We start from the raw sequence: 144179 nt of genomic DNA, 5'->3' as shown, positions 1-144179 counted from the left end.
GAACCCCGGAGAAGGATACATTATCCGGTACCCCAACCATTTCCAATGATGAAACAAAAAAAACTGAAGCAGCAATAATGATGGCTATGCTAGCTTCAGGAAATCAAAAAACTCCACAACAAAATAGAAAATATACCCGGAGTACCAGACCCTGTGGCTGAATTGGAAATTGATAGCTTTGCTGGCTCGCCCTTTGCAGATGAAATTGCAAAGATCGATCTCCCCAAGAAATTCACCGTCCCATCCATGAGAACCTATGATGGAACCTCTGATTCACAAAATCACGTTGCTATATTCAAACAGAAGATGTTGGCTGCCTCAATACCCAGTGAACTCAGGCAGGTCTGCATGTGCAAAGGCTTTGGTACAACCCTGACCGGAGCAGCATTACAATGGTTCATTAATCTCCCAAATGGAGGTATCAAGAATTTTTCAGAATTGATCAATGCCTTCAATTAACAATTCGCAAGCAACAGAGATATGGCCAAGAGACCCAGTAACCTGTTCAGGGTAAAGCAACTTCCTGAAGAATCTCTCAAAGAATTCCTGGCCAGATTTGTCAAAGAGAAGATGGCCATTCCCAGGGTGTGATGAAGAAACACAGCGGTAGAAGCTTTCAGGCAAGGAGTCCTGCTTGACAGTGACATCTATGCAGACTTGACCAAGAAGGCATGCCCAACCTTTGCCACTGTTCAATCCATCGCCTTAGAGCATGTCATATTGGAGGAAAATCTCAACTTCAGGACAAACTCGTCCGGAGGAAAGCAAGGCTATGGACACACTAACAGGAAAAGCTCCTACCAGAAAGGAGGCAACCCCAGATCAGCACCCTATTCCAGGCCTGAACGATCTGAAGTCAACATGGCACAAGAACACAAAGGTAACGTTTCTAGCCTACTAACTATTCCTGAATATAACTTCTCTATTAATACTGCAGGATTAATCAAACGCCTGGAAAGCCTGGGAGATACAGTCAGATGGCCCAAGAAATCCGACAACCCCAGGAAAGATCCAACGAGATGGTGTGACTTCCACCAGGACATTGGGCACACTACAGAAGAATGCATCCAACTTAGGAAACAAGTGGCATATCTTCTAAAGAAAGGCTATCTGAAGGACTTAATCCAGCAGCCAAAGAACAAAGATGAAGGACAAAACAAAAGAGATTCAAGGAACACCAGAGATCCACCTCCTCCTCCCCCCATCTATGAAGTCAAGTTCATAAATGGAGGATCAGAGATCTGTGGTCTAACCAGCTCGGCTGCCAAAAGAATATCCAGGGAGTCTAGACTTCAGCCCCCTTCCAGGTCCAAGTCATTGCCCGCTATTACTTTTGATGACTCGGACCTGCAGGGAATATCAGATCTACACCATGACAGCTTTGTAATCACCATGCAAATTGGCACAGCTAAGGTATCAAGAATCCTGATAGACGGAGGCAGCTCAATAAACCCGGTGATGCTTGACATCCTAAAAGCTATGAATATAGATGAAGGAAAGATCACCAAGAAATCCACTGTCCTGGTTGGATTCAGCGGAGAAACAAAGAACACCCTGGGAGAAATCAGCCTGCCAACCTATGTGGAAGGCGAGGCTTCATATGAAAGATTTGGAGTAATGGATTGCCTATCCTCATATAACGTAATCCTGGGCAGACCATGGATCCACAATGTCAAATCAATCCCATCAACATACCATCAATGTGTGAAAATTCCAACAGAATGGGGGATAACCACCATCAGGGGAGAACAGAGGACGGCTCAGGAATGCTACACCCAGGCTTTGAAACCTTCAAAGTCAGGAAAGTCCCTTACATAGCAACTAAAGTCACTGTCGGGGGAAGAATATATTGCACAAACACGAGATGGAAACAGGAGAGGTCATTTTGGATTCGAGTTCCCGACGGAAGGTACTTGTAGAGTCGATGCAGGACTCGGTCGGACCCGATCTGGTCGCTTTCTTAAAACCAAAATGTCCTTTTTGCTTGGTCGCATTTGGATATGGTGGCATAGATGCTGATATTATAACTCATAAGTTGAATATTGACAAATCATTTAAGCACAGACAAAGAAAAGAGGAGAATATTTTTTGCAGAGAGGCATGAAATCATCAACCAAGAGGTTGACAAGCTATTGGACATGGGAATGATCAGGGAAGTAATGTACCCTGACTGGCTTGCAAATGTAGTTGTCGTCCAAAAGAAAAACGGCAAATGGAGAGTCTGTGTAGACTACACCGACCTAAACAAAGCCTGCCCAAAAGATCCATTTCCCCTGCCACACATCGATGCAATGGTGGATGCCACGCTGCAGCCACGAGATGTTAACATTCATGGATGCCTCCGGTGGATTCAACCAAATAAAGATGCACCTGCGAGACCAGGAAAGCACAGCTTTCATCACTGAGAGAGGAATATATTGTTATACTACTATGCCCTTTGGATTAAAGAATGCAGGTGCAACCTATCAAAGGCTAGTCAACATGATGTTCAAAGACCAAAAAGGAGATACCATGGAAGTCTACATAGATGATATGGTAGTCAAGTAAAAAAAGGTAGAAGACCACGTCAAAGACTTGGAAGTAGCCTTTCAAATACTGGAGAAATTCAATATGAAGCTCAACCCACAAAAATGCCACTTTGGAGTCTCAGCAGGAAAATTCTTGGGCTATATGGTGACAAAAAGAGGAATAGAAGCCAGCCCTGAACAGATCAAAGCTATCCTGGAGATAGAACCACCAAAGACGGTCAAAGACTTACAAAAGCTGACTGGAAGAATAGCGGCCCTGAACAGATTCATTTCAAGATCATCAGAGAGGTGCAAATCATTCTATAACCTGCTAAGGAAGAACAAGTACTTTCAATGGACCCCGATCATCAGCCGCCTTTCAAGACCGAAAACATATCTATCCTCTCCTCCCCGCCGACAAAACCAGTCAAAGATGAACCCCGACAAGTATAATTCGATCCACGAGAAAAAACTAATGTCGGTGCGAGTCTTGGTCAAAGAAGCAGACGGACAACAACATCCTGTCTACTACGTAAGTAAAAGTCTACTGGATGCAGAGATAAGGTATGGCCTACTTGAAAAATATGTTTTAGCTTTAATTATGTGTTGCACAAAATTAAGACCATACTTTGAAATCCACCCTATAATAGTCAGAACCAATCTTCCTATCAAGTCTGTACTTAGGAAGCCAGAATTGTCCGGACGAATGTGCAAATGGTCAGTCCAGCTAAGCACGTACAACATAACATTTGAACCAAGGACAGCAATTAAGTCACAGGCACTAGCAGACTTTGTGGTTGATTTTAGTCCAACCCTAGAACCCGACCTGATAAAAGAGGTAAATAAACTGACTAGCGACCAAACAGACCTAGAATGGACCCTATTTGTCGATGGTGCAGCCAATATGAGAGGCACAGGCCTAGGGGTAGTATTAAAATCGCCACAGGGGGATAAGATAGTACAGGCCATAAGCTGTGCATTTGAGGCTACCAACAATGAGGCAGAATATGAAGCCCTAATAGCTGGATTAAAGGTATGTATTGACCTTGGTGTGCAAAACCTAAAGGTACGTACTGATTCCCTTCTTATTTCCAACCAAGTAAACGGAATATATACTGCAAAAGACTCAAAAATGATACTCTATTTGGAAATTGTTCAAATTTTAAAAGCAAAATTCCGCAATTTTTATATTGACCAAATTCCCAGGGACTTGAATACCCAGGCCGATGCCTTAGCCGGCCTAGGATCCAACTTCAGTCCCCTTGACTTCGATAAAATACCCATCGTACATTTGTTGGAACCTGCAATAAATAAAGAAGATGAAAGTTTTCCAATTTATGTTGCTAATTCTTGGACAAAACCCTACTATGACTGGCTACAATAGGGAATCCTTCCCCTAAATAAACAAGATGCCAGAGCACTAAAAATAAAAGCTGCTTCATATACTATTATTAACAACGTGCTTTTTAAGAAATCGCAGGCTGGGCCATACCTCAGATGCCTGGAGCCACAAGAAGTCGAGCGAGATATTATCGAAATCCATGAAGGATACTGTGGAAATCATAAAGGTGGAAGAAGCCTGGCAAGCAAAGTACTCAGAACAGGTTATTATTGGCCCACCTTGAGGGCCGATTGCCTGGAATTTAGCTCTAAATGTAAAGCTTGTCAGATTCACGGACCATATATCCATCAGGCATCTGAGGAACTACATTCCATATCCGCGCCATGGCCATTTATGAAGTGGGGCATGGATATAGTAGGGAAACTACCTCAAGCACCCGGACAAAAAGTCTTCATGCTAGCAATGACTGATTACTTCTCCAAGTGGATAGAAGCTGATTCATATAGGCAAGTCAAGGAAAAGGATGTCATAGCATTCATCAAACACAACATCATATGTAGATATGGCATCCCCTCTGAAATAGCATGTGACAATGGCACACAATTCGTGGGAAAAAGAACAGCAGCCTTCTTTGCTCAATGGAACATTAACCTGGTAACATCCACGCCAGGAGAACGAGTCAACCGAACTAATAGGGAATGTGCCTTATTAATCCGGTAACAGCTCCAACAAAAGAGGAAGACGTTGAAGATCAATGTAACGTTTATATTTGTATAACTATAAATATTGTAATCTGGAATTTGTAATTTGATTCATCATTCATCAGTGTTAAACCACTTCACTACTTATTTTTCATTATTTTACGAGCACACAGTTACTTAAACAAATTTGTATCCAGCTTATCTAAATAAGATAAACATTATTCTTTATACTTAATCTTTCCCTGTTATTCATTTACAATATTCAAAACTTATAGAGCTAGATACCTAAATTATTCTTTAATCAAGCCGGACCTATTCAGGGAAAATCCTGCTAAAACAGACACCAAAGATAGAAACAGGACAAACACCCTTCAGCCTGGTGTTTGGTGCGGAGCCAGTAATTCCATCAGAGGTTCTAGTTCTAACTCAGAGGTATGGATGTATGACAGGGGAATTGAATAATGCAGAGATGATCAGAAGCCTGGACACGGTAGATGAGCTGCGAGCAAGTGCAAAAATACGTCTGGCTGCCTACAAGCAGTCAGTCACCAGAATCTACAACAAGAATGTAAAAGTCAGGCTCCTGGAGGTAGGAGACCTGGTTCTCCGTGAATGTTTCAAAACACCAAAAATTGAAAGGCACGTAAATTCGCCTATAAATGGGAAAGACCATACCAGGTAGAAGGAGTAGTTGGCCATGGCGCATACAAATTAATGACCATCGACGGTCAAATCATACAAACACCATGGAACATAATTCACCTGAAGAGGTATTACTTTTAATAATAAGTAGAGTTTAGTGTACAGAGTAGTGTATTAAGAAAAGCCAAAAAAAAACCGGTAGTAGGCATACTACCAATTTCGTGTCGTTTTATTTTACTTTTGTTTCTTTCAACTTTAAAAAGCTACTATTGGAGTTGTGTGGTCTGAAAGCTTCCTGGGACCACAATTGCTCTGGCACCCCATGGGATGGCGTCAGGTACTTCACATCGCTCTGATAAAATTTTCTATTTTCAGGCTTCTCTAGATGCATCACTCTGAACTCTAATTTCTATGGTACGTTGAAAGTGTATCTATCAGGACTGTCAACTGCAAACGCGGGGTGACAAGGCACATGACAGTCCAACATGCCTAACCTACATTTCTCCATTAGGAGCACCCTCACCAGGCGGACTGTGGAACATACGAAAGAGAGCCTGTGTAACACCCCGGCCCAAACCTAGGGTCGGGAGCGGTTACTTAATTATGATAGCTCACTAGGCTGTGTACATGGCCCACAAATCAACACGGATCCTTTATAACGCATTTTATTCTCACTCATGCACATCCCGGGAACCTTCCCAGGAGATCACCCATCCTAAGGCTACTCCCAGCCAAGCACGCTTAACTGTGGAGTTCTTTTGCATAGATGACCAGAAAAGAAAATGCACTTTGTTGATATGAGTAGTACTTTAAATCCCTTTAAGCACTAGACATTTAAGTCTATCAATGGACCTTTTCAATTACCGTGGGGTGTTACAATCACCCCCACTTGAAGAACGCAACGTCCTCGTTGCGCCTGGGAGCATAACCGCTAACCCAGAATCCTCCCCCGCTAGGTGGATGATCACAATGGAGCGTATAACAACTGCCTCCAGGAGCGTATAACATCTGCCTCCCATCACCACACGGTCGCAGGGTTGCTCTGATACCACTTGTAACAGCCCGGCCCAAACCTAGGGTCGGGAGCGCTACTTAATTATGATAGCTCACCAGGCTGTGTACATGGCCCACATATCAACACGGGCCCTTTATAACATATTTGTCATCACTCATGCGCATCCCGGGAACCTTCCCAGGAGGTCACCCATCCTAAGACTACTCCCAGCCAAGCATGCTTAACTGTGGAGTTCTTTTGTATGGATGACGATAAACTTGCCTAAGGTACGCCCATGTTGGCTTAAAACATGATGAAAACACCTTGCGTCATGAACAAGGTTAAGTAGTCAAATTGCGGCATACGCCTAAATCAGTCATCAGACTGACACGGCAGCTAGCTGAGTCTAAATCAACCTTCTCAGGCTGACACGACTGGTCTAAATCAACCTCGAAGGTTAACACGGCCACATCCCCTACAATGCGGCATACGCCTCAATCAGCCAGCAGACTGACACGGCAGCTAGCTAAGTCTAAATCAGCCCTCTCAGGCTGACACGAGTTGCCTAAATCGGCCAACAGGCTGACACGGCAGCTTCCTAAGCTATACGTAACAGCAAGAAGCAGAATACACAAGATATAACGAAATTTACACTTGCCAATTTAGGGCAAGGGGCATTTCGAAATTTGGCCAAAACATGGCCCCAAGTTCAAGTCGCCACCACGACGAGCAAACAGAAATGGAAATTGTTTAAAAATTTTAAAAATCTGCTCACACAGGGTCAGACCACCACCCAAAAAGTTTGAAACTCAAAAACTTTTAACTTTAGGTCACATTGATGACCTCCACCTCTGGCACCTCCTCTGCCTCCTCCTGCTGACTCCTTATTTTAGGTACAGGACAAGCTTGCATCCCCTCAGCAACAGCGGCCTCTTGAGCTCCCTCAGCTGCAACAGCCTCCTGAAATGAGCCAGCATCCTCAACAGCTACCTGCTTCGCCAGCGCGGGAGAATTCACCTCGCCAACTTCAGGCATCAAGACGCTCAGATCAGGCTGGACCGAGTAATTGGTCTCCAGCTGCCTTTCTTCTTCCTCAATAGCTTGCAGGGTTGGAGGCTCATCAAGTGCAACACGCATCCCACTAATCTTTCCCTGCCAGGTAGCATAGGCAACAATATTGGTGGCCAGGGTGATCAGCTCGCTGATTCTCTCCTCAGAACGCTTGAGGGAGTCAGAAAATGTGGTGCAGACTTCCTGGGTGCGCGCTAGCTGGTCAGCTCCCTCCTTCAACTTCTTCTTGGCTCCATCAAGCTCGACTTTTAGCTCCACCACCCGTCCCCTCAAGTCAGCACGTTGCTGCTCCAGCTCAGCAATGGTTCCAGTCAGCTCCTGATTCCTGGCAATGGTGGCCCTACTGGTAGTCTGGACCACATTGATCATCTTTCTATTAAATAAGGCTGACTGGAAGGCCTGCAAGCAGAAAAAGAAAGAGTCAGCAAAGTTGTCATTAAAAAGGAAAAAAATTCAGAGCAAGCAACAGAGGAGGGGTACTCACCATGAAGGCGTTATGCACATCATTTTCAGCCATTTCCTCTGGGGAGAATCCTGAGAAAGCCTCCACCAAGGAGGGGAAGAGAATCTAGTCGATTTCAAGCCAATAGGGAACCTTGTCAATATCCCCAAAACCATCAGGGAAGTAAGCAATGATGCCACCACTGGCAACAACAGGGCTAGCAGGAGGAGTCGGAGGATGACGGGACAATGGCCTGACTTTTAAAGGCTCAGGACGAGCAGCGCTGGTGGAGGTAGAGGGAGACTAGAAGGAAGCAGCAGGGGCACTCCTCTTAGAGGCAGAAGTTACGTCAGGACTCGCAGCAAATATATTTCTTTTAGAACTCTAGAGGATGGCCTCCAAAGGGTCAACTTTTGAACGTACAGGCAGCCAAAAATTCAGTCGCCGAAAGAACCAGATAGGCATCAAAGATTACGAGCAAAGATAGCATAAATAAAAACACAAAGTGGCTTACCAGAAGACATGCTGTGAGCTGACTGCTGTGGGTTGAAGGAGGAAGCAGGTGAGAAGCCGGGTAGCAGATCAGGAAACATTCTCTCAGATTGAGAGATACAGAATAGCTTCTTGCGAGCAGCCGATGGATCACCCAGACGGGTCAGATAACAGGGACCTGCACGAAAGGAAGAGGTAAGTTGGTAAGCGTTAAGGGAAGACAATCAGGCGTCAGGAGAGCTATTTACTCGAGGTAATAATCCAGTCCTCGAAGATGTAGTCAGCAGGAGGCTGGATGGAAACCTTCCTCACATAGAAGAAGTCTTCAAACCACTTCTCATTCCTGAACTTTGACACGTGCCTAAAAGGAGTCTCACCAGAGCCCCGGAAATAAAATTGGCCTCTTCCCAGGGACTGGATCTGGTACATATGGGCTAGCTCGCCCAGGGAGATTGTACCGCTGGTATTATGACTAGCGGTCAGAGAGTAGAGAAGGACCCTCCAGATGTTGGCATAAATTTGCGCCATGGCAAAATTGTTGGTGCGGAGGAAGTCTTGCATAAGTTTTGGGAAACGGAAGCGAAGACCGTATCTAAACGGGTAGAGGTAGAAAAAAACCCATCCCGGCTGAGAAGCGTCAGCCTTTTGGACTGGTTCAGGGATCGCTATATCAACCCCATCGCCGAGGCCCAGCAACTCTTTTATTAAAGGAATGTAACCGGTGGTAAGGGAAGAGTCGCCGTCGTGAGGGTGGATGAGGAGTTTGGAGAAGGAAAAACGGGATCTGGGTTTTGATCGACCGGGGCAGAGGTCGAAGTGGCAGGACGGGTTTTACCCATGGTTGGAGGAGAGAGAAAGAAAAGGGTTAAAGAAAATGTGCAAGAGAAAATACCTGGAAAAGGGCGACAAAGTTGGCGGCGGGAGATGAGGGGGGTTTGATTTTTGAAATTAATGAAGTAGGGGAGGGGAGTTGAGATTATAAAGGAAGAGAGAGAGAGGGAGAGCGCGAGAAATGGGGAAGGGCAATGATGAGTGTTTGGGAAGTTGAATGGAAGACAGCGCGGGATTTTCATAAAGGAATCTATGCGTAATTCATTATTCAACACCTCAAGACGTATCTCACAAGGAATTAGGGGCAAACTGTTTGGGCTAAAAACTGCGCTTTAGCCTAATAAAGGAAAAGCCCACTTGGTCCTTATTAAAGAGTTGGGCCGTGAAGGAAGAATAAGCAAGAGGAGCCCAAGTACAAATAAGAATCTGCTTGGAGGTTTGGGCCAAGGAGCGCGTAAGAATAGAGAGGCCCGCTGGCAAGGAAGGTTCATGGATTTGGAATGTCGCCAGGGAGATCTTAGGGAGAACTCAGGGAGATTAGGGAGAACGGAGGAAGAAGATCCGATTATGGAAGGAGTTGTGATAGAGCTAATATTTCTTTCCATAATCCGGATAAGACTCATCTAGGGTTCTTACCCTGTAAATAGCCAAAGGAGCAATCGAGAAAAGGCATTCAAGACCTCGAGCATACATGCAAAATACATTGTGCTAGCTAGATTTACATTATGTCTCCATTGTACTCATTCTCTCATTAACAAGCTAGTGCAATACTTGGAAGGGTATCGTCCCTCCCGCGGTTGTTCCCACATCGGGTTTTCCGCATCACCAAATCTTACGTGTCAACTTTTATTTACGTTCTTTATTTCTTTATTTAGCATTAACACAAATATTCGACAAATACACAACGAGTAAGACCGCATTGATCTCGCATAAACCTAAACCTTGTAAAAATTACCAAAACAGTTGCTATTAGTAGAATGTAAATATATAGATATTGTGTATAATTTCTATATAGTTTCATTCAATGTGTATATATACTCTTTAACAACCAAATGATACTTGACGGTAGTTTAAGAGACAAGATATTATAAGGGGCCCGTGCAATGCACGGGCATTAGATCTAGTAAGACAATAAAGTAGAGAAAATAAATAAAAGAAGAAATAAAAGAGTAAAGAAAACATATTTGATTCGGTACCCTCAGGTATTTTTGGATTTTGACTATGAATGAATTTCGACTTTGTCATAAATTAACGGCTCTTATGCGCTTGTATGGAAACTTGGACAATTTTATTGTATATGAGTGGTTTAATTTGAAATTGGGATACTATATTTGAGATGGAGTATTAAAGTAGAATATCTATTCTTGAATTGGATCTCTCGGATACTTCCTCCATTCCAATGGATTCTATACATATTCCTATTTAGAAAATTTCATTCAATTCTATACATTTCCTTATTGAGTAAGCTTTAAACCACAAAGTTACTTTTATACCCCTTGTCTTTATACCCTTTCTAGAATCCCAACCATTCTCACCGGTCCATCACACTCTTCACAACCACCACGACACAAACATTGTCCATCACCACTTCTCTCCACCAAAACCAAAACGCCCACCACCACTCTTCACCACGCTCATCACCGGCGCACCGGCCGCAGCTTCGGCCCCCCTGCATGAACAGCAACCAACTTCGGCAACCACCAACAGGGACGGAGGTCAGACCATCATTTCTTCCCCTCCGGTGAATGGTACAATGGTCGCTTTTTGTAGACCTATATTTAAATATGGAAAATAGAGAGGGGTGTCGGTGTCGGGTGAGATTGGTGATGGGAATAGTTTTCGGTAGTGGGGCGAGCGGTTGTCAAAGGCGAGATTTAAAGGAGAGGAGGGAGGGAGCGTCGACGCCGGTGTAGAGTAATGGGTCGCTGGCGACGCACGATTCCAGTGAGGGTGGTTGTGGGTTAGTTATCAGGGATAGGGTGTTGGTGTTTGTGGTGCCGGCAGCAGCCTAGCAGTGCTAATGGTGGGGCTTGGATGTGGGACATAGAGTTGATTAGGGGTAAAGTTGTAAAGCTTAATATAATAATACTTCTCCTAAAACTTTGTGCCAAAAGGAAATGTATAGAAATGAGTGGAATGGAGGAAGTACTATTTTGTTATTGTCGTTGGTCCTAATCTCGTCCTCCTCATTATTGTATGACCGGGTAGTAATTATAATAAGTTAATAACACATGAGTTGTAGTTTGGTATGATTTGGCTTGTAAAAGATTGAGTTTAGTGCCGAAGAGTTTGGGTGCTTATTTACCCCATGTGCCACTTTCTTATCCTTCACAAACTTTTATAACCTTACAGCTAATATTTATTGCTTAACACAAAGATCATAGAGTGTACGCCTCTTACTGGTACACGAGCTCTCGGACATAATTGGATTACGGACCGTTGCATATTTCTTTAATCTTTTGAATAATAAGTGTGAGGCCTATTTATTTTGGTATGTCACGTGAATTATGGGCTAGTGGCCTAGTGAAATTAGTTGGGTCGATTGGCACGAGTTCTAATATGGAACTCAAGTGTCATTAAAACGGTATGAAATATGCTAATGAAATGGACCAAGTGAGAAAAGAGCGTTTTGGGCTATTTTGAGTAGTTTTTCGGAAAATAAGTGTAAAGAGCCATTAGTTATAACATTGTGAATTTCCATTAGTCATTTAATATTAGCCTCATCATCGGGTACACGTAAGGCTAGTAGACAACTTTGAGGTATCTACTGTACTATATATTTATCTTATTTTAATATTATAATTAAAAAAACTTAAACCAATAATATCGCTCGAAAAGTTCCTCTTTTAAGTTGATGAGTCATATTTATATACATTTATATGCCTCCCCTTAGTTACTTTTGATACGGTTTTCATGCTAACCTACATATTTATATGCCATTTATATTAAAATGTCGTTACTTCCACTATTTGGTGTTTAATGCAGGAATGATGAATTTGTAGAGCAAAATAATGAAATTACGCACTGCAGAGATGGCATGAAGGAATTCACAAAGCATGACACGGAAATCTAGAATAATAAAGGAAGAGAATTGAAGAAGACTAGATGAAAAAAAGAGCTAAAGCAAGGATTACTTGATCGAGTTGCCAAGTACTCGATCGAGTTCCCTTGTAGTCGATCGAGTATGCTGTTCTGATGACTTTTCGAGCAAGTTTCCAAAGTCGGTTTATGTTTATTATAAATACCCAACTCGTGCCCTATTGTATTGTTACGTCTGGTTTTTCTTAGTTACGCCACTTTTATCAAATAAAAACCTCTCAAAACCTTTAGACTAGTTTAGCTTACATTACTTTCGGATCTAGACTTTGTTCATCCTTAATTTACTACGGTATTTATTCAATTCTCTTTCAATATTCGTTATTCATCTCTTATGCGTTTAGTTATGTTTATTATTCATATTATTGTTGTTATTCCTTCTAGTATGCGTAGCTAATTTCTTTATCTAGGGTGAAAGGAGATTTAGGTTGTTAGAAGAGGGATAATAAATTAATTGATTGTTAAATTGCTCTTAATTATTGTTCAATTGTTGTCTTACTTCTAATTGATTAATTACATATCAGAATTGGTTAATTAGTCTTGCGAACTAGGATTTTCACCGACCAGGATAAGATTAGTATAGGCAGTGACAACTGAATAGACTGACTTAATGATAGAGACTGCATGTTAAGTTTAGATCTAAATGACATAATAGAATCGACCGATCTTATGGCCTTAAACAATCTAATTGCTCAATCAATGAATTAAATCTCACCCCTGGATGACTGACCTAGTGAACCCGATCCATAGACTCTTTAATATTATTGAATTCATCTTTTAATTTATTGCAAGCAGTTTAGAAATCAATAAACAAATCTTTTCAAGAAAATTGTTACCTTAAGACGAACTTAGACAAAACAAACTAGATAATTACCGCCTCCCTGTGGATACGATACCTGTCTTACCACTAGCTATTTGTTAGTAGTACTGTAGGTTTACTTTGATTAAGGTTATACGTCTTTAGCCTTTTAAAATTTGGCGCCATTGCAGAGGGAGGCAACAATTTTTCTGTTTGTTTTTGTTTATTTTTGTCTTTCGTCTCAGGGTCCATCAGTTCCTTGAAACAGTTTGATATTTTCTTGTTAGTTCTGTTTATGCCCAGGTCTAACAGGTCGGAGATTATACCTTTTGATCCCGAACCAGAGAGGACTTTTCGGTATAGACGGAATTTTCAGAGAGAAATTAGTCAGGTGGAAGACTTGAGTACACTTGACGCCTATATCGAGCTTTTTAAATTTGCAGAAGATCGGTCTTTAGAAGAGGCCAAACCAGTTTCTGCCACAGATCCAGTAAAGATGCCTACTCTAGCCGGTCATTCCGAGCCTACCTTGGCCTCTATCCCCAAGGGATTCAAGCTCCCTACTAGTGATACAGGCACTTTTGAGATTCGCCCATCCTACATTAATTTGGTGGAGCGAAACTTGTTTGGAGGAGGAGGTAATGAGGACCCTGCCAAGCATATGGAGAAGTTTACTGACTATTGTTGCTCTATTCCACTTACTCCACTGAGTGCCGGAGTAACTCAAGATAAGTAAAGCAGGCCCTTTTCCCGTTTTCCTTTCGAGATGGGGCGGCCGAATGGCTCCGATATTTGGATATGGAATCCAATGGTGTTACTGATTGGAATACCTTAGCTCTTGCATTCTACAAGTGGTATTTCCAACCCCAGAAAAATAATGCACTACGGAGTCAGATCACGAGATTTAAGCAAGGTTCCATTGAAGAGCTGAATGAGGCGTGGGTTCGCTTCAAAAGGCTAGTTCGTTCTGTTCCACATCATGGTTTTCAAACTTGGTTTTTGTGCAATTAATTCTATAATGGTTTATATGATGATCACCGAGCACTTCTTGACTCCTCTGCCACTGGGAGATTCCAAAACAACACTAATGATGATACTGCTTGGAAATTAATAGATGAGATGGCTACTTACACTACTGAGTATGGTAAGCCAAGGGGAAGTACGAGAGGGAATGGTTCAGATAGTGAAGTTGCAACACATTTAGAGGCCTTAACTGCCCAAATAGCCGAATTAAAGAGATCCCAATCCTTGGGAAAGCAGTAAATGGTTCATGCCATGGTTTAACAGGAGATGCCTTGTGAAAGATGTGGGATTGATGGTCATACTGCGGCCATATGTATGAGTACAATTGAACAAGTACATGCCTTTCAATCATTTAAGTAAGGTACTCCCTATTCCAACTTATTCCCTGAAAGAAGTCCCAATGTATTTAAGCAAACCCCGCAACAGAATGCCTATCTTATTCCCCAGAATCGTGGTAATAAACCACAAGGCAACAATTTCAGCAGATGCAACCTCCTCAGCAAGCTCCAAATAATGATATGGCAGAGATGAAGGCTATGTTACAACAAACATTGATGATGCAACAAAAGCAGACGACTCAAATAGCCGAACTCGTGGCTCATAATAAGATGTTGGATACGTAAGTTGCTCAATTGGCGGTTCAAAATCCTTCAAAACAGCCCGGAACTCTTCCTCCTCAAGGTAAACAAGCACATGAACAAGTTAATGCTATTTCACTGAGGAGCGCTACTACTTATCAAAGTCTGGAGATGTTTATTATTGAAGATGAGGTCCCTTACATGTATCCTAAGGGATTGGGTAACCTGGAGTTGAGTGATGACAAGAATGAATTGAGAAAAGCTAAGACACGAGGCAAGAAGAAAAACGAAAAAACTAGAAATACGGGGTATACTCGATCGATTGGCCTTGTACTCGATCGAGTATCCCCTCCTGAAGTTGTTATTTATCGCTTTTCAGCTACAGCAAATGGAAAAAATAGGGTACTCGATCGAGTGACCCCTGAACTCGATCGAGTAACCCCCATAACTGACGACGGTGTTTCCAAAACTAATACTAAAGCAAAAGAAGCTGATCCCATTGCCATTGAATTACCTTTTCCACACCGATTACAGAAATCCAAGCTTGATCAGCAATTTGGAAGGTTCATGGAGGTAGTGAAGAATCTTCAAGTTAGTGTGCCATTTACTCAATTGGTGTGGACACAGCCACCTGCATGCCCAGCCGATCTGTGGACATACATTGGTCTTTTGAAAGCCACTCTCGGCAGCGTAAAAATGCTTTCGACCGGATCGTTTTAGATCGGTCGGTTTCATCTCGGCAAGGGTCTCGAAACGATTAGAGATGTTCGGAGTCGCAACCAAGTATTTGTGGGAAGCTTGGAACCCGTTCGAATCCACTTTATACCTCCGTCAAGTGAAGCACAAAGCAGTGTTTGACATAGGTACTAAAGATAAGGAATCGTCCCTCTTTAGCGTCCTATCTCTAGAATGACTCTCGTACGCCCTGGATAAGGTCGTCCATTATCCAATGTTTTTGAGGAAGAGGTGAAGGTACGTATTGGGAAGCCCGTTAATCAGATACCCAATCCCGCCCGCGGTAACGGTCTCTACTGATCGATCTTGGTTGGTTGAATGCAAAAGTTGATAAAACGGTTTTAATGCATGAATGCGCATCCAATAAGTTAATCCTAACATGTGAGAGCTTTCTAAGTTGGTTGATTTAATCCAAGTATCAAGTATAAGATGTCGAGTTGGATTTATGGTTGATTTGCATGCAAGACGAAAATTGTTAGTCGTCTGATGCATCCTATCAAGTATAACGTCCATTCACCGAGTTAGGTTTATGGTGCATAACGTGATCCATTTGTCTTAGTAAGGCATTTTTCAAATATGATTTTTGAATGAGCAATTGTTAGTCGTCTGATCCATCCTATATCCGGGTTAGCCGGAGTCGGGATCGTCCTAGACTAATGCTGGAAAGGGAACAGACCCTGCACCAGGCAGCCAGATGAGGTGCGAGCCTATTGGCGATATAAGGGGGTCTCCCATGGTTTGAAAATAGGAAAAAAATGGCCTGTTTAGGCGCGGGTCAGTCAACGGTATATGATGCATTCTGACCATTGAAAAACGTTCATAAAACGTGTTGAAAGATGGGTATTTGAACCCGTTTTGGTTTGAAAAGGCCGTTTAGGCCGCTTTCGTGTTGATTTGAAGAACGAGACTTGAATAATCGTCATTGTTTTGACGGTATTCGATGTCGGGTTCGACTTTGTAAGCTTGACATGAATAATTTTGAAAATAATTATGAACTAATTGTTTTAAGTTCATTTGAATATAATTAGTCAATACTCATCATCGTACTCGGGTTAAAATATGACATGGTATGTAGAACCAAGGATGACTTTGTGTTGATGACTAATACATTTATTTTGAAAATGTAAAGAAATGATGAAAGGCTTTAAAATACCCTGCAAAATGTAAAGAAATAAAATAAAAGGTTTTAAAATACCTTTTAAATGTAATTAACCGAATATTATCACCGAAACACGGATTAAACCGTCATGGTATTAAGAACCAAGGGTGAAAAATGTTTTATGGTTAAAACTTGTAAAAGAAAATAAAAAGGGTTTGAAAATACTCGAAATGGTAAAAACCAATTACAAATATGAAAATTAAAATAGAAGAAAAGAAGAGACCAAACACGGATTGGACTTGAGGCTGGGCAGGCTGCTTTAGGCGCGAGCCTATGTGCTACGTAAGTAGCCTCTTCCTCAACCAAAAAGTCCGGTTTTGGCTCATTCTTCCATGTTTTGGACCATGTTATGCATGATTTAGCATCTTATAGTCATGAAAAAAGTAAAGACATGATAAAAGAAGGATTTTTACACCCTCATACTTACATGCTTGGCTTATGGCGAGAAACCGACGTAAGTGTATCAACTCGTTTGGTCGGAAAAGACTCGGTTTAAAACCATTTTAGTAAGTAAAAAGAGTGTTTTGTTAAGTTTAGTGATGGTGTAGTGGTCGAAATGGTCGGTCAAGTTATTTAATGCACGATGACGGTACCAAACAATGTGTAAGGCTTATGTTTACGATCGGTAGGTCGTAAACACCTGTCGGATTATGACTTAGGAAGTCGAGTCTAGAATTTTAAGGGAGAAAAGAGAGGGCAGACACTCGCGTAAGTTCTCAAATGGTGGCATTTGAGGGGTATTTATAGGAGAATGAGTGGTTGTGTGAGTTTTGAGCAACGTGGCCACCTGGGCAGCTCAAAGAGGCGCGAGCCACGTCGCATGTCTTCGAGGTGTCTTGTCGCTTTCACACAAATGCAATCATGATTTGTTTTATCCTAGGACTTGTATGCACATGTTTGGTACTTGACCATACATGAATCCGGGAAATCTTAACATGGAAGCACTTGAATGGTTTATTTTTTCTGTTTGACTCGTTGTTGGAGTCGGGATTTGAATTTTGAGTCAGTTTTTGGTCCAGTGTTGGTTTTGACTCTAGTTCGTGTCATTGCGACCCCGTCGTCATGCATTAAACACTCATGGTACTTTTGAAAAGTTTTGAAATGTTTTATTTTCGAAATCGTTTTAAGTTTTCCGACGTAGAGTTGTTCACGAACTGTCGATCAAACGTTGCGATTCCAAAGCATGTTGTAGTCCGATAATCATCGGGTGTTTGTTGGAGTTTCAGCAGATACCGGGTGTCTATAGAGCCCCCACTTTGACTGAGGCTTGGACATGGTGAAAGTCAAACTAGAGCCCTTAGGTCAATCGAAGATTACAACCTAGAGACCCAAGCGACGTTGAGGCGGCTCGAAAGGATTCGGGCCAAAGACCTGCCGTCGGGAAGGGCGATGCCAAGGCGACGCGAGGGTACGAGCCAAGGACCTGTCGTTGAGAACAGTTTAGAGCCTGTCGAATGTCCGTGCGGGTCGCTCAGTCTGTTATACTACGTAAAAGGCTCGCCAGCCATAAGAAGGAGTCGTACCTGAGGCATCTTCAGATATGTCCTTGCGTGTTTGCGGATAAAGGGTCGCCAGCTATGGTGTGTACATGAGGAGGGCTCGCCAGTCGTGGTGCGTTGTAAAGCTAGCCAGCCATGGTGCGTATATAAGGAGGGCTCGCCAGCCGCGATGCGTTGTAAGGCTCGCCAGCCATGGGGCGTATATGAGGAGGGCTCACCAGCCGTGGTGCGTTGCATGGCTCGCCAGCCATGGGGCGTATGTGATGAGGGCTCGCCAGCTGCGATGCGTTGTAAGGCTCGCCAGCCATGGGGTGTATGTGAGGAGGGCTCGCCATCCGTGGGGCGTATATGAGGAAGGCTCGCCAGCCGCGGTGCATTGTAAGGATCGCCAGCCATGGGGCGTATGTGAGGAGGGCTCGCCAGCCGCGATGCGTTTAAGGCTCCCCAGCCATGGGGTGTATGTGAGGAGGGCTCGCCAGCCATGGGGCATATATGAGGAAGGCTCGCCAGCCACGGTGCGTTGTAAGGATCGCCAGCCGCGGTGCATCGTAAGGTTCGCCAGCCATGGGGCATATGTGAGGAGGGCTCGCCAGCCACGGTGCGTCGTAAGGCTCGCCAACCATGAGGTGTATGTGAGGAGGGCTCACCAGCCGCGGTGTGTGGTAAGACTCGCTAGCCATGGGGCGTATATGAGGAGAGCTCGCCAGCCGATGTGCGTTGTAAGGTTTGCCAGCCATGGGGCGTATATGAGAAGAGCTCGCCAGCCGCTGTGCGTTATAAGGCTCGCCAGCCATGAGGCGTATATGAGGAGGGCTCGCCAGCCGCGGTACGTTGTAAGGCTCGCCAGCCATGGGGCGTATATGAGGAGGGCTTGCCAGCCGCGGTGCGTTGTAAAGCTCGCCAGCCATGGGACGTATATGAGGAGGGCTCGCCAGCCGCGGTGCGTTGTAAGGCTCGCCAGCCATGGTGCGTATATGAGGAGGGCTCGCCAGCCGCGATGCATGGTAAGGCTCGCCAGCCATGGGGCGTAAATGAGGAGGGCTTATCAGCCGCGGTGCGTTGCAAGGCTCGCCAGCCATGGGGCGTATGTGAGGAGGGCTCGCCAGCCGCGGTGCGTTGTAAGGCTCGCCAGCCTTGGGGTGTATATGAGAAGGGCTCGCCAGCCGATGTGCATTGTAAGGCTCGCCAGCCATGGGGCGTATATGAGGAGGGCTCGCCAGCCACTAGGTAGTAAGGATCGCCAGCCATGGGGCGTATATGAGGAGGACTCGCCAGCCGCGGTGCATCATAAGGTTCGCCAGCCATGGGGAATATGTGAGGAGGGCTCGCCAGCCACGTTGCGCCGTAAGGCTCGCCAGCCATGGGGTGTTTGTGAGGAGGGCTCACCAGCTGCGGTGTGTTGTAAGGCTCGCCAGCCATATGGCGTATATGATGTGTGCTCGCCAGCCGTTGTGCGTTGTAAGGCTCGCCAGCCGTTGTGCGTTGTAAGGCTCGCCAGCCATGGGGCGTATATGAGGAGGGCTCGCCGGCTGCGGTGCGTTGTAAGGCTCGCCAGCCATGGGGCGTATATGAGGAGGGCCCGTCAGCCATGGTGCATTGTAAAGCTCGCCAGCCATGGGACGTATATGAGGAGGGCTCGCCAGCTGCGGTGCGTTGTAAGTCTCGCCAGCCATAAGAAGGAGTCATACCTGAGGCATCTTCAGATATGTCCTTTCGTGTTTGCGGATAAAGGGTCGCCAGCTATGGTGCGTACATGAGGAGGGCTCGCCAGTCGTGGTGCGTTGTAAAGCTAGCCAGCCATGGTGCGTATATAAGGAGGGCTCGCCGCCACCGCGATGCGTTGTAAGGCTCGCCACCCCATGGGGCGTATATGAGGAGGGCTCACCGGCCGTGGTGCGTTGCATGGCTCGCCGATCATGGGGCGTATGTGATGAGGGCTCGCCAGGTGCGATGCGTTGTAAGGCTCGCCAGCCATGGGGTGTATGTGAGGAGGGCTCGCCATTCGTGGGGCGTATATGAGGAAGGCTCGCCAGCCGCGGTGCATTGTAAGGATCGCCGGCCATGGGGCGTATGTAAGGAGGGCTCGCCAGCCGCGATGCGTTTAAGGCTCCCCAGCCATGGGGTGTATGTGAGGAGGGCTCACCAGCCGCGGTGTGTTGTAAGGCTCGCCAGCCATGGGGCGTATATGATGAGTGCTTGCCAGCCGCCATGCGTTGTAAGGCTCGCCAGCCATGGGCGTATATGAGAAGAGCTCGCCAACCGTTGTGCATTGTAAGGATCACCAGCCGCGGTGCATCGTAAGGTTCGCCAGCCATAGGGCATATGTGAGGAGGGCTCGCCAGCCACGGTGCGTCGTAAGGCTCGCCAACCATGAGGTGTATGTGAGGAGGGCTCACCAGCCGCGGTGTGTGGTAAGACTCGCCAGCCATGGGGCGTATATGATGAGTGCTTGCCAGCCGCCATGCGTTGTAAGGCTACTTGACCATGTGGCGTATATGAGAAGAGCTCGCCAACCGTTGTGCATTGTAAGGATCACCAGCCGCGGTGCATCGTAAGGTTCGCCAGCCATAGGGCATATGTGAGGAGGGCTCGCCAGCCACGGTGCGTCGTAAGGCTCGCCAACCATGAGGTGTATGTGAGGAGGGCTCACCAGCCGCGGTGTGTGGTAAGACTCGCCAGCCATGGGGCGTATATGAGGCGAGCTCGCCAGCCGATGTGCGTTGCTCGCCGACCATGGGGCGTATATGAGAAGAGCTCGCCGGCCCGCCGTGCGTTGTAAGGCCCGCCACCATGGGGCGTATATGAGGAGGGCTCGCCACCGCAAAGACGTTGTAAGGCTCGCCACCACGGGCGTATATGAGGAGGGCTTGCCGTCACCCGCGGTGCGTTGTAAGGCTCGCCAGCCATGGGACGTATATGAGGAGGGCTCGCCCGCCGCGGTGCGTTGTAAGGCTCGCCAGCCATGGTGCATATATGAGGAGGGCTCGCCAGCCGCGATGCGTGGTAAGGCTCGCCAGCCATGGGGCGTAAATGAGGAGGGCTTATCAGCCGCGGTGCGTTGCAAGGCTCATGACCATGGGCGTATGTGAGGAGGGCTCGCCGGCCGCGGTGCGTTGTAAGGCTCGCCGACCATGGGGTGTATATGAGAAGGGCTCGCCTTGACCATGGGCGTATATGAGGAGGGCTCGCCACCCACTCGGGTACTAAGGATCGCCACCATGGGGCGTATATGAGAGGACTCGCCCGGCCCGCGGTGCATCATAAGGTTCGCCAGACCACGGGGAATATGTGAGAGGGCTCGCCCCCACGGTGCGCCGTAAGGCTCGCTTGACCATGGGGTGTATGTGAGGAGGGCTCACCGCCGCGGTGTGTTGTAAGTCTCCGCCCGGCCATGGGGCGTATATGATGAGTGCTCGCCGGCCGCTATGCGTTGTAAGGCTCGCCACCATGGGCGTATATGAGAAGAGCTCTTGGCCCGCCGTGCGTTGTAAGGATCGCCCGGCCATGGGGCGTATATGAGGAGTGCTCGCCGGCCGCGGTGCGTTGTAAGGCTCGCCGGACCATGGAGCGTATATGAGAAGGGCTCGCCCGGGCGGTGCGTTGTAAAGCTCGCCACCATGGAACGTATGTGAGAAGGGCTCGCCACCGCGATGCGTTGTAAGGCTCGCCAACCATGGTGCGTATATGAGGAGGGCTCGCCGGCCCGCGTGCGTGGTAAGGCTCACCGGCCATGGGGCGTATATGAGAGGGCTCGCCGACCGCGGTACGTTGTAAGGCTCGCCGGCCATGGGCGTATATGAGGAGGGCTTGCGCCGCGGTGCGTTGTAAAGCTCGCCGACCATGGGCGTATGTGAGGAGGGCTCGCCGGGACGGTGCGTTATAAGGCTCGCGACCTTGGGGTGTATATGAGAAGGGCTCGCCGGCCGATGTGCATTGTAAGGCTCGCCGGACCATGGGGCGTATATGAGGAGGGCTCGCCGGCCACTAGGTAGTAAGGATCGCCGGCCATGGGGGCGTATATGAGGAGGACTCGCTTGCCGCGGTGCATCATAAGGTTCGCCGGCCATGGGGGAATATGTGAGGAGGGCTCGCCACCACGTTGCGCCGTAAGGCTCGCCAGACCATGGGGTGTTTGTGAGGAGGGCTCACAAGCCGCGGTGTGTTGTAAGGCCCGCCTTGACCATAGGGCGTATATGATGTGTGCTCGCCACCGTTGTGCGTTGTAAGGCTCGCCGGCCGTTGTGCGTTTGTAAGGCTACACCATGGGGCGTATATGAGGAGGGCTCGCCTTGCGGTGCGTTGTAAGGCTCGCCACCATGGGGCGTATATGAGAGGGCCCGTCGGCCATGGTGCATTGTAAAGCTCGCCCGACCCATGGGACGTATATGAGGAGGGCTCGCCGGTGCGGTGCGTTGTAAGTCTCGCCGGACCATAAGAAGGAGTCATACCGAGGCATCTTGGATATGTCCTTGCGTGTTTGCGGATAAAGGGTCGCCAGCTATGGTGCGTACATGAGGAGGGCTCGCCAGTCGTGGTGCGTTGTAAAGCTAGCCAGCCATGGTGCGTATATAAGGAGGGCTCGCCAGCCGCGATGCGTTGTAAGGCTCGCCAGCCATGGGGCGTATATGAGGAGGGCTCACCAGCCGTGGTGCGTTGCATGGCTCGCCAGTCATGGGGCGTATGTGATGAGGGCTCGCCAGTGCGTGCGTTGTAAGGCTCGCCAGCCATGGGGTGTATGTGAGGAGGGCTCGCCATTCGTGGGGCGTATATGAGGAAGGCTCGCCAGCCGCGGTGCATTGTAAGGATCGCCAGCCATGGGGCGTATGTAAGGAGGGCTCGCCAGCCGCGATGCGTTTAAGGCTCCCCAGCCATGGGGTGTATGTGAGGAGGGCTCGCCAGCCATGGGGCATATATGAGGAAGGCTCACCAGCCACGGTGCGTTGTAAGGATCGCCAGCCGCGGTGCATCGTAAGGTTCGCCAGCCATGGGGCATATGTGAGGAGGGCTCGCCAGCCACGGTGCGTCGTAAGGCTCGCCAACCATGAGGTGTATGTGAGGAGGGCTCACCAGCCGCGGTGTGTGGTAAGACTCGCCAGCCATGGGGCGTATATGAGGAGAGCTCGCCAGCCGATGTGCGTTGTAAGGCTCGCCAGCCATGGGGCGTATGTGAGAAGAGCTCGCCAGCCGTTGTGCGTTGTATGGCTCGCCACCATGGGGCGTATATGAGGAGGGCTCACCGCGGCACGTTGCGTTAAGGCTCGCCAGCCATGGGGCGTATATGAGGAGGGCTTGCCAGTGGGGGTGCGTTGTAAAGCTCGCCAGCCATGGGACGTATATGAGGAGGGCTCGCCAGCCGCGGTGCGTTATAAGGCTCGCCAGCCATGGTGCGTATATGAGGAGGGCTCGCCGGCGCGATGCGTGGTAAGGCTCGCCAGCCATGGGGCAGAAATGAGGAGGGCTTATCAGCCGCGGTGCGTTTCAAGGCTCGCCAGCCATGGGGCGTATGTGAGGAGGGCTCGCCAGCCGCGGTGCGTTGTAAGGCTCGCCAGCCATGGGGTGTATATGAGAAGGGCTCGCCAACCGATGTGCATTGTAAGGCTCTTGACCGGGGAGTATATGAGGAGGGTTCGCCAGCCACTGGGTAGTAAGGATCGTCAGCCATGGGGCGTATATGAGGAGGACTCGCCAGCCGTGGTGCATCATAAGGTTCGCCAGCCTTGGGGAATATGTGAGGAGGGCTCGCCAGCCACGGTGCGCCGTAAGGCTCGCCAGCCATGGGGTGTATGTGAGGAGGGCTCACCAGCCGCGGTGTGTTGTAAGGCTCGCCAGCCATGGGGCGTATATGATGAGTGCTTGCCAGCCGCCATGCGTTGTAAGGCTCGCCAGCCATGGGGCGTATATGAGAAGAGCTCGCCAACCGTTGTGCATTGTAAGGATCACCAGCCGCGGTGCATCGTAAGGTTCGCCAGCCATAGGGCATATGTGAGGAGGGCTCCGGACCACGGTGCGTCGTAAGGCTCGCCAACCATGAGGTGTATGTGAGGAGGGCTCACCAGCCGCGGTGTGTGGTAAGACTCGCCAGCCATGGGGCGTATATGAGGCGAGCTCGCCAGCCGATGTGCGTTGTAAGGCTCGCCAGCCATGGGGCGTATATGAGAAGAGCTCGCCAGCCGCTGTGCGTTGTAAGGCTCGCCAGCCATAGGGCGTATATGAGGAGGGCTCGCCAGCCGCGATGCATGGTAAGGCTCGCCAGCCATGGGGCGTAAATGAGGAGGGCTTATCAGCCGCGGTGCGTTCAAGGCTCGCCGACCATGGGCGTATGTGAGAGGGCTCGCCACCGCGGTGCGTTGTAAGGCTCGCCGACCTTAGGGTGTATATGAGAAGGGCTCGCCGGCCCGATGTGCATTGTAAGGCTCGCTTGACCATGGGCGTATATGAGGAGGGCTCGCTTGACCCACTAGGTAGTAAGGATCGCCGACCACGAGGCGTATGAGGAGGACTCGCCAGCCGCGGTGCATCATAAGGTTCGCCAGCCATGGGGAATATGTGAGGAGGGCTCGCCAGCCACGTTGCGCCGTAAGGCTCGCCAGCCATGGGGTGTTTGTGAGGAGGGCTCACAGCCGCGGTGTGTTGTAAGGCTCGCCAGCCATAGGGCGTATATGATGTGTGCTCGCCAGCCGTTGTGCGTTGTAAGGCTCGCCAGCCGTTGTGCGTTGTAAGGCTCGCCAGCCATGGGGCGTATATGAGGAGGGCTCGCCGGCTGCGGTGCGTTGTAAGGCTCGCCAGCCATGGGGCGTATATGAGGAGGGCCCGTCAGCCATGGTGCATTGTAAAGCTCGCCAGCCATGTGACGTATATGAGGAGGGCTCGCCAGCTGCGGTGCGTTGTAAGTCTCGCCAGCCATAAGAAGGAGTCATACCTGAGGCATCTTCAGATATGTCCTTGCGTGTTTGCGGATAAAGGGTCGCCAGCTATGGTGCGTACATGAGGAGGGCTCGCCAGTCGTGGTGCGTTGTAAAGCTAGCCAGCCATGGTGCGTATATAAGGAGGGCTCGCCAGCCGCGATGCGTTGTAAGGCTCGCCAGCCATGGGGCGTATATGAGGAGGGCTCACCAGCCGTGGTGCGTTGCATGGCTCGCCAGTCATGGGGCGTATGTGATGAGGGCTCGCCAGGTGCGATGCGTTGTAAGGCTCGCCAGCCATGGGGTGTATGTGAGGAGGGCTCGCCATTCGTGGGGCGTATATGAGGAAGGCTCGCCAGCCGCGGTGCATTGTAAGGATCGCCAGCCATGGGGCGTATGTAAGGAGGGGCCGGCCCCGCGATGCGTTTAAGGCTCCCCAGCCATGGGGTGTATGTGAGGAGGGCTCGCCAGCCATGGGGCATATATGAGGAAGGCTCACCAGCCCACGGTGCGTTAAGGATCGCCGGCCGCGGTGCATCGTAAGGTTCGCCGGCCACGGGCATATGTGAGGAGGGCTCGCCGACCACGGTGCGTCGTAAGGCTCGCCAACCATGAGGTGTATGTGAGGAGGGCTCACCAGCCGCGGTGTGTGGTAAGACTCGCCGGCCGTGGGGGCGTATATGAGGAGAGCTCGCCGGCCGATGTGCGTTGTAAGGCTCGCCTTGACCATGGGGCGTATGTGAGAAGAGCTCGCCACCGGCCCATGCGTTGTATGGCTCGCCCGACCATGGGGCGTATATGAGAGGCTCGCCGGCCGCGGTGACGTTGTAAGGCTCGCGGCCGGCCATGGGGCGTATATGAGGAGGGCTTGCCAGTGGGGGTGCGTTGTAAAGCTCGCCAGCCATGGGACGTATATGAGGAGGGCTCGCCAGCCGCGGTGCGTTATAAGGCTCGCCAGCCATGGTGCGTATATGAGGAGGGCTCGCCAGCCGCGATGCGTTTAAGGCTCCCCATCCATGGGGTGTATGTGAGGAGGGCTCGCCAGCCATGGGGCATATATGAGGAAGGCTCACCAGCCACGGTGCGTTGTAAGGATCGCCAGCCGCGGTGCATCGTAAGGTTCGCCAGCCATGGGGCATATGTGAGGAGGGCTCGCCAGCCACGGTGCGTCGTAAGGCTCGACAACCATGAGGTGTATGTGAGGAGGGCTCACCAGCCGCGGGGTGTGGTAAGACTCGCCAGCCATGGGGCGTATATGAGGAGAGCTCGCCAGCCGATGTGCGTTGTAAGGCTCGCCAGCCATGGGGCGTATGTGAGAAGAGCTCGCCAGCCGCTGTGCGTTGTATGGCTCGCCAGCCATGGGGCGTATATGAGGAGGGCTCGCCAGCCGCGGTACGTTGTAAGGCTCGCCAGCCAAGGGGCGTATATGAGGAGGGCTTGCCAGTGGGGGTGCGTTGTAAAGCTCGCCAGCCATGGGACGTATATGAGGAGGGCTCGCCAGCCGCGGTGCGTTATAAGGCTCGCCAGCCATGGTGCGTATATGAGGAGGGCTCGCCAGCCGCGATGCGTGGTAAGGCTCGCCAGCCATGGGGCAGAAATGAGGAGGGCTTATCAGCCGCGGTGCGTTTCAAGGCTCGCCAGCCATGGGGCGTATGTGAGGAGGGCTCGCCAGCCGCGGTGCGTTGTAAGGCTCGCCAGCCATGGGGTGTATATGAGAAGGGCTCGCCAACCGATGTGCATTGTAAGGCTCGCCAGCCATGGGGAGTATATGAGGAGGGTTCGCCAGCCACTGGGTAGTAAGGATCGTCAGCCATGGGGCGTATATGAGGAGGACTCGCCAGCCGTGGTGCATCATAAGGTTCGCCAGCCATGGGGAATATGTGAGGAGGGCTCGCCAGCCACGGTGCGCCGTAAGGCTCGCCAGCCATGGGGTGTATGTGAGGAGGGCTCACCAGCCGCGGTGTGTTGTAAGGCTCGCCAGCCATGGGGCGTATATGATGAGTGCTTGCCAGCCGCCATGCGTTGTAAGGCTCGCCAGCCATGGGGCGTATATGAGAAGAGCTAGCCAACCGTTGTGCATTGTAAGGATCACCATCCGCGGTGCATCGTAAGGTTCGCCAGCCATAGGGCATATGTGAGGAGGGCTCGCCAGCCACGGTGCGTCGTAAGGCTCGCCAACCATGAGGTGTATGTGAGGAGGGCTCACCAGCCGCGGTGTGTGGTAAGACTACTTGACCATGGGGCGTATATGAGGCGAGCTCGTGGCCGATGTGCGTTATGAAGGCTCGCTTGCCCATGGGGCGTATATGAAAGAGCTCGCCACCGCCGTGCGTTGTAAGGCTCGCCACCATGGAGCGTATATGAGGAGGGCTCGCCGACCGCAGACGTTGTAAGGCTCGCCACCATGGGCGTATATGAGGAGGGCTTGCCGGCCCGCGGTGCGTTGTAAAGCTCTTGACCATGGGACGTATATGAGAGGGCCCGCCCGCCGCGGTGCGTTGTAAGGCTCGCCGACCATGGTGCATATATGAGGAGGGCTCGCCACCGCGTGCGTGGTAAGGCTCGCCACCATGGGGCGTAAATGAGGAGGGCTTATCACCGCGGTGCGTTTGCAGGCTAAGGCTCGCTTGACCATGGGCGTATGTGAGGAGGGGCTCGCCGGCCGCGGTGCGTTGTAAGGCTCGCCCACCGGTGTGCATTGTAAGGCTCGCCACCATGGCGTATATGAGGAGTAGGGCTCGCCACCCACTTTGGGTACTAAGGATCGCCGACCATGGGGCGTATATGAGGAGGACTCGCCACCGCGGTGCATCATAAGGTTCGCCGGCCATGGGAATATGTGAGGAGGGCTCGCCACTCTGGCACGGTGCCGTAAGGCTCGCCAGACCATGGGGTGTATGTGAGGGCTCACCGGACGCGGTGTGTTGTAAGTCTCGCCCGGCCATGGGGCGTATATGATGAGTGCTCGCCCACCGCTATGCGTTGTAAGGCTCGCCCGACCATGGGCGTATATGAGAAGAGCTCGCCCGGCCGGTTGTGCGTTATAAGGATCGCCCACCATGGGGCGTGAGGAGTGCTCGCCGGCCGCGGTGCGTTGTAAGGCTACTTGACCATGGAGCGTATATGAGAAGGGCTCGCCGGCCGCGGTGCGTTGTAAAGCTCGCCGGCCATGGAACGTATGTGAGAAGGGCTCGCCCGGCCGCGATGCGTTGTAAGGCTCGCCCGGCCATGGTGCGTATATGAGGAGGGCTCGCCGGCCGCGATGCGTTGTAAGGCTCACCAGCCATGGTGCGTATATGAGGAGGGCTCGCCGGCCGCTGCACGCGTTGTAAGGCTCGCCCGGCCATGGGGCGTATATGAGGGAGGGCTTGCCCCGCGGTGCGTTGTAAAGCTCGCCAGCCATGGGACGTATATGAGGAGGGCTCGCCCGCCGCGGTGCGTTGTAAGGCTCGCCAGCCATGGTGCATATATGAGGAGGGCTCGCCAGCCGCGATGCGTGGTAAGGCTCGCCAACCATGGGGCGTAAATGAGGAGGGCTTATCAGCCGCGGTGCGTTGCAAGGCTCGCCAGCCATGGGGCGTATGTGAGGAGGGCTCGCCAGCCGCGGTGCGTTGTAAGGCTACTTGACCATGGGGTGTATATGAGAAGGGCTCGCCGCCGATGTGCATTGTAAGGCTACTTGACCATGGGCGTATATGAGGAGGGCTCGCCCCCACCGGGTACTAAGGATCGCCGGCCATGGGCGTATATGAGGAGGACTCGCCGCCCGCGGTGCATCATAAGGTTCGCCACCATGGGAATATGTGAGGAGGAGCTCGCCGGCCACGGTGCGTCGTAAGGCTCGCCGACCATGGGGTGTATGTGAGGAGGGCTCACCGGCCGCGGTGTGTTGTAAGGCTCGCGCCCGGCCATGGGGCGTATATGATGAGTGCTCGCCAGCCGCTATGCGTTGTAAGGCTCGCCAGCCATGGGGCGTATATGAGAAGAGCTCGCCACCGGTATGCGTTGTAGAGATCGCCGGCCATGGGCGTATATGAGGAGTGCTCGCCGGCGCGGTGCGTTGTAAGGCTCTTGACCATGGAGCGTATATGAGAGGGCTCGCCGGCCCGCGGTGCGTTGTAAAGCTCGCCGGCCATGGAACGTATGTGAGAAGGGCTCGCCCACCGCGATGCGTTGTAAGGCTCGCCACCATGGTGCGTATATGAGGAGGGCTCGCCGGCCGCGTGCGTGGTCGAGCTCACCGGCCATAGGGCGTATATGAGGAGGCTCATCGGCCCGCGGTGCGTTGCAAGGCTCACCGGACCATAGGGCGTATGTGACGAGGCTCGCTTGACCACGGTGCGTTGTAAGGCTCGACCATGGGGTGTATATGAGGAGGGCTCGCCGGCCGATGTGCATTAAGGCTCGCCAACCATGGGGCGTATATGAGGAGGGCTCGCCGGCCACTGGGTAATGGATCGCCGGCCGGGCGTATATGAGGAGGACTCGCTTGCCGCGGTGCATCATAAGGTTCGCCGACCATGGGGAATATGTGAGGAGCTCGCCTTGACCACGGTGCGCCGTAAGGCTCGCCTTGACCATGGGGTGTATGTGAGGAGGGCTCACCGGCCCGCGGTGTGTTGTAAGGCTCGCCGGCCATGGGGCGTATATGATGAGTGCTCACCCGGCATGCGTTGTAAGGCTCGCCAGCCATGGGCGTATATGAGAAGAACTCGCCTTGTTCTTTGTGCGTTGTAAGGATCGCCGGCCATGGGGCGTATGAGGAGGGGCTCGCCGGCGCGTGCGTTGTAAGGCTCGCTTGATTATGGAGCGTATATGAGGAGGGCTCGCCGGCCGCGGTGCGTTGTAAAGCTCGCCAGCCATGGAACGTATATGAGAAGGGCTCGCCCGACGGCGTGCGTTTAAGGCTCGCCGGCCATGGTGCGTATATGAGGAGGGCTCGCCGGCCGCGATGCGTGGTAAGGCTACGCCAGCCATGGGGCAGAAATGAGGAGGGCTTATCAGCCGCGGTGCGTTTCAAGGCTCCCCAGCCATGGGGCGTGTGTGAGAGGGCTCGCCCGGCCCGCGGTGCGTTGTAAGGCTCGCCGGCCATGGGGTGTATATGAGAAGGGCTCGCCAACCGTGTGTGCATTGTAAGGCTCGCCGACCATGGGGAGTATATGAGAGGGTTCGCTTGACCACCAGGTAGTAAGGATCGCCCGACCGGGCGTATATGAGGCTTGCCGGCCGCGGTGCGTTAAAGCTCGCCCGACCATGGGGACGTATATGAGGAGGGCTCGCCGGCCGCGGTGCGTTGTAAGGCTCGCCAACCACGGTGCGTATATGAGGAGGGCTCGCCCGGCCGCGATGCATAGTAAGGCTACGCCCGGCCATGGGCGTAAATGAGGAGGGCTTATCGGCCGCGGTGCGAAGGCTCGCCGACCATGGGGCGTATGTGAGGAGGGCTCGCCGGCCGCGGTGCGTTGTAAGGCTCGCCGACCTTAGGGTGTATATGAGAAGGGCTCGCCGGCCGATGTGCATTTGTAAGGCTACTTCGGACCATGGGCGTATATGAGGAGGGCTCGCCTTGACCACTAGGTAGTAAGGATCGCCGACCATGGGCGTATATGAGGAGGACTCGCCAGCCGCGGTGCATCTTAAGGTTCGCCAGCCATGGGGAATATGTGAGGAGGGCTCGCCAGCCACGTTGCGCCGTAAGGCTCGCCAGCCATGGGGTGTATGTGAGGAGGGCTCACCAGCCGCGGTGTGTTGTAAGGCTCGCCAGCCATAGGGCGTATATGATGTGTGCTCGCCAGCCGTTGTGCGTTGTAAGGCTCGCCAGCCGTTGTGCGTTGTAAGGCTCGCCAGCCATGGGGCGTATATGAGGAGGGCTCGCCGGCTGCGGTGCATTGTAAGGCTCGCCAGCAATGGGGCGTATATGAGGAGGGCCCGTCAGCCATAGTGCATTGTAAAGCTCGCCAGCCATGGGACGTATATGAGGAGGGCTCGCCAGCTGCGGTGCGTTGTAAGTCTCGCCAGCCATAAGAAGGAGTCATACCTGAGGCATCTTCAGATATGTCCTTGCGTGTTTGCGGATAAAGGGTCGCCAGCTATGGTGCGTACATGAGGAGGGCTCGCCAGTCGTGGTGCGTTGTAAAGCTAGCCAGCCATGTTGCGTATATAAGGAGGGCTCGCCAGCCGCGATGCGTTGTAAGGCTCGCCACCATGGGGCGTATATGAGGAGGGCTCACGGCCGTGGTGCGTTGCATGCTCGCCGACCATGGGGCGTATGTGATGAGGGCTCGCCAGTGCGATGCGTTGTAAGGCTCGACCATGGGGTGTATGTGAGGAGGGCTCGCCATTCGTGGGCGTATATGAGGAAGGCTCGCCAGCCGCGGTGCATTGTAAGGATCGCCAGCCATGGGGCGTATGTAAGGAGGGCTCGCCAGCCGCGATGCGTTTAAGGCTCCCCAGCCATGGGGTGTATGTGAGGAGGGCTCGCCAGCCATGGGGCATATATGAGGAAGGCTCACCAGCCACGGTGCGTTGTAAGGATCGCCAGCCGCGGTGCATCGTAAGGTTCGCCAGCCATGGGGCATATGTGAGGAGGGCTCGCCAGCCACGGTGCGTCGTAAGGCTCGCCAACCATGAGGTGTATGTGAGGAGGGCTCACCAGCCGCGGTGTGTGGTAAGACTGCCCGACCATGGGCGTATATGAGGAAGCTCGCCCGGCCGATGTGCGTTGTAAGGCTCGCCGACCATAGGCGTATATGAGAAGAGCTCGCCCCCCATTTGTGCGTTGTAAGGCTACTTGACCATGGGCGTATATGAGGAGGCTGCCGGCCGCGGTGCGTTGTAAGGCTCGCCGGCCGTGGGCGTATATGAGGAGGGCTTGCCAGTCGGGGTGCGTTGTAAAGCTCGCCCGGCCATGGGACGTATATGAGGAGGGCTCGCCAGCCGCGGTGCGTTGTAAGGCTCGCCAGCCATGGTGTTTATATGAGGAGGCTCGCCCGGCCCGCGATGCGTGGTAAGGCTCTTGCCGCCGTGGGGCGAGAAATGAGGAGGGCTTATCGGCGCGGTGCGTTTCAAGGCTCGCCGGCCATGGGCGTATGTGAGAGGGCTCGCCGGCCGCGGTGCGTTGTAAGGCTCGCCGGCCATGGGGTGTATGTGAGGAGGGCTCGCCAACCGCCATGGGGCATATATGAGGAAGGCTCACGCGGCCACGGTGCGTTTGTAAGGATCGCGGCCCGCGGTGCATCGTAAGGTTCGCCGACCATGGGGCATATGTGAGAGGGCTCGCCGGCCACGGTGCGTCGTAAGGCTCGCCAACCATGAGGTGTATGTGAGGAGGGCTCACCAGCCGCGGTGTGTGGTAAGACTACTTGACCATGGGCGTATATGAGAGAGCGCCGGCCGTGTGCGTTGTAAGGCTCTTGACCATGGGCGTATATGAGAAGAGCTCGCCGACGGTGCGTTGTAAGGCTCGCCGGCCATGGGGCGTATATGAGAGGCTCGCCGGCCCGGCGGTACGTTGTAAGGCTCGCCAGCCATGGGGCGTATATGAGGAGGGCTTGCCAGTGGGGGTGCGTTGTAAAGCTCGCCAGCCATGGGACGTATATGAGGAGAGGGCTCGCCGGCGCGGTGCGTGGTAAGGCTCGCCATGACCATGGGCGAGAAATGAGGAGGGCTTATCAGCCGCGGTGCGTTTCAAGGCTCGCCAGCCATGGGGCGTATGTGAGGAGGGCTCGCCAGCCGCGGTGCGTTGTAAGGCTCGCCAGCCATGGGGTGTATATGAGAAGGGCTCGCCAACCGATGTGCATTGTAAGGCTCGCCAGCCATGGGGAGTATATGAGGAGGGTTCGCCAGCCACTGGGTAGTAAGGATCGCCAGCCATGGGGCGTATATGAGGAGGACTCGCCAGCCGTGGTGCATCATAAGGTTCGCCAGCCATGGGGAATATGTGAGGAGGGCTCGCCAGCCATGGGGTGTATGTGAGGAGGGCTCACCAGCCGCGGTGTGTTGTAAGGCTCGCCAGCCATGGGGCTTATATGATGAGTGCTCGCCAGCCGCTATGCGTTGTAAGGCTCGCCAGCCATGGGGCGTATATGAGAAGAGCTCGCCAACCGTTGTGCATTGTAAGGATCACCAGCCGCGGTGCATCGTAAGGTTCGCCAGCCATAGGGCATATGTGAGGAGGGCTCGCCAGCCACGGTGCGTCGTAAGGCTCGCCAACCATGAGGTGTATGTGAGGAGGGCTCACCAGCCGCGGTGTGTGGTAAGACTCGCCAGCCATGGAGCGTATATGAGGCGAGCTCGCCAGCCGATGTGCGTTGTAAGGCTCGCCAGCCATGGGGCGTATATGAGAAGAGCTCGCCAGCCGCTGTGCGTTGTAAGGCTCGCCAGCCATGGGGCGTATATGAGGAGGGCTCGCCAGCCGCGGTACGTTGTAAGGCTCGCCAGTCATGGGGCGTATATGAGGAGGGCTTGCCAGCCGCGGTGCGTTGTAAAGCTCGCCAGCCATGGGACGTATATGAGGAGGGCTCGCCCGCCGCGGTGCATTGTAAGGCTCGCCAGCCATGGTGCATATATGAGGAGGGCTCGCCAGCCGCGATGCGTGGTAAGGCTCGCCCGGCCATGGGCGTAAATGAGGAGGGCTTATCGGCGCGGTGCGTTAAGGCTCGCCGGCCATGGGCGTAGTGTGAGGAGGGCTCGCCAGCCGCGGTGCGTTGTAAGGCTCGCCAGCCATGGGGTGTATATGAGAAGGGCTCGCCAGCCGATGTGCATTGTAAGGCTCGCCAGCCATGGGGCGTATATGAGGAGGGCTCGCCCGCCACTGGGTACTAAGGATCGCCAGCCATGGGGCGTATATGAGGAGGACTCGCCAGCCGCGGTGCATCATAAGGTTCGCCAGCCATGGGGAATATGTGAGGAGGGCTCGCCAGCCACGGTGCGGCGTAAGGCTCGCCAGCCATGGGGTGTATGTGAGGAGGGCTCACCAGCCGCGGTGTGTTGTAAGGCTCGCCAGCCATGGGGCGTATATGATGAGTGCTCGCCAGCCGCTATGCGTTGTAAGGCTCGCCAACCATGGGGCGTATATGAGAAGAGCTCGCCAGCCGCTGTGCGTTGTAAGGATCGCCAGCTATGGGGCGTATATGAGGAGTGCTCGCCAGCCGCGGTGCGTTGTAAGGCTCGCCAGCCATGGAGCGTATATGAGGAGGGCTCGCCAGCCGCGGTGCGTTGTAAAGCTCGCCAGCCATGAAACGTATGTGAGAAGGGCTCGCCAGCCGCGATGCGTTGTAAGGCTCGCCAGCCATGGTGCGTATATGAGGAGGGCTCGCCAGCCGCGATGCGTGGTAAGGCTCACCAGCCATAGGGCGTATATGAGGAGGGCTCATCAGCCGCGGTGCGTTGCAAGGCACACCAGCCATAGGGCGTATGTGACGAGGGCTCGCCAGCCGCGGGGCGTTGTAAGGCTCGCCAGCCATGGGGTGTATATGAGAAGGGCTCGCCAGCCGATGAGCATTGTAAGGCTCGCCAACCATGGGGCGTATATGAGGAGGGCTCGCCAGCCACTGGGTAGTAAGGATCGCCAGCCATGGGGCGTATATGAGGAGGACTCGCCAGCCGCGGTGCATCATAAGGTTCGCCAGCCATGGGGAATATGTGAGGAGGGCTCGCCCACCACGGTGCGCGTAAGGCTCGCCGGCCATGGGGTGTATGTGAGGAGGAGCTCACCGGCCGCGGTGTGTTGTAAGGCTCGCCGGCCATGGGGCGTATATGATGAGTGCTCGCCGGCCTATACGTTGTAAGGCTCGCCAACCATGGGGCGTATATGAGAAGAGCTCGCCCGGCCGTGCGTTGTAAGGATCGCCGGCCATGGGCGTATATGAGGAGGGCTCGCCGGCCCGCGGTACGTTGTAAGGCTCGCCGACCATGGGGCGTATATGAGAGGGCTTGCCGGCCGCGGTGCGTTTAAAGCTCGCCGGCCATGGAACGTATGTGAGAAGGGCTCGCCGGCGCGATGCGTTGTAAGGCTCGCCCGGCCATGGTGCGTATATGAGGGCTCGCCGGCCGCGATGCGTGGTAAGGCTCACCAGCCATAGGGCGTATATGAGGAGGGCTCATCAGCCGCGGTGCGTTGCAAGGCTCACCAGCCATAGGGCGTATGTGACGAGGGCTCGCCAGCCGCGGGGCGTTGTAAGGCTCGCCAGCCATGGGGTGTATATGAGAAGGGCTCGCCAGCCGATGAGCATTGTAAGGCTTGCCAACCATGGGGCGTATATGAGGAGGGCTCGCCAGCCACTGGGTAGTAAGGATCGCCAGCCATGGGGTGTATATGAGGAGGACTCGCCAGCCGCGGTGCATCATAAGGTTCGCCAGCCATGGGGAATATGTGAGGAGGGCTCGCCAGCCACGGTGCGCCGTAAGGCTCGCCAGCCATGGGGTGTATGTGAGGAGGGCTCACCAGCCGCGGTGTGTTGTAAGGCTCGCCAGCCATGGGGCGTATATGATGAGTGCTCGCCAGCCGCTATACGTTGTAAGGCTCGCCAACCATGGGGCGTATATGAGAAGAGCTCGCCAGCCGCTGTGCGTTGTAAGGATCGCCAGCCATGGGGCGTATATGAGGAGGGCTCGCCAGCCGCGGTGCGTTGTAAGGCTCGCCAGCCATGGAGCGTATATGAGGAGGGCTCGCCAGCCGCGGTGCGTTGTAAAGCTCGCCAGCCATGGAACGTATATGAGAAGGGCTCGCCAGCCGCGATGCGTTGTAAGGCTCGCCAGCCATGGTGCGTATATGAGGAGGGCTCGCCAGCCGCGATGCGTGGTAAGGCTCGCCAGCCATGGGGCGTATATGAGGAGGGCTCATCAGCCGCAGTGCGTTGCAAGGCTCGGCAGCCATGGGGCGTATGTGACGAGGGCTCGCCAGCCATAGGGTGTATATGAGGAGGGCTCGCCAGCCGATGTGCATTGTAAGGCTCGCCAGCCATGGGGCGTATATGAGGAGGGCTCGCCAGCCACTGGGTAGTAAGGATCGCCAGCCATGGGGCGTATATGAGGAGGACTCGCCAGCCGCGGTGCATCATAAGGTTTGCCAGCCATGGGGAATATGTGAGGAGGGCTCGCCAACCACGGTGCGTCGTAAGGCTCGCCAGCCATGGGGTGTATGTGAGGAGGGCTCACCAGCCGCGGTGTGTTGTAAGGCTCGCCAGCCATAGGGCGTATATGATGTGTGCTCGCCAGCCGTTGTGCGTTGTAAGGCTCGCCAGCCGTTGTGCGTTGTAAGGCTCGCCAGCCATGGGGCGTATATGAGGAGGGCTCGCCGGCTGCGGTGCGTTTTAAGGCTCGCCAGCCATGGGGCGTATATGAGGAGGGCCCGTCAGCCGTGGTGCATTGTAAAGCTCGCCAGCCATGGGACGTATATGAGGAGGGCTCGCCAGCTGCGGTGCATTGTAAGGCTCGCCAGCCATGGGCGTATATAAGGTGGGCTCGCCAGCCGCGGTGCGTTGTAAGGCTCGCCAGCCATGGGGCGTATATGAGGAGGGCTCGCCAGCCACGGTGCGTTGTAAAGCTCGCCAGCCATGGGGGGGGGGGTCGGTTGATCAACCGTGAGAATAGCCACGTTGGATGGGCCGGTTTGAAACAGCGGTCTTCGCTAGAAAGCCCCCTGTGGACATTTGAAGGAATAGTGAACTTTGAATTTTCACTATTATTATATTTGTTTTGAATTTGAAATGGCGGTTCTAATCGTTGTTTGGTTGAATTTTAAAGGAAATAGGGAATTGTGAATTTTTGCTACTACGTTTGAAGTGACGGTTTATGTTGCCGCCGTTGACATGTAAAGGAAATAGTGAATTTTAAATTTTCACTTTTATTTTTTAAGTGACGGTTTATGTTGCCGCCGTTGACATGTGTGGTAAAAATAGTGAAATTTGAATTATTATTATTATTTTGAAAATGACGGTTGTAATTGTCGTCGTTTGAAACTTGAAGAAATAGTGAATTTTGAATTTTCACTATTATGTTTTTGAAAATGACGGTTTTAATTACCGTCGTTTGAAATTTGAAGAAAGAGTGAATTTTGAATTTTCACTATTATCGTTGAAGTGAAAGTGGCGGTTTTAATTGCCGTTTATTTGAATTTTAGAAGGAAAATAGCGAATTTTGATTTCACTATTTGTTTTTGTATTTGCAAAATGACGGTTCCTAATGTCGTCATCTAAGATTTGAGGTTTGATGGGAAATTGGGCCAAAGCCCAAAATTCCGCTTAATAGAGCAGGGAGCACCCCATTGAGGCGCGAGCTACTTGGCGAGGTAAGGGGGCTTCCCTATTTTCTGTAAAAGACGCGAGATTGGTTTGCATACCATTCTCACTTCGTCTTCTTCATCCTCTCGACAAAACAAACAAAAACCGCCATTGTTGGATTCTTGCTTGCTCCAGTTCGGGCCATCATCAACATATCATCTCAAGGTATGTATTTCCTCTTGAATCCATTTGAATATGTTGGTCTTTTGATTGATTGAATTAGGGCGAAATTTTATACCCTTAATAATCGATTTGGGCGATTTTGATTGAGCTTATTTCGAGCAAAATTGATGATTGCATTAGGTTAGAAACCTGTTTAGGAGTATAGGGGTGCTTTTAGTTTGCATTTTGGTCCCCGTTGACGTCCCCTATGCTCGAAAAATGTGAGTGAGGCGAAGAAACCGTCTCATTTCGCAATGCCAAGTTTATTTGCTTGGGTAATGGGTCCCACTAGGTTTCATGGTAGTCGGAAAAGACCGTATTTGCCATTGTGGACCTTTGTTGGGTATTGTGGGCAAAATTGGAATTTTTGCCTTTTGTGACGGTCTTATGTCTAACAGAATAAGCGCCTGTTTGGGCTTGGATTGAGTCAGTTTGCCTTGAAATGGACCTCATTGGTAGTTTGGGTCGCTTTGAGGCGTGATAAAATAACGTTGCCCTGTTGTGGACGTATTTTGAAATTTTGACCAGTTTGCGCTCAAATTGGCGTAGAAATTGTCTTTTTGAGTCATAGAAAAATACCCCATTGCATTGGGAACGCATTTTAGGTTGTTGGTGGACCTTGTGTGGGTCTCGAGGTGCCGTTTTTGTTTGTCGTTATTTTGACTCGTCTTTTGTTTGAAAAGAAGGGCGAGTCATTTTTTTTTTTGCACTTTTTTTTGTAAATTAATTTTGTTTGGTTGGGTTTGGGCGGGATTGCCCTTGTTCTGCTTTGCAAGTTTTTTTTGGATTTTTCCATTTTACGCCGTCGTAATGCCAAAATTTCGGTTGACATTCTTTGTTTGCAGGAGAGTGTTCTGGACCCGCTGGGTCCCTTGCTGCGACTTTTAGAGGACCTGTTTGGGACAGGGCCGGTTAATAGTCCGGCTAGTGCACCCGCCGTGACAGTGGAGGACGCTTCTGAGGAGGAGGGGCCCTTCGAGGAGGCTGTTAGGGCCGAGAGAACCGTTGAGGTCCGTGAGGACCCCGTTGTTGGGGCTGCTGGCGTTGAGAAAGCTCAGACAGGGTCTGAGGCTGGTCCCTCCGGGAGGAGGTTTACTAGAAGGAGGCGCGCTCCTCGACCGACCAGACGGACGTTAGAGAACGTTACTAGGGTCGTCGAGATGCCTCCTATTCGTCACGTTGAGTATCGTGGCTAGAAGAGACGGAGGGCGGAGACGGTTGAGGACGACGCTCACGTCGTGGGTTGGGACGTTAGACAAGTTACAGCCGCCGTGGGGGTTGAACCTGCGGGCGGCATCTGCTTGGGCCGAGGGGTTCGATGGTAGCCAGTTGCTGCTTCGACTAGATAGGCACATATCCTACCGTGCACATGAGGGCTTGGTAAGTCGTGTCACTTGATTGAACTTTCATCACTTTTTGAAGTATCAGACCTGAATAGGTGTTCTGACGTTGCTTGTTTTTTATTTCAGGAGATCAGCACCATGAGGACTTTCTCAGGTTTCACCACCTGCCTGGGCTTTTACGACATTCTCCGAGCCGGTACGAGGGCGTTGATAGAGAGGTCGGCTTTAGGGCCGTTGGTGGCTGCTTGGCGGGACATTCACAGGTCTTCGATTAGGTCGAACCTGTGTCTGATTCGTGCCATGTTGGATCGGTACTGGGATACGGCGTCGTCGTTCCACATGGAGTTCGGGGAGGTCGGTGTGACCTTAGAGGATTTCGCCATGATATCCAGCCTCCCTTGTGGCGAGACGCCTGTTGAGTTCACAGAGACACCGGAAAGGGTGTCTTCTCCTGCGGTTACTCGTCTGATCGGTACCGTTTTGCCCGAGCCTTCGGACGTTACTCCGTACCTGATTGCGAGCTCGTATGTGAGAGACCACTTCAGAGGGAGAGCAGTGGGCTATGCTCTGGCACTATTGGCGAGTCCGGAGGCTGAGGCTAGAGCTGAAGCGCAGGAGGCGCGGTTGTGGTTGTGGTACTTCTTGGGTGCCACGTACTATGGTGACAAGGTGAGCGCTTGTCGACCAAGGTACTTCCTCTCCTTGCTGATCTTGACACTTTGGGTCAGTTTGACTGGGTTACGCCGGCCTTGGCGAGTTTTACCTGTTACATGCACGCAGCAGTGCAACCGGAGGCATTGGGGGATGGTAGTGCCCCTGCTTTGGTTTGTCCCGGCCTCATCTTGGAGGTACGAGCATTTTTTGTAATTTTGATTTTGATTTTGATTTTGATTTTGATTTGTGGTTTTGATTTTGGCAATTTTTGGAAAATTGGCTGATTTGTGTTTGATGTGTCTTGTTACAGGCTTGGTTGTATGCTTACTTAATCCACTTGCGTCCAGGGACCACAAGTGGCGCCCCCTCGACTTACCCTGCCGTGAGGGCTTGGACGGTGGCTCGGAAGAAGTCGATTAAGTCGACTTACGAGGACTGCAGGCGTCGCGTGAACGCCCTTCGAGTTGCTAACGTAAGTTTCTGTTCCTTACTCCTTCTTCTTTATAGAAACAGATAGAGATAGGATGACTTGGAAGCTTAGGAAGCCCCCAGTTGGTTGAGTAGCTTTTTCTTGAGTGCAGTTTGTCAGGTGGCCTTGGGAGCACTACACAAAGGTGTCGGCCGCTGTCAGGGAGCGTTTGCGGCCTCGCAGCTCCCAGCGCTTGTACTTGGAGACAGCGATCGAGCCGGTTTGGTACCTGGGTGAACGTTTAGCTCGTCAGTGCCTCACTGAGACTTTCGTGGTACCCGTCGATCCGCCTAGGGTGCTTTTCCAGGAGTCGACCCCCGACGAGGTTGAGGAGCACCTTCATGGTCAGGGAGGTGAGGAGTTGTTGCTGCGGCAGGTCGACTACGACACCTTCCGGTTGTCGAGGCTTGCCTGGTACCCGATCGAGGTATGTTTTCCTCTTCTTTTTTATTTATTGTCTCTTTTGATAGGAGGGTTTGTTACCTTTGATGTGGACCCAAATTGCAGAGGGTCGACATGCTGATGAGGACTCAGCCCCCAGTTTTCCCGGCGGAGACCACCTTTCAGGGGCCGGGCGGTGAGGAGCTACAGCTACGCTTGCCAGAGCCTGCGGTTGCTGAGGTGACCGACGTCAGCATGGAGTCGAGGTTGAGTGTTCTGAGGGTGAGTTCCTGATCCGAACATTCATCCTCATTTATATTTTGCCTTGCATTGTATTGAAGGACCTTCTTGGTTGTAGGTGACGACCTCTAGTCATCAGGCTTTGTGGCGGATGGCTAACCGGTGGAGGGCGCATGCTGGTGACCTGGCTGCGAGGGAGGCTCGAGTTGTTCAGGTACTTTTTGTATGTTGTTTTTGTGTATTTTGTGTTGCATTTCACGTTTTTAGACCTTAATGGTCTTTATTGTGTTTTGCAGGGTACTGTGGATCCGACGGAGCTTAATCAGGTCCGTGCTGAGTTGGATGCAGCTAGGTCGACGATTGAGGCCCAGGGGTTGGGGATTAATAGTCGAGACCAGGAGTTGAGGCGTCATGAGGACGCGTTACAGAGCCGAGATGCGGAGATTGCCTCTCTCAGGGCTCAGTTGGTTGCGGCGGAGGAGCTTCGCGTCACGATGGAGACGAGTCGCTGGAGAGTTCTCCGGAGAGGGAGCCTGAGCAGATGGTGGTGTCTGCCTTGCCCGCGACTCCTCGCGAGACCGAGACTGGTCCGACGGGGAGGTGCTGGGTAGTTGTAGTAGCTTTTCCATGTCTTGGACTCTTGTTTGTACACATTTACATTTTGCGTGAGGCGGTTTGTATATATGTGTTTTTGGATTGTGGTTCATTTTGTGATTTTGGCTTTTTTGTGTTGTGCTTTGGAGAAGGGTTGTCGGCTGTCAGTTCCCCTTTTGCTTTGCACCAGTTCCTGCATCGTTAGTGTAGAAAACAGGCGACAGGTAGCACATATGCATAAATGTAAACACGTAAAAAAGACATTTGATTGAAAACAAAATTTAACCGCGATGACACGAAGTTAAAAATTGAAATTTGAAATTTGAAATGGTATTTTGAAAAATTCCGCGACGAGTCGTCGTATTCGGACTTTTTAAAAAGAAATTGATTTGAAAATTTTAGCAATTAACTCGTGTCTTGAATTAAATTGCATCGAAATTGTTGAAATTGATTTGTGACTCGAAAAATTCAAACTCAAACCGTCAAGGGCGAATTTTAGAGTAGATTTTTTTTGCGAGTGTATTTGATTTAATTTTTTTGTGAGATCAAGGCTCTAATTTGTGAGTGCTTGAATTTTGAGGAAAACTGATGTCGTGTTAACAATTTTCGATTTTTATTTTTGCTGGGAAAATTGCGAAAAAGCGAAACAATTTCGGAATTTCGAGTGACATGGAAACGATCCGTCGCGGATCGGGGCGACTATCCCTTCCCCCTTTAAAAAAAAGTAAGAAAAATTCGTATGTTTAATGCTGCGTCATGGAAACCGTGTCGAATTTCGTAAAACGCGAAAACAAGGAAATGTCCAAATCTCGTAAGGTCGAGATTGTTGACTTGAAGTATAGAGAGGTTGGCAAGGCCAACCGTGCCTTCTTTGAGGATTATGTTGATGGAGTTAGCCCGTATGTGACGAGGCCACCAAAGAGGAGAAGCTCGGGTCCTAAAAATGTATTGGGTCGTGCATTGGCTCGTTTTGGGCCGAACATAGGGTCTTGCAAGAGACCGGAGGCCGTTGCCGTTGTAGATCCGTTGAGGATCCGTTCCGAAGAGGAAGCCCAAGCTAGGCGGGCCAACAAAAAGAACAAGGAGAAGATGTACACCGCGGGAAAAGGCAAGGGTAGAATAGAAGAGTGAAGACCTCCATTACCCACTTTATTATTATGTTGTATTAGTGTTGTGAGTTTTTTATTATGTTGTACTAGCTATGTTTTGTGTGTTTTGTGCTAGTTTTATTATGTGAGGTGTTTTAGTCGACACCTTAGCTTTGACAAGTTGTAGACTCGTCGAGCTTTATTTGTTGTTGAAATTGTAATCCCTCCCATTATTAATTATATAAGAGGATTGTTCGTGTCAAAATGTGAACGCTTGTTTCTTCCATCCATTTTGTAAAGGCAATTCGGCTTGAATCGTCCTAAACATTTGCACTTGGGAAAATGGGATTTTTGTGGGAAGGGAGAAAGGCTTATTTTTTTATATTTTTTGGGGGAAAGGGAATGTTTCTTTCCTCTTTTTGATGGGGATGGTTTTTTTATTATGGGAATGGTTGTATCCTTCATGTGTAAGAAAGGACTGCCTACGTATCCACCTGAAGAGGCGAAATCAAACCATGATCGTAGTTCGAAATGTTTTGTAAATATTTGATTGGATTTTGTGGTTGTATCCTTCATGTATAAGAAGGACTGCCTACGTATCCACCTGAAAAGATGAAATCAAACCTTGCTCGTAGTTCAGGGGATTTTTTTTTGTTTTAGTGCAAATGGGTGTTGCCTTTGACAGATCAAAGGACATTCGAATAGGGCAAGGTGCCGCAACTTAGACTCGATAAAACATGCAATTTAAAATCAGAACACGCTGAGGAACTTGACTTGAAAAGGGTTAAGGTGGTCGCTAGTTGTAAGGTGGGGTCGTTGGTTGCTATGGTTCAAGGGTAGTATTTCTTGAGTTGGTCTAGGTTGGTCGGGTTTGTAAAATCTTCCCCGTCTTGGTCACTCCGTCTCATTACGCCCCCCGATAGTATTTTCTTGACTAAGTATGGCCCGGCCCAGTTGGGTTTGAATTTTCCCCTCGGATCGATGGGTAATGGTGCTCGAACCGACTTGAGGACCAAGTCGCCTTCCTTGATGTTCCTGGTTTTAACCTTCTTATTGAATGCCCTCTATATACGTCGTCGGTATAGTTGGACGTTGTGCAAGGCGTTAGGCCGCCACTCGTCTAGAAGAGCGAGTTGCTCATACCTTCGACGGGTCCATTCCGCTTCAGGGACTTGACTCTCCAGCAGGATGCGTAGAGAAGGAACCTCTAACTCTACTGGTTGAACTGCCTCCATACCGTATGCTAGGTAGAAGGGTGTGGTGCCTATCGGTGTTCGAATGGAGGTTCGGTATCCCCAGAGTGCGAATGGGAGTTTGCTCGGCCAATCGCGGTAGTTGTCTTGCATTTTCTTTATAATGGTGACAAGAGTTTTGTTCGCTGCCTCCACCGCTCTGTTAGTTTGGGGACAGTAGGGGGATGATCGATGTCGTTTGATCTTGGATTTGTCCAGAAAGGTCTGTGTTTCTGCTCGGAAGTGAGAGCCTTGGTCGCTGATGATTTCATGGGGTACCCCATATCGGCAGATGATGTTGTTTTGGATGAACTTGGTCACTTGTTTGGCGGTCAAGACTGCATATGATTGCGCTTCTATCCATTTGGTGAAATAGTCGATGGCGACGAGGACGAAACAATACCCCTTAGTGCCTGTCGGGTTGACCTTCCCGATGATGTCGATGCCCCAGGTTGAGAAAAGCCATGGTGATGTCATGGTGTACAAAAGGGATGGTGGTATGTGTTGGATGTTGGCGAAGATTTGGCAATTGTGGCAATGTTTGACGTAGTTGCGGCAATCGGCTTCCATGGTGGTCCAGTAGTGACCTAGCCGCATGATTTTTCAAGTAAGCATCATTGCGCTCATGTGAGGGACACATTCTCCGTCTTGAACCTCTCCCGTGACTTTTTTGGCTTTGTGATGGTCAACGCAAGGGAGGAGAATCCCTTGGGGTGTTCTTTTGTATAGTTGATCTTGGTTTTTCACGAATTGTCATGCAAGTAAACGGATGGCTCTTTGTCCTCTTAGGTCAGAGTTGAGAGGGAATTCGTTTTTGGTTTTGTAGTTGAGGATGGCTTGGTACCAGGGTTCGACATGGTTTTCCTCGTCGTTGTCAACGGCGCAAATGTGAGCTAGCTCGCTCCTTCTCTCAACACATAGGGGCATTGATGTCATATCGTCGAGCGCGGCAAGTTTTGCTAAGGCATCAACAAATTGATTTTCCTCTCGTGGCAAGTTGAAGTAGTCGACTTGGTCGAAGAACTCGGCCTCTTGATTGATTTTTGCTTGGTAGGGAGCTAAGCTATTACTTCGGATTTTCCATGATCCGGACACCTGATTGATGATGACCGAGGAATCACCATGGACCCTCAGTCTCTTAATGCCAAGCGTGATGGCTGCTTGTAGGCCGATGAGGCATGCTTCATATTCAGCGGCATTGTTGGTGAGGGTGAAATCTAGTTTGACCGAGATCGGAACATGTTCTCCCTCTGGTGATATTAGAAGGATTCCTACCCCGAAGCCTCTCAGATTAGATGCACCATCGAAGTATAGGTCCCATGCATCGGTGTCAGCATAAAGGATGTCTTCATCAGGAAGTGACCATGTGTCGGTCGCTGGATCTTCGTTGACAGGATTTTCTGCTAGGAAATCGGCGACTGCTCTTCCCTTGATAACCTTGAGGGGTACAAACTTGAGATCAAACTCGGACAGCATGAGCGTCCACCTAGACAGCCTTCCGTTTAGTACGGGTTTTTCGAAAATGTATTTGACCGGGTCCATCTTGGAGTAGATGTGGACCGTGTAGCCGAGCATGTAATGCTGCAGCTTCTTTGTTGACCATACTAGGGCAAGGCATGTCTTTTCCAGTTGGGTGTACCTTGTCTCATACTCGATGAACTTTTTGCTGATGTAGTAGATGGCTCGTTCTTCGCCGTTGACTGTTTGTGCTAGCATTGCTCCCATGGCTGTGTCGGTGACAGTCAGGTACACGGATAAAGGAATCCCTTGTTGAGGTGACATGAGGACAGGAGGTTTGGATAGGATTTCCTTTATCCTGTCGAAGGCCTTTCGGCAGTCGTCGTCCCAATCGGTGTGATCGGAGGCGCGAAGTTTCTTGAATATTAGTTCACAAATCATGGTAAGCTTGGCTATGAAGCAGTTGATGTACTGAACCTGACCGAGAAATCCCCGAATCTCCTTCTCGTTCTTAGGTCGTGGCATATGTTGAAGGGCTTTGATTTTGGTTGGATCAATCTCGATGCCTCTCTTGCTGACGACATGTCCCAAGAGTTTTCCGGAGGTGACCCCGAATGCACATTTCTGAGGATTTAGTCTCATGTTATACTTCCGCAGACGAGCGAAGAATTTCCGAAGGGCATTGATGTGGCCGTCCCGTTCTCTCGACTTGACAATCATATCATCGACATATACCTCTACCTCCTTGTGCATCATATCATGTAGGAGAGTGGTAGCGGTTCTTTGATAGGTAGCCCCAGCATTGATGAGGCCGAAGGGCATGACCATGTAGCAGTATGTACCCCACTGTGTAGTGAATGCAGTCTTGTGCATGTCTTCCTTAGCCATTTTGATCTGGTTGTACCCAGCATACCCGTCCATGAATGATAGGAGAGCATGCTCGGCGGTATTGTCCACCAGAATGTCAACATGTGGCAAAGGGAAGTCGTCCTTTGGACTTGCCTTGTTCAGATCCCTGAAGTCGACGCAAACCCGAATTCTCCCGTCTTTCTTCGGCAAAGGCACAATGTTGGCCATCCAGTCAGAGTATTCAGACACTTTGATGAATCCGTCCTTGAACTGTTTATCCACTTCTTCCTTGATTTTCAGGGCCCATTCAGGACGTATTCGGCGCAGCTTTTGCTTCACGAGTTTAGCTTTGAGCTTTATGGGTATCCGGTGCTCAGCAATTTCCCTGTCAATCCCAGGCATATCTTTGTAGGACTAGGCGAATTCGTCTTTGTATTCGTGGAGGAGGTCAATGAACTGTTGTCTTTCCGAGGGGTCAAGGGTTGTCCCTATCCTAAGTTCTTGAGGTGTGTTGTCGGTTCCTACGTTAATAGGTTCGGTCTCTTCAATGATGGGGGTTCTGGTTTCCCGTTTGTCAAGTTCTTTGGCTAAGTGAGGTGGGTAGTCACTCAAGTCAAATTCCTCAAAGTCATTCAGAATTGCATTGCAGTTAAATTGAGACGAGTCATAAGCAAACCTAGCGGAGGAGATGGCCCCTGGAACAGGTTCCAGGTTGTCACCTTTCATGGGAGTGGGGATGACCCTAGTAGACTCAGCCTCTGTATCAGCCACAAGCTTGTGATAAAACAGCGGGAAGGGGACTTTGACGGAGTCATCAAGAGTGTTAGGAGCTATGACAGACTCTGACTCCGACTCAGACTCAGATTCTTCTTCACTTCCCTCTTTGAACATGGGGCCTTCTCTAGTTGTGATCTTGAGAATACGACCTTGGCGATCGGTCCACTTGACGGTTTTCCTCCAGCCCTGTGTAGCTTTCTCTAGGTCAGTATCAGAGATCAAGGTTGTGGGGTTAAATTAGTTATCCTTCAGAGCGATGTTGATGATGTCCTTATAGTCGAGGTGCTTGATGTAATCCTCTCCAAAGAGGAGAGTGACAGCTTGTCCGTCGAGGCATGAGGACAGCTTAGACTCAGTTGATGCAGCTTCGGTGTTCTCGGGCATGAAGTAGTAGTCCTGGAAGACTTCTACACCCGGGTACCTGGCCTTGGCCACAGAGTCATAGATCGGCTCAGGAAAGCCATGGTAGAGTTCAAACTCTCCCTCGGGGACAAAGTATCCATTAAGGGTCAGATGATAGGGACGAAGGATGACTCCGTTCTTTTTGCGCTTCCGAACTAGGTGGTTCATCTCTTGGATCTCTTCATCGGTAGGTTCATAGCCCAGCCCGAAGGGGATGTTGAGGACCGTAGCCTGTCTCAAGGGAGGTAAGGTGCTCTTCAGTGGATTGAGAGGTAAACCCGGGAAATAACCCTGGCGCATCAGAATGCGGTTGACTGTGATGTTGGCAAATGGGTCACAATCAAAGGGTGTTGATTCATCAGTTAGGGCATTTACGGCTTGGAATGCCCATATTCCATTGTCATCTTTCTCGATGGCTTGGGAGGCTATTCCCTTTCTCATGACGGCTTTGATCGGGGAAGCAGGAATCGTGATCGTTTTCCCGTTGAAGGGGACCCTAATTTTTTAGTGGAGAGTTGAAGTAACTGCTTTGACGGCATGAATCCAGGGACGTCCCAGGAGCATATTGAAGGAGGCGTCGATGTCGACTACCTGAAACTGGTTTGCCTTTCCAGTGGTCCGGTCGCGACGGTCAGAGTGATGAGCCATGCGACCTTACGGCAAGTGCCGTCATAAGCGCGTACTCCTTGATTGGCTGGGACCAAATCAGCTTCTTTGATACTCAATTTATGAGCCGTTTTGAGGGGAATGACATTCACCGCGGATCCGTCATCCACAAGAATCATAGGCACATTCTTTTTGAGGCACTGTACGGTGATGTACAGGGCTAGGTTGTGGTTGGCTCCGAAGGGAGGGATATCTTCGTCAGAGAAGATGACCAGGATGCTCAAATTAGGGACATCCCTTGTCATGTGTGCCACCACTTCTTCCGGGGAGGAGGTAGAGGGCACAGTCAGTTTTCCCAAGGCTTGTAGTAGAGCTTGGCGATGCTCGAAGGATGTAGCAATCAGTTGCCAAACTGAGATTTCGGCTTTCCCTTTCTGCAGTTGTTTGAGGATCGAATTCTCGGTAGCCCTGGGTTGAGTGTCCATGTCCGGGACAACTTGGTCATTCGTTGTCGGAGTGAACGTCGAATTGTTCGGGTTTTGATAGGGGCATCCGGACCGGGTAAGATGACTGATCTCTTTCGCCTGCTTCAGTTTCCCTAGGATGATATAGACATCTTCAACATCATCTCTCCAGATGCCATTAATTTCGGGATCTCGAGGGTACCTTGGAGGGGTAATCCTCGGTGGGTAGTTTTTGTGAGGGACATTTTTGTGAGGGTAGTTTTTGTGAGGGTAGTTTTTGTGAGGTTGATTATTGTGGGGGTGATTATTGTGGGGGTGATTATTGTGAGGGTGATTATCGTGAGGTGCATGCCAAAATGGTCGCGGGAGCAATCCATCCTGGTGAGAGTATTTTTGGATTCTTGGGGGACCTTCCCTCGGGCGTGGTGTTGGAGGATTGAAAATCAGTCGGCGGTAAGCATCGTCAAGTCGGGTGATCCTTTCGGGGGATACTGGCTATAGCTTCCTCAACTTATTGGAACATGGCAAGCATAGTTGCGGCACTGAACACAAATACCCCGTCCGAGGCATCCGTCTCCAAGGCATTCACCTCGTCATCAATTGGCAGGATGAGGGGTGAGCAGTCCAAGGTCGGCTCATCATCGGAGATAGCATGGATTCCCAAAGGGTTCGTTTTTTTGTTTGGTTTAGTTGGTGGAGGCAAAGGCAATTCCCCTTTCCCGACCATGTCTTGGATGATGTGTTTGAGCTTGAAGCAGGTTTCCGTGTCATGCCCTTTCCCTTGGTGGTACTAAAAGTAGGCATTAGGGTCCAGAAGCGAGATTTCTTAGCATCAGACGGATCCGGGGTGGGTCCGACTGGTCGTAATTTTCCTTGGTCCATAAGCTTTTTTAGGGCGCTTGTATAAGTTGACCCTATATTAGTGAACACTCTTTGGGGGCGCTCAGCTCTCTTGGTGGTTGGTTCAAGGAGGTTGACCTCATCAATCTTGTTCGTTTGACCATAAGGGCGAGATCCAGTTGATGTGGATCCCCGGTAGCCTCTACCGGTGGTTTTGGCTAGGACACCCTTACGGAGGTCGTCTTCAATGCGTGTCCCAAGGATTTGCAGGTCTTAGAAGATCTTGATGTTTTGGTACCTCAGTAAGTTGGCATACACTGGGCGGAGATTGTTGACAAACTTTTCCACTAAAGTTGACTCACTCGGCTTGCTGACTAACTGAGTGCTTACCCTCCTCCAACGGGTTAAGAACTCGGTGAATCCCTCCTTGTCATTCTGGGTTAGGACCTCATGAGTACGGGTATTTGTTTGGATTTTGACATTGTCGGCATATTGCTTAGAAAATTCAACTGCAACCTCATCCCAGGTAGTAAGGTTCTTCGGCTCAAGGGAGTAGTACCATTGGCGAGGGATCGGTTCCAAGGATGACAGAAAAATCCGGGTGAAAAGTTCTTGTTTAACCCCTTTTATAGCCATGTAGTCTTTGAAGGATTGAATGTGATTGAGTGGGTCCTTCACTCCCTTAAATTTGGGCACATCAGTCAGGGTAAAGTTGTCAGGTAGTTGATCCCCAACAGGTTCAAATCTTCGGTTGTTCTCAAGATGGATATAGTTAACCCGGGCTAGGAGTTGTTCTTCCAAGAGCTTGAGCCTCTTCTCGGTTTCAGTTAAGGGCGGAGTGTTGGGCTCTCCAGTTTCCTTATTTTCCAGGGTGTCGATACGGGTTTTAATATGATCCAGGGTGACCTTAAGAGCAGTGAGTAGGCTGGCTAGCTTAGCAGTTGTGACATCTCTGTTGTTATCATTGTTGTTGTTGGACGAAGTTGAAGACAAGGCCATGGTTCTGAGGCAGAAAAACGGCTCACATTACAACTCAATCCGACACGGTTCAAAGACTGAACGCAGACAATACAAAGGACGAGACAAAGATCAGACTCAACAAGACGAGGATGACTGTGTGTGGTGCCTCAGTGACGGTGTTGACCGAAATTTTGACATGCATCCAACGTAACGGCGTGACGCCATTGGACGAGTCTTATGGTGAGACGACTCATAAGTAAAGACCCATAAGTACTTTTGCTTCGACTCGATAGACACGAGGCAGAATTGGAGTGGTGGAGTGAAGTTTTTGAAAATAGAATTTTCAAAAAGATTCATTTGTCGTTTTGTGGACGGCTTCCGAAGATAGGGATCTCTGCAAGTCGGTCAGTTGAAAGGGTTGTCTTAAGTTTGGTTGCAAAAGACAGTTTTGAGTTTGAGTCGGCTCGGAAAACAATGTATTGTTTCCCAAGACGGTTTTTGAAATTCAAAATTGTATGTTTTGAAAATCGGGTTTGAAATGTTTGAAGAGGTCTCGGGGACGGTGTATGGTCCTCGGGATCTCGAAAGTGTCTCGAGAAAAGGCTGTGTGCTTTCCTCGGGTTTTGAAAGAGCCATTGTCGGCGCGAAACGAGTTAAAATCCCTGTCTAGACGCGGCGATTATAACGGCGTAAAAAGGTGTTTTGAAATGGTTGTAGAAAACCGAGTTTGAAAATCGTCATTACGACAGCCTAGAAAGGCGGGTTGAAATGGTTATAAAACCGAGTTTGAAAATCGTCATTACGACGGCCTAGAATGGCATGTTGAGATGGTTATAAAAACAGAATTTGAAAATCCTCATTACGACGGCCTAGAAAGGCGTGTTGAAAAGAAACGGTCGGCAAAAGACCGAGGTTTGAAACGGCCATTATAACGGCGCAAAAAGGTGTTTTTGAAAGTTTGAAAATGACACGGAAGGACTTATGATCATATAGCACATAAGCACTCACAGTTTCATTATATTATGCATTTTGCTGACACGGGTTTTGGCTTAAAAGGGTGGGTTACACACCAAGCAATCAAACTCCGATTTGCGAGAGGGATACCAATCCAAACAAAATGTGTAAGGAGGGTGCCCTAGCCTCGTGCTCGAAGGTGACGAAAGCTCTTTGATGAAACAGAAATATGTATCGTCAATGGTATGCTTGACTCAATTGGGATTCGAAACGCGGGGATGAGAAAACTCACGCCGACGAGACGAGCCAATTGGTCGAAAAGGGTTAGGTTATGGGCCCGGACAAGGAACCTGACCGTGACCGTAATATCAATTAATGCATTCCAACCAAGACCTCGTTCGAGTCTCACCATCTAGGGATCACAAAGACACAAGTGTCCTAGTGTTCCCTTGCGGAGTCGCCAGTCTGTGGACACAACCACCTGCACCCCCAGCCGATCAGTGGACATACAGCGGTCTTTTGAAAGCCACGCTCGGCGGCGGAAAAATGCTTTCGACTGGATCGTTTTAGATCGGTCGGTTTCATCTCCGCAAGGATCTCGAAACAATTAGAGATGTTCAGAGTCGCCACCATGTATTTGTGGGATGCTTGGAACCCGTTCGAATCCACTTTATACCTCGGTCAAACGAAGCACAAAGGAGTGTTTGACATAGGTACTAAAGATAAGGAATCGTCCCTCTTTAGCATCCTATCTCTAGAATGACTCTCGTACGCCCTGGATAAGGTCGTCCATTATCCAAAGTTTCTGAGTAAGAGGTGAAGGTATGTATTGGGAAGCACTTTAATCAGACACCCTATCCCGCCCACGGACCCGCGGTAGCGGCCTCTACTGATCGATCTTGGTTGGTTGAATGCAAAAGTTGATAAAACGGTTTAAATGCATGAATGCGCATCCAATAATTTAAACCTAACATGTGAGAGCTTTCTAAGTCGGTTCATTTAATCCAAGTATCAAGTATAAGATGTCGAGTTGGATTTATGGTTGATTTGCATGCAAGACGGAAATTAAACATCCATTCACCGAGTTAGGTTTATGGTGCATAACGTGATCCATTTGTCTTAGTAAGGCATTTTGCAAATATGATTTTTGAATGAGCAAGTTAGTCGTCTGATCCGTCCTATATCCGGGTTAGCAGGAGTCGGGATCGTCCTAGACTAATGCTGGAAAGGGAACAGACCGCACGTGCAAAAAGATGAGACGCGAGCCTATTGGCGATATAAGGGGGCTCCCCTGGTTTGAAAATAGGAAAAGAAATGGCCTTTTTAGGCGCGGGTCAGTCAACGGTATATGATGCGTTCTGACCATTGAAAACGTTTATAAAACGTGTTGAAATATGGGTATTTGAACCCGTTTTGGTTTGAAAAGGCCGTTTAGGCCGCTTTCGTGTTGATTTGAAGAACGAGACTTGAATAATCGTCATAGTTTTGACGGTATTCGATGTTGGGTTCGACTTTGTAAGCTTGACATGAATAGTTTTGAAAATAATTATGAACTAATTGTTTTAAGTTCATTTGAATATAATTAGTCAATACTCATCATCATACTCGAGTTAAAATCCGACATGGTATGTAGAACCAAGGATGACTTTGTGTTGGTGACTAATACATTTATTTTGAAAATGTAAAGAAATGATGAAAGGCTTTAAAATACCCTTCAAAATGTAAAGAAATGAAATAAAAGGTTTTAAACTATCTTTTAAATGTAATTAACCGAATATTATCACCGAAACACGGATTAAACCATCATGATATTAAGAACCAAGGGTGAAAAATGTTTTATGGTTAAAACTTGTAAAAGAAAATAAAAAGGGTTTGAAAATACTCGAAATGGTAAAAACCGAATACAAATATGAAAATGAAAATAGAAGAAAAGAAGAGACCAAACACAGGACTTGAGGCTGGGCAGGCTGCTTTAGGCGCGAGCCTATGTGCTACGTAAGTAGCCTCTACCTCAACCAAAAAGTCCGGTTTTGGCTCATTCTTCCCATGTTTTGGACCATGTTATGCATGATTTAGCATGTTATAGTCATGAAAAAAGTAAAGACATGATAAAAGAAGGATTTTTAACCCTCATACTTACATGCTTGGCTTATGGCAAGAAACCGACGTAAGTGTATCAACTCGTTTGGTCGGAAAAGACTCGGTTTAAAACCGTTTTAGTAAGTAAAAAGAGTGTTTTGTTAAGTTTAGTGATGGTGTAGTGGTCGAAATGATCGGTCAAGTGATTTAAGGCACGATGACGGTACCAAACAATGTGTAAGGCTTTTGTTTACGATCGGTAGGTCGTAAACACGTGTCGGATTGTGACATAGGAAGTCGAGTCTAGAATTTTAAGGGAGAAAAGAGGGGGCGGACACTCGCGTAAGTTCTCAAATGGTGGCATTTGAGGGGTATTTATAGGACAATGAGTGGTTGTGTGAGTTTTGAGCGACATGGCCACCTGGGCTGCTCAAAGAGGCGCGAGCCACGTCGCACGTCTTCGAGGTGTGTTGTCGTTTTCACACAAATGCAATCATGATTTGTTCTATCCTAGGACTTGTATGCACATGTTTGGTACTTGACCATACATGAATCCGGGAAATCTTAACATGGAAGCATTTGAATGGTTTTTTTTTTGTGTTTGACTCGGTTTGACTCGATATTGGAGTCGGGATTTCAATTTTAAGTCGGTTTTTGGTCCGGTGTCGATTTTGACTCTAGTTAGTGTCATTGCGACCCTGTCGCCATGCATTAAACACTCCAGGTAATTTTGAAAAGTTTTGAAAAGTTTTATTTTCGAAATCCTTTTAAGTTTTCCGACGTAGAGTTGTTCACGAACTGTCTATCAAACGCTGCGATTCCAAAGCATGTTGTAGTCCAATAATCATCGGGTATTTGTTGGAGTCTCAGTAGATACCGGGTATCTACAATTAGTCATTCAATTACCGGTTTATGTGAAGTTTCTAAAGGAAATATTGACAAAGAAGTGGCTTTTCACTGAAGTGGAGCCGGTCACGTTCACTGCATAGTGCAACGCCGCATTGCAAGCCAATTTACCTCCTAAACTTAAGGATCCATGAAGTTTCTCTATTCCTTGTCATATTGGTAATATTGCTATAGATAAAGCCCTTTGCAATTTAGGGGCTAGCATTAGTGTTATACCGTGTTCAATTTGTAAAAAGTTAAATATAGGTCAACTACGTGTTACTAACATGACCTTGGAAATGGCTGACAGATCTCTTAAACGCCCTCTAGATGTTTTAGAGTATGTTCCAGTTAGGGTAGGGAAATATTTTATTCCAGTTGACTTTATTGTTATGGATATGGCTGAGGACTCCCAAGTCCCATTTATTCTAGGTAGACCATTCCTCCACACAGCTGGGGCGGTTATAGATGTTAGGGATGTTAATCTTACACTACGAATTGGGGATGATAAAATCACTTTTATTCTTGATAAAGTACAAAGCATCCCAATTTAGAAGCTACGTGTCGTATGATTAATATTGTTGATCATACTATTGAGGACTCCCTTGCTTTGTGTTTGGACAGGAATCAGTATGACGCCCCTGCTGTTGCGTCAGGACCATGGAGCAAGGAAGTAGATGAGTTAGAAAAGTTGATTTATGGAGACGAGGCTCATCCTGAGACGGTTTACAGCTTTGATGAATATGTTGACTTGGAAGCCGAGTTAGAGGCCCTAGAGGCTGAGATATTCAAAGACGAACCCGTCCGTGAGGTACATGAGAATGTGACTAATCCTATTGCGGGAGAGGCCGTGTATCCTTTTTGTGTTGATGCCAGGATGGAAGGCAAAGGAACGTCATGTTTGCCTTTTATTTTAAACTTTGATTTTCACGAGCCCGAACATTACTCATTGTTAATTTTATTTGCTTGTGTTATCTTTTGGTGCTACTTATGTCTTTGTGTAGCACATGGGTAGCTTTTCGATTTACTAATGTGAGCTTTGAGTTGTTTTGACCGTGTTACGGTGAGCACTTGGTTTAAAGTGCAGAAAATTGGTCCGTCTATTTGATACTCGATCGAGTTCAGCCTTACTCGATCGAGTATCCTTGCTTTTTGGGTCTGAAGCGTTGCTGATAATGATGGATTTGCGCGGTTGGTCATTTTCCCCTATTTTTGCAGCTGGTTTGGGGGAACTTCGAAGCTTTTACCTGGTATTATCTTTCCTTATATCTACTCCTATTGTATTACCTCTAGTTATTTCCCATTCCTTTTGTTAGATGTGTCCTTTAGGTTGCTGCTGGTGATTTATTGTGATTGCTATGCTGTAGGCATCACAATGAGGACACTGTGACCTTTAGGTTTGGGGAAAAGACTGTACATTCCTGTTGTGTGATTTATATTATGTTGTGTGCATTTAAAAAAAAATTCCATAAAAATTTAAAATATTTCAAAATCCAAACACATGTTTTTTCCTTTGTTTTAGGTTGAGTCTTGGTGAATTGAATATCAATGATGTTAAACTGCATTGTTTTTGCATTTGAATCACAAAATAGTTGTCCATGTACATTGTTTTGACATGTTACTTTTGAAAACAAAGCTCATAACTCAAGTCTTGACCGTATTTCACATGCCTTATGCTAATTAGATTTAACAAAATTATCTTGGTAAACTACTTAAATTCTGAGGTCTATAGAGCTTCCTAGGCCAGGAACATTAATAAATTGGTCTCATTGTCATTCAGGCTTGAGTGTGGTTCTCCTTGTGGAATTTGTAATATCAAACTACATAAGTGTGACATTAGTTTCTTAATTTTTATGCGTTCATATGATGAAGTACATGAGGAAATGCGGTTCTTACCGTTCAAATAAGCCTTACATTACCTTTTGTTTAGCCCGTTTGAACCCTTGTAGCCATTTCATATCCTACTTCTAATAGCTACAATCCTAGAATTTTCCTACCTTATCGGGATAGTTGCAGTAGCTTGTTTATCACGTTTATTTTGCTACTATGGTTGGGTTGGGACTATTTTTGTCAATTTTGGGTATAGTACAGTATTTATTAGCAATTGTGTTGTATCCCTTATGCTGGAAAAGGAAGAAAATTATGAAGCAAAAGGAAAGAAAGAAAAGAAAGAAAAAAAAAGAGAAGAATTCGAAAAAAAGAAAAAAGAAGAAGAAAAAAAATATATGCTTCATATATTTGTTAAGGGAACAGAAGGATGGTCACTAGAGTCTAATGCATTTTTGGAGATTAGTTCTTTTGGCTCTCATATGTTGTCAAGTTAAGATAATATCTCTATTTGGGTTTGTATATGCTTATCTTTGTAAGAATTGGTTTTGGTTAGCAATTGTAGCTGCGAATACCGTCTTAGCCTCACATATCCATACGTGCCTTGGCACAAACCATTTCTATACCATTTACCCATTTGCCACCATATTGTCCTTGATATATGTACTTTTGTCTATATTGTGAATGCGTATTAGTTGGAGAAATTTCTATCATATTAGAATACATGCATGTTTCATAAGTCGAGTGAGTATTCTATTTCTTTCTATCTTCACATATAACTCACCCTTACATACTAATGAGTGCATGAGTGAAATCCGCGAGAATCCGATTGATTTGTCTTGCAAGATAGAAAGGTATTTGGTGTTTGTCTATAGTACGGTGACATGAGACTTGAGCTGCGTTTTATATTACCCGTTCTTTTGAATTTGTTTTATTGGCACAATTTTGGTCACTACTTTGTTATAGATATGGATAGCTTGGGATTTGTATATGCATGAACCTTAGCTTTGAGTTATTTATTCACCATTTGTATGATTGCCTTATCTATTGTGTGATGCTTTGCTTGGGGACAAGCAAAGTGATGGTTTGGGGGAGTTGGACGAGTCAAATAACATATCATCGTAGATGTTATGGGCTTAAATTGACTCTCTAACTATAAAGTGCAATATAGTCTCTTACAAACATTTTTGCATTATTTCTTAGCAACACAGAACATTAATGCCAACGTTTATAAATGAAAAAAATGTTGAGGATTTGTTTGTTATAGCCGAGTTTCATACAAAAAGACCCCTACAAAAGTTAGGGCATCGCCCGGCATTATAAATATATATATATATATATATATATATATATATATATATATATATATATATATATATATATATATATATATATATATATAAAGGATGCATAAAAATAATACGTTATTATTCTTGACAAAGTGAAAGACGGTATTAGATATGTTTTTTTTTTACTTGTATGACTTTATCAGTAATTAGAAAATCCTACATATTGCTGTTAATTCTTTACCGATTTAATTAAGTAGTTAACTTTTTAATAGTTTACAATTAATTAAGTACTATATATTTATCTTATTTCAATATTATAATTCACAAAACTTAAACCAATAATATCGCTCGAAAAGGTCCTCTTTTAAGTAAATACATTGATATTGATGCCACAAACCGTAACACCGGTCTAGTATGGGAAATGAGGTAGAGCTAGGTCTGCTTTTGCGGCCTCATCTAGTAACTACGCGTTGTTTGTTGATATGTATTGTTAAATGCATTTATCTTAAAGATGTGTAGGCGTGTTTTCTATGATTATAAATTTTTGTGAGTATGGTTTGAAAATTTATGACACAAAAATTTATGATAAATCTCGGTAACTTCATTCTAATGTGTGGGCTAGTGCACATAGTGATCCCAATGATTTATATTACTCAATTGTGTTTCCCTATGAAGTTAAGGTAGCGTTACGAGCTAAATTTATACTATATAATAGTTTCATAAATTTTAGACTAAGACGGACTCTTTTTTAGAAAAAAATCAATATTCATTGCAATCAATAAAAGTGAGATTTTTACCCAAATAGATCGTATCACATTTTAAGACCGTTTCACACAATTATTACTATAATAGTTTATATTACCGAGCAAATCGGGGAAGGAGGGATCAACTTAAATAATTATTACAACACATATAGATATTCATGGTGATTGGTGAGATTATTAGACTAAGTCATCCCATGAAAATTAGATTAGGAAGACATCAAAACCTACAAAATAAGGCCTATGAAATCCTTAAGACGACTTTTTCTTTACATAAGACAATAGTACAAATCAGTAGTCATGATGAACTCAAATGAATCTACAAATAACATATCATCGTATACGTTATGGGCTTAAATTGACTCTCTAACTATAAAGTGCAATATAGTCTCTTACAAACATTTTTGCATTATTACTTAGCAACGCAGAACATTAATGCCAACGTTTATAAATGAAAAAAATGTTGAGGATTTGTTTGTTATAGCCGAGTTTCATACAAAAAGACCCCCAACAAAAAGGCTCGGGCATCGCCCGGGCATTAAATCAAGTGTGTATGTGTGTGTGTGTGTGTGTATATATATATATATATATATATATATATATGGTCGGGATCCGGTGAGAACCACTAACATAATGAGAACCGTGAGAACCCTTACTAAATCAACATCAAATCTTGTTCCGAAAGTTTTGATGGATCATTTACCCTTAGTTTAGCTTATTCTAACACATTTTTAGTATAGGTAAACAAAAACTTTTGATTTAATGTACAAAAATACAATTAGGATACTAAAATGGATATAGATGCACGAAAACCAATACTAGGTGCATGAAAATTGCTACATGCATGAAAATGATTATTAGGTGCATGAAAATATCAGGCTCTAGGTGCACGAAAACGAGTTCTAGGTGTGTGAAAATTGTTAGATACATGAAAAATGAGTACCATGTGCATCAAAATTAATAAAATGTTTCTCGTCTCGATTCCGGTCAATAATTTATACTTTTTGGACCAATAAATATGTTATCTAGACATAAAATTCTATGTTGAATCCAAATATGTCATTATTTTTAAGAAAAAAAATCATTAAGGTGGAGTTCTCAAGGTTCTCACTATGTATGTGGTTCTCACCGGATCCCAAATCTATCTATATATATATATATATATATATATATATATATAATCATGTAAGTCCACCTCTTACATGTGAGTCCATAAGTCTTCCTTAGAGCCTTTGCATGAGGAAGATGGAGGGTTGAGATTGGAAGCAAAAAAAGGAGGATTAATGTCTAATTAAACACTTCCCTCTCTACTTTACTAATCCATACTAATTAAATATTAATCCACTATATAAGATTTAATTTTTCACCAACTTCTCTCTCATTCACACATTTCATTTTCCTACTCCCTCTCTAAAACCCAAATTAATTCAAAACACAAATAAATACTCTCATCCTAACCAAAAAAAAATTAAATTATTTCACACACCACCACCCCACTCCACCCACCACACCGCCGCACACCCCACAGCAACCACCGCCTCCCGCCACACCACCACACAACCACAACCCACACTCCCCACACAGCCGCACACCCCACACCCCACAGCCACCACACCGCCGCACACCCCACACCCCACAGCCACCACCGCACACACGACCACCACCTCCTCTCCTTCCCCACACAGCCTCACATCCCACACCCCACCGCGACAACAACACCACCACGCACCTCTCCTCCCCTGCCTCACCACCACCACCGACGACCCACGACCCCAACATCACACGTCCACCACCGCACACACAAACAACCACGACCTACTTCCTCCACCGCCTTCCCCTTCTCTTTTTTCCTGATCTGCCGCCGTCTTCTTTTTTTTCTTTTTTTTTTCTTCTTTCTTCAATCTCACGGTGAATGTGGTTTTTTTTATTTTGCAGTGAGTTTGTTTTATTTTTTTTTGTTTTTTTTTTGTTTTTTAATTGTAGATTTTTAATATTTGTTTTTTTTTTCTTTTTTTTGCTTGTGACTTTTTCTTTTCTTTTTCCTTTTTTAGATCTACTTTTTAGAGTGGGGTTCTCTTTCTTTGCTTTTGTGTTTGTTTATGGGTGTGGACGTGTGGTTGCGTTTTTTTTTTTAATTTCTTATCTATTTTTGTAAAAAAGAATGGTGGTGGTTATTGTTGTAAAATATGATCCAAATATCATTTTTTAAAGACGAGATGAGGGAGGAGGACTTATATCATTTCTTTGGTATATTTTAGTTGTAAGTTTTTGAAAAGAAATTTGATTTTTTAAAATTTTGGATCTCACATAATATCATTTATTTTTCGAGTAAAAGTTGTGTTGGTGTTGTTGTGATGGTGGAGATTTGATTTTTTAAAAAAAAAACACAAATGAAAAAGTTAGATCTAGTTTTAAGTTACACTTTTTGATGTTAAAATTACACTTTTTTATGTTAAAATTACACTTTTTGTTATTGTTAGAATTACACTTTTTTCTGTTAAAATTACACTTTTCTCCATTAAAATTACACTTTTTTCTGTTAAAATTATACTTTTTTCGGCTAAAAATACACTTTTTCTGCTAAAATTACACTTTTTGTTGTTGTTAGAATTACACTTTTTTCTGTTAAAATTACACTTTTCTTCATTAAAATTAAACTTTTTTCTGCTAGAATAACACTTTTTTCGGCTAAAATTACACTTTTTCTGCTAAAATTACACTTTTTGTTGTTGTTAGAATTAAACTTTTTTCTGTTAAAATTACACTTTTCTCCGCTAAAATGACACTTTTTTCTATTAAAATTACACTTTTTTCTGCTCGAATAACACCTTTTTCGGCTAAAATTACACTTTTTCTGCTAGAATTACACTTACTTCTATTGGACTAATGTTACACCTCAATGGACTTGGTCATATTCTCATATTCTCAGTGGACTAATGTTACACTCTCAATAGACTAAAATTACATTCTCAGTGGACTAAAATTATACTTTTCTGGACTAAAATTACACTTTTCTGGACTAAAATTACATTCTCCTTGACTAAAAATAACAATCTCATTGGACTGAAATTACACTTACCTGGACTAAAATAACACTTTTTGTCATTAAAATAACACTCGTAAAATGCTAAATTACAATAACTTGTGATAAAATTACAAAAATTCAAAATATTATTCGTTAAAATCACTCGGAAAAGATTGAAGTTAAACTTGTAAAACGCAAAATCCTCGAAAATATTCCTTAATATTACACTTTTTGCTGTTAGAATTACACTCGTAAAATCCTAAAATGTCGAAAACTTGTCTCAAAAAAAAATGAAAAAACCGAACCAGGAAAAATGTTAACAAAATTTTCACAAACTTTGAAGTATAAGACAAAAGGTGGTGTTAATTGTGTATGATAATGAATTAGTGAATGTATTACTAAAACTAGAGAGAGAAGTAAATTAATTAGTGTTAAGTGTCTTTCTTGCTTTCAATCTCAACCTTCCACCATGCATGATCCAAGGGTTGTGGGAGGGACTTATGTACTCAAAAGATATAAGAGACTCATTTGAACTTTACTCTCTCTCTCTATCTCTATATATATATATATATATAAAGGATGCATAAAAATAATACGTTAATATTCTTGACAAAGTGAAAGACGGTATTGGATATGATTTTTTTTTTACTTGTATGACTTTATCACTAATTAGAAAATAATATCCTACATATTGCTGTTAATTCTTTACTGATTTAATTAAGTAGATAACTTTTTAATAGTTTACAATTAATTAAGTACTATATATTTATCTTATTTCAATATTATAATTCACAAAACTTAAACCAATAATATCACTCGAAAAGTTTCTCTTTTAAGTAGATATATTGATTGATTGATATTGATATTGATGCCACCAACCGTAACACCGGTCCAGTATGGGAAATGAGGTAGAGCTAGGTCTGCTTTTGCTGCCTCATCTAGCAACTACACGTTGTTTGTTGATATGTATTGTTAAATGCATTTATCTTAAAAATATGTAGGCGTTATTTCTATGATTATAAATTTTTGTGAGTATGGTTTGAAAATTTATGATAAATCTCGCTAACTTCATTCTAATGTGTGGGCAAGTGCACATAGTGATCCCAATGATTTAAGGTAGCATTACGAGCTAAATTTATATATAATAGTTTCATAAATTTTAGAATAAATGGACTTTTTTTTAGAAAAAAATCAATATTCATTGCAATCAATAAAAGTGTGATTTTTACCCAAATAGATCGTCTTATATTTTAAGATCGTTTCACACAATTATTACAGTAATAGTTTATATTACCGAGCAAATCGGGGAAGGACGGATCAACTTACATAATTATTACAACACATATAGATAATTATGGTGATTGGTGAAATTATTAGACTAAGTAATTCCATGAAAATTAGATTAGGAAGACATCAAAACCTACAAAATAAGGCTTATGAATTCCTTAAGACGACTTTGGCTTTACATAAGACAATACTACAAATCAGTAGTCATGATGAACTCAAATGAATCTACAAATAACATATCATCGTATACGTTATGGGCTTAAATTGACTCTCTAACTATAAAGTGCAATATAGTCTCTTACAAACATTTTTTGCATTATTACTTAGCAACGCGGAACATTAATGCCAACATTTATAAATGAAAAAATGTTGAGGATTTCTTTTTTATAGCCGAGTTTTATACAAAAAGGTGTTGGAGTATGTGTCCTCAACAATAGTGCGATCCCATGATTAAATCTCATAATAAGAATACATAAGGGATGATTCAATTATATAGTCAACTGATCAACATTAATCAGTAATGATTGGCTAACTAGAGTTTGACATTACTGTCGTTTGACGGTGATTATCAGTTGATCCCTTTGGTCACACCTATAGGATGACGCACAAGTGGAAAAGTAATTATTTGTATCTGATACAAGTTAATTAATCCCTTATACAAAATAAGTTATGTGAGTTAAATATTTGCTATGAGCTTAGAACTCATAATTATAAATAAGATTTATAAATATTTTGAGATAAAGGTTGGTAGTTAATTAAATTTACAACAAGTTGTAAGTTAATTAAAATGGGCATCGTAGTACCCATTAATTGATGTGATGACGATAAGATATACTCAACAAGTTGAGCATATATACATCGTCCGTTAATTTGTCACATAATTGTTATACGACAAATTAAAAATTTAATTATGCGCAATAATTAAACACGAGGTTAATAAGCATTTACGGGACAAATGTCGAAAACCGAAATGGATCCTACAAACCCCCATAACCGGTTTTAAGAGGGCATAGGGACTCCATTGGTTTTTGTCTTCTTAGGTTTGGAAGATGTTATAGACACATGTGATGATTAACCTTATTAATCACACCTAGCTAGTCTAGACTACCTAAAAAGCATGGAATAAAAAAATAAAAAAAAGAAAACCCACCCACGTACCTATGAATGCCGGTTTTGGGAGCTCAATATAGAGCATTTTGTGGTTCATTTTTTCATTCTAAGGTCTTCCTATTTTCCCACTACTTCTCTCTAAAATAAATCTCTCCAAAATAATATAATGATATTATAAGATAATTACTGACGTAGTAATAAGATTATTAAGGGTATATTACTACAACTATGTAGTTAATATTTGTAGTAATCTTTGTGCTAGTCTTGGGTGCTCACTAAAGGAGGTATTCTGGTTTGAATACTCGGTTTTGGAAGATCATCCGTTTATTACTAATAGCTCAAGAACTATAAGAGAAGGAGTCTCTTGTGGTGCCCGATTTCGAACAACATAACAATGTAAGGAGAATTATTTTTCTTCTTAATCTTCTTATTTTGTATAAAATCATCTTGCATGCAACTACATCCAAGAGATAAATTAATGAGTAATTTATAAAATATATTAGATGAGTCTAATAGGGGTTTATGAACCCAACAATTGGCTTCAAGAGCTTTGGTGTTGCATGCATAATCAGTTTGGTTTTTCCGAGTTAAATGTAACTTAATTAAAACTAGATATTTTAGATATAATGATATACTACGAAATTTTTTGCATGTACTATATTCTGGTTCTAAAATGTTTTTAGGTCATATTGATGATTTATCGATGATTATTGTTTAATTTAATGATTTTTAGTGAAATAATTACATTTTATTGAGTAAAATGAATTTTTATTTACTAAAAATAGTTATACTTCACTACTAGCCGTGATTTTTTAGTATGACCTCACATGCATATTTTGCATATTGTATGTAAAATTTCAGATCATTGGGATTAGTTTTGCTTGATTTATGATTTTTATGTGATAAAAATGTTATAAATGGAGGTTAAATGACTAAAAATAGTTAAACTTCGAAACAGGCCATGAAATTTTAATATGATATCATATGCATATTTTACAGATTGTATGTAAAATTTGAGATAAATGTGACTTATTATGAATGATTTATAATTTTAATGGTTTTTTTTGGTGAAATGTGAATATATATATATATATATATATATATATATATATATATATATATATATATATATATATATATATATATATATATATATATATATATATATATATATATATATATATATATATATATATATATAATCAAAAGTCCAACCATTACATCAGCATTGTTACACACTATTCTTACACATGAGCCGTCACAATGTTGAGCTTTTTACAGCACAAGACTAAATCTAGACTTCATTTCCTTACTCTTATACACATTATGAATATAACACCTAATTTCTTTGACAATTTGCCTTGGAATAGGTACCCTGTGTTCCTCTCTGCAAACATTCCGTGCCATCTAAATGTGGTAAATTAGAGCCACCACAGCTGCATAAACTAGCTGTTTCTTCAGCAATGACCTGCACCTCCACATACTGCACCAGTGCAAGACATCAGTAGTTGGCAGGGGTACCCCTAGCCATGCCCTCAACAAGTTCCAGCATCTTGTACTAAAATCACACAAATAGAAGAGATGTTGATGGTCTTCCATTTGTGTCCTGCAGATTTCACACAGTCCATCAGTGATGACACCAAACCTTAGCATCTTATCCTTAGTAAATAGCCTCTCCTGAATCATTAGCCACCCAATAAACGTATACTTAGGTAAACTGAGCATGTTCCATATCATAGGCCACCAATCCACGTTAACCAGGTCCCCCTGCAACCAAGCATATCCACTGGCCACAGTGTACTGTCCCTGATTAGCACACCAGATATCATTTATGAACCCTGCTTTCACTCTGTCTTTCACCTTGCAGATGGTCCTCTACACCCAGCTTGAGTTCAATGTAGGTGAGTAATCATACCAGTACCTTCCTTTCATATAAATATGGTCCACCCACTTAATCCATAAGTGGTCACTTTTAGTAGCTAACCAGGCAGTGTATTTAGCTATCTGAGTAGTATTTCATAGCCTGCAATCCACAATTCCCAAACCACCATATTTTTTCCCCAGACAAACTTGGTCCCAGGCTACAGCAGGAACTCTACCATACTTGTCACTGCCTGCCCAAAGATAGTTCCTACAAATTCTTGTGATCTTATCAATAACAGTGAGAGGGATGATGAATATCCTGGCCCAGAAAGAGTGCAATTGTGTAAGCACATCTTTGATGAGAACTAAGCGTCCAGCATAGCTAAGCTTCCTAGCCCCCCATCCTCGTATCCTCTCAACAACCTTCTCAATCAGTCTTGAACAGTCACCAACTGCCATTCTTTTGTAAGAGATTGGAATTCCCAAATACCTTAAAGGAAACTGCCCCAATTTGAACCCAGACATTTGCAGGATATATGCTACTTCCCCAGCATCCAAGCCATTGCAGTGGATCTCAGACTTGTCCTGATTCATAGCTAGACCAGAAGATCCAGAAAAAGTGGTAAAAGCTCTAAGGATAACAGTGATTGACTTCCTGTCCCCTCTACAAAACATCAGAAGGTCATCTGCAAAGCACAGATGAGACAACTTCAGAGCTCTGCATAAAGGGTGGAAAGTGAATTCCCTCCTAGTAGTAGTGGCTGCCATGAGCACCCTACTTAAGTACTCCATGCAAATTGTAAACAGAAGAGGAGATATGGGATCCCCCTGTCTAATTCCTCTTTTGCCTTGAAAATAGCTAAAGTAGGACCCATTAAGTGAAAGCGTGAACCAAGGTGAAGAGACACAGACCATAATCAACTTAATGATCTTCTCAGAGAAACCCAAAGTGAAGGAAAGGTAGATCTTTATACCTAACAACATACTCATATATGTATAAATTTAATTTGTCATAAAATTAACTAATGATCTTATGCATGCAAACATTAAAACAAAGTAAGGAAGAAACATTATTCTTACATTGCAATATCGGTATATAAGGGCACAAAAGAGTTCTCCTTCTCTTTTGTTCTTGAGCTATCCCTTAATGGAAGAACAAAAACCCAAGACCCAAGTGTAGGATCTCTCCCAAGGCTTTATACCCAAAGCTTTCTCTTAATTAAAACCAATATTATGAAGACTAGATAATATTAATTTTGTAAGAAAATTGAACCAAAAATTTGGTCTCCTTATGCATCCAAGTGCACGTTTTGGAGAAGAGCAGAGCGAGAAGTATTTGTGCTTACTTTAACACTTATATGCAGCATCTTTTTATGAATGAATCATGACATGAATTATCACTTTGGACATATAAGTCAAGGTGGGGCAAAGAGAAGAAGAAAAGCCACACCTTAAACTTTCACAAAGCGTGTAAAGAAGAGGAAAGGCCAAGGCTCTTTGTCTTCAAAATTTCGGCATTTTGATAATATGGATCCATATTATTTTTTTGTCAATTTGTCAATATGTTACATGTCATATGTCACATAAAATTGCTATGTATTTTTAACACATTTAAAAATCAACGTATTAATAAAAATACGTCATATACAAAAATTGACTTAGTAATTCATAATTACTTGTACCAAAATATTTTACCAGTTATAAATCACAACAACTTGTATTTATAACAATTCATTCAATTTCAATTGTTTCCTTAAACAATAATTTCATCTGAGTAAAGATACAATTCAATTACTCAGACCGTATCTCATTTAAATGAGACACGTAAATTTTACTTCCAAAATCGTCCGTCAATTTTCAAGTAATTTAATTAACTCGCAACATTATACGATTAATTAAATAATCAATTAAGAGTGTTGCCCTATAGGTATGACCTAGGGGATCAATTGATCACCACCGTCACGACTAATGTAATGTCAAACTCTAGTCACCAATCATTACCGATATGTGTGGACCAAGTTGACAAAGTAAAAATACTTCCCAAATGTATTCTTTAAAATGAGATTTAATAATGATATTTAAATCATATGATCGCACTGTTGTTGAGGACACATTTCCCAACAATCTCCCACTTGTCCTCGACAAGTGTGCGTCACCAATTCTCTTGTCCTATTACTATCTCCCACTCAATGCAAGGTGTCTTTCGGGTCGTACTTGCAAGTGATCATATCGTGAGTGGTTTCCTCGATCTGGAGAATAACTGATTGACCGGATTTATCCACCATGGATACATTCCGAGCGTGGCCACGCATTTCAAGTTCATTACTCCTCGAGTGGCCCTGAGATATTGTTATAACCATGACAAAGGGGTGGACAATTCCTATCGCACTCATTCCTTCGACTAGCCACAGCCATCATAACCCAAAATATGCCCATTTGACCCCATTTACGAAGGTCGTAGTAACACAAATCAAAGTTAATCCAAATCTGTGCCATCTTAGGTGAATAGCCTTTAGTCAAAAGAATCGACTCATTTGAATACTATAGCAGCTCTCGCCACGACCAGGCTATATAAATTTGCCGGAACTCTATAAGCGGTCATTAGGCCCGACAAAATATTCTATGACCGCTTTATGTGATCGACTAGTCATCTCACATGACTCTATGGCACTTGAACTTGCCATCAATCGCATCACACTCTTGTCACTTCGAGATGTCACCTCATACAAGTGACTATGGGCGAATACAATGTTAATCCGTGTTCACTTTAACGGGGTTCAATTGTCATTACAACCCGTTTGGATGTAACAAAGTATAAAAGGAGTTTTTAAAGAAAAACTCGAACGACAAATGTGATTATCACATATGAATAGTCAATGCCTGATTACTATTTCATGTTCTATAATCTTATTTGATCTTGTACGTAGTTGTTCATTTCAACTCAATTGAAATGACATGACTCATCATGTTTAGCCTTTGAGAAGGCTTTGGTTAGTAGGTTTTATCAACTTCTTGTACCTTACTCAACCTTACTACATACTCGTTTTCCTTTGTAATGTATACATTTGCATTACAAAACTTTCTGAGTATGTGTCGAGATCCAATCAAGACATAGGCCCTCTAGCCTTAGAATAGCTCCCACTGTTTTCACAGTGTGCGGGACTTATCCTTCTTGCACATCTCATGATTGCAAGTGTACTCAATTTCCGTTATAAATATTTCTCATTGTTCTTTATTGCCTAGAACGATTCTAGAAAATCTACTTCTTAATTATCATAGCCATAATGGTCTCTTAACCACCCTAATGTGTTTTGATTATGGTTTTGTCGAAACCATGCGCAATCTCAATTGTCAATTGTCACTTGTGTAACACCCTTACACAAAATTGCATCATAAACACTTTGCTTTACTTCCTTAATACTTCTGCAAGCACTTAAGGGTAATCTGGATGGCTTACTTGATAAAGATTACTTAAATTCGATTTTGAAAACAATTCATCATACTCAAAGTATATGAAGTTTTATACATCATTACTCATTTAATTGATCCCAATGAAGCAAATGGAATCAATCAAATATGTTCAATTTAATTGAACTAGTCATGAATCTTATCAACATAAGACTTCTTATTGACGTTAATATCATGTAGATTTATCTTCATAAATCTCGATATTAAAGATGTATTATATTACTCCAAAAGTCTTAAATCATTCTCAATGATCAATATGTCATCCACATATCGGACTAAATAAAATTTCCGTAACTCCCACTAAACTCCATGTATAAAAACAACTTCTCGTCTTATCGAGAAAAGTTTCATAACATGATAAAAAAATATTGATTCTAACTCATTGATGTCCTACTTAAGACCCTCTCTTAAGTCTCACATTATCTTAGGATTGCAAGAATCTATAAAACTCATGACATGTATTGAATACATTCCTTCTATTGAAGAAGTGGGTTTTAGATTCACTTGATGTGTTCATATCTTCATAATGAAACACAATCCCTAAGAAGATCCAAATAGACTTAAGCATTTCAATTAGTGCAAAACCTTTTGCAACCAATCTTGTTTTGAAATCTCTATTCATTAGTGCAAAACCCTTTGTCACTAATCAAGCCCTTTTGTTTCGGATTTTCATGGCTCCAAGCCTTGTATTGAGTTGTGACTTAAACACTCTTATGTAAGTCATATGTTCATTACTTTCTAGAAGTAATCAACTTGAATCAAACAATTTCTTTTGTAAGTTATAAGCTCTTTACTTTCTTAAAAGTAGCTTGAATTCATCATCTTTAACAAGTGACGAATTTAACCTCCTAGGTTTTAAAGAAACAACGTCTTACACAACACGTCTCATGTAGCCAAGAAAGACCTGTTTCTTGCGACATAACATTCTTTGTGGCTCTTGAATAATTTTCTCCCACTCTGTCTTCTAGAAATAAACTTGTATTTTTAGAAAGACAGTTTCACGAGCCACAAACCTGGTGTACTCGTGATTATAATAAGGAAAAATGAGCATTTGTTTCTTGTGAAAACTTACAAACATGGTACCCTTACCATTTCATATCTCATATGATTCTATTTAGTGGAATAATAATTTAGACAAAAATGATAAAATCCCCAAAAGGATCAAGTAACTCAAAGTAACTTGATTGAAGTCCAAACCATATCGAATAGCGTTTGATTTCTTATCCAACCACACATTACTCCATAATGCGTGCTAAGAGAGATTAACTTGTGATACTATATCACATTTCCTTTGGCTTATATCAAAGTCTTCACTTTGATAATCCCATCACGACTAAATCGTGATTCCTTGAACTCTTTGAACTTCTTCAAAAGATTTCTCTATTTACCTCATCAACTTAAATCGATGGTAAAAGAAAATGATCAACCTATTTTGGATCAATGATTTACAACCTCGATCTCCTTTTTAACCAAAAAGGCACGAGACATCTTGCTTTGAATACAAGATACGCATATACCATTAACAATCTAATGGTTTCAAGAGTACTCGATAACTCTTTGCGTTCATCATTCCAAAATTTAAGGTTTAATCTTGGGTTACCAATTTGAGTCTTGCATCATCTTCATGATATATTATTCTAGTTTGGTTTAGAATATAATCACCTTGATAATGGGCTAGCCATACATCAAATCGTGGTGTATAGGGTCACAAAAGTGAAACCTCTTTTGTATCTTAACAAGTTGTATTCTTATTTAGAGTTTATGTACTTAATAGTCACAATTAAGTACAACTCCAAACCCAAAAACTAGATTTAGTACACAATGACTCTATCTCTCGACTTCATTGTTGCTAGTCGTCATATTCTAATCATCCTATGTATCAAACATAATGATGAAAACCACCACCTGTTTCTAATATTGACGAAGTAGTACTAGCAAAATTTATGTTTAATCAAATAAACATTTATAGAAGAAGATCCCATTAGATGTCCCACAACTAACTTGTTGATTCTTCAATAATTTGGGGTAGTTTCCTTTCTCGTGTCCAACATTTAAGACAATGGAAACTTTATCGGTCGGGATTGATAGGTTTAGTATCGTCATTCTCAACAACTTTACTTTTAACATTACCTTGTATCAATTCCATTATAATCTTTACTTCTTGAACCTCGTCCTCATCTTAACGGTTTAAGAGAATGCTCCCACTCATTTCAATGAGTCTTTGCTTTGAGAAGCAAAAATTGAATTCATGAAGAACACTCTTCATTTGTTCGTTTTAGTCTTAAAAACTCTCATTGACGTGGTTGCGTTATTTTGGTCAATTACGAATTCTGACAAAACTAATTACCAAAACAATCATTTCAAGGTACTTAATTCTTTTAAGTACATGAAAAACAATCCATTGTAAGTAGATGTGTTAGTCTAGAATCAAAAACCTGTTTGATAATAGATAACTTTAATCTATACTCTTTGCAAGAGATCCTTAGCAATGGTTCATATGAGGTTTTAGAAGCAAAATTCAAATTTGTCTCTAGTTACGATGTTTTGATGGAGATTTTGAAAAATCGAAATGATATCGTATATGAATTGTGGTAAAGAAATAGAACAATATGATAACGGAATAGTGGAAAACTTAACACTTATCGTTTTAAATCATACTTGTAGATAACAAGTTTTATGCATTTTTCTAGTGACCTCTACCCAACTAGATAAATGATTCCAAGACCCAAATTCATATCAACTTGGGGCACGGTGTGCCGAAATACCCCTCATCAATATAACTCGGTGGATTAACTCTTTAATCGATTCTACTTTTAGAACTCTTGGTCGATGATATTTACATTAATATTCATCTCTAGCCCGAAACACATCCGGAAATACGTCGTGAATACTTTCGTTGAGTACAACCCAAATTTCGAATAAATGTGTCCATGATCCAAACCCACATCAACTTAGGGCACGGTGTGCCGAAATACCCTTCATCAACATGAATTCGGTGGATTGACATTTATCACCCACTTCACCAACGTAACAAGGTTTGTCTTACGCAGTAAAAGCCGGCTCAACTCCCTTAAACCGGTACTTCATGGTTTCTACTATTTGGTAAGGCTATGTCTCAATTGTTTATTTTAGCAAGAGGTCATGTCAATTTATTATCTATCACGTTTTAAGTGAACTAAAGCGGTGAACTACGATAATTGTAATTGACACGGTCGATGAACTCGATTAGAACGATGATGCATGTTTTAGTTATGGCGATTTAGCGATGCATGCGACATATAAAAATGCAAAACATAAAAATAAATCCTAGTATGGCCTGCCTAAGAATAGAAAACTGTTTAACTATTACATATTCGGAAACCAACTCCATTGGTCCCTAGAACTTGATTTGCATCTCGAGGTAACACCGTCTTAATGTATCGCCATCTTTAGGAACTCCGTCTTTAGGAACTCCGGAATGAATTAAAATTACATAATGAATTACATAATTCCTATTATACATTTGTTACTATAATAAAAATAAATCTATTAAATAACAAGACGGTGATACGAGATCACATTAAAATTACAACCGAATCGATATTCCCATACATTTCGGGTAATACCAATTAAAACTAAGGCCATACTAAGCAAAATTACATAATTCAAAAATTATATAAATAAAAAACATTCAACAATTGAAATATGCAGCATTATAATATGTATGAACATGCCCAATTTTATGCTAAATCGCCTTTAAATTAGCCAATATCATATATTACTCGGTTTTTACGGATTTGCGTGATTTCAACGTTTTATAATCACCAAAAATACATAAATTCATATTTATGCATAAGTTAATTACCCTAACCTCTTAGGACTCAAAATTTAGTCTTCACTAATAATTTGACCATAATTAACTCATAATTGTTCATAATGGACTTAAAATTATAATAAAATGCTATAAACTTCAAATAAATCATAAAAATTTCAAATAAATTCAAAATTCAAAATTTAAACTTATGAACATTCTGGAAAAATACCATGACACTCATAATGTTCAAAAACTTAGGTTAAAAATTTGGAATTTTATCCGGAAAAACAATGTTGCGGTTTATCGGTTTTAACTAAATTAATCATAAAAATATGAGAAAAATTATTTTCATCAACTTTTCAATTTTAGATCTGAAAAAGATAATAAAAAGCAACATGTGACGTTTTTCCTTAGTCATGAAGTATGTTTTAGCAATTTTCACTAATTAAGTCACTATTTATGCTATTTTTAATCAAAAATCCATAAATCATGCATAAAGACTTCAATATAGCCAATTATTTTACACACATCTCGTAAAATTGCATGTGACAACATACTAAATTTATATGACCAGATTCGAAATTTATCTCATATTAACCAATTTTTCACCAAAAAACGAATTTAATAATGAAAAATTCATTTTTCGAGCATAACAACTCATAAAATTATGAAAATTTCCAGATCATCTAAAAATAATATATATGAAAACATATCCAAAAAGAACTGGAAAATTCGAAGTGTAGCTAATTTTCGTCCAAAAATGGCATTTTTATCATAAAAATCACATTTTAATGCCAATATTATATAATATGAACAAGTAAAATCCAGTAAATTAACCAAAAATCCTAAAAATCATTTTAGGACCAGAAACTTATCATGCATGAATTAATTTCGTGATATATCATAATAACACAAATTCACAAGTTTTATATGTTAATCGTATAACTCGGAAAAACTATAACCGATTTGCATGCAAATAACCATGGCTCTGATACCAATTGAAGGAAAGGTAGATCTTTATACCTAACAACATACTCATATATGTATAAATTTAATTTGTCATAAAATTAACTAATGATCTTATGCATGCAAACATTAAAACAAAGTAAGGAAGAAACATTATTCTTACATTGCAATATCGGTATATAAGGGCACAAAAGAGTTCTCCTTCTCTTTTGTTCTTGAGCTATCCCTTAATGGAAGAACAAAAACCCAAGACCCAAGTGTAGGATCTCTCCCAAGGCTTTATACCCAAAGCTTTCTCTTAATTAAAACCAATATTATGAAGACTAGATAATATTAATTTTGTAAGAAAATTGAACCAAAAATTTGGTCTCCTTATGCATCCAAGTGCACGTTTTGGAGAAGAGCAGAGCGAGAAGTATTTGTGCTTACTTTAACACTTATATGCAGCATCTTTTTATGAATGAATCATGACATGAATTATCACTTTGGACATATAAGTCAAGGTGGGGCAAAGAGAAGAAGAAAAGCCACACCTTAAACTTTCACAAAGCGTGTAAAGAAGAGGAAAGGCCAAGGCTCTTTGTCTTCAAAATTTCGGCATTTTGATAATATGGATCCATATTATTTTTTTGTCAATTTGTCAATATGTTACATGTCATATGTCACATAAAATTGCTATGTATTTTTAACACATTTAAAAATCAACGTATTAATAAAAATACGTCATATACAAAAATTGACTTAGTAATTCATAATTACTTGTACCAAAATATTTTACCAGTTATAAATCACAACAACTTGTATTTATAACAATTCATTCAATTTCAATTGTTTCCTTAAACAATAATTTCATCTGAGTAAAGATACAATTCAATTACTCAGACCGTATCTCATTTAAATGAGACACGTAAATTTTACTTCCAAAATCGTCCGTCAATTTTCAAGTAATTTAATTAACTCGCAACATTATACGATTAATTAAATAATCAATTAAGAGTGTTGCCCTATAGGTATGACCTAGGGGATCAATCGATCACCACCGTGCCGCACGACAAGTAATGTCAAACTCTAGTCACCCAATCATTACCGATATGTGTGGACCAGTTGACAGTAAAAATACTTCCCAAATGTATTCTTTAAAATGAGATTTAATAATGATATTTAAATCATATGATCGCACTGTTGTTGAGGACACATTTCCCAACACAAAGCACCCAACATCTGCTCAATGAACTCCCATTCTATAGAATCATATGCTTTTTTTAAGTCCACTTTCATCAAGCATCTTGGTGAGCATGTTTTCCTTTTATACAACCTCACCAGGTCTTGACAAATCAGTATATTATCAACAATTTCCCTCCCTTTAATAAACGCACTCTGGTTTTCACTGATGACATGAGGAATAACAGCTGCCACCCTGTTACAGAGCACCTTAGAAATTGCTTTATATATAACATTGCAGCACTCAATTGGTCTGAAGTTTGCAACAGAAATGGGCTGAGCTTTCTTAGGGATTAATGTTAGTATTGTAGTATTAACCTGCCTCAATAACTTTCCATTAGTGAAAAACTCCAACACAGCTTGAACCACATCATTCCCAATCACAGGGAATGCATCTCTATAGAATTGAGATGAAAAGCCATCAGGGCCAGGAGCTTTGCTAGCTGGAATAGAAAACAAGGCTTCCTTGACCTCAGATTCAGTAACAGGCCTCATCAACTCAGTCACATGTTCAGCAGACAAAGTTCTACCCAGTTTAACAACAGGAATAAGAATAGGATGGACAGCCTTACTAGTTCCCAACAACTGAACATAATATTCAACAAATGCAGCTTCAATTGCTTCAGGTTCAGTATGAAGGACACCCCTCATATCTTGAATGCTTAGGACTTTATTCTGCAGCCTTCTAGCCTTGATTACACTATGGAAATATTGAGTATTCACATCCCCATCTTTCATCCATTGAGCTTTGGCCTTCTGCACCAGAAACTTCCTCCTTGCCTCCTCTAACTCCTTATATGCATCATCAGCCATTTTTGCATCTGCCTGCATCTGGGAATCAGTAGGGTTTCTCTGCAATTGCTTCTGAACATTATACATATGCATCTTAGCCACTTCTACAGCAGTTTCAACATTGGAGAACCTGTCATTATTCAGCTCCTTCAATGGTTTTTTCAAAGCCTTAAGCTTCTTGACTACTTGAAACATCTTGACACCAGCAACTCTGGTATCCCAAACCTTCCTCACGATGCTGATAAACCCATCAGCCTGCCCCCACATATCAAAATATTTAAAATTGCTTCTCCTCTTATCCACTGAAGGCCTAAGCACCATTGTACATGGGCAATGGTCAAAAATCTCCTCAGGATGGAAGGTAGTGAGAGTATCAGGGTACCTATCCAACCATTCATCAGTGATCAAAGCCCTGTCTATCCTACTGAAGACCATAGAACCCACCTCATGTTTATTCGTCCAGGTAAAGAAAGCTCCCTGAGCAGGTATGTCCATCAGTCCACAATAGGCCACACAGTCCTGAAACCCTTTAAGTTCAGCAGCTGTGACTTCAGATCCAATTCTTTCATTCATTGCAAGCACATTGTTGAAATCTCCTAGCACAACCCAAGGCCCATCAACTATACTACTCATAGTACACAGAGACTCCCAGAGTGCCTCCCTTTCAGCAATTCTGTTGTAGCCATAAACCATAGACATCCACCAAGACTCCCTAGTAGGTCTATAAGTTATTTTAGTATGAATGACTTGAGCTTCACTGCCATGAACCTCCACTTTATAATTAGTATCATCCCAGATAATCCAAATTCGTCCACCATCATGACTAGCTATGTTAGTTACTAAAGACCAGTGAGTACCAATGCCTTGATGTACTTTATTAATAGAATCTACCTTGACCCTAGTTTCCAACAAACCAAAAACTCCTACCTTATTATTATGTAGAAACCACTTAACTTCCTTTTGTTTATTCACACTATTTATTCCCCTAACATTCCAGCATCCAATGCTACCCATTTTCAATTAGTGACAAACCCTCCTCCTGTTCACCACCAGTAACCTTCCTTATTTGGATAGAATGCTCCAGCACCTCCAAATAAGTACCCCTGCCAATGCCAGTACTAAATCCCCCATGCCTTGTCATCTGAGTTATAATTATTGTAGGTGAAACAGAAGGTCGAAATGAGAATGGCAGTGGTGTAACTAATCCATTGCCAAGTCCCATTGCCACCGTTGACACCCTAGGAACTACAACAGGCTGCACTGGTACAGGAGGTTGTGGAGGAGCTGCCTGAGGACCTCCCCCAGTCTTCTTAGGGACCCATGCCTTCCTGGGTTTAGGTGCCTCAACCTTCTCCTTCCTCCTGCAATCACGTGCTATATGACCCATAATCTTGCACTCAGTACAAAGCACAGGCTTACACTCATAATGTACTATTTGCCTATGATGTATGTCCATTTCATCATCAAACTCCACTACATCAGGCAAAACATTCCCCACTTTCACTTCAACCATCACCCTTGCATACCCCAGAAAGGTTTTCAGCTGAGTATTGCTATCACACCTGACTAGGACACCCACCAAACTAGCAATCTTGTTCAAGGCATTACCCCAAAACTTCAGAGGCAGACCATAAAAGCGAATCCATATAGGAACTTTATCCACAGCCTCTTTGATGAGCTTAGTCGTTGGCGTCCATTCCTTAACTACCACAGGCTTGTTATCAAAGAAGATGGGACCAGCCTGAAGTACTCTCAACTTCATTTCCTCAGTTTTAAATCGTACAACAAAAATACCATTAGAGTGAAAAGAGAGTTTCCCATAATCAGTATATCCCCAAATTCTTTTAACAAATCCGTCGATAACTTTCCATGGTGGGTTTGCTCCCAGGACATAACAATACACGGCGGTGGACCAGTACTTTAATTCAGCATCAACATCCGAGTTAGTAAGCTGAAGAGAACTTACCCTGGACGATGATTCAGAATTAGCATCCCCACTTTTGTTACTCCTTGGAACATCAACCCAGTCCTCCTCAGATTCTTCCTCAAGTATTGATTCCATCACTTCATTCAAATTATACGGCCTTAGAACAGAAATAGGTTCCGTTGAACCCTCCTCATCAGATTGATCATCCGTAACCCTAGAAATTACCCGATATCGCGAACCAGAATTTGTAATATGAGGCGTATTACTACTATTTTTGTGTTTTTGTGTATTAATTTGTGAATTATTATTTGAATTTAGTCTAATTAGTCTACTAGTTTTGGGATCGTTCTTACGTTGTTGCGCCATTGATGATTAACGAAGAAAAAACCCCAAATCGCTTTCTCTCTCTATATTAAAGCTCATTCTCTCTCTTGGATTATCGCAACGACAGTTTTAATGGTTAAAATGATATAAATAGTGACTATTTTTAGAAAAAATAGCTAAAATAAATTTTTTGGCATGAAATTTTTCTCTAATGTTGTATATATGATATGAACATCAGATCTAAAGTTGCATGATTAATTTTGATTGATTTGGTATGTTTATTTTTTTTATGTGATAAAATCGATAAAAGGGCAACTTTATTAGTCATAAAAATAAATTCGAAATTTTTGGTTGAAATTTTGCCATTTCCAGGCTCTGGAATTCTTTTAAGAATGTTTAAAATTTTGATTTTGATTTTTTCATAACTTTTATGTTTAATTTGGAATTAAATGGTAAAAGTTAAGATTTATACGATTCATTAATGAAGTAAATTATAAATATTTTGTGGGCAAATTTTATTGAGTTTTTTGGAATCTTGATAATATTCCAGTATTTACAAAAATGTGATTTCGAATTTTTCCAATTTTTTATGATTTATTGGGAATTATTTCATAATTGTTATGATTAAAAGAAGTTTAATAAGCAATAATACAAAACCAAGTTGAATTATTGTCAAAAGTTGAATAAAGACTAATTTTGAGTCCTAATTGAGTTAAGTTAATTAACTTGAGCTTAAATTTGATTTAAGTATTGATTTGTGGTTTTAAATAAGTTATTATCACGCGTTTCCATAAAACCGGATTATATACGATATAAGGTTTAAGTAGGGCGATTTGACACATTAATTTGGCATGTTAGACACATATAATAATGCTGCTTTTTAATTGATGAATGTCATAATTTTATTTATGTAATTTTGAATTATGTAATTTATCTTAGTATGACCTTAGTTTTAATCGGTATTACCCGAAATGTAAGGGAATACCGGTTTGGTTGTAATTTTAATGTGATCTCGTATCACTTTTTTTTTTACTAGATTTTATTTTACAAATGTATAATTAAAATTGCAATGTATTTTATTATTATTTGTAATTCCGGAGTTCCTTCAAGACGGTGCCAATCGGAAAGGCGTTCCGATCAAGATGGAGTCCTTGGGAAGCATGCCACTTGAAGTTCAAGGGGCCAATGGAGTTGGTTTCTGAATTTGTAAATAGAATATTAGATTTTCTATTTTAGGAAGGCCATACTAGGAAATTTATTTATTGCTTTGTATTTTTCCTTTATATGTTGCATGCATTGCCAAATCGCCATAAACAACACATGCATATCATATCGAGTAATCGACCGTGTCAATTATAATTATCGTTAGTTCAATAATTTAGTTCACTTAAATTTGATAGATAATGAATTGACACGACCTCACACATTTTAAAGATTGAGACATAGTCTTACCAAATAGTAGGAACCTATGAATCTCAATTTCATAAGGGTACAATACAATTTTTCGGGGTGCTCTCTATTGACGTTAGGTAAGTGGGGTAATAAATAGTTATTACACTTCGAAATTTTGTTGATCTCAACGAAAGTATTAGAGGGATCATTGTCCCAATAGGTTCGGGCTAAAGATGAATTTAATGTAATTTCATCGACTGAGAGTTCTAATTGTAGAATCGGTTAAAATGGTTAACCCACCAAGTTATATTAATAAGAGGTGTAGAGGGACCCTAGGCTCACATCCAAAGTTAATATGAATTTTGGGTCTCGAAATCATTTATATAATTGGGTGGAGGTAATTATATAAATGCTAAAACATGCTAAAATGTTTTAGATATAACTATGAATGTTTAATTTTCCCACTATTTCGTTATTTTTAACGTTGTTCTATTTCATTACTCCTACTCATATGCGATATCATTCGATTGTAACACGAGTCTCCGCTAAACCACTATTGCTAACGACAAAAAATCTCTTTCTAAAAATGAATTGTATCATAGGTTGTGGACTAGCTCCATAGGAATCGTTCTATTCCATAGAACTCGATAGGAATTGTCCTATGCAAATACAAGATTAACATCTTAAATCCCTTACATACCCATGTATATGAAATCTCTTATGAAGAAGAATAAATAGAAGTAGTAATTAGTCAAAATATATTTTGATAATTCTTCTATGCACACATGGTTCAAAAGTCTTATTGTTCAACCTAAACGCTTGTCATCAAGCACTTAAGTTGTTAAGAATATGACAATGTTAAATTGGTAAATTAATTTGTTAGAAATTTTAATTGACCAAATAACACAATAGAGTTCATCCTTGTGAAGGATTAACTAGGAATTTATATGAAGATAAGTCTTCATCAAGTAGAAATTCTTGAAGTCAGTGGGAGGAATGAAAGGTAAGTACATATCTTAATTGTTAAGGATAGAACTAGGCTCGAAAGAGAAGGTGTTAGACACTAAAATAGATACAAACTCCAATAAGTAAAGATCAAGGAATTTGGTTGTGTGAGTCCAACATATTCCTTCCTGAAAATCTATGACATTGACATTGCATTCTTGCCAAATACCACATCATGAATATTTGATACAAATTTGTGGTTTTCGTCATGATATTTGGCATTATCGTGTGACGACTAGGAAGAATAAGTTCAGAAATTTGCATGAATGGAATTAGGGTAGTTGCCATTTCATCCATGAATATATCAATGTTGTAGTGTACTCATTTTAAGTTTGTATTTAGAAATGTACCTCCATAATTGTTATGATGTACACTAACTCTAAATAAGAATATAATTCAAGTTTTTGTATAAAACGCAAAGGGTTTTCACTATTATGCAATTAAAATAAGCGTTGTGCCCTTACATACCACGATTAAGTTTATGCTGAGACCATACAAATCAAGCTAATTATATTCAAACTAGAAATAAATGTCAAGACCAAGTTGGTGACCCAAATCATTTCTCAATTCTCGATTGAAAATCACATTTAGAAACTAGTTTTGACTAGTCTCCTAAACCATTTGATTGGGAATCTTCTGGTGTGCGTGAATCTTCTCTTCAAAGCAAGTTAATTCATGACTTTTTCTGGAAAAGGATTATGAATAGAGCAAGATATTCGCCCAATTAACACTTTGAAGTGTATGGTCGAATACAATTTCAATCAGAAAAGGTTATTACTTCTTCATCTCTTTTACCAACGATCTAGGTAGATACTTGATATCCACTTAATGAGGTAAGAAAAAGAAATTCTTTGAATAAGTTCGATGAATGTTTAAGAAGTATCAAAACCTACAGATTATAAACCAAAGTATTAGTACTTTGTTAAAATAGGGAACAATAAAGTGATGACTTTTATCTGCACCAAATACAGTGTGATATGGTATCACAAAGTTCACTTTCATTACGATATGATTGAATCTTTACATTGTAGTTGGAGGTAGTTCATGTTATAAAATATGTCTGGCATTTAAATTTTCCACTAATATAAAACATGGTTAAAGCAATCATCTACTTTTCATATGAGATATGATTAGCCATGGTACCTAAATTGTAGCATGTTTCGATAGTAAACATCTGCTCTCTCTTCCTATATGATCACGAAAACAAAGGGTTTGTGGCTCGTGATGCTGTCTATTAAAGAAAAAAGGATTATTTCTTTAAGACAGAGTGGGAGAAAATGTTCAAGAGCCACAAACTGAGAATAAGACGTAGGAAGATGTTCCTTCTTGGTCAAAATCTGTAATTATTTCTTCGAAACCTAAGTTGATAGGAGTCATGTTACCTTTTGAAAGTAACAATCCTGTAACACATTAAGATGCTTTATCTAGTCTCAACTCCACAAGTGTCCGAAATGAGAATAAACATGAAAATGTTTATTTAGCTTGGTTGGTTGATGGCAAAGGATTTTTCACGCAACAATAACGCTTAATTAAAATTCGGATTTTATAGTTGGATTTAAAAATCATCTTGTATGAGTTTAGAAAATCGCAACTATCCTAAGGTAGTATGAAAACTTAAGAAGAAGTCTTAAGTAGAAGTAAAGGAGTTGAATTGTATGTTTTGATCATGTGATAAACTTTCCTCGAATTGTCGAGTAGTTCTGTTTATACATGGAGTTTAGTGGGAGTAATGTGGTGGTACTAGTCTTATGTGTAAGGGACATACTGATCTTTGTGAATGATGGAAGACTCAGGAGAAGAATAACACATCTCTAAGGTATCCAGACCTATAAAGATTGATCTAAGAGGATATTAGCGTTAAATGAATATTCTTATATTGATAAGACTCTAAACAAGTTCAAAGGTGTTGAACATGTAGAAATTGAATCCACTTGCTTCCGCTGCGGGATTAATTCATTATGCTAAGATGTATTACCATTCTTAAACCTTGTATACTTGGAGTATGACAAGATGTTACAAATCAAATCTTTGAGAGAAGTCTCTATATAGCCACATAGTTCATTAGTTAGTACTCAGGAAGTACTAAAGATATGAAGCTAAGCATTTAGAAATGAGATGGATTTATGTGCAAGGAGTTACACAAAAACCATATTCTAAACATATAAGGATGGTTAGAGAACCATCTTGGCTATATTATTTAAGGAGGATATCTGCTAAAAACGTCCTAGGCATTTGAACAAAGAGATATACACAGCGGAAATTGAGTACACTTGTGATAATGAGATATGCAAGAAGGAAGGGATTTTATTAGGATTCGATTTTATGAATTGGAGGAACTATGGTAGTTCGTTCCAATAACCGAAGGTCCTATCCCTACACACTGTGAGGACAGTGAGAGTTATTCCAAGGCAAGAGAGCCTATGTCTAGATAGGATCTAGACACGTACTCAAAAGTTTTATAATGCAAGATTATGCACAAGATTGGGAAATAGTATATAGTAAGGTTAGGGAAAGTGCAAAGTGTTGCTAAAACTTGCTAACCAAGGCCTTTTCATAGGCTAAGCATGATAAGTCATGCCATTTCAATTGAGTTGAGATGTATAGTTATATACAATATTAAGTATGGATTATAGATTATGTAGTAATTGATATGGTATCAATTTTACATATGTGATAATGCATTCATCGTTTGAGTTTTACTAAAAACTCTTTTATTACTTTGTTATATCCAAATAGGTTGTAAGAACAACGTTGAACCCTATTAAAGTGAACTGGATTAACATAGTATTGGCCCCTAATTGCTTATATGAGGTGACGTCTCGAAGTGACTAGAGTGTGATGCGATTGATGGCAAGTTCAAGTGCCATAGAGCCATAAGAGATGACTAGTCGATCACATAGGCAGACTGTATTGGACACTCTATCGGGCTGTGATCGCTTATAGATTTATGGTAATTTTTATAAAGCCTGCTCGTGGTGAGAGCTACTAAAGTATTATTTTGAGTCGATTCTTTGACTAAAGACTGTTCGCCCAAGTTGGCACAGTTTCTGATTGGCTTTGATTCATGCTCTACGACTGTCGTAACTGAGGTCAAATGGGCATCTTTTGGGTCATGATGAGCTGTGGCTATTCAAATGGAATAGTGCGATAGGAATTATCCATCCCCTTGTCAGGGTTATCTAAAATCTCAGGGCCACTCGAGGAGTAATGAACTGAAAATGCGTCGCCATGCTCGGAAGCTATCTACGGTAGATAATTATTTGTATTTGATACAAGTTAATTAATCTCTTATACAAATTGAATTATGTGAGTTAAATATTTGTTATGAGCTTAAAACTCATAATTATAAATAAGATTTATAAATATTTTGAGATAAAGGTTGGTAGTTAATTAAATTTACAGCAAGTTGTAAGTTAATTAAAATGGGCATCATAGTACCCATTAACTGATGTGATGACGATAAGACACACTCAACAAGTTGAGCATATATACATCGTCCGTTAATTTGTCACATAATTGTTATACGACAAATTAAAAATTTAATTATGCGCAATAATTAAACACAAGGTTAATAAGCATTTACGGGACAAATGTCGAAAACCGAAATGGATCCTACAAACCCCATAACCGGTTTTAAGAGGGCATATGGAGTCCATTGGTTTTTGTCTTCTTGTGTTTGGAAGATGCTATAGACACAATGATTATTAACCTTATTAATCGCACCTAGCTAGTCTAGACTACCTAAAAAGCATGGAATAAAAAAAATGAAAAAGAAAACCCACCCACTTACCTATGGGTGCCGGTTTTGGGAGCTCAATATAGAGGATTTTGTGGTTCATTTTTTCATTCCAAGGTCTTCCTATTTTCTCACTACTTCTCTCTAAAATAAATCTCTCCAAAATAATATAATGATATTATAAGATAATTACTAATGTAGTAATAACATTATTAAGGGTATATTACTACAACTATCTAGTTAATATTTGTAGTAATCTTTGTGCTCGTCTTGGGTGCTCACTAAATGAGGTATTCTAGTTTGATACTCGGTTTTGGATGATCATCCTTTTACTAATATCTCAAGAACTACAAGAGAAGGAGCCTCTTGTGGTGCCCTATTTTGAACCACACAACAATGTAAGGAGAATTATTTTTCTTCTTAATCTTCTTATTTTGTATAAAATCATCTTGCATGCAACTACATCCAAGAGATAAATTAATGAGTAAATTATAAAATATATTAGATTAGTCTAATAGGGGTTTATGAACCCAACAAAAGGATCGGGCATCGCCCGCGCATTAAATCTAGTATATATATAAAGGATGCATAAAAATAATACGTTAATATTCTTGACAAAGTGAAAGACGGTATTGGATATGTTTTTTTTACTTGTATGACTTTATCACTAATTAGAAAATAATATCCAACATATTGCTGTTAATTCTTTACCGATTTAATTAAGTTTATAACTTTTCAATAGTTTACAATTAATTAAGAGCTATATATTTATCTTATTTCAATATTATAATTCACAAAACTTAAACCAATAGTATCGCTCGAAAAGTTACTCTTTTAAATGTTCAATCATGTACTTTGTATAACGTAGTAAAAAAAATGTTAAAAAGCGTATAATGCAATAGGGGGGGAGGTAGATGTTTGAAAGTGATCCACAAAAGATACATAAGATGTTATTACATTCATATGTGAATCGCTTTAGTTATGGTTCCATATAAGGTCCTTGTATATAAAACTAATTATTGTAATGATATTTACATAAACAGTTACATATGTGCACAAAAAAATGTGTATAAGTATAGATCAGTTTCTAACCACTTATTTGGTTGCCAACTTTATGAGTAGAAGAAGTTTTCATACCCTATATGTTTTACTCATTTGTTTGCCTTTAATTAATAACATCACAAAAAATAAAAATAAAAAGGTAAACAAATGATTGAGACAAAAGGAGTATAATTTGAAGTTCATATTCAACCAAACAACATTTGGTCAATTTACATAAATTACAAATTCATATATGAATTTAGTTTTAATGAGAATTCTATTTTATCATAATAAACGACACAGCTTTAGTATATTACTTTTAAACAACCCTCGACTCCTACCGCGAACCATAAACCCTTATTATTTTGTATTTATGATAGGATGTAATCTATTTGTAATTAGCCACATAATTATTTATGTAGTAGTCTTTGTAGAATAATTCTAATCAAAATTGAGCTTTTGTTAAACTATTTTGTGCCATGTCTCTCTTTTTTACTCCCAAATATATATTTACACAATGTATCATGAAAGCACAATATTTAATGATAAATATGAGTTCAATTAATTTACATTTCATAGCTGATCTTAAAGTTATGCGCCTATATATAGAATATCGCATTTTCTATACAAAAAGTCGCACTCCTTTCATCCGATCGATTTAATTGCTCCCTCACCCTTTTTAATTTATCTCGTCTATTAATAATTAATAATCCCCTTTATATTCTTTTTTTGAACGATTCGTCGGAGACTTCATACAAAAACACCAAAATTTACATGAATCCTCGCTTAGTTACCAGTTTGTTAATTAGATTTTAACCAAAAAAATGAATGCGGAACTAAGATCTGAGAGGATTAAAACGGTGAAGGCACTACACAATCAATTAAAATGGGACTATGTCAATCAGGAAATAGTTGGATATCAGATGAAAAGGCAAAATATATAAAACGTAGTGTTGTAATTGTGTTAGAAATTGTCTTCACGTAATCTCAAGCTTTATTATTATTAATGATCAACTTCTTGTGTTCTATGCTTATATAAACTCCAATAATACCGTGGTGGATACGATACCTTTTTCACTAATGTGTACGAAGTATATCTAAGTAAATAGCTTCTAATTTATTTCATTCAAGTATTAAAGTAATTTCAAAAGGCGGACTTGTCAATATGACTTGAAAAATCAAATTTTAATAAGAGTGTATCATTACTGCAAGTGAAAGGAAGTGTTTCCTGGTCTAGTGCAAATAACTAAATAAACATGTGAATCGTAAATTTTAGAAATACCTATTTACTCATAGTTGGTACATTATTCCAAAGCTATCATCACTATATCAAACTATCATTAGATCTGCAAATAATTTGACACGATTAAATTCAAGTAATGATAAATCAAATGAAAAACACATCCAATGACATCGAGATATTACGCACACATATCCATAATGACTCTCAATATAAACTAACATGTATGCCTAGCAATTTGGACGGGGGCATTAGGCATATATATACACATATATATATATATATATATATATATATATATATATATATATATATATATATATATATATATATATATATATATATATATATATATGAAAACCATGGGAACTAATTTAACGGTGAGATGAAGAGTGATTAAACATATTCTAATTTTTTAAACCGTCGCACCCCCAAACTCTCAAGACTCGTTCATTTTTCCAAATTTGCTTTCTCTCTCATATTCTTTCTCTAGCTTCGACAAATTCTAGCTCTTCTTTCTTTTCTTTCGATCGCCACAAACATTTCGATCAAACTCATATTCTTTCTTTTCGTTCAATCATCAAACATTCCGATCAAGCTCTTCGACGATCAAAATCTTCCACGCTTTTTCAAGCAATGGATCCTGGTAATAAGACGAGGTAAACTTTCAATATTGATGATTATTTTTTGCGAAATTAGGGTTTATGAATTGAGATTGTTCAAAGCCTCAATCACAGTTGCCTGTGACTTTTTATATATCATGTGCTTTGTATTTGTATTTGTATGTGATGGCTGTAGCACAGGCTGTCAGAGAATTTTTCTGATGAATTACGGTGGTGCTCTTATGCTATTACATTTTTGTACCTCGTTAGCATCCCAGACCACTTATATGAGATATATACATGATTGCATTGTGTAAAGGCTGGGATGGTTTAATACGTGTATGTGACCTTTCTAAAACACACAAATTTAGGTCATTTTCTGCAGAACCATCAAAATATTAAATTTAAGGTCAATTAGATCTAGTAGAAGGTCAGATAATTTTCAATAAGTATAGTTTCTTCATGTCCGTAGTTCCATCTTTACTATAATTATTTTAAACTTTATTTCCTGACCTCTTGAGTGATAGGGATGATTCTTTGTTTGAATTATCACAGGTAACATTGCAAATTATTTGAAACTTAAGGAAGTTGATTCCCTGTATCTTCCAGTTCCCTTGAATTTCATTTTTATTGGATTTGAAGGGAAAGGAAACCAAGGTAGTTATTGTCTACTGTATTTTTGCCTACATGGTTGACTATGTGTTCAAGCCAATAGTTATTATGGCGTTTCCTGATTTTTGTTGTTTAAATGTCAGATTTCATGCTACAAACTGAAGAACTTGAGCGATGGTTTGCAAATATTGATCACCTCTTTGAACATACTCGGATCCCATAGATTAAAGAAGTACGGAACCCATTTCACAATATAAAATCATCATTTTCCTACATTGAGTCATGTTAACTACAAGTAATAGCTTTGTTATGTATTATGTTCTAATTTAACTTATTTGTAATCTTGCTCACACAAATATGTCACTTCTTTCGATAGAGACTAATATGCACTGAAACATGGGAGCTCTGAGTTGTTTAATGCAGTTTTTCTGTTCATGCAATACAAATGAATGAAAAAGTGACCTCTCTGTTTGAGCAAGCCATTGCTGTCTTATCCCGAAAGGAAGATGTGTCACTGACCGGGTATACTCTGTTACATCCTTTCTTGTGTGTGATATACACTGATGTTTCCAATGTATGTTACCCTTAGCACGTGACTGTTTATAAGATGTAAATCATAGTAAGCTTGTAAGCTCAAGTGCTCAAACTCTATTCTTTCTCATGAGGCAATGGTTGATATAATGTAAAACAAGCATCTGCAACTAGTTATCTCTCACTTTAGAACCAACTTCTGCAATTTGAGTTTCTTACATGGATTTTTGGATGTGTTGTTTTATAGAGTAGTTTTTTTTAAGACATTTTATTTTCATGAAATAAGATTCTATGTGCGTGAAATAAGGTTCATTGTTCATGAAATAAGGTTCTATGTACATAAAATAAGTGTTAAATGGTATGAAATAAAATTATATGTGTATGAAATAAGGTTCTATGTGAATGAAATAAGGTTCTATGTGCATGAAAAAGTTATTCAATTGCATCAGTTGGTTAATTATATTATGGTATTAACTACTGTTGGTTAAGGACATTAATTTTATATAGGCATGAAATAAGATTCTATGTACATAAAATAAGGTTCTATGTGCAAGAAATAAAGTTATATGTGCGTGAAATAAGTGTGAAATATAATTATATGTGCAGGAAATAAGGTTCTATGTGCAGGAAATAAGGTTCTATGTACATTAAAAAGTTCTTCAGTTGCATCAGTTGGTTATATTATGATACTAATTACTGTTGATAAAGGACGTTAATTTTATATGGGCATGAAATAAGATTCTATGTGCATGAAATAAGCTTCTATGTACATGAAATAAGGGAAATGACTATGGAGGAAATTTAATATATATATCGGTCTTTTTATGTAACTACAAGGCATTTTAGTGTATCTCTTATATATCTTACTAATATGTGAGAAACATTTCAGTGTCCTTATATCAGTTATTTAGGCTGCCATAATATGATTCGCCCGTTATTTCATATTCGTATTTGTTTGGCGTTTTTTAAAGGCTATTAGCTCAATGGTAGAGCAATGTGCAAATTATGCACAAAGGTATGGGTTCGAGTCCCATATAGCCTATTAAATCGTAAATTCAATGACATGAACGTGTCATAATGCAAGCAATACAATTCAATTATTTGGGACGATATAATCATATTCATGCAATGGCGCGCTGACCTTGATCAGACTCAAGCGAGACGCAACAATATCAATGAGCCCTTGAAATAGCTTTGCAATTATCAGAAGTTCAATACAAGCAATTCAAAGAGTAGCATATCTACCAAAACTATTATCATACATGTCATATACTTGAATTAAATGGGATTACCAATTACACTATTTTTCATTATTAAGAGTAAAAGAAAGATTTGGTATTTCATGGCCAATATGGGAGTCGAACCCACATTTTGTGCATTGCACAATGCTCTCCCATTTGAGCTAGTTGGCTTTCAAAATAAGTAAAGCATAGAAGAAAGAAGAGCTCAGGTAGTTTACTCTAAAAGCAACGACATCAAGAAAGTGACAACAAAATATTTTGGATTCTTTTTTTACATATGAAGCAGGCAGGAGAGCCAGGTAATTGCTTTCGGACTCCAATTAATAATGATGGTTATATTCCTGAAGTAAGCCTATAACTTGTCGCAAACGGACGACAGTTTTTAGCAGGCACTATTTATGGAACAACTTCAACTAAATCACAATTATGACACCCATCATGGAAGTTAACACCCATATGTGAATAATTTTCACCAATCTTCAAGTTAGCCGTGACTAGCCTTATGACAGGCACTCGTGTTTGAGACATAAGAATCAAGTTATAAAAGTTTCAAACAAAATTCTAAAGCAATTTCTATGAAGGTTTTATTAATGTACCATGAAATGCTGCTCTAAGAAGTTAGAATTGCATTAGTGAGTCAGCTTAACACGAATAACCGACTCGACTTTGAAAGCCCAAGTTTTTAACATAAAATTACAGTTTGTCAAGCATGCATTCAAGCAAAGAGATAAATTGAGTGCTTACCACACAATATTTAGCCGACACATAAGATGGTCGCATTACTACTGTGAAAGACGGAACATCAAATTGATAGGAATTAATCATCTTGATATGTAATTGATCGAGAGTACCAAATTTCCTTATGTATTCTCTCACTAAAGCACCCATCCCTTTTTCTACACCAAAAAAAGAAAACATTACACATTTGATTCATCCCACAAATGATAAAAAACCAGTATTTCTGAAATGACTGTCAAATGATGGATTTGGCCATCTCGACTTTAAATGAAGCGTTCAAAGTATCATAGCCATATTCAAAACTTGAATACTTGACATAATACATGACAAGAAAAGATAAAAATGCACCTTTTGATGAAGAAATAGGTGCATCAGAATTTATCTTAGCCTTACTTTTTCTCTCTTTCTTCCGGACTTCCTAGTTTCATAACGATCAAGAGGGTACTCAATCTCACAAGCAGTCATGTCGCAAATATACACATTGAACTGAGACTTTTTTTCATATGTAAACATCAAGAAATGTCCACAACGTATTGAACAAAAGTTCACAACTTAATGCCAACCATCACTAAACCATGCCCTGCCATTTTCTTTCAGCAACTCAACTTCCCATGTCTCGCCTGTCGGAATTTTGAGGCTTACAACATCGAATGGATCACTCCCACGGTTTGTCAAAAACTTATTCGGAAATGCCTGATACAATTTTAGTCCCAATGTTACTATATACGGAGTATGGTATACAATAAAGATAAAAAATTTTAGTCCCAATGTTATTATGCACGGAGTATGTTATGCAAATATGCAATAAAGAACGGAATTTTTGGGGCAGCGAACTAATAATGAGATATAATCCCCGGTTATCTTGAAAAAAATAGACAATTTCAACTAAAAGACACCACAACGATAACGAAACCGAAGAATGTAGATGAAAATACATCATATTTATACAATTCATCATTAACATCAATGAAAATGGAAAGGGATAAAGATGTAGGACTGTAAGTTTAATACGGAGTATTAATTTACGAACGTCGTGTCAAGGCTGAAGAATTATCTTGAAGAAGCTTGGAAAATTAGGAGTAAGATCATCAACAGGCATAAACTCTTGATTTCAATATGTGAAAAGCTAACGAACTAACAAATTCGAAACAATTGATGTAATTTATGAATTTCCCCCAACCCTAATTTCAATTCAAAACCCCAATTATATGTGTACAAACTCGAATCAACAATTCGTCAACCCTAATTTGTTGACGAATTAACAAATTCAAAACACATAAAGTCGAAATTAAGGGAAATTAATAGAGAAATTATACAAACCTCATTGAATTTTGATGTACAGTGAAGTATAGTTCGATTTACGTCACAATTGAAGAAGGAAGTTAGAGATTTTTGAAGTTTGTTCTTCAATTTTAGGAAACAGTTTGATGATAGGGATAAAGAGAGTAATGGGAGAGAAAACGTAATTTGGTTAAATGACATTGGTAGGATCTCAGGCATTCATTTGTCTAAGATCTAAGGGCTGTGAATGGTTGTCACGGTTCTCATTATATTGGAGGTTCTCACCGGATCCTGACCCTATATATATATATATACACACAAATTGTGTGTTAGAGTTTGATTGCAATGAGGTTGCCGGTAGTAGAGTTTTACATTACGTTCGTCTCCAATATGTCGATAATATTATATTTTATTTAATCATCAAGGTTTTTATATATATATATATATTATATTATTTTTAAATTGTAAAGTCTTTCGTGAAAGTTGGACTCTCTGTGATCGCTCTAAAAAAACTTACTTTAATAATATAGATAGATAGATAGATAGATATTGATACAATAATCGATGGCTGGTTTCCTACAAATCAATAGGGGTATTCAATAAGGTTTTTCACAAGCAATTGAACAAGTCTCTAATTTCGACACTTTTAAAAAAGAAACTTAACTATAATACTATATATATTGGGAGCAAGACCAGATTATTAGATCATAATACTATACAATATAATCGCTAACCAAAATACAGCGTCATATTCTTTGCCTGTTGTCAACTCGCGTCTTTTTGGAAGCGGGGTCAGATTGTACATTTAAAGAGTTTGATTCTATCTGAAGCAAGGAAAACAAAAGTGTAAATATCAAAATAATTTTTCCAAATAAATGGAATTGACAAAATCAGGGTTACTAAATGAACTCGCCTTGTCCAGCTTTGCTCTCGCCATTCTAACTGTTTCATTCATCGACTGCGACTGGAAGTAATCCTGAAAATCATCTCACATATATAAAATGTAGAATGTTGGAGAGTCCCATGGTCGAGAAACTCAAATGAGACTGTTGTATGCATACAATAAACCCATTTCATATCATATACGGTGTACCTTATGTCAGACAAATTACCTGGTCAGAGGACACTCGAGTCATTGGCGGATAATCAACATGAGACAGATGATCCGTAGAAGTCCTGACATGAATGAACACCTTCTAGCTGATACCATCACAAAGATTTATGATGGAAAAGAAAAAAACCAAAAAAATGTGAAAAGGAATACCGTTTTAGCTTTTGATCGAGTTCCTGAGGAATCTGTGGCACAACTCCATGTGTTAAACTATAACCCCTCGCACGTTCATATCGCATGTCGTTACCTTTTGATTTGCCAGCTGAGATTACGTTTAGAATCACATAAGAATCAAGAAGAATATAAGGGAGTGAGGGTGAGGCATACTTGTAAGTTGTATGAGTGGTAGTCACAAATGTTCCAATGTTAAATAAAATGATAATTAAACCTAGAGGACATAAGATCAAATTCAAAATGCTTACGCTCTAATCTCATGCAAGCTTCCTTTATCCTGCCTTCCAATTTCTCCTGGGTGTCAGACATGCTCTCGTACTCAGATGCATATGACACCTGCAGCCGATTTCCAAGGAAAACAGACTCATCTAGTTTTCTTTTTGCAAACCTATAGCAAGCACGATAAATCACTAAATTTTCATTTCGAACCAATTCTACCCTTCATACATCATGATATCGAATGAAAAAAATCCAGTCTCATACTTTAGAAGAAAGAGTTAGGCACATGTGTGGTTACTTACCTTGCATTGGAAATATGGCGAAATTTGATCCAATAAACACCAGTGAATGCCTCGCATTCTTCCGCATCCATAGGTTTACACCTACATAAGAAGAGGCATAGTTAGATAGCTAAGCAACCTTTACCGTGCTTCTACCTGATACAAGTGTGATGAAGGACATGGTTGCAGGGGGCAAGGCTCTAACTCGGAACTAAGTAAAATAACTACCCGTCTTCGAAGCAGCATGTCAGTTAATTATTTAGTAGTTTAGTCAAATAAAACTAATCGTAAGATTAGATTAATTAGCTGTTAGAATAATCTTAGTTATTAAAGTTAAAAATTTTAATTGTTGATTAGGTTGGTTAGGAACGTTTTTTAGCAGTAGACGTATTAGCTATAAATAGCATCAGCTTGTATCTCGGTGAGTGATCATAAGAAAAAAAACGCAGCTTTTTGTGCAACCCGGATTCGACGAGCTTTCGATCCAACTTTGTTAGTGTTTGACGCGTCTCAAGCAATGACCTGAATTATAGTCAATAGGTCTTGACTACAATTCACCATTGTTCGGATTATAGGTGGAAAAACGCAGCTTTTTGTGCAACCCGAATTCGACGAGCTTTCGATCCAGATTCAACTTTGTTACTGTTTGACGTGTCTCAAGCAATAACCTGAATTATAGTCAATAGGTCTTGACTACAATTCACCATTGTTCGGATTATAGGTCTAATCCGAGCAAATATTCCTTTTGTGTTTGTTATTTACTGTTAGATTGCCATGCTTATCACGTGACAAGTTTCAAGCTTGTTAAAGTTCGTTAAGCTTCCACTACTCGTATCATTAGTGGTATCAGAGCTTCGGCTATTGATCCTTAACGATATGGATTTTAACAATCCTGAATTTATAAATAGCGTCCGTAGGGCGTTGGAGAGTATTCATAAGGCTAATCCACGGCGGCAGCCACGGCGAGGTGAACCACCCAAAGTTTGTTGGCGGAACTGATCCGGAAGACTACTTGGATTGGGAACAGAAGATAGACCGGATGTTCGACTTTAAAGACTTAAAGGACGAGAAGCGTTGCAAGTATGCTATACTCAAGCTTAGTCGAGGAACATCTCTTTGGTTCGAGAATCTGAAATCCTAGAGGGCACGGTCAGGCAAGGCGAAAATCACTTCTCGGGACTCTTTGAAACATAAATTAAGAAAAAGGTATGTACCCACTACTCATAGATTGGACTTATATCGAAAGATAGCGGATCTGACGCAAGGAAAGTTGAGCATGGGGGAGTATATAAATGAGTTCGAGAAGTTGGCTATGATGCGAGAGTTGGAGGAAAACGAGGAGCTGAAGATGGCACGATTTTTGCGGAGTTTAAATCGAAACATTGCTCACACTGTGATTTTGATACTCATTGTGGTTTGAGTTTAAAAGTTGAAGCACAGGAGCAGGGCAGGGCAAAGTGACACAAATCGTTAACTTGGTCAAAAAACGACACATTGGAAGCAAGTGTTTCGAATTCAAGCACCAACACGGCTATTGTACGGGTAATCACTCCAGTAGCAGCCCCTACGGCGTCAAAAACAGTTGCACCTCCAAGAGAACAAAGTCTAATGAAGGTTCGTTGTTTTAAATGTCAAGGTTTTGGGCATTACCAAAACACTTGTCCTAATAAACGAAACATCACTTTGCGTGAAGCGATTTCTGTTCAGGATGAATTAATGGAAGAGGAGGCAGCAGGTGGAATTTTCACATTCAAGAAGGTTGAGGAGGAAGAGGAGAGCGTGGAGATTTATGAGGCGCCTATTTACAACACGGCCTTGGTTGTTCGTTCCTTACAAGCTATACCAGAGCCTGTTATTAGCGCGGAACAACGAAATCAACTCTTCTATACAAAGTGTCAGGTAAATGATCGTTGGTGTAGCCTGATTATCGATGGCGGAAGTTATACCAACGCAGCTTCAAGTGAGATGGTGTCTAAACTGTCTTTACCAACCACGGCTCATCCAAAGCCTTATGCTTTATATTGGCTCGATGACGGAAGCAAGGTGAAGGTATCAAGGCAAGTTCAAGTGGGTTTGACGATGGGATCATACCAGGATAGGTTTTGTGCGATTCCACACCAATGGAAGCTTGTCACATTCTTTTAGGTCGTCCCTGGCAGTTCGATCATGATGTAGTGCACGAGGTAGGAGCAATGGGTATGAGCTACTAGATAAAGGAAAGAAGGTCATCTTGAAGCCTATGACACCCGAGGCAGACCGTAATATGCATTCTGACCCGGGAAAAAAACCGAGTCTGACATTACTGACAATGGAGGATGAAATTGAACCATTGATGGACGAGGAGATAAAGTTTGAAAATGTCAACGGTATTACTTCTGCTTAATATTATACCAGAGCAGGAAGAATGATAAAAACCCATTAGGTTCCTACTTGGTTCGAGCTTTCACAGTGGAGAGTGATACAATGGTTAAAAGACCGTCTTATCAATTCGGTTTTGTCTACATGGTTGCTGAGAAAATTTCAAGACTTGTGCACGGAGGGTAGAAGGGTGACTGGCACAAGGGAAGATTGAAAATAAAAGGGGTGAAATCAAGAATGGTTCAACAACGTGTTCAAAATTGTTGCTAATATTCGTCATCAGTTATGCACCGATATCTGTCAGATTAGTCTTTGATCCCGGTGGGTTGGGTCTTCAAGAATTGAGGACAATTCCTTCTCAAGGGGGAGGGGATGATACAAGTGTGATGAAGGACATAGTTGTAGGGGGCAAGGCTCTAACTCATACTAAGTAAAATAACTACCCGTCTTTGAAGCAGCATGTCAGTTAATTATTTAGTAGTTTAGTCAAATAAAATTGATCCCAAGATTAGATTAATCTTAGTTATTGAAGGTAATTATTTTAATTGTTGATTAGGAGTCCTAAGTAGGACGTTTTTTTAGCAGTAGGACGTTTTATACGTCAATTAGGAGTTCGTTTTTAATTAGCTATAAATAGCATCAACTTGTACCTCAGTTAGGTATTGAGTGATAATAAGAAAAAAAAACGCAGCTTTTTGTGCAACCCGGATTCGACGAGCTTTCGATCCAACTTTGTTACTGTTGGAAGCGTCAAGCAATAACCTGAATTATAATAGGTCTTGACTACAATTCACCCTTGTTCGGATTATAGGTCTAATCCGAGCAAATATTCCTTTTTGTGTTTGTTATTTACTGTTAGATTGTCATGCTTATCACGTGACAAGTTTCAAGCTTGTTAAAGTTCGGTAAGCTTCCGCTACTCGTATCACTACCATAGCTTCTAATTTTGACACCAAGAGAGTAAAGGCTCGAATTGTGTTTCCGACAAAATGCTACGTGTTAATCCTTGATGGGATGAACTACAGGGGGGACAATAGCATAAAACTCAAGGCATAAATAAAAGTAGGGACAAGAGTTTGGCTATGAATTGTGAATGAAAATCACAATCAACCATCTTCTTCTCTCGGTCTGTTTCTCCTCTCCTCCCCCATATTCCTTATTATTTTGCTACAATCCCAAGCGGTCATCTCCATTCTCCATCGTAACTCTCAACAGATTCTAGTAATTGCAACCTATCACAATTGGCATAATTGAGCAGTTGCATCCAGGGTTACCTAATTCGCTCGTCCCCTCCGAATTGCGAATTAATTCGAACGAATTAATTTGCAATTTATTTTCATCTTAATTCGTCCCAATTCGCGAATTATTCGCTAAGATGAGCGAATTATATGATTATGCTAAAAACAAAAAAAAATCAGGAAAAATTGAAGTATAGACAAGATACCTAGTGATTTTGAAGTTTGAACTTTGAAGCCAAGCACAATGATTTGATTCACTATTGTAGATTTGTAGATTTAGCTTTAATTTGATTTTGATTTCTGACAAAAAGATGATTTTTTTTAGCTTTGTTGATATAAAAGGATAATCTTTTGCGGGTGGATTAAACAATTACCGAATTTTAAAATAATGTAATTCGCTAAATTGAGCGAATCGCGAATTAGAATTAAGAAAGTGAATTGAACGAATTGCGAATCCGGTAACCCTGGTTGCATTAATGGTATCAGACTTTTGATCCTCCAGCCTGTGATATGGAGCTTCCCGATGAAATCACATCCCTCCCCGTGGGAATGCAAAAGTTGACTGCTGGGGCCACAAAATTAGTATAGTACTTGCTAGGAGTGCACAAGCGACCTTTCATATGAGTAAATTGCCACTGAATTGTATTCGTGCTCTGATGTTAGATCACATTGTCTCTGTTGAGAATATTCTCACCAAATGTTGTTTGTTATCCAGTTCAAAGTCAGGGGTCGATCCAAAGTCTCCAAATAATGTTGGTTCTTGTACACACCAGCTGTCTGACCACTCCTACTGCGAAATCTTGCTTAAATCACTTTCAAATGGCTGGACTAAATCTCCCTTTTATCCACAAACTTCCAGTTTCAAGTTCATACAAAACCTACCAAATTCCCAAACCTCTAATTTCAGTTGCAAATTCTAGTTAGTTTGTAATAATTAAAAATTCACCAGGAATATGCAACTTCCTCTCTGATATAGCTCTATATCTTCTTGCACATTGATAATTAATCCATTAGCATAGAAACAACAGTCAATGAAATCACTACATCAGTATACTCTTGCCAACTGATTAACTACATTTTTCTTCTAAATCCATGAAGCGGCGATTTCACATCAGACATGACATACAGTTTAAAACTGTCTCTACCTAAAACGAAAAGGCAGCGCACACTAACCCATGGAGTAAAGACAACACCATAATAGCCTAATGCCTCAAATGGTGTTGCCTATTACGAGTACTTGATAGAAGGAATGGGATGTAGTGATCCATCTCTTACAAACAAAATTGGTTGCAGAAGCTCATTGATCGACTATTAATTGACAAAAGACGAGACCCAGATACGCGCTTTTTGGTCAGTTTCTGATATATAAATCCAATAAATAGTGCTTGTCCATTTATATAAAAGAACAAAAATGGAGAAACATACTCTTCAACTAGGCCATAAGTTGCAAACAGGTTTTTTAATTCTTCACCACAACCCTAGCCCAATGCTGGTACATTTCTCACAATCATATACCTGCAGTAATTGATAATTAATTAACTAATCCCTATAAAAACTAGTGGTACATGTTGAAATCGATATAAAATTAAAAAGGAGAATTAAAGACGCAAACTTTGATTCATCACAAACAGTATAAACACGAACTGCTGGAGATTCATCGTGGTATCTCGCCATTTATTTACGGCAAACAAAAACAAACACAGAAAGAAACAAAACAAGAATTAGAGCAAGTTTGGAAGTTGTATGAATATAAGAATGACTAAAAAGAAGCGAATGGGTAGGATTGAATTAAATTACTTGAGCAATGGAACAACCAACTCCTTATTTTACGCAAATCACAAGCTTGTGATAGTAGTGTTTTGTGTCGCTCTATGTTATCACCCTCATATCTTTTAATATGGGTCTTTAGGTTTGTTTATCCTAATAATCAATAATTGGTTATGATGTAGTAACTTGTCTATTTTACCTCAGTTTTATACTTGATTTTGAGGCATGGAACCCGAGGGTCGAGAAGAACCTTTCCACGATCAAGACATGGCGCAAGCACCTCACATATGGCCAAATATCTAGCTAGGAGAAGTAAAGAGTGAAGATGAGAAGAATTGAGAGCAATTGAAGAGGTCAATAAGCAAAGGAATTAAGAATTCCAAATGCGAGCTTAGGCGCAGCCTCCGCAAATGCCCGATTGCGCAGGCAAGAGCAAATTTGGCGCAGCTCTATTTTACGGGGCTTTCTAATCCGCATTTGGACTTCTTAAGTGATGATCTTTTTAGGTTTCCGTGAAGCCATATATATACCCAAGATTTGAAGACCTCAAGGACATCTTAGAACATCATCTAATCTCATATAATCTCACACACTCTCATCATTAGGGTTTGGAATCTTGTAACATTTTAGAAGACTTTTTCTACAAAAGTTGTAATCTTTCTTTGTTATTTGGGTTTTATGAAGACTATGGAAGCCTAATCTTCCACTACTTGGTGTAATCCATTTCAAGCTTTCATCTTTATCATTGTATTGACTCTCTAATCTCTACTCTTTCATTTATTTCAATTTCTATGTTTGATTGTCATGATGAATGTCTTGTTGTGAGAAGTAATTACCCTTGCCTCTATAACACTCATCTATTGCTTGAATGTTGCAAAGTTTCTTACTTTTGTGATGTTTTGTTGCAGCAACTCATATTGTTGTTATCTTGATTAAAATTATCAACTTTTTTGAGTAAAAATTGAATATGTCATTGGGTTTGTTAGCTTAGACATACTCTTGTGATATTCCATTTACTTTCTTCCTGGTTTTGCTCTTCATGCTTTTGGCTACAATTCATACATTGTTTAATGTTAGAATTCGTAGTTTAAGTAGAATTATCATTATTGGCTTAGATAGTGGTAATCATTTGCTTGAGGTTTGTTGTTGGGTAAATGAATTTAGAGAGGAAAGAGTCATACTTTGAGAAAAGGTGGAACATGTAGGATTATACCAAGTTTTCTCTCATATTATTGTTGTTTGCATACCAAGTGTTTGTTACTTTGTTTCATAAGCAAAAATCATATCTTTTTCATCTTGTTACTTGTTTCATCCATGCCAATTCTCCTCTTATGTGTTTTCAATTGTTGTCCATTGTTAATATTCATAGTTTGTGCATAGTCTTGTGTTTTGTTCATTGTCATTAGTTTAATTCAAGATTTAGTCTCAATCCCTTCTCTTGGGTTCGACCCTTACTTCCCTTTACTACTATTTTTAATTGCATAGTGTAAAGTCAAGTTTGGTTTATAAATTTCTAATTTGGTAGTTTAATTCTAGTATTTAGCGACCTAGTCTTTTCTCCTACCAAATTTTAGCGCCGTTGCCGGGGAAGGGGAACATAGCTAAAAGCTTGAGTTGTGAAATACATGTTTAGTTGTTTTTATCTTCTTCTTGTTGTTAGAGATAAGTGGAAGTTCTAATTTATTTTGTGTAGTGTCAAAGTTTATGCCTAGTTCCCCACAAGGTGGTGAATTCACTCCCGTGGAATAAGACTCATTCGGGGCATACTCTTGGTTGTTCACAAATCCGTGGTATCAAAGATCACAAAGGGGAGACCAATTTGAAGAAGAAACCTTTGAACCACTTTCGGTAGACCCCATTGAAGTAGAATACCCTCCAATGGCGAATGATACTAGAACTATTAGGGAGCTCTGGGCAAGGAATTATGACACTCAACCTCTTTTCATAGCCTACCCACCCATGGGGGCTAATGCAAATTTTGAATTAAAAGGCTACTTCATCCACAGCCTTCCAATGTTCCATGGATATGCGGGAGATGACCCAAATCGCCATCTTTCCGAATTTCATATGATGTGTGAAGGGGCAATTCCCAATGGTGTCACGGAAGATCAATTTAAGTTGAGAGCCTTCCCATTTTCACTACAAGACGCGGCAAAAGATTGGTTGTTTTACCTTCAACCGGGTACAATCCATAGTTGGAAGGACATGAAAGCGGCTTTTCTTAAGAAATACTACCCCGACTCAAGACATAACCATGAAAAGAAAGCCATCACTTCTCTGGAGCAAGATGCAAGTGAGAGCTTGTATGAGTATTGGGAGAGATTCAAGAAATTGGTTGCTCAATGTCCCTACCATGGTCTTAGTGGTGATGACCATTTGGTCAAATTTTGTGATGGTCTTACCCAACAATATCAAATCATGGTAAATTCTGCTACGGGTGTTGGGGTTGACAACTATTCCGTGGCGGAGGCAAATGAGATAATAAAAAGGTTGGACGCTAGCACAAGGAACTATGGAAGAAGTCGGGGATCGAAGACTATTAACTCCATTGAGACACCCTCTTCTTCCAACAATAAGCTTGAGAAAACCGTGGATGAGCTTACAAGAATGGTATCTCAACTAGTGGGAAATAATCAAGAAGGAGCACAAGGGTCTAACGTGGAGTGCACCTATTATCAAGGTCCACACCCAATGGAAACTTGTCCCATCATGGAAGAACAAGGGATAAGCAAGGAAAATGTGAGTGCCATGATGCATGGTCAATATAACTCTAGGAACCCCAATGGGGGAGGGTATTACAAGTATGATCCGAGCGGCAACACTTACAACATTGGGTCAAGGGACAACGCCAACCTTTCTTGGGGAGGGGATACCTCAAGAAGCTTTCAAAATGGCCAATTAAATCACTTGAGGAACTCCAACTCACAAGGTCAAAGCACAAATTATCAAAGAAACAACAATCTTCAACAAGTAAAAGGAGGATCCTTCCAATTTGGTAACCAAGGTAACCACAAAAATTTTCAAGGTGGAGGATCCTTCTCTCAAGGAGATGAAGATTTATCTACCAAGAAGATGTTCAAGATGCTTATGAAAGGTAAACCGAGATAATCAAGAGGTTTGACAAGATGGATGCGGATAAAATCTCAAGTGATGCAAGGGCGAAGAATTTTGAGATCCAACTTGGCCAACTTGCACAAGAAATGGCCAAGAACAATCAAAGGAACTCCAACTCAATCCCTCTACAACATTTCCTCCAAAGGAAAATGCTAGTGCAATGACATTGAGGAAGGGGAGAACTCTAGAATCTCTCCCAAAGAAGAAGAGAAAGACAAAGTCACATGAGAGGGTCATTAACATTGAAGAGCAAATTGAAGAAGAGATTGTGATTGAAGAAGAGAAAGGGACACCCTCAAAGGCTAATGGGGAAGAAGAGGTGAATCCTTTGAGCAAGGACAAAGGAAAGAAAGAAAGCACCAACACCAATGATCAAATTGAGGAGATCGAAAGAGAGTGTGTTGAACCGGAGGTACCATTTCCTAGTGCCCTCACAAATCCCAAGAAGTTTGATAAAGACTCCGATCTTTATGAAACTTTTAGGAAATGTGAGGTCAACATCCCTCTTTTTACTATCATTAAATCCGTGCATAGGTATGCAAAGTTTCTCAAAGAACTTTGCACCCCTAAACGGAAGCCAAGGAAAGGAATTGAAAGACTCACCGTTAGTAGGCATGTCTCGGCAATTTTCAAACTAAATCTTCCCAAAAAGTGTGATGATTCGGGCATGCTAACTATACCGTGCTCAATTGGAGGCAAAGCTTTTGCTAGAGCTATGCTAGACTCGGGGTATTTTATAAATGTTATGCCTTACTCCGTTTATGAGACCTTAGAATTGCCTCCCTTGTTTAAGACTAATGTTGTGATCCAATTAGCGGACCGTTCTACGATTCACCCAAAAGGCCTTGTAGAAGATGTGCTAGTGGAGGTTGACAAGTTCATGTTTCCGGTCGACTTTTATGTTTTAGACATGGAACCGGACTCTAAGGCTACACCCCTTTTGCTAGGGAGACATTTCATGAGAACCTCTAAAACAAAGCTTGACATGTATGATGGAAATTTAACCATGGAATTTGAAGGGAAAATTGTGAGGTACAATGTGTATGAGACAATGAAAAAGACCTATGATTTGAGCTTTTGTTACTTTCTTGATGTAATCGAACCATTGGCAAATCGAGCTTACCAATTATGTCATAGGGACCCACTTGAAGTGGCCCTTACTAACAATGTCGAGAAGGAAGGTTTACGGTTTTTGTTGTCTCATGATGTGCAGGAAAGTATAGAAGCATTGGAGGAAAAAGAACCATTAGAGGAAGCTAAGGAGGAAGAAGAAATAAAAGAAATTGAGGAGCAAATGCCGAGCAAGTGCGCAGGCTGCGCAACCACAGGGCGCAGCCTGCGCAGCTTCCAGCTCCGTAGAAGCTTGTTTTTCTTCTTCTCCTAATGATTACCAATCCAAATTCCTTCCCCTAGAGGCCTCCCTTGAAATACCACTCCCCTCCATTATAAAACCACCCACACCCAATCTAAAACCACTTCCCGACCACTTGAAGTATATTTTTCTTGGGGAAAACAACACCTTACCCCTCATAATCTCAAACCAACTTGAGGGTGACCAAAAGAAGAGATTGGTGGATGTATTGCAAAAATACAAGGGAGCTTTTAGGTGGAGCATTTCGGATCTTAAGGGGATAAGCCCAAGCATATGCATGCACAAGATCCGGTTGGAGGGAGAAGCAAAGCCGGTTAGGCAACCCCAAAGAAGATTGAACCCGCCAATGATAGAAGTCGTGAAAGAAGAGATAATCAAACTACTCCAAATGGGAATCATCTATCCCATTAGCGATTCTCAATGGGTAAGTCCTACTCAATGTGTACCGAAAAAGGGTGGGGTGACGGTAATCGAAGGCAAAGAGGGAGCTTTAATTCCCATTCAGATTCAAACCGGGTGGAAAGTTTGCATCGATTATTGCCGCCTTAATGCCCGGTATTTTCAAATCCCCATTCACCCGGAGGATCAATCCAAAACAACATTTACTTGCCCTTTTGGTACTTATGCTTACCGCCGCATGCCCTTTGGATTGTGCAATGCCCCCGGCATATTCCAACAGTGCATGATGAGCATCTTTTCGGATTATGTGGAGCGTATTTTGGAAGTCTTCATGGATAACTTCACCATCCATGGGGACTCATTTGACTCATGTCTAGACCACCTCGCTATGATACTATCACGGTGCATAGACTCTCACCTCATTTTAAATTCTGAAAAGTGTCACTTAATGGTGAGTAGCGGGATCGTGTTAGGACATATAGTGTCGCGAAGAGGGATTGAGGTGGATACGGCTAAGGTGGATGTGATTAAAACCTTGCCGTATCCATCTAATACTCGAGACGTGAGGTCGTTCTTGGGACACGCGGGCTTTTACCGAAGATTTATTAAAGATTTTTCCAAGATTGCTTACCCCTTGTGCAAGCTCTTGCACAAGGACGTGGAGTTTGTTTTTGATAATGCTTGTAGGGTGGCATTCGATTCTTTGAAAGAAAGGCTTGTGACGGCCCCAATAATTCAAGCTCCAAAATGGGACCTTCCCTTTGAAATCATGACCGATGCTAGTGATTATGCCATTGGCGCGGTTTTATGCCAAAGGGAGGGGAAGGTAGCCCATGTGATTCAATATGCTTCTTCGCTATTAAATGATGCTCAACGAAACTATACCACCACGGAGAAGGAATTCTTGGCGGTGGTGTATGCCATTGAAAATTTTTGAGCTTATCTCTTGGGTGCTAAGGTCATTATTTATACCGATCACAAATCCATAAGGTAACTCGTGGACAAGAAGGACACCAAGGCAAGGTTAATGAGGTGGGTTCTTTTGTTGAGCGAGTTTGATATCGAAATCAAAGACAAGCAAGGGAGTGCCAATGTGGTAGCTGACCATTTGAGTAGGCTTCACATTAATGAGGATCTAGTGAAGACCATGGGAGTAGTGGATCATAGCTTACCACATGAATCTTTATATGCTATGAAAGTCATTGAGCCATGGTATGCTAACCTTGTCAACTACATGGTGACTAGGAAGTTTCCCACATCCTTATCTTCTAGCCAACGCCACAAGTTGAGGAGTATTTCCCGCTACTTCATATGGGATGACCCCTACTTGTGGAAGATGTGCCAAGACAATATTATCCGCCGTTGCATTCCGGATGTGGAAATCCCCTCAATCCTCCAACATTGCCACGAGTACGCTTGTGGAGGGCACTTTGGTTCTCAAAGGACCGCCCGGAAGATCTTGGAATGTGGTTTCTATTGGCCTAGTATTTTCCGGGATGCCCAAGCTTATGTGAAGACTTGTGATCGGTGTCAAAGATATGGAAACATTTCTCGACGGCACGAGATACCCCAACAACCAATACTTTTTTGTGAAGTATTTGATGTTTGGGGGATCGACTTTATGGGTCCCTTTCCGAATTCAAGCGGGTTCCTTTACATCTTGCTTGTTGTTGACTATGTCTCAAAGTGGGTGGAGGCAATCCCCACAAGATTTTATTATGCCAAGACCGTGTTTAGCTTCATTCAAAGCTATATCTTCTCAAGATTTGGTTACCCTAAGGCTATATTAAGTGATCGGGGGACGCATTTTTGCAACCGGGTTATTCAAGGATTATTGAAGAAATATGGAGTCGTCCACAAGGTCTCCACCGCTTATCACCCTCAAACCAACGGGCAAGCGGAAGTATCTAATCGTGAGATTAAAGGAATGCTTGAGAAGACGGTGAACCCGGACCGGAAGGATTGGAGCAAACGGTTGGACGATGCATTATGGGCGTACCGCACGGCCTATAAGACTCCTATTGGCATGTCTCCATATCGTCTCATATATGGGAAACCATGCCATTTACCGGTGGAAGTTGAACATAAAGCTTATTGGGCCATCAAATCCTTCAATCAAAATGTGGATGAAGCGAGGTTGCATCGAAAGTTGCAAATTCAAGAGATGGAGGAACTCCGGTTGGATTCCTATGACAATGCCGCAATCTACAAGGAAAAAGCTAGAGTGTGAGGCATGACAAGATGATAGCTCAGAGGAGTTTCAAGGAAGGAGACAAGGTTCTTGTATTTTAAAATTGGTTTAAGCTTTTTCCGGGAAAGTTTAGGTCCCGGTGGTTCGGCCCCTATATTGTGAAGAAAGTGCATCCGCATGGAGCGGTAGATGTGGCGAATCCCAACTCGGGAAAGTTGATCAAGGTGAATGGGCAATTAATCAAAGTTTATCATGAAGGGATGCAAGACCTTGGGGGAGAAGAAATTCAATTGGAGGACCCCGTCTATGAAGGTTAACCTTCAAGAAGCATTATGTCGAGCCATCGACATTAAACAACGGCAAAATTTGTAAATATTATATCCCAATTTAATTGTTTTCTTAGTGTAGTGCATTTCCGTATTTTATTTCATTGGATGTTAATTTCGTTTTCAATATTTAGTTTGCATTGAAATTTAAGAGGCACTTGAGGTTTGTTAATGGTGCAGTGATTTGCACAACCCTCTTGGAAGGCGTTCCCAAGAGGAGACGAGAGCCGAGGTTACCTTACAAATTCCTATGAAGAAGCCAAGGAAGGGGAACAAGGGAAAAAGAGCAAAATTTGGCTAAGTATGGAAATTGGAATTAAAGGCATCAAAGGGGAAAACTGCGAGCTTAAGCGCAGCCTGTGCAAATGAGGTGCGCAGCTGCGCCCGATTGCGCAGGCGAGAAGAAAGATTGCGCAGCCTGCATAACCTGCGCAGGTCTGCTATTTCATCTCCCTAATCCTCTATTACCCGACATTCCAAAGCTTTCAATACTCCTTCTTTGTCGACCAAAAACCCTCAAACCTACTCTCAATCTCTCAAAACCTCACCAAATCACTACTTTCCATCACCAAACTTCAAATCTTTCAGCCAAATTCTTCACACAACTCTAATTTTCCCTCAAAAACACCATCACAACACCAAATTTCTGAAAAATCCCCCAAATTTCCCAAGAACCCTAACTTTTTCCGGGTGAAATTGAAGCTTCTACAAGAAGATTTAAGGGTCAATAAGAGGTTTTTACGCATCATCCACACTTATTCAAGCAAGTTTGAGGAATTTTGGGGAGGTATAACAACTTTCCTTTACTTTCTTCGTTTCAAACTTGTGTAATCCGATTTACACTATTTAGTTAGGTTAAATTGGGTTAAATTCTTGCTATTTTTCATTGTTGTGGATTGTTGGTAAAAGTTTTCTGCTAGGGAAGGGACAAATCACACAAACACACCTTAAACACTTGCGTTCTAGCTAGTGCATACAAGGTGTTTGTTGAATTGCCCCTTAGAAAAAAAATTCAGTACTAAATTTTGTGAGAAAGCAAGATGGTGTTCGGAATTGGCAAGGGAAAGTCGAAAAAGAGAGGTGAATCCTCTAATGCACCCCCACCCCCACCAAAGTCTTTTCACGGAGATAAGGGTTTGCCCGCACCATACAAAAATTACTTTAAAACCCTTTAGAGCAAACCCTTACACATATCCAAATTCCTCCATCCCGGGACCTTGAGAGACATGGGGATTTATGACCAAACCCTTACATTTTTAACCAAGGTGGGGCTTGAGTGATACATCAACCTCCAACTCAACACATATCCCGCCTATACCTTGGAATTCCTTGCCACTCTACATATCACGGGAGAAGGCGAGAGTGAAAGGGTGAACTTCCGGTTGTGCAAAGTGTGGCATTCTCTCATTTTTGAAAGGGTGAGGGAAATTTTGAGAATATCTAGACCCCCTTCCTCCGTCAACCAACAAGGAACCATTTTGAATGATGTGGGTGTGGCATTTCGGGGAAACCTCGTCAAACCAACAATGATAAAAGCTCCGCCATTACAAATCCCCTCATCCGAATCATTGCCCGGATGATTTCTTTTTTCTTATTTTCAATGGGGGAACCGACGAAGATAAATGATAGTGTGCGAGAGTGTATTTGGACGATGTTACCCGAGGGGGAGGGAGTACCGGATTGGGCAAGGCTCTTTGTGGTGAGTGGGACTAAGCATAAAGAGAAAAAGGGAAGCATCAATTGTGAGGGACTAGTCACCCTCTTTGTGGCCAATTTAGTTGGTCAAATTCCCGACAACCAATCTCAATTGTGGGGTAACAATTTCTACAATGCCGCGGGTTGGTTGAAACCCACATGATCAAAGTTTTGGATGCGGTCCAATGGAGTTGTTATTGGTTGGGAGAGGGAGATGTGCAACACATGAGATTACCAAGAAATGCCCCTCTTCCAAGCGGGTTTAAGGCCCGAGACTTCTTTTGCCCCACCGAGAGAGATTTACCCGGGGCACCACCACAAAGAGTGAGGAAGAGAAGAGCCGTGGAGCCATCCCAAAGTGCCCAACAAGTGGAGGAACGGGAGGTTGAGTTCATTGAGGGAGGATTCCATGATACCCTCCACATCCCTTCACCCCACCAACAATCTCAAGACACCCTTATGTATGAAGCCGGGGGTTCCTCAAATCCCACCATGGAACCTTGGCAACATCAAATGTTTCAATATTTTGAGGATACTCGGGGGACGTTGGAAATAATTAGTGGGAGGGTTGAGAGCTCCCATACTTGGCAAAAACAATATGGGCCAAGGTTGGAGAGTTTGGAACAATTTCAAAATGCCTTTAAGGAGCACAAGAGGTTGGGGGATGAGGCCGAATTGGCCCAAACAAGAATGCTAGAAGGGATAGTCAAAAGGCAAAAGGAGTCTTACACTTGGCAACAACAACAAGCCAAGCATTGGGCGGATAATAAATCTATGTGGCAAGCCCAAAATGAGTAGAGGGAACAAGTAAGTCGACAATTTGGGGTGCAAAATGAAAGGCACCACCAATATATTGAAGATTCCTACCACGACGCCCAAGCACAAGAGGATTCCTTTGGCCTCATTCGAGGCCTCTTTGACATGTCCCTACATCAAAATGAACCCCAATACCAACCCACCATCAATTAAAAAGAAGTGAATGAAGCCTATGAGTGGGCAAAGAAAGAAAGAGAGAGAAGAGAAAGAAGAAGAGGAAACTGAGGGGCATATGAGCAAGGTGAATGCTCGGGCCCCTCCAACAACAATTTTTGAAGAAGTTTGGCACTCCTCCACATTGAGGACAATTTGTAATTTAAGTGTGGGGGAGTGAGTTGATTGTAAATTATGTACAAGCGTTTCTTTTCAATGCAAGTTTCATCTCACAAAAAAAATTGAAAATCCCGACTAGGTGAAAACCCACAAGGGTGGGCACCTAAGGCAAGATTGGGAAGGTGGCCGAGGACGGAATGAAAACCCGAAAGGGCATTCCGGTTAAAATGAAGAAACGAGTTGCGAGCCACCATGAGAGGAAAGGAAAGCTAAGGTGAAAACCCGAAAAGGCACCTTAGGCAAAATGAGGGATTTTCAAACAAAAAAATCGAAAAATTGAAAAATGCAACACCAAAAAGATGGAGGGATAAGAAGGGAGCAATAAGGAGGATTTATGAAGGAGGCTAGAGTTCGGATTTAATTTCTTTTTGAGTCAAAGAAAATTGCTTCAAATTGGTGGTTTTCATGTTGGCTACCAGATTGTTGATCTTTATTGGTGTTTGCCAACTTAGTATCATAACTTGCATTGCTTGAAGTGATAAGGGGGTGATATAAGGGGAGTATGAATGATTTGGAGGATTGTGTAGGTCACTTTGCTATGGCCTTTGGATAAGGCAAGGGTGACCATCTTTGCTTTGGAGTTATAAGTAGGGTCGTTGTGAAGTTGATGAGTCGGAGTTGGAGGTGTGTCGTGTCTTGTTTAGAGGGATGATATAAAGAGGGCAAGTGGGAGAAGAGTGTGTGTCAACCTTTGAGTCTAGATTTTCTTTTTGTAATCGGTGGATTTGTTGATAGGGAGATATAAGAAGGTTGTAGTGAGGGAAGAGAGATCATTACTCCTACACTCACTTGTAGACTTACATAATTGCTTATTTCGGGTTTTGTTCGGGACTAGCAAAAGTCTAAGTGTGGGGGTGTTTGATAGTAGTGTTTTGTGTCGGTCTATGAGGGTGATTTTATTACCATCATGTCTTTTAATATGGGTCTTTAGGTTTGTTTATCCTAATAATCAATAATTGGTTATGATGTGGAAACTTGTCCATTTTACCTCGGTTTTATACTTGATTTTGAGGCACGGAACCCGAGGGTCGAGGAGAACCTTTCCACGGTCAAGACATGGCGCAAGCACCTCACATATGGCCAAATATCTAGCTAGGAAAAGTAAAGAGTGAAGATGAGAAGAACTGAGAGCAATTGAAGAGGTCAAGAAGCAAAGGAATTAATAATTCCAAATGCGAGCTTAGGCGCAGCCTCCGCAAATGGTCAGCGCAGCTGCGCCCGATTGCGCAAGCAAGAGCAAATTTGGCGCACCTCTATTTTACGGGGCTTTTTAATCCGCATTTGGACTTCTTAAGTGAGGATCTTTTTATATTTCCGTGAAGCCATATATATACCCAAGATTTGAAGACCTCAAGGACATCTTAGAACATCATCTAATCTCATATAATCTCATACACTCTCATCATTAGGGTTTGGAATCTTGTAACATTTTAGAAGACTTTTTCTACAAAAGTTGTAATCTTTCTTTGTTATTTAGGTTTTATGAAGACTATGGAAGGCTAATCTTCCACTACTTGGTTTACTCCATTTCAAGCTTTCATCTTTATCATTGTATTGACTCTCTAATCTCTAATCTTTCATTTATTTCAATTTCTATGTTTGATTATCATGATGAATGTTTTGTTGTGAGAAGTAATTACCCTTCCTCTATAACACTCATCTATTGCTTGAATGTTGCAAAGTTTCTTACTTTTGTGATGTTTTGTTGAAGCAACTCATATTGTTGTTATCTTGATTTAAATTATCAACCTTTGTGAGTAGAAATTGAATATGTCATTGGGTTTGTTGGCTTAGACATACTCTTGTGATATTCCATTTACTTTCCTCTTGGTTTTGCTCTTCATGCTCTTGGCTACAATTCATACATGGTTTAATGTTAGAATTCGTAGTTTAAGTAGGTTTATCATTATTGGCTTAGATAGTGGCAATCATTTGCTTGAGGTTTGTTGTTGGGTAAATGAATTTAGAGAGAAAAGAGTCATACTTTGAGAAAAGGTGGAACTTGTAGGATTATACCAAGTTTCCTCTCATATTATTGTTGTTTGCATACCAAGTGTTTGTTACTTTGTTTCATAAGCAAAAATCATATCTTTTTCATCTTGTTACTTGTTTCATCCATGCCAATTCTCCTCTTATGTGTTTTCAATTGTTGTCCATTGTTAATATTCATAGTTTGTGCATAGTCTTGTGTTTTTTTCATTGTCATTAGTTTAATTCAAGCTTTAGTCTCAATCCCTTCTCTTGGGTTCGAACCTTACTTCCCTTTACTACTATTCTTAATTGCATAGTGTAGAGTCAAGTTTGGTTTATAAATTTCTAATTTGGTAGTTTAATTCTAGTATTTAGCGACCTAGTCTTTTCTCCTACCAGGTTGCTTCAATTCAATGCTCGCACCTTTAACTACAAGTTAAAGAGCTGAATAATAGGCCTATCAAAGCGGACTCGACTCGATAAAGTTGATCCCAGACCCAAAAGAAGTTGCCTGAATTCGCCCGTTCCAATTGAAACCCAGCCTGAACCTTGGTTGACCAATGATAACCCAACCCAACTTGATTTACCGAGCCCTCGGAATCGGCTCGGTTAAAGCTTGACTCGTGCTCGGTCAAATCGAGCGTGGCTAAATACGAGCCGAGCCCGAGCTCAGCAAAGCTCGACTCGAAAGCTCGTTTGGACTCGTTTATAATTTTTATACTGTAATATTAATTTTATTCTAAATCATACATTATTTAAGCATTTATAAGTATATTATAATATAAATTTTTTTTGTATTTTATAATCTTGTTTATTTTTAAGAAATATTTATATTCAGTTAGATTCAAAAAGTGAGAAAGTGAAAATAATATAACGACAAATTGAGCTAGAATCGAGTTCCAGACCGAACACGATCTTCAATTGTTTAGGCTCGGCGGACTTCAAGCCAAACCCAGGCTCGAGCTCAAATTTTCGAGCCGAGCCCCAGCCCACCTGAGCTCGAGCTCAGATTGGTTCGTTTATAGCCCTGGGAGAGACAAAGATCGAGATGAGCATAGACTAATTTACAAGGAAAGCGTAAAAACAATGAAACAAGTTACAAACCAAAGTAAAACGTACAAACAAAAGCTCCACATCCGATGTCTATTATTATGCCTAACATTACAAGAAAAGCGTAAAAACAATGAAACAAGTTACAAACCAAAGTAAAACGTACAAACAAAAGCTCCACATCTAATGTCTATTATCATGCCTAAGATATTTGTTAGATATATTATGTAAATAATTTATTATTTCACAAAGATTGTATACTAGTTAGAATATGCACATATCTCGTGTAATTAGGCTAGTATCTCACTAGAATATCTTCAGTACTTGTATTTATACATGTTTTCGATATGAATTAAATCAAGTATTACTTTCCTACATGGTATCAGCTTCCTAGGTTAAAATAATCGATCCTCAAAAAATCGCTTCCGCAAACCCTAGCCATCTTGCTCGACGGCTGCTCTCCCTCCCTCCCCGGACCTCACGTCACAACCATCAGCCATGACGAACAAGAATGCGTTTCATCCGGCTCTTGCCGTCATGCAAATCAAGAATCATGTCATCGTTACCCTAGGGATGGATAATGATCAGTATCCCTTTTGAGTTGCTTTTTTCACGAATCACGCGAAATCAACACGTGTGCTTCATCACATCATCGAGCCCAAATCAGGCAAACCTAAAGCGCCTGTAACTGATGAGGAGAAAGAGTTGTGGGAGACAATCGATGTCACGGTCTTTCAGTGGATCTATGCGACGGTTAGCACGGATCTCCTTGAAACTATTGTTGAAGCCGATTCCATTGTTATGGAATGTTGGAAACGGGTTCAAGATATTTTTCAAGACAACCAATATTCAAGAGCAGTGACTCTTGAACAAGAATTCTCAGCCACGGCGATGAGCGATTTCCCGTCCGTCTCCGCTTATTGCCAGGGCCTCAAGAGTCTTGCGGACCAACTTAAAAATGTTGGTTCACCGGTCACCAACAATCGCTTGGTGCTCCAACTTGTGTCAGGCCTCACCGATTCCTACCATGGTGTGGGAACGATAATTCGTCAGAGTAATCCACTCGCACAATTCTACCATGTGATGCGCGCCTTTTGAATGCGTTTATTCACATATTTGGCACGCATTTCTATGAGCTTATATTATCATTTCATTCTATTTCCTCCCTTATTTGCTACTTTGGGTGTGATTCATGTTTCTTGCGGGTTTCAGACTCGCATGTGCATTTAGAAGTCGAATCCGTCCGATATTAGAACAAGAGCAGAGGCAAGTTTATAGAAACTTGGACGAGCTTAGGAGAGTGAGGATTGGTGTTTTATACGTCTATCGACTGGCTGCTATTGTCGATAGACAGAGGGTCATATGTCGTTAGACATAGCTCTTTAGTCACAACTTCCTCCTCATCGTGAAGTTATTGCTCATTGTCGATCGACAAGTTCTTTATGTCGATCGACTCCCAGCATATATGTCGATCGACATCCTTCAATCGACACAGGGAGAGCACTTATGGAGAGATTTCATAATGTCGATCGACCACCTTATCAATGTCGATCGACCCATATGCTGAATGTCAATCGACCAAATTCCCAATGTCGATCGACTAAGTGGAGACGGTTAGACGAGGACTTTGCTAATTAGTATTTAAGCGACTTGTAATCGTTAATTAGGTCACACTTTGCACTTTATTTTTATGCAAGCAGACAGTTCGAAACATTAGTACGTAAAAACTTTCTCTCAAACTTTGAGATCTAGATTGAATTCTCTTCTCTACTTTGCTCGTACTCGGATTTATTTTGGTTATCAATTTAATCTCTTCTTTTTTTCATCTTATTTAGTTTTTTTTAATTTCTTTTTTCACCTTTGTTAGTTTTAATTTATGTTCATCTCTCTTTCACTTGATTTCATTATGAATTCTGACACGGCTGTCGCAACCCTATAAAAAATAAACCAACCAGCTCCAACTAATATAGCAGAGGTAAGTCGGGTATCGTATTCCACAGGGAGGCTATCGTATCTACTTGTTATCTAGTCCGTCACGGTCACAAACTGGGGAGTTTTGTTTTGATTTCTAAACTAATGAACCGAAATAAAAGGTAATGAGAGAGACAACGATAAAAACTAATAAGGATTAAAGGATGTGATCAAAAAGAGAAAGATGCTAGGATGTCGGTTCACCATGATATCACATAATTCTGCTAAAGGTAAGGTCAGTCGGTCTGATGTAAGAAGGGTGAAGGAAAGGTCCTTCCGGTCCGCTATCCGCCCTAAAATACTACTAACTTAGCTTCTGCCCTCATTAGAGTAGTCTATTGTTCATAACAGGTCTATTCATTCCAATCTTCCGCTCTAAGTCTGAATTTAACCGGGTTAATTAATTTAGAAGCGTGCACTCAACTAAACAATTACAATTATATTTATATGAATTAATTCTCACATGTAAAACTCCTAATCTAATTAAAGCATCATTGTTTTACTCCCATGGATCCCCTAATCCTAACAATAGAGAATTTAGCTACGCATATTCATACTAATGAAATTAATAGCAAGGATTATAACAATAAGAATTGACATGGTATAATTATGAAATAACAAATCTAACATAAACTAATTTAACCAATTAAGACAGAAATTAAGATGAAGAATTAAACTAGAAATTGCAAGAGGAATTAATATAAATTGAATAGGAAAGAGTAAGAGATTACACAAAGTGAGATCCGGAAATGAAAGCAACGTCGACAAGAGAACTCAGTACTCAAACTAAATTTTTCTGAATGATTAATGAGAAATTAAGAGATGATAAAAGATAATCAAAACCTAATTAAGTATTTCCTTTATATAGGAAACATATTTATTTAACCTAATACGATATTAAAGATATTAAAATCCTACATCCAATAGCAAAGTGCTCGGTCGAGCATATTGGAACTACTTGATCGGGTCAATCCTTCAGCAAAACCTCTTGATCGAGTACATCACTACTCGATCGACGAACCTAAAAATCCCACTACTCGATCGAATACAGCAGGGTCTCGATCGAACACTGTTCACCATCCACAAGCTCTCGATCGAGCATATCAGCCACTCAAACTTCTAGATCGAGTACACTGTCACTGAAATAGGCCAAAGGACGTATAGTTTATCATCCAAGGTGACTTCACGCATCCCGAGACAGTGATATTTCCGCTCTAATTCTTCCATCTTCTAAACGCAAGCTAAAAGGACAGTAGAAGGCTCGATTCTGCTTCTTTCAGGTCCATTCCTGCAATTAAAGCCAAACGAACCAAAGTAGAATATTCGGGGGACATTTGTACCTTAACACTATGTAAATTACACAGAAATGCGTGCAAATAAGGCTTCAAAAGACTATATAAAAAGCACGCATCAAACCTCCCCAAACCAAACCTTTGCTTGTCCCCAAGCAAATTGTATGCAACTAACTAATGGAACGGAATAAAACTCAGAGCTAGCTACAAATCATCTACTTAAACCAATTTAATGCAAGCAAACTAATACTTATAGGCAAAACTGTCAAATGCAAACGAGTTGTAAGATGTTTATAATAAAGCTGAACCGTCGACCTTGCAAGGCCTTTGATAATGGACTCTCACGGGTCACTCTTCGCTCATGAAGCAAAGGGTAAGCAATTAAATGTAAGAGAGGAAAAAAGATAGTCGCTCACCTAAACTATGACCACATAAACATGCATGCAATATAGTATGAAAGCAAATTCTAGCTACCGTGCACATACATTCCAACCAAACAAGGTCCCGTCAGAGCCGAGGGCTTACAAAAGTATGGAAAAGTAAGGTAATGGGTAAGAAAGGCATAACATTTATGGGAGTGTGAGAGTAATAGCCAAGCTAGCTACCTAAACAAAATCAAATTAAACAAATCCACTTCTAATCCATCAAAATTAAGTACAATGCCCTTAATTCGGCATACAAACTCACCAAACTGAATAATATCAACTCCTCATAAGATATAGAATAAGAATATAGGAGCAAAAACCGTTTTATCAAATTCTTTCATTTTTCATTTTTCATTTCTTTTTTCTCGGTTTTTTTGATTTTTTGATTTTTTTTCAACTTCTTTTTTTCATCATTTTCCTTTTCCATATTACCAACTCCCGATAATCAATACAAACCAAATCCAACTCAATAGACAATATACCGCAAAACAATCACTAAAATAGCTTGACAAGGCAGGCTAAATTTTGGATGTAGTTAAGGGTCAAAAGGCAAATTTGGCTAAATGTGGAGTTCATGGGTAAAAATGGAAGAAAAGGGAAAATAAGCACCTCCTTGCGTGTGACACCAACCACTAACCCGAATGTATGCAGGCAATAAGCAATTGAATTTCATACTTATGCAAATTAATGATACATGTTATGCAAGGAGTAACTACTCATAATCCTACATGAACTGGTCATGAATGACACCAGTTTTAAGGCTCTAAATCCTTAGAAAATATGAGTAGGTTGCCAAAATTTCAGGTCAAGTCTATTCGTTCAGCTAAATTTTAACATTAACTCGTAGATTATGCAATAAGACAATTCTAAAAGAATATTAGTTTATGCAAGGCTTAAGCAAAAAGGACTAAAAGTAGTGCAATTTCATCATCGAAATATACCGTTCCGACTCGACCTATATGCAAAAATAAAAGTGAAATTTTTTGATTTTTCGAATTTTCTATTTTTTTTTTGAATTTTTTGAATTTTTTTTTGAAAATAAAAGATAATGCAAACAATAAATGCAATAAGCGTGAATGCAAAACAAATGCAAATGCAGACTCAAAGGATGCATTACCCTCCCCAACCCAAAACGGAAAATGCCCTCATTGTCATCCAGCATACACCAGCAGAATGATAGGGAAAGGGAAAATACAACATATTGCAGACAAATGAAAAAAAATGAAAGGAGATAAAAACAAATAAAAAGCAAAAAATACTTACAAGATGAACTTCCCCAAACCAGTCAGCAAACTAGGGAAGTGAGTACCCAGAACACTACTCGTCACCATCCTCCTCATCAACCACCTGGTAGGTGGGGTCCTCCTCCTCCTCTCCTCGCCTCCTCTGACGACCTTTCGCGTCTAACTCAGCACAGAGCCTCTCCTCTCTCTCTCTACCGAGTCCTCCTCCCTCTCAAGCTGAGGGTACTCCTCCGCCGGGTACCGGTAAAAGGAAGAGTGTGGCCAGCCAGCTGTAACAGGATGACCTCGCATCATGTGTTACTCGTAAAGAGGGAATAAGGCAATAGCCTGATCCCTCTCCATACGAGCCACTCTCCTGCACATATCCAACAACAAACCATCACGACGCCGTTGGTCCATGACCTCGGGCGCCTCAAAAGTAGGAGGTACAACAAAATTAGCCGGTAAGGCCGGCTTAGAGACAGAGGGTGTAGGTGTAGGCGTGGGCGTGGGCGTGGACGCGGGTGTGTGTCCAGCCTGTGTAGGTGTAGACCCCTCTCCGACTTCCCTAACAGCAGGGGAAGTCCTCTTTCGCTTCCTTGAAGCGGTAGGAGTGGAGTCAAGGAGGTAAGAAGGTGGAGGTGGTGGAAGTCTACCTGTCACAGTAGTCAAAGGTAAAAGACAGGGCAGAGAGGGTGAAGGTAAAGTCACGGACGGGGAAGTGCCTATCTTCCACGTCCGATGGTCACCTGCCAGCCAGTTCATAGAAGACATGACTGAAATGTCGATGGCATTATCCTTATCTAAAAATTTAAGACCATGGGGAAAATCGGGGAAAAGGTCGCGGGCTATGCGACTCACTAAACCACCACAAGCTATCGTGCCCGATTATTTCAACTCGACAATGTTAAAATGGTGAGCTGTCAAGTAGGAAATGTTAAAAACAAATGGGGCACCGCTATCGATGTTCAGGTACCCGGCTAAAATGGACAGCTCTGTGTTATTAACATTCTTAGGCTTATGATGACCGAAAATGGCTTCTCCTAGAAGACGGAGAAAGTAACAGGCTGGGGGTAAGTGGACGTGAGCACCATGTCGCTGACCGAAGGGAGTGTGTGCAAGTGTAGGCCAAATCTGAGACACGAGCTTCCTAGGAGGCTCAAGAAAACCGTCACTAACTAAACCCAACCTGTCCCCAAACTCAGCTAAGGTCAAAGTAAAGGTGGTTTTAAACAGTCTGAAAGTAATACACTTGCTCCCATGGTCAGTTGCATAGGCCGCAGGGTGAAACGCGAAAGAGCTAAAAAATTCTAAGGTCGACTGTCGATATGTGAGCTCTTTCATGGTGGCCAATCCCGACATTCCCGTCCCATTAAGAAGCTCAACAACAGGCTCTAAAATTCCTAATTTATTTAAGGAAGGTCGACACTGGAAACGGGTCGATGTCATGTCACATTCCATCAGATTTAAAAATCGAGTGCGATGGGACGGGGATATAAAATGTACTCGTGGAACCTCAGGTAAAGTCTTCGTGGAAGTATCAGCATTGTGCCTAGCAGCGGCACGTAAAGCAGCAGCACGAAACCCCGTACTCGTCCCAGAGCGTGAACCAATAGCAGCAGCAGCGGGAATAAGGGCAGAAGTCATGACTGGTGCCGACACAGCAGGGGTCAACACCGCAGTGGAAACAGTAGCGGCTGCAGTAGAAGCGGAGGCAACGGCAGTGACCACCGCAGTAGTAGTGACTGAAGCAGCGGCAGTGACAGCGACAATGGCGGCAGCAGGGGCCACTGTCTGCAAAGCAGATGGAGTAGTGGCAGTAATGGGTTTCTCCGGTCCGGTTTCTTTAGCACTATCCATAACTACAAGAAAAGGCAAGTTCCTAATTAACAATCAACAAATTCAAACTTTTCCCCCAATCGATTTCTAAAACCCTAATTCAAATAAAACTAAGGTAAAATCCCAATTAAACAAAAAAGAGAGGGGGAAGGAACTTACTTGAATGAATACCCAACAAAAATAAGCAATTAAAACCGAAAAAAACTTCAAAAATCGAAATATGTCGATTTTCACAAACCCTAGTTCTTCAAATCCCCAAATTAGTCGAAAATGGGTGATGCAATGAAGGGGAAAATGGTTTAATTGACACTAGGAAAGTATTTGGGCAATTTAATTGGTGAAATTTGGGGAAGAAAATTGGAAATTAGGTTGGGGATTAAGGGGTGTCGAGGAATTAGGGAAGAAAACAAGTATGAAATTGAAAATAGAATAAGGGGAAGAAAGACCCCCTCGTGCTCATATGTGTTGAAAGTGCTCGATCGAGTACTTTTAAGGTGCTCGATCGTGGACTTGCTTCCTCAATTTGCTCGATCGAGTGCTTTGCATTTGCTCGATCGAGAGCTTTTCCTCATACTTGAACTGTTGTTTGGTCGAGAACTTTTAAGTTACTCGATCGAGAATCTTTCCTCTTCAAATATGCTCGATCGAGAATTGGACCCCTCGATCGAGAACCCCTGAAAAATGACCATTCGATCGAGTGACTGGAACTACTCGATCGAAAACTTCCTCTTGAGCATTTTGCTCGATCGAGCACATAAAGTGTTCGATCGAGGGCTTCTCTCTTAGCACGCTTCCCAATGATCAATTCTCCCAACCTGCATAAAACGCAAAAATACTTCCCGCAAAAAATACCAAAATAACAGCACGCAATCAAAATTCATCCTAAGCAAATTTAAACTAATGTCTCTTCCTAATGTCTAACTGCAATAAAAATGTCTAACAATCCAAAATTACAAATTGTTTTTACAAGCCTAATAGCACTACGGCTCATATTCCGAAACACTTGAATAGCCCGAAAGAGGGCTTCTGACTGGAGGAGGTCCCTTCAGCATCACAAACCGTCCCTTTAGAGGTCCATGTACATGAATTGATCAAAGAAGAGTAGTCCGCATCTACATATGCCTTTACTCTCTTCTTTACTTTGTCGGGCCTGTCCTTCTCTTCTTCTTCCGCGCCTTTCGCGCCTTTGACACTGTCTTTAGCAATGAGCTCAAATTCCAATGTACTCTTATCACCGGGATCACCAATGTCCAATCCGCCAAGACCTGTAACAACAGAAATGAGAGGACGGTCCTCCATATTGCTCCCAATCTGGGGCGGAGGTGTTAACACAGCAGCACATGATTCAACATTAGCAGTTGGAGATTCCGTATCAGGGACTTTAGAGGGAATTACATTGTAGGGCTTGACTTGCATAGGCGCCCTACGAACACTAGACTGGTAAAAGGTCAATTCCTCATCACCTACCTGAAAAATCAAAGTCTGCCCCCGACATCTATTACTGCACGAGCGGTATATAGAAATGGTCGTCCTAAAATAATAGGAGTATATGAGTCTTCGCGGATATCTAACACAACGAAGTCGACGGGAATAAAGAATTTCCCGATCTTGACATGTATATCCTCTAAGACACCTTAAAGGCCGTGATACAATACAATCGGCCATCTGTACGGTCATATTGGTACAATGAAATTTGGTCAAACAAAGCCTCTTGGCAAGAGACAACGTAAAATGCACACGCTAGCTCCCAAATCGCACAAAGCATTATCAATTAAATGGGTCCCAATGTGACATGGTATAGAGAAACTACCTGGGTCAGACAACTTAGGTGGGGTCTTATTTTGAATAAGGGCAGTGCCCGCTTCAGTTAAAGCCATCGTCTCACGGTCATTTATATGCCTCATACGTGCTAAAATGTCTTTCGTAAATTTTATGTAGAAGGGTACCTGGGTTAGTAACTCGGCAAATGGTATGGAAACACGAAGACTTTTCAAAACTTCGGCAAACTTACCGAATTATTGTTCAATCTTCTTGTTCTTCAATCTTCCTAGAAATGGGACCGGAATTGGAGTAGACGGGTCTTCATTTTTCTTCTTATCGTCGTTCAAATTAGACTTTAACGACGAATCATCACCTTCAGCATTGATATTGCTCGATCGAGGAATATTACCTCTCGATCGAGTAGTTTTCTCAGCAATAGTGCTCGATCGAGCACTTTGATTTACTCGATCGAGATCCCTCTTTTCCTCAGTGCTCAATCGAGCACTTTTATCCATTCGATCAGATACTTTTTCAGCAAATGTACTCGATCAACAATCAATAATCCCTCAATCGAGTACTTTAGACGAATCATTCTGTCCTTCGTCATACGACGCCTTTCCTTGAATAGTAGCTTACATCCCCGAGTAAGAAAGATCAACATTCTCTCTCGGCATTTTGGGTCCCTGATAGGAAAGACCACTCCTTTAACTAATTAGATTTACCGTCTCATGAGGTTTCTTGTCAGGTTGTGACGGTAATTGACCGGATTGTCTCAAAGCTTGCTTATTAGCCAGTTGAGCCATTTGGGACTCAAGCAATTTGATAGAAGCATCCTTTACTTGGTCACTTTTATGCATTTGGATGGCCAGAGATTGCACCATCGACTTCAACTCGGCTATGTCATTATTGCCACTAGAAGTGGCACCTTATTGTGGCGGTGGGAAAGAAGGAGGCTTTTGATTGCCTTGTTGTTGAGCTTTATGAGGTGGTACATAAGCTTTTTGTTGCTACGGTGGAGGTGTAGGTTTAAAAACATTCTGGCTAGTCCACCTTAAATTGGGATGAACTCCGGCTTGGTTGTTATAATAGGAGCCTCCTTGCCTATATTGTTGAAAGGCATAGACTTGCTCCTTCTCAGCTAAGCATTCCACTGCATTATGACCATCTGTACCACCACATATCTCACATGAGACGGTCTCTTGTTTAGTCAACAAGTGAACCGTCTGTTGATTCCTCGGGACTCCAACTCGAATTTATAAAATCTTGCATTCATGGCTTCCAGTTAAGCCACAAGTGCACTATTATCTGTACAGACCGTTCTAGCACCACTTCTTGGATTCCCATATTCAGCACAATAGGTAGCCATCTCTTCTATAATTCCCCAGCCCTTATCATCATCAATATTCTTCTGAAATCTTCCATTGGCTGCAACATCTAAGATAGCATGGTGATCATCATACAACTCATTGTAAAACTAGTTGCACAAAAACCACTTGCCAAACCCGTGTTGTGGGATAGACCTAACCAGCTTCTTAAACCTGTACCATGCTTTATACAAGTTTTCAGTCGGACTTTGTTTAAAACTTGTAATTTGCCCTCGCAATGCATTAGTTCTTTCTGGAGGGTAGTATCTTTTGTAAAATGCAATAGCCAAGGTTTCCCAATCAGTAATCCCAGCTGCAGTCCTATCCAAATCAGTCAACCATTCTCGGGCTCCATCGGTAAGAGAAAAAGGAAATAAGACTTCCTTTATCTTCTCTTGTGTCACTCCCTTAGTAGCAGGAATGGTTAAACAATAATCTATGAAGACCTCCATATTCTTCCTTGGATCCTCACCAGCTACTCCTCTGTACAGGTTTCTTTCCACCAGATTAATATAAGAGGGCCGAATATCAAAGGTATTCCCTTCATCATCATCGAAAGCTTGAAACCTTTCGGAATAGAATCAACTTTCGGCTCAGAATAACTAGAAATGTTAGGCATCTTCGTAGATTTAGTAACGGTTGCGAAAATAGAAGTGTCTTCCTCTAAAGACTGAGCTTCTGTGAAAGTAAAGTTTTCCAGAACAGGTTCAAGAGTACTCAAGTCTTCCTCTCGACAAATCTCTCTAATAGGTTCTGTCTACGGCGAAAAGTCCTCTCTGGTTCAGGATCAGCTAGTACTAATTCTGACCTGTTAGACCTGAGCATAAACAAAACGAAGAGAAAAGAAATAAGAACTGTCTCAAGGAATTAGAAATCCCTTGAGACTAAGACAAACTAAAATAAGACAAGTAAATAAACTAATTGCCTCCCCGGTAACGGCGCCCAAATTTGACACAGCTGTCGCAACCCTATCAAAAATAAACCAAACAACTCACACTAATATAGTAGAGTTAAGTCGGGTATCGTACTCCACAGGGAGGCTATCGTATCTACTTGTTATCTAGTCCGTCACGGTCACAAATTGGGGGGTTTTGTTTTGATTTCTAAACTAATGAACCGAAATAAAAGGTAATGAGAGAGACAACGATAAAAACTAATAAGGATGAAAGGATGTGATAAAAAGGAGAAAGATGCTAGGATGTCGGTTCACCATGATCACACAATTCTGCTAATGGTAAGGTCAGTCGGTCTGATGTGAGAAGGGTGAAGGAAAGGTCCTTCCGGTCCGCTATCCGTCCTAAAATACTACTAACTTAGCTTCCGCCCTCATTAGACTAGTCTATTGTTCATAATAGGTCTATTCATTCCAATGTTCCGATCTAAGTCTGAATTTAACCGGTTTAATTAATTTAGAAGCGTGCACTCAACTAAACAATTACAATTATATTGCTATGAATCAATTCTCACATGTAAACCTCCTAATCTAATTAAAGCATCATTGTTTTACTACCATGGCTCCCCTAATCCTAACAATAGAGAATTTAGCTATGCATATTCATACTAATGAAATTAATAGCAAGGATTATAACAATAAGAATTGACATGGTGTAATTATGAAATAACAAATCTAACATAAACTAGATTAACCAATTAAGACAGAAATTAAGATGAAGAATTAAACTAGAAATTGCAAGAGGAATTAATATAATTTTTTTTTTTTTGCAAAAGAGTTATCATTTCATTTCTTAAGAAGAAAAGAAATTACAATTTGCAAAACTATCCAATAAATAACAACTCAAACTAAACAAAATGGAACCTTAAACAGACTGAAGACTAGCTAGAAAAAGCTCAGAATGGCGCATGTGCATTCTAACAGTTATCTTAAACTTGATCTTGTTTAGCAGAGCAGATGGGGAGAGCTGCTCCTGAGCAAAAAGCCTGAGATTCCGTTCAGTCCACAGTGAGTGAACTACAGCTGCAATAGAAACTTGAAACCAATGCGTTCTCCAAGTAGGCATAGTATCCAGGAGGGTGAGTTCTTGCTGCAAAGGTAAAACATGCCTGATAACATTCATCCACTGAAGAACAGAAGACCAAACATGATGAGAATTAATATAAATTGAATAGGAAAGAGTAAGAGATTACACAAAGTGAGATCCGGAAATGAAACCAACGTCGACAAGAGAACTTAATACTTAAACTAAATATTTCTGAATGATTAATGAGAAATTAAGAGATGATTATAGATAATCAAAACCTAATTAAGTCTTTCCTTTATATAGGAAAGATATTTATTTAACCTAATACGATATTAAAGATATTAAAATCCTACGTCCAATAGCAAAGTGCTCGATCGAGCATATTGGAACCACTCGATCGAGTCAATCCTCCAGCAAAACCTCTCGATCGAGTACATCACTACTCGATCGAGGAACCTCAAAATCACACTACTCGATCGATTACAGCAGGGTCTCGATCGAAAACTGTTCACCATCCACAAGCTCTCGATCGAGCATATTAGCCACTCAAACTTCTCGATCGAGTACACTGTCACTGTAATAGGCTAAAGGACGTATAGTTTATCTTGCAAGGCAACTTCACGTATCCCGAGATAGTGATATTTCTGCTCCAATTCTTCCATCTCCTAAACGCAAGCTAAAAGGACAGTAGAAGGCTCGATTCTGCTTCTTTCAGGTCTATTCCTGCAATTAAAGCCAAACAAACCAAAGTAAAATATTCATGGGATATTTGTTGCTTAACTCTACGTAAATTACATAGAAATGCATGCAAATAAGGCTTAAAAAGACTATATAAAAAGCACGCATCAAATTCTCTTTATTTCATATATATTTCAATTATTGTTATTAATATTGCCATGACTAGCTAAATTCGTATGCTAGGATTCGGGGAATACATGGAAAGTTAAGGGTCGTTAATAAGGCGATTAGGTCACTTAATTATATTAGTCTACGTTGTTAATTACAGCATATAATAACCAAGTAATTAGTTAAAGGCCACAATTAGTTATTTGATTTGGTTAATCCCGACATAAGATTGATAGCATGGTAAGGATTAGACCTCTTGTAAACATTAGAGTGCCATAGTAAGTTGCGAGAGCCCGCTAGAAGCATTTTAGGGCGAATAGCGATCCGAGAGGACCTTTTCACTGCCTTTTAGACCGGTAATTGAGACTGACCTATAACACTACCTTAGACACGCGACAATCCATAGTGAACTGATGATCGTAGTCTTCTCTCCTTATATTTTCACAGCTTAATCTCTCTTTTAATCCTTTTTATTTTTATTGTCTTTAGTTATTATTTAAACAAACAAAACCCCCCATTTGTTACGTAACAGACTTGAATTAGAAAATAGATTATCATCTGTCTCCCTATGGATACGATCCAGACTTCCCTAGCTATTTTAGTTAGAATATTGTTGGTTACTTTTGATAGGGTTGCGACAACTCATCAAATTCTGGCGTCGTTGCCGGGGAGGCAACAATTTTCTATTTGCTTATTTTAGTTTGTCTTGTCTCAGGGAACTTTATTTCCTTGAGACCGTTCTCATTCCTTTCTTTAGTGTTTTGTTTATGCCTAGGTCTCACAGGTCCAAGCTCGTACCATTCGACTCTGAACGAGAAAAGACTTTCCGCACTAGACAAAATTTTTGGAAGGAAATCCGTCAAGCAGAAGACTTGAGTACGCTTGACTTTGACTACGCCGCTTTCATTGCAGAAAATCAGTCTTTAGAGGAAGACACATCTACTCCTGCCCCTACTACGATCATGGCCATATTACCAAGCCATTCAGAGCCGACCCTTGCATCCATTTTAAAGGGATTCAAGCTACCTACCACCGATAATGGCACTTTCAAGATTCGCCCGTCATACATTAACTAAGTGGAGCGAAATATGTTTAGAGGTGGGGCTAGTGAAGACCCTGCTAAACATATGGAGAAGTTCGTTACATACTGCTGCTCCATCCCTTTGACTGCTGGGGTAACCCAGGACCAAGTAAAACAGGTTCTATTCCCTTTCTCTCAATGAGATGCTGCTGCGGAGTGGTTGCATGATTTAGACATGGAGGCTAAAGCTATTATTGACTGGAATACACTAGCTCTTGTATTCTACAAGAGGTATTTTCCACCGCAGAAGACAAATGCTCTTAGAAGCCAAATTACAAGTTTTAAACAAGGCCCGACTGAAGACCTGAATGAGCGTGAGTTCGCTTCAAGAGACTAGTCCGCTCTGTTCCCCATCTTGGTTTCCAGATCTGGTTTCTATGCAATAAGTTTTATAATAGGCTGTATGACGATCATAAAGCCTTGCTTGATTCTTCTGCAAATGAGAGGTTTCGAAACAACACTAATGATGCCAATTCTTGGGAATTGATTGATGAGATAGCTACTCACACTGCTGAGTATGGTAACCCTAGAGGTAGTACAAGAGGGGTTAGTTCAGATGGAGCCGTTGCAACTCAGTTAGAGGCATTGACTACCCAAATTGCCGAATTGAAGACATCCTAGTCTTTGAGAAACCAGAGGACGGTTCATGCCATGGTCCAACAGGATACACCTTGTGAACGATGTGGTAATGTGGGGCATAGTGCAACTGAATGTATGAGAGTGATAGAACAGGTCCATGCTTTTCAATCTTTTAAGTAAGGTACACCGTACTCTAACTTCTATAATGAGAGGACTAGAGAGCATCCAAATTTCTCTTACCGGAGCCAGAATGTCCTTAATCCTACCCCAACACCACAACAACCACATGGTTCTTCATATGTGATTCCCTAGAATCGCACTTCTCAGCAGAGCAATTATCAAAATTAAGGAGGTTAACAGCCTACTAATCAGCATCAACAGTTTCAACAACAGATGCAACCTCCTCAGTAAGCTCCAAATAATGATATGTCGGAGATTAAGGACATGTTACAACAGCAATTGATGGCTTCACAAAAGCAGGATACTTGGATTACAAAATTGCTAGCTCACAATAAAATCTTGGACAATCAAATTTCTCAATTATCGAGCCAAAACTCAAGTAGGCATCCTGGTGCATTGCCATCTCAACCGGATAAGCCTCATGATACGGCTAATGCTATAAATATCTGAAGTGGTTTTACTTATGATGGGCCGGAGATGCCTAAGGATGGTAATGACTTTGTTATTGAAGATTTGGATGTTAATGATGAAGATGAGGTAAAGGATCCACAAGAGGATGACTCGCAAACTAATGGTCGATCGACAAGTACTGAATGTCGATCGACAGGTCTATGCAAAGGTCAAACGACAGAGTTTCATTTGACAACTAAAGATTGTCTATCGACAACAGCTAGAGGTCGATCGACAGAAGCTGATGGTCTATCGACAGCCACCCAAGTCTATCGACAGCCACTCCAAATGGTCAGTTAGCAGCTTCAGACGGAGTTACGGGATCATTGACTACTACTGGATCGACTTCTACTACTGTTAAGAAGTCTAATTTTGACGAAGGGAAGGGCAAAGCTGCTGAGCCACCAGTTGTAATAAAGATTCCATTTCCAGGAAGGTTAAAAAACACGAAGATTAACAAGCAGTTTGGGAAATTCATAGATGTCATCAAGAATCTCCAGGTAACTGTACCATTCACAGAGCTGGTAACCCAGGTAGCCTCTTACGCTAAGTTTAAGAAAGATATACTAACTCGTAAGAGAAGTTTTAATGAACAGGAGACCATAGCTTTCAACGGGGAGTGCAGTGCACTCCTACAAAGCAAATCTCCCCCTAAATTAAAGGACCCGGGTAGTTTTTCAATTCCTTCTACTATAGGCACTCATGTTATAGATAAGGCTTTATGCGAGTTGGGGGAAAGTGTAAGTGTGATGCCCTATTCAGTTTGCGAGAAACGGAATATGGGAGACCTCAAAGTTACTAGTGTGACCCTACAAATGGCTGACAGGTCAGTGAAACATCCCTTAGGTATCCTAGAAGATATCCCCGTACGGATAGGTAAATTCTTTATACCTGTCAATTTTATTGTTTTAGATATAGCTGAAGACACCCAGATTCCCATAATATTGGGTCGACCATTCTTACATACTGCGGGGGCTATAATGGATGTCAAGCAGGGGTGCTTGACTCTAGAGATAGGGGATGTGAAGGTGACTTTTAACCTGGCTAGCACACTAGCTAAGCCTATGATAGAAAATACCTGTTATGCCACAGATATTGTAGATGAGTCTATGTTTGATTATTGGACGGGTTCCCTGGTTGGGGACCCGTTAGAGGCTTTGATGGTTCTTGATGATTTTACAGAGGATGTACAGGTTGATTAATAGACGATGAATGCTGCTTTGAAAGGTAGGGAGTTAACTATTGAGAAGGTTGAGACGGTAAATGCGATAATGGAAACCTCTTATACTGCTGAGGTAAAGAAACCATAGCTCAAACCCCTCCCCTTCCATCTTAAATATGTGTTTGTTGATGAATCTGAATAATACTCAGTAATTCTTAGTACTAAACTTGATGATAACCAACTTTCTGCTTTGTTGGTTATTCTTAAAAAGAACAGGAAATCTTTGGGTTACAGTTTGGATGACCTTACGGGCATCAGTCCTGACATTTATATGCACAGAATTGAGTTAGAGGAAGACCATAAGCCTTGCAGACAAGGTCAGCGTAAGTTGAATCCGAAAATGCAGGATGTTGTTATGGCGGAGGTGATGAAGTTACTTGATGCTGGTATAATTTATTCTGTAGGTCACTCTAAATGGGTGAGTCTAGTTTAGGTAGTCCCGAAGAAAGGAGGGACTACAGTGGTAAAAAATGCTAAAGATGAATTATTACCAACTCGTGTTGTAACTGGGTGGCGGATGTGCATAGACTATAGACAGTTGAATGCCGCCACTAAAAAAGACCATTTCCCCTTCCCTTCATTGATCAGATGCTTGAAATATTGGCATCACATAAATTTTTCTGTTATTTAGATGGATATTCAGGTTTCTTTCAGATCCCAATGCATCCTGATGATCAGGAAAAGACGACTTTTACTTGTCCACATGGTGTTTTTGCTTATCGCAGAATGCCATTCGGTTTATGTAATGCCCCTGCTAATTTCCAAAGGTGCATGGTGGGGATATTTTCTGAGTATATAGAGTTGATTATGGAGGTCTTTATAGATGATTTTAGCATCTATGGTTCTGATTTTGATGACTGTTTGACTAATCTTGATAAAGTGTTGGAGAGATGTATCGAGGTTAACTTGGTTCTGAACTGAGAGAAGTGTCATTTTATGGTCAACGAGGGAGTTGTCCTTAGACACTTTGTTTCTGATAAGGGCATCCATGTGGATAGAGTTAAGGTGCAAGTGGTAGAGCAATTACCACCTCCCGTTAATGTTAAGGGAGTTAGAAGTTTTCTTGGTCATGCCGACTTCTATCGCCGGTTCATCAAAGACTTCTAAAAAATTGCTAAACCACTTACACAGTTATTGCTGAAGGATGCCCCATTTAATTTTACTAATGAATCACTATCTGCTTTTAACAGGTTGAAGAAGACTCTGATTTCAGCACCGATCATCCAGGCCCCAGATTGGAGCCTCCCATTAGAGATTATGTGTGATGCCAGTGATTATGCGGTTGGTGCGGTGCTGGGTCAGAGGAAGGATAAAGTTTTGAATGCGATTTACTATGCGAGCCGAACTCTGGATGAGGCTTAAGTGAAGTATCTGCTGAGACTCCAACAAACACCCGATGATTATCGAACTACAACATGTTTTGGAATCGCGGCGTTTGATCTACAGTTTGCGTACAACTTTACGTCGGAAAACTTAAAACGATTTCGAAAATAAAACATTTCAAAACTTTTTAAAAGTACCTGGAGTGTTTAATGCACGACGACGGGGTCGCAATGACACTAACTAGAGTCAAAACCGACACCGGACCAAAAACCGACTCAAAAATTCAAATCCCGACTCCAACAACAAGTCAAACCGAGTCAACCACAAAAAACAAACCATTTCAAACCTTCTATACTAAGATTTCCCGGATTCATGAATGATCAAGTACCAAACCTGTTACTACAAATCCTTGGATAGAACAAATCATGATTGCACTTGTGTGAAAGTGACAGGACAACTCGAAGACCCGCAACGTGGCTCGCGCCTCTTTGAGCAGCCCAGGTGGCCACGTCGCTCAAAACTCACACAACCACTCATTTTCCTATAAATACCCCTCAAATGCCCCCATTTAAGAACTTACGCGAGTGTCCGCCCCCTCTTTCCTCCCATAAAATTCTCGACTCGACTTCTTAAGTCACAATCCGACGCGTATTTACGACCTACCGATCGTAAATACAAGCCTTACACATTGTTTGGTACCGTCATCATGCATTAAATCGCTTGACCGACCATTTCGACCACTACACCATCACTAATCTTAATAAAACACTCTTTTTACTTACCAAAACGGTTTTAAACCGAGTCTTTTCCAACCAAACGAGTTGTTACACTTACGTCGGTTTCTCGCCATAACCAAACATGTAAGTATGAGGGTGTAAAAATCCTTCTTTTATCATGTCTTTGCTAGTTTTATGACCATAACATGCTAAAACATGCATAACACGATCCAAAACATAGGATAGACGAGCCAAAATTGAGTTTTGGTCTGAGGCAGAAGCCCCTTGCTCTGCACAGAGGCCCGCGCTTCAATGGGGTGCCCAGGTCAGAACTTAACTTTGTTTGTTCTCGTCCTTCCCCATTAATCTATTTTCACATTTGTATTCGGTTTTTACCATTTCGAATGTTTTCAAACCCTTTTATTTATTTTTACAAATTTTAACATAAAACATTTTTCACCCATGGTTCTTAATACCATGACGGTTTAATCCGTGTTCCGGTGATAATATTTGGTTAATATCATTTAAAAGGTATTTTAAAGCCTTTTATTTCTTTTCTTTACATTTTGAGAGGTATTTTAAAGCCTTTCATCATTTCTTTACATTTCCAAAATAAGCATATTAGTCACCAACACAAAGTCATCCTTGGTTCCACATACCATGCCGGATTTTAACTCGGGTACGATGATGAGTATCGACTAATTATATTCAAATGAACTTAAAACAATTAGTTCATGAACATTCTCAAAACTATCCATGTCAAGTCGAACCCGACACTGAATATCATCAAAATAATGATGATTATTCGAGTCTCGTTCCTCAAGTCAACAAATACGGTCTAAACGACCCTTTCAAAGCAAAACGGGTTTAAATACCCACTTTTCAACACATTTCATAAACGTTTTTCAAATGGTCAGAGCACGGCATATAACCGTTGACTGACCCGCGCCTAAACAGGCCTATTCTTGCTTAATTTTCAAAACCAGGGGAAACCCCCTTGCACCGCCAACAGGCTCGCGCCTCATGTGGCCGCCTGGATATTGGACGAATCAGATGACTACTTGCTCATTCAAAAATCACATTTGCAAAATGCCTTACTAAGACAAATGGATCGCGTTATGCACCATAAACCTAATACGGTAAATGGATGTTGAATTTTCGTCTTGCATGCAAATCAACCATAAATCCAACTCGAAATCTTATACTTGATACTTGGATTAAATCAACTGACTTAGAAAGCTCTCACATGTTAGGTTTAAATTATTGGATGCGCATTCATGCATTTAAACCGTTTTATCAACTTTTGCATTCAACCAACCAAGATCGATCAGTAGAGGCCGCTACCGCGGGCGGGATTGGGTGTCTGATTAAAGGGCTTCCCAATACGTACCTTCACCTCTTACACATAAACTTTGGATAGTGAACGACCTTATACAAGGCGTGCGAGAGTCATTTTAAAGATAGGATGCTAAAGAGGGACGATTTCTTATCTTTAGTACCTATGTCAAACCCTGCTTTGTGCTTCGTTTGACCGAGGTATAAAGTGGATTCGAACGGGTTCCAAGCATCCCACAAATGGTTGGTGGCGACTCCGAACATCTCTAATCGTTTTGAGACCCTTACCGAGACGAAACCGGCCGATCTAAAACGATCCGGTCGAAACCATTTTTACGCCGCCGAGCGTCGCTTTCAAAAGACCGCTGCACGTCCGCAGATCGAGCGGGCTTGCAGGTGGGCCGATGTCCACACTATTACGGAGAAATAATTGTTAGCTGTGGTGTATGCGTTGGACAAATTTCGTTCTTATTTATTAGGATCAAAAGTTTTTATTTTTACTTATCATGCAACGCTCAAATATCTCCTAGCTAAGAAAGAGGCTAAACCCAGGTTGTTGCGGTGGATAATACTCTTGGTTCAGAAGTTTGACTTGGAGATTAAAGACAAGAAAGGCGCTGAAAATTTGGTGGCCGATCAGGTATCTCGTTTTCCACAACAGGACGAGGGAGATATTCTTCCCATTAACGATTCTTTTTCCTGATGATGTTTTAATTGCTATCACTACTAACGAGAGTCCGCGGTATGCTAATTTTGTGAATTATATTGTAGGTGATATTTTTCCACCTAACTTGTTCTTTCAGCAAAAGAAACGATTTTTATTTGATGTAGAGCAATATTTCTGGTGGACAATACTGCCGAGCATGCCCTCCTATCATTCATGGACGGGTATGCTGGGTACAACCAGATTAAAATGGCTGAGGAAGACATGCACAAGACTGCATTCACTACACAGTGGGGTACATATTGCTACACAGTCATGCCTTTCGGTCTCATCAATGCCGGAGAAACCTATCAAAGAACCGCTACCACTCTCCTACATGATATGATGCACAAGGAGGCAGAGGTATATGTCGATGGCAATATCGTCAAGTCAAGAGAACGGGACAGCCACATCGGTGCCCTTCAGAAATTCTTCGCTTGTCTGCGGAAATATAACATGAGACTAAATCCTCAGAAGTGTGCATTCGGGGTCACCTCCGGAAAACTCTTGGGACATGTCGTCAGCAAAAGAGGCATTGAGATTGATCCAACCAAAATCAAAGCCCTCCAACAAATTCCACGGCCTAAGAACGAGAAGGAGATTCAGGGATTTCTCGGTCAGGTCCAATACATCAGCCGCTTCAGTGTCAAGCTCACCATGATTTGTGAACCAATATTCAAGAAGCTTCGCGCCTCCGATCACACCTATTGGGTCGTCGACTATCAAAAAGCCTTCGACAGGATAAAGGAAATCCTATCCAAGCCTCCTGTCCTCATGCCACCTCAACCGGGGATTCCTTTATCCTTATAACTGACTGTTACCGACACAGCCATGGGAGCAATGCTAGCACAAACAGTCGACGGCGAAGAACGAGCCATCTACTACATCAACAAAAAGTTCACTGAGTACGAGACGAGGTACATTCAACTGGAAAAGACATGCCTTGCCCTAGTATGGTCAACAAAGAAGTTGCGGCATTACATGCTCAGCTACACGGTCCACATCTACTCCAAGATGGACCCAAACAAATACATCTTCGAGAAACCCGTACTAAACGGAAGGCTGTCTAGGTGGACACTCATGCTGTCCGAGTTTGATCTCAAGTTTGTACCCCTCAAGGTTATCAAGGGAAGGGCAGTCGCCGATTTCCTGGCAGAACATCCCGTCAACGAGGATCCAACGACCGACACATGGTCACTTCCTGACGAAGACATACTTTGTGCCGACTCCGATGCATGGGACCTATACTTCGACGGTGCATCTAATCTGAGAGGCTTCGGGGTAGGAATCCTTCTAATATCACCAGAGGGAGAACATGTTCCGATCTCGGTCAAACTAGACTTCGCCGTCACCAACAATGCTGCTGAATATGAAGCATGCCTCATCGGCCTACAAGCAGCCATCACACTTGGCATCAAGATATTGAGGGTCCACGGCGATTCCTCACTTATCATCAATCAGGTGTCTGAATCATGGAAAATCCGAAGTGATAGCTTAGCTCCCTATCGAGCAAAGATCAATCAAGAGGTCGAGTTCTTCGACCAAGTCGACTACTTCCATTTGCCGTGAGAGGAAAATCAATTTGCTGATGCCCTGGCAAAGCTTGTCGCGCTCGTCAACATACCTGACGACATGACATCGATGCCCCTATGTGTCGAGAGAAGGAGCGAGCCGGCTCACATTTGTGCCATCAACAACGACGAGGAAAGCCATGTCGAACCTTGGTACCAAGCCATCCTCAACTACAAAACCAAAAACGAATTCCCTCCTAACTCTAACCCAAGAGGACAAAGAGCCATCTGTTTACTTGCATCACAATTCGTGATCAACCAAAATCAACTATACAAAAGAACACCCCAAGGGATTCTCCTCCTTTGCATTGACCATCACATAGCCAAAAAAGTCATAGGAGAGGTCCATGACGGAGAATGTGGCCCTCACATGAGCGCTATGATGCTTACCCGAAAAATCATGCGGCTAGGTTACTACTAGACCACCATGGAAGCCGATTGCCGTAACTACGTCAAACATTGCCACAATTGCCAAATTTTCACCAACATACAGCACATACCATCATCCCTTTTATACACCATGACATCACCCTGGCCTTTCTCGACCTGGGGCATCGACATCATCGGGAAAGTTAACCCGGTAGGCACCAAGGGGCATTGTTTCGTCCTCGTCGCCATCGACTATTTCACCAAATGGGTAGAAGCGCAGTCATATGCAGTCTTGACCGCCAAAAAAGTGGCCAAGTTCATCCAAAACAGCATCATCTGCAGATATGGGGTACCCCATGAAATCATCAGCGATCAATGCTCTCACTTTTAGGCGGAAACTCTGGCCTTGCTAGACAAATACAAGACCAAACGACATCGATCATCCCCTTACCGTCTCCAAACTAACGAAGCGGTGGAGGCAGCTAACAAAACTCTTGTCACCATTATCAAGAAAATGCAACACAACTACCGCGATTGACTGAGCAAACTCCCATTCGCACTCTGGGGATACCGAACCTCCATTCGAACACCGACAGGCGCCACACCCTTCTACCTAGCATACGGTATGGAGGCGGTTCAGCCGGTAGAGTTAGATGTCCCCTCTCTACGTATCTTGTTAGAGAGTCAAGTCCTTGAGGCGGAATGGACCCATCAAAGGTACGAGCAACTCACTCTTCTAGACGAGCGGCGACTCAACGCCTTGCACAACGTCCAGCTATACCAACGATGTATACAACGGGCATTCAAAAAGAAGGTCAAACCCAGGAACATTAAGGACGGCGACTTGGTCCTCAAGTCGGTCCGAGCACCGCTACCCGTCAATCTGAGGGGAAAATGCAAACCCAACTGGGTCGGGCCATACCTGGTCAAGTAAATACTTTCGGGGGGCGCAGTAAGACTGAGTGACCTAGACGGGGAGGATTTTACAAACCCGACCAACCTAGACCAACTCAAGAAATACTACCCTTGAAACATAGCAACCAACGACCTCAGCCTAGTTTTTTTTTTAGCGTTCACCTTAACCCTTGTTCAAGTCAAGTTCCTCAACGCGTTCTGATTTGAAATTGCATGTTTTATCGAGTCTAAGTTGCGGCACCTTGCCCGTTTCGAATGTCCTTTGATCTGTCAAAGGAAACGTCCATTTGCACTAAAATAAATTCACAAAAACACCCTGAACTATGAGCATGGTTTGATTTCACCTCTTCGGGTGGATACGTAGGCAGTCCCTCTTATGCATGAGGGATACAACCACAAAACCCAATCAAATTTACAGAACATTTCGAATTACGATCATGGTTTGATTTCACCTCTTCAGGTGGATACGTAGGCAGTCCTTTCCTACACAGGAAGGATACAACCATCCCCATAATCAAAAAAAAAAACCCCACATACAAAAAAACATCCCCATCAAAAAGAAGAGAAAAGGGAACAACATTCCCTTTTCCCCACAAAAAGTACAAAAATAAGCCTTTCTCCCTTTCCTACAAAAATTCCACTTTCCCAAGTGCAAACGTTTAGGACGATTCAAATCGAATTGCCTTTACAAAATGGATGGAAGAAACAAGCGTTCACAATTTTTGACACAAGCAATCCTCTTATTTAATTAATAATAGGAGGTATTACAATTTCAACAACAAATAAAGCTCGACGAGTCCACAACTTGTCAAAGCTAAGGTGTCGACTAAAACACCTCACATAATAAAACTAGCACAAAACACACAAAACATAGCTAGTACAACATAATAAAAACTCACAACAATAATACAACATAATAATAAAATAGTTAATGGAGGTCTTCACTCTTCCATCCTACCCTTGCCTTTTCCCTCGGGGTACATCTTCCCCTTGTTCTTCTTGTTAGCCCGCCTAGCATTGATTTCCTCTTCAGAATGGATCCTCAACGGATCTACAACGGTAACGACCTCCGGTCTAGTGCAAGACCCCATGTTCGGCCCGAAATAAGCCCATGCACGGCCCACCACATTTTTGGGACCCGAGCTTCTCCTCTTTGGTGATCTCATCACATCGGGGCTAGCTCCATCAACATAATCCTCAAAGAAGGCACGGTTGGCCTTGCCAACCTCTCGATACTTCAAGTCGACAGCCTCGTCCTTACGGAATTTGGACCTCTCTTCCAAGGACGAAGCACTTGACCACTTGACATAAGCGGGAGTCACCCATGTCGTGGCGACGGGGTTTGGTACCTCCCAAAGTGGCCGAGTGGCCCACCATCTTTTGAAGACCTCCACAAGCTCGGAGTTCCGGAAAACTTTCTCTTGGATATGGGTATCTTGAGCGGGCACCTTTTGTTGACGCCCCATTTGCCTCATGAGCCTTTCGGGATAAATGAAGGAGGCAACCTTCAAACCCACCACCATCAAAGAACGAGGACTAGCACCCGAAGTGGGCAACCCCGTGAAGGACCTCAGGTGCCACCATGGCACCACCCAACGGATGTGAGGACCACCCTCCTCCGCCAATCTTGTGACCCAATAAGCCTCGGTGGAAGCAAAGCTATCCGGGTACAACTTCTTCCTCATAGTAAGGTGACGAAAGGAATAAGAAGAAGGATTAACCGGAGGCTCTACATACCTTAGCCTCTCCAATTGCCACACTTGGATGATCTTGCCAAGCACCAACCATGATGGATCTCTAACATGCTCCATTTTCTCATCCACATGAACAAGGGTCATGCTAGCATAGCATTTCGGCCCCTCCTTCTTCGAAGCATCAACAAAGAGGAACACATGGATAAGGCAAAAGGCAAGAGCCCTTCTCCTAGCCACCTCCGAAACATTGGTATCTAATCGGTTTGAAAAGATGTCGATAAGAGCCAACATGTCCACACCATGTGGAGCAAGAAGGAAGTTGACTTGACTTGTCAACAAGCCCAACATTGAACGGAATTTCTCCTTGTAGCACAACCGAGTCGGAGGAAGCACCGGAACACAACCCGGCCACCCACCAATGGCTCCAACTTCTTCGGCAAGAGGACAAATTTCACCTTTCGGGAAAACGAAAACATGGTGTTTCAATTCCCAAAACCGAGAACATGCTTCGAGAAATGAGGATTGCACCTTTACTTGACGTAGCACCAACAATTGATCAACTCCCATGCAAATAAGTTGATACTTTTCGGGAGGCGACAAATCTCGGCACCATTGTCGCAACGCATTCTCAAAGGCATCCATGAAATATTTTTGTGGAAGAAGAAGAAGAGGTTTTATAGAGATATTTTTGTGTTTCGGATGATGAAACAATGAAGCGCAAACATCACTATTTATACAAAAACAATCAGCGCGTTTTTCAGAAAAAGGGGAGAGCTGGCTCCCATCGCCAGTCCGCTCGCGCCTCTTTAGGCCTTCTCCCAGGATTCCCGCTTTGACTTGTCTCTTTCAAGTTGTGTTTTTTCCTGACACCTCAAACCTCCCGCCAGAACGCTCGCGCCTCTTCGGGATGATCCAGGACATTTTGTGTTCCCTCAAACTCACATTTCCTTGTTTTCGCGTTTAACGAAATCCGACATGGTTTCCATGACGCAGCTTTAAACATACGAATTTTTCTTCCTTTTTTAAAAGGGGGAAGGGCTAGTCCCCCCCGATCCGCGACGGATCGTTTCCATGTCGATCAAAATTCCGAAATTTATTTCGCTTTTTCGCACTTTTTCCAGCAAAAAAAAAATCAAGAATTGATAACACGACATCAGTTTTCCTCAAAATTCAAGCGCTCACAAATTCGAGTATTGACCTCACAAAAACCAAATCAAATATACTCGTAAAAATCTTTTCTAAAATTCTTCCCTGACGGTTTGAGTTTGAATTTTTCGAGTCACAAATCAATTTCAATAATTTCGATGCAATTTAATTCACGACACGAGTTAATTGCTCAAATTTTCAAATCAATTCCTTTCGGAGTCCAAACATGACGACTTGTCGCGAAAATTTTCAAAATTCATTTCAATTTTCAATTTTCAATTTTTAACTTCGTGGCATCGTGGTTAATCTTTGTTTTCAATCAAATGCTTTTTACGTGTTTGCGTTTATGCATATGTGCTACATGTTGCCTGTTTTTCTACACTAACGATGCAGGAACTAGTGCGAAGCAAAAAGGGGAATTGACAGTGACAGCGCTCCTCCGAAACACAACACAAAAAAGCCAAAAATCACAAAATGAACCACAATCCAAAAACACATATATACAAACCGCCTCACGCAAAATATAAATGTGTACGAGCAAGAGTCCAAGACACAGACAAACTACTACAACTACTCAGCGCCTCCTGTCGGACCAGTCCCGGTCTCCCGAGGAGTCGCCGCTAACGCGGACACTACCACCTGCTCAGACTCCCTCTCCGGAGAACTCTCCAGCATCTCACGCTCCATCTCGACATGAAGCTCCTCCGTTGCAGCCAACTGAGCCTTGAGAGAGGCAATCTCCGCATCTCGGCTCCGTAACTCGTCCTCATGACGCCTCAGCTCCTGGTCTCGACGGGTGATCCCCAACCCTTGGGCCTTGATCATCGATCTGGCTGTATCCAACTCAGCATGGACCCGAGGAAACTCCGCCGGATCCGCAGTACCCTACAAAACACAATACAGATCATCAAGATATAAAAACGTGAAATGCAACACAAAAAACAACACATAAAAATACCTGAGAAAGCCGAGCCTTCCTCGCAACCAGGTCACCAGCAAGCACCCTCCAGCGGTTAGCCATCCGCCACAAAGCCTGATGACTAACGGTCGTCACCTACATCCAAAAAGGCCCTTCAATACAATGCAAGGCAAGACACGAATGAGGAAAAATGTTCAAATCAAGAACTCACCCTCAGAACGATCAACCTCCACTCCATGCCAACGTCGGTCACCTCAGCAACCGCAGGCTCTGGTAGGCGCAACTGTAGCTCCTCGCCACCCGGTCCCTGAAAGGTGGTCTCCGCCGGGAAATCTGGGGGCTGAGCCCTCATCAGCCTGTCGACTCCCTGCAGTTTGCGTCCGTATCAAAAATAACGAACCCTCCTATCAAAAGGGACAACGAGAACAAAACAGAGGGAAATATACCTCGATCCGGTACCAGGCAAGCCTCGATAACCGAAAGGTGTCGTAGTCAACCTCCCGCAGCAAGAGCTTCTCACCTCCCTGACCGTGAAGGTGCTCCTCAACCTCGTCGGGGGTCGACTCCTGGAACTGTTGGGGTTGGTGTCCTTAACAGTTAGTGCAAGGACTTATAAATCTCTAAAAGGATCAAAGGGTATACTTTGTATCATAATCAGTTGATCCACGTTTATCAATAACGGTTGGCTTGCTAGATAAGTTTGACGTTATTGTCATACAGATGGCGGTGATCAACTGGTCCCTAAAAGTCACACCTATAGGATACGTTTTGAGAGATGTGACGGTATGAAAATACGATCATGTAGATGCAAATTTGACTAACTTGCAAGTTCGAGTTATTTGACTAATAATTAGTCAAAATGTGATGTTGAGATATTATATTTAATACGGATTAAATATCATGGGCTAAAGGCGAATTAACCAGTTAATTCGTAAAATTAAATATAAGCGTTTTATATTTAATTAAATGTATATTGAATATAATTATACAATACTGTTTTGTCGGACATGTATTAATAATTCAACTAACCCGTATTATTAGTTGATGCCTTAATTTCCGATAACCGATAACAGTTTATAATGAAACCACGTCGTATACACTTAGCAAGCTATGGACCGGACCACGAGTTTAAGTGAAGAGGAAATGAAAAGCCCATTTCCCTCCTCTCACTCGGTTTGGCCGAGACCTACATAGACAAAAGGAGAGCTTCTCCTCTTGTCTAACCTAATATTCATTTTGCTAAAATAATTAGGGTTTTGGGAATTGTGCCTCCCGGATCTCTCATCCAACACAAACTCACAAAACAATCCCCTCGATATTGCAAGGCAATTAGGGGATTATCTCTAGCACAAGGGCATTACTCGGACATCTTGGGTGCAACGATTAGGAGGAGATCTAACTTGATCTCTCATTGCCTTTTGCACTAGGACCGAAGGTTATTTCTATATCTTTATCGTTTCATTGTGTTTTTCGTTTTATGACTATAATCACATGTAAATTTTGCGTTATAATCCTATAATTAAAGGGTATTATACGGATTTTACCCTTCAAGTGGTATCAGAGCGAGGCCACGTAAATTTTTATATGTGTTTTTCATCAAACGATTGTTGAAACGATGAATTTTGTTCAAAAAAATGGCCACGGCTGCCCCTTTTTGTCTCGGCAATTTTTAAAATAAAAAAAAAAGTTGCTGCGTTTTTTCTTGGGAACCGTGTCCATGTACACGGTTGTTGGTTGATTTTGTCTTGTTTTCGGTTTTGATTTAATCTTTGCATATTATTTGTAATCGATATTCATTATAGTATGTAAAGATCTATCAATTGCAAATCGAAAAAACCGTGTGGCTGCTTGTCTCGGCTATTTTTTTTACACGGACTGTTTTTTTTTTTTTGCATTGGAAACCGTGTCAAGTTTACACGGTTGCATTGTCGATTTTTGGTTTTGTTTACGTGTTGTTCTTAGCGATTTGTTGTTTTAAACGATAATTACAACAATATGTGAAGAACATGTCAATTGTATTTTTGTTTTAATCCGGATTAGAATAAATTGCAATTGTGTTTTATCAAACCGTTTGTTTTGATCTTTTGGTGCTCACGATTTTGAGCCATGAAATTTTTTTTTTTTTGCCTTTTGATGCTCTCGGTTAAAGCATTTAAAAAAAAAAAAAAATTTTTTTAGGGTTCTGGTACTGTTCACGTACAGCAGTAAAGAGGAAAAAAAAAAAAAAAATTTCTGTTTTTTTTTTCGGCCTTTTAATGCATAAAACGTTTTTATGCTCTCGCTTGTTAGTGAAACGGTTCACCCACGTAAATTAAAGTTACTTTAAAACGATTTATTGTAACGGATTATCTCGGATTAAAATTAACTTGACTAAAGCGGTTTTGTCATGTAATTTTAATTATCTTTGGTGGTTTGGATAAAAATTTAACATAATTACGGAATTATGTCACGAATAAATTTATTTTTAGTTGATGCATTTTAATTTATCGTTCTTGTTTATATTTTGAATGTTTTGAATGCCTTTTAATTACGTATTTAATTATTTTGCAAACGGTTGTAACTTAGTGTGGCCTTAGTAGAACGTGTTACCGGAATGATGGAACACGGTCTTGGTTGTATTTTGAGATCTCGTATCTCCATTTTATTTCTTTTAATTACAGTTTTTATTTAGAATATAAATAGGTTTATATTTGTAAATTTTAATTGTAATTTTTGAGAAGACTAAAGATGGAGACCGGAGCTCACTCCCGCTACATGGACAAAGATGGAACACCAAGACAAGCTTTCGGGTCCAACGGTGGATTCCAAAGTTGTATTTTGTTCTTTTTACTAGGATAGGCCACACTAGGAATTTTTATTTACGTATCGCATTCATTTATTTATTTTATTGTAACGATAGTATGCATCATTTTCCGCCTAAAAACCAAACCACCTAATTATTGCATGAAAACTGACACATATAGAGGTCACGAGTTAGTTTTCTATGACATTCGCATGTCACACGATTTTAAGCCATCACCCAAATTAATTCATTCACGCAAACGCTAGTTATTCGTTCACTTAATATGAATTATAATTTAGTTGATGGGATCTTCCTCGTATAAACAAAAATTGAGAACGGTCTTTATAGGTCAAACTCCAATGAGTCCCTTCTTCGTCGGTAGGCATAATATGACCCCTTCTACGTCGGGTAAGTTGGAACCGATTGACCTATTTTATCTCAACACTATGGTCACTCATACGATCCTGTGACTATGGTGGACTATAGATAGGATTTACGGAAATCTATCGACCAAGAGTTCTAACGGAAGAATTAGCTAAACAGTTGGCTTATCAATTTACAGAAATTGAGTCTTGGGATCACTTGTATCATTCTTGAGGGAGATCGATTATGCAAGTGCATTGAGTCTACATGTTAAAATGAATTTTAAATAGACTTAAATCACCTCGATGAGTTGCTTATTTCGTTTTGTTTTTCTTTCTTTTTCAGTGTAGATCACGTTCTTTAACTGCAAATAACAAATGGCTGGTTCTGCTGATAACCCAATGCCAAGTGCCACATTGGACCGTGAGTCCGGCCGGATCTTCATGAATCGGATGAATCGGTCTACTCGATCAAGAATGATGGATCCAACCCGGAGGCGGGAGGCGGCATTACGGAATCGCCGCTGCCGACGGAAGCTCAAATATCTATTAGAGCCCCTCCCGGCAAACCCAGATCCCACGGCTAGAGTCTTTGAAATCACCAAGTTTAATGATTTTACGTATGGAAGCGGGTGCGATTAAAAACGTACTCATTTTTGCAATGGAATCCAATTTGCAGAAACGCTTCATAGCCCATGGTGCAAACAAGATTTTCACCACGCTCACCAAGGAATTCTCGAAAGCACCGAGAATCGTGACCTATGAGCATACCACTCGCTTCTTTGATGCGAGACTCGAGGGAGCCAACCGAGTTAGCCCACACATTCTCAAAGATGATTGAGAATGTCGAGAAGTCTGGAGACCTTTGATTGTAAGATCAGCGAGAACATTGTAATCGACCGCATACTTCACTCACTCCACGATGGTTATTCGCAATTTAGAGCGAATTACTATATGAATGATTTGAAGAAAACTCCCCATGAGCTGCACTCCCTTCTCGTACAGACCGAGAAGGACATGAAGCTCAGTGGGAGCATGAAACAGGATGTTCTCGTTGTGTCAAACAAAGGGAAAGGTAAGGGCAAAGCTCAGGCAAACCTAGCAGTAGGTAAACCGAAGTTTAAGAAGTCGGGTCCAGGTAAGAGTGGGCCTGGTGAGTCGAGCAACTCATCAGGCGCGACAAAGAGCAAAACCGAAAACATGGAATGCCATCACTGCCACAAGACTGGGCATTGGAGGCGGACATGTCCTGTTTATCATGAGGACATAAAAGCGGGTCGCGTTAAACCTGTTGGTATGTCTTCTTCTTCTACTTTTATTCATATGATTGAGATTAACCATGCAAGTTACGGAACTTGGGTACTAGATACTGGTTGTGGTTCTCATCTGTGTAATCATGTGCAGGGCCTCCGAAATCTCGAGCCTCTCGTAAAGGGTGAGGTTGACCTGCGTGTTGGGAATGGAGCAAGAGTGGCTGCCATCTCAAAGGGGACATATGTGATCCAGCTTCCTAGCGGATTTGAGTTGTCATTATATGACTGCTATTATGTTCATAGTCTTTCGAAAAACATTATTTCAGTTTCTGCACTTGACAAACTTGGTTTTTCATTTGTAATAGAAAATAATGCTTGCATTTTCTCTTTACACGATATGATTTATGGCAAGGCAGTCTCCATGAACGGAATTTATGTTTTAGATCAGAGGACCGAAATATTACACGTAATGAATAAAAAGTTAAAGGTTGGTGACAAAGATCAAACGTATCTATGGCACTGCCGTATGGGACACATTAATGAGAAACGCGTAAAACAGCTCATTAAAAATGGAGCTATCTCGGCCTTTGATTTTCAATCATTTGGCACGTGTGAATCATGTCTCATCGGTAAGATGACTCGTATTTCCTTCAAAGGTGTTGGAATGCGCTGCTGACCTATTAGGGCTCATACACACGGATGTATGTGGCCCTATGTCAATCACCGCACGAGAAGGCTATAGGTATTTCATCACTTTCACGGATGATTTAAGTAGATATGGCTATGTCTACTTAATGAAGCACAAAAGTGAATCCTTTGAGAAATTCAAAGAATACCAAAATAGGGTACAGAACCTACTTGGTAGAAAGATAAAAACACTACGTTCAGATCGTGGTGGCGAGTATCTTTCTCACGAGTTTGATCAACACCTTAAAGACGTAGGATCGCCCTACGAGTTAACTCCACCTGGAACACCTCAGCTGAATGGTGTGTCCGAACGGAGAAATCGAACACTACTTGATATGGTTCGATCCATGATGAGTCACACGGTTTTACCTGATTCATTATGGGGTTATGCTCTTTGTCATTTGCTCTAATACTTAATCAAGTCCGTCTAAAGTCTGTTGACAAGACTCCATATGAACTATGGAAGGAACGGTCCCTAACTTGTCCTTTATACGGGTTTGGGGGTGCGAGGCTTATGTCAAGTGGAGACTGAAGATAAACTCGGCCCGCGATCGGTCAAGACATACTTTATAGGTTATCCTAAAGGAACACGTGGTCATTACTTCTATTCGCCAACCGAACAACGTGTTTTTGTTGCGGCTAGTGCGACATTCTTAGAGAAGGAATTTCTCGAGAATGCAAAGAGTGATAGAACCTTCGACCTGTCGGAGATTCCAGAACCAAATACCGAGCAACTATTGGAGGAACCAATTCCTTCAATCCCGGCTGCGGTGAATATTCCTGAGGAACCTAGGAGATCGGGAAGAGTCTCTATTCCTCCAGACAGATACATTGGTATGGTCGAGGAACATGACATAGATGACGTTCTACTCTTAACGAGTAGTGAACCCGCAACCTATAAAGGTGCCATGACTAGTTCTGACTCAAAGCTATGGCTTGAGGCCATGCAATCCGAGATGGACTCCATGTATGAGAACAACGTGTGGGATCTTGTTGACTTACCTGCTAAGGTTCGTCCCCTTCAATGCAAATGGCTTTACAAGATAAAGCATTCTGTGGAAGGTCAACAAGATATCTACAAAGCACGACTAGTTGCTAAAGGTTTCACCCAAGTGCCAGGTTTGCACTACGATGAGATTTTTGCACCCGTAGTCATGCTGCGTTCCATTCGGAT

The 144179-nt window shown here is 42.3% G+C and overlaps 2 protein-coding genes and 1 pseudogene across 2 annotated transcripts; 1 reads left to right on the top strand and 2 right to left on the bottom strand.

The window, feature by feature from the left end:
* Positions 1 to 64237: 64237 nt before the first annotated feature.
* LOC141632153 (uncharacterized) lies at positions 64238 to 77226 on the bottom strand. Its single transcript, XM_074444728.1, has 4 exons — positions 75944 to 77226; positions 74135 to 75831; positions 64901 to 65379; positions 64238 to 64705 (listed from the first exon to the last, which is right to left on the bottom strand). Exons 1-4 carry the CDS (start codon positions 77224 to 77226, stop codon positions 64238 to 64240), a joined length of 3927 nt encoding a protein of 1308 aa, XP_074300829.1.
* Positions 77227 to 91349: 14123 nt separating this feature from the next.
* Positions 91350 to 97689, bottom strand: LOC141634507 (uncharacterized; annotated as a pseudogene).
* A 1940-nt stretch (positions 97690 to 99629) lies between these two features.
* LOC141632152 (uncharacterized) lies at positions 99630 to 103573 on the top strand. Its single transcript, XM_074444727.1, has 5 exons — positions 99630 to 100845; positions 101114 to 101277; positions 101659 to 101958; positions 102079 to 102170; positions 103324 to 103573. The coding sequence occupies exons 1-5, from the start codon at positions 99630 to 99632 to the stop codon at positions 103571 to 103573; spliced, it is 2022 nt and encodes a 673-aa protein (XP_074300828.1).
* Positions 103574 to 144179: the final 40606 nt, after the last annotated feature.

Source organism: Silene latifolia, chromosome Y (genome assembly GCF_048544455.1).
Source record: "Silene latifolia isolate original U9 population chromosome Y, ASM4854445v1, whole genome shotgun sequence".
NCBI classification, from domain to species: Eukaryota; Viridiplantae; Streptophyta; class Magnoliopsida; order Caryophyllales; family Caryophyllaceae; genus Silene; species Silene latifolia.
The sequence above is the reverse complement of the archived record's forward strand: the minus strand, read 5'-3'. Positions and strand labels throughout refer to the sequence as shown.

Excerpts from the sequence above, each read along its gene's own strand:
- LOC141632153 (XM_074444728.1), bottom strand. The coding sequence starts at position 77,226 with ATGGCGCAACAACGTAAGAACGATCCCAAAACTAGTAGACTAATTAGA. Across the intron at positions 75,832-75,943 it reads TTGTCACTAATTGAAAATGG|GGTCAAGGTAGATTCTATTA; the intron begins GTAGCATTGGAT and ends GTTGGAAACTAG. Across the intron at positions 64,706-64,900 it reads CTGCTGTAGCCTGGGACCAA|AGGACCATCTGCAAGGTGAA; the intron begins GTTTGTCTGGGG and ends AGCTGGGTGTAG.
- LOC141632152 (XM_074444727.1), top strand. The coding sequence starts at position 99,630 with ATGGCGAATGATACTAGAACTATTAGGGAGCTCTGGGCAAGGAATTAT. Across the intron at positions 100,846-101,113 it reads GTTCAAGATGCTTATGAAAG|AGCAAATTGAAGAAGAGATT; the intron begins GTAAACCGAGAT and ends TTAACATTGAAG. Across the intron at positions 101,278-101,658 it reads GAGAGTGTGTTGAACCGGAG|ACTAATGTTGTGATCCAATT; the intron begins GTACCATTTCCT and ends CCCTTGTTTAAG.